Raw genomic sequence first — 144,179 nt, 5'->3', positions numbered from 1 at the left:
ATTTTGGTACAAAGTGACAGATAACAGTCCAGTTTCATTCTTTTCCACGTGGCTATCCAATTCTCCCAGCATCATTTATTGAATAGCTTGTCTTTTCTCCATTGTATGTTTTTTGCTTCTTTGTCAAAAATTATCTGACCATATTTCTGTGGTTTTATTTCTGGGTTCTCAATTCTATTCCATTGGTCTATGTGTCTGTTTATCTACAAATACCACGCTGTTTTGATTATTGTAGCCCTGTAGTACAAGCTAAAGTCAGGGAGTGCGAAACCTCCAGTATTGTTCTTTTTTCTTAAGATTGCTTTGGCTATTCGAGGTCTTTTGTGGTTCCAAACAAATCTGATGATTTTTTGTTCTATTTATTTAAAAAATGCCATTGGGATTTTGATGGGGATTGCATTAAATCTGTATATTGCTTTGGATAATATGGCCATTTTAACTATGTTGATTCTTCCAATCCATGAGCACGGAATGTCTTTCCGTTTCTTTGTGTCTTCTTCAATTTTTTTTCAAAAATGTCTTATAGTTTTCAGCATATAAATCCTTCACATTCTTTGTTAAGTTTATTTCTAGGTATTTTATTCTTTTTGCTGCAATTTTAAAGGGAATTGTTTTTTGTATTTCTTTTTCTGAGATTTCATTGTTAGTATATAGAATGCAGTGGACTTTTGTACATTGATTTTGTAGCCAGCAACTTTACTGTATTTGTTGATTGCTTCTAACAGCTTTTTGGTGGAGTCTTTAGGGTTTTCTATATATAGCATCATGTCATCTGCAAAGAGTGATAATTTAACTTCTTCATTCCCAATTTGGATGCCTTTTATTTCTTTCTCTTGCCTGATGGCTCTGGCAAGGACTTCCAACACTATTTTGAAAAGCAGAGGTGATAGGGGACAGCCCTGTCGTGTTCCTGAACGTAGAGCAAAGGGATTCAGTATTTCACCATTAATTATGAGATTAGTTGAGGGCTTGTCATATATGGCCTTTATTATGTTGAGGTATTTTCCTTCTATACCTATTTTATTAAGTGTTTTAATCATAAATGGATGTTGTATCCTGTCAAATACTTTTTCTGCATCAATTGATATAATCATATGATTTTTGTCCTTTATTTTGTTTATGTGATGTATCACATTGATGGATTTTCGGATGTTGAACCACCCTTGTGCCCAGGGATGAACCCCACTTGGTCGTGATGAATAATATTTTTAATGCATTGTTGTATTCGATTTGCTAGAATTTTGTTTAGGATTTTTGCATCAGTATTCATCAGAGATATTGGTCTGTAGTTTTTTTTTGTGTGTGTTGTCTTTACCAGGTTTTGGTATCAGGGTAATGTTGGCCTCATAAAATGAGTTAGGGAGTATTGTCTCTTCTTCAATTTTTTGGAAGAGTTTGAGCAGGATTGGTATTAGATCCTCTTTGAAGGTTTGGTAGAATTCACTAGTGAAGCCCGGACTTTTGCTTTTGGGAAGGTTTTGGATGACTAATTCAATTTCGTTACTGGTGATCGGTCTGTTTAGATTTTCCAGTTCTTCATGGTTCAGCCTTGGAAGGCTACATGTTTCTAAGAACTTGTCCATTTCTTCTAGGTTATTGAATTTGGAGGCATATAGTCCTTCATACTATTCTTGCATGATCCTTTGTATATCTGTGGTGTCTGTGATAATTTCCCCTTTTTCACTTCTGATTTTTTAATTAGAGTCTTCTCTCTTTTGATCTTAGTGAGTCTAGCCAAGGGTTTGTCGATTTTGTTAATCTTTTCAAATAACAAGCTATTTGTCACATTAATTTTTTCTATTGTCTTTTTGTTTTCTATTTCATTTAGTTCTGCTATGAATTTTGTTATTTCCTTTCTTCTGCTGACCTTGGGTTTCACTTGTTATTCTTCTTCTAGTTTTTTAAGTTGTAACATGAGGTTACTTATTTGGGATTTTCCTGTTTCTTGAGATAGGCCTGTAATGATATAAATTTCCCTCTTCAAACTGCTTCTGCTGCATCTCAAAAATTATGGTAGGATGTATTTTCATTGTCATTTGTTTCTATGTATCTTTGATCTCTCCTCTAATTTCTTCTTTGACCCAGTCGTTCTTTAAAAGTATGTTGTTTAATCTCCATGTATTTGTGTTTTTTCCTGCTTTCTTTTCTCAGTTGATATCCAATTCTCTCTTGTGATCAGAGAATATGCTTGGTTTGATTTCAATCTTCTTAAATTTGCTGTGGCTGAATTTATGTCCCAATATATGGTCTATCCTTAAGAATGTTCCATGTACACTAGAAAAGAATGTATAGTCTGATGTTTTAGGATGAAGTGCTCTATATATGTCAATTATGTCCATTTCATCTAATGTGTCATTTAGGGCTGCGATTTTGTTATTTATATTATGTTTGGATGATCTATCCATAGCTCTCAATGATGTATTTAAGTCCCCTAGTATGATTGTGCTTTGGTCAATTTCTCCCTTTAGTTCTGTTAGTAGTTGCTTGGTGTATTTTGGTGTTCCCTGATTGGGGGCATAAATATTGATGACTGTTATGTCTTCTTGTTGTACAGTCCCCTTTACCATTATGAAATGTCCATCTTTGTCTCTTGTTATCTTTTTCACCCTGACATCATTATAGCTAAATCTGATTTTCTCTGGGTACCATTTGCTTGGAGTGTCAATTTCCACCCTTTCACTTTGAGTCTATGCTTGTCCTTATAGCTCAGATGTGTCTCTTGGAGACAGCACATGGTTGGGTTTAGTTTTTTGAACCAATATGCTACTCTGTGCCTTTTAATTGGTGAGTTCAGTCCATTTACATTTAGGGTGATTATTGATACGTGAGGATTTCCTGACTTTCTAGTATTCTGGTAATGCTGTGTCTCCATTTTTCTTTGCCTTTTTGTTGTTGTCTATTATTTCTGTGTGGTGGTATTCTATGATGTTTCCCTCTGTTTCTTCTTTTATTACAGTATGTATTTTAGTTCTGGATTTTTTTTTGAGTGGTTAGCCTTAAGTTTATGTAAAAGAAAGTGTGATATTTGGAGTATTCCATTTTCTTCAGCACACTTACTTTCTCCATTCCATATTCCGGTTCAGGCCTTTACTCTCCCCCTTTTTATGTTGCCACAAATTGTCCCTATTGATGGTGGTCGAATGGCCTCCTTTAGTATTTCTTGTAGTGCAGGTCGTGTATTAGAAAATTCCCTCAGCTTCTGTATGTCTGGAAAGGTCTTTATTCCTCCCTCATATCTAAAGGATATCTTTGCTGGATATATTATTCTTGGCTCATAATTTCTCTCTTTGAATAGTTTGAATATTTGGTTACACTCCCTCCTGGCTTGTAGAGTTTCTGCTGAAAAGTCTGATGATAATCTAATGGGCTCTCTTTTGTAGGTTACCGTCTTCTCTTCCCTGGCTGCCTTGAGGATTCTTTCTTTGTCGTTGATTTTAGACAGCTTCAATACAACGTGCCTTGGAGAAGGCCTGTTGGGATTGAGGTAATTAGGGGTTCTATTTGCTTCTTGGATTCGAGGATCCAATTCTGTCCACAAGTTTTTGGAAGTTCTCATGAAAAATTTGTTTGAATATATTCTCCGTTCCTTTCTTTCTTTCTTCTCCTTTCGGTATCCCCAGTATTCTTATATTGCTCTTTCTGATAGAGTCAGAAAGTTCTTGTAGAGTTCTTTTATTTCTTTTAAGTCTCAAGTCTCTTTCTTCTTCCATCTTTGTAATTTTCAGGTTTCTATCTTCGATGTCACTGATTCTTTCCTCCATCTGGTCAACTCTACTACCTAAGCTGGTTATTTCATTCTTAATTTCTTCTATTGAGTTCTTAATCTCCAGAAATTCTCTTTGGTTCTTTTTTAAAATTTCAATCTCTTTCGTAAAATGCTCATGTTGTTCTTTGATTGCGTTTCTGAGTTCATTAAATTGCCTTTCTGTGTTTTCTTGCATCTCGTTGAGTTTTTTCAGAAGTGCAATCTTGAATTCTCTGTCATTTAAGTCACATATTTCCATATCTTTAAGTTCCTTTTCTGGAGACTTTTCACTCCCTTTCTGAGCTGTCTTGTTGCTTTGGTTATTCATGGCAATTACTGATTTATTATTTATCTTCCTAGACATCTACAGGAGTGGCTTCTGCAACAGGTTGATAGGAAGAGGTCTTTCTTTTGTTTTCCAATATTTTTTGTAGAATGTTTTATTTTCTCTCCGACTGCAGCCTTTTATTTCCTCTCTCACACGGTAGTGCTATGTTTTCTCTGCACTATTCCAGTTTCTCACACAATGAGGGGATTCCCTGGGAAACGGGCTTCTCCTCTGTTAACAGTTCGCCTGAGTCATAGAGCGCCCCGTCCCTTTGGGGATGGGGAGATCTTTTGAAGTTCCAAAGCTCTTTCTGCACCAGATTCAGAGCTTTTATGTTTCAGCAGTTCTGTTTACTCTTGCAGGGATCTGCCCAGATAGGTGAGGCCAGGGGCTCAGTGAGTTGTGAGAGGTGGCCCAGAGCAATGGCCGCGACCACCACCACAGCCGGTGCTGCTTCCACAGCTCCCTCCCCTTTGCGGAACTAGTTGGGCTGCGAATCTGTGTCTGCACTCCACAGTTCTCAGAACAGCAAACACTCTGTTCTTTTGATCTGACACTGCTACTGTTCAGCTTCTAGCACCGGGCAGGTGGGGTGGGGCAACCTCTGGGAGGGTAAGGAGGGGGTGGCTAGTCTCCGTGCCTAAGGCTTCTGTTCCCTGCTTGGCAGTGAGGGCTTAAACCAATTTCATATGATTCTATGAAAGTATTAAAAAATACTGCATCAACTTAATTTGTATTTCAGAATCACTATAAATTTTTTTATGGGGGAAGTTGGTCAGGAGTTAGAGTTCAGGCTGCAAGGCAGGAGGAAACTGTGGTGTAACCCTGGTCCTGCCAAGTGTCAGGGCCCGGGAGGAGAGCAAAGGCAATTTTTGGTGAGAGCTCACTGAAGAAGCATATGATCTCAAGGCACAAAAGGTGACCTTTGACATCATTATGGAATCATCACACTTCTTACAATCAGCTACATCCTTCGAAGAGAGTCTAAATGTTTTAGTGCTGAACTGCACAAAAAGATCAGTGACACCATCAATAACGTCAAATTGTATTAGCAGAGCCTTGTGATGATTCAGGTAAATGTGAAACCTATATTTCATGTTCAACAATAACCTCTTCACACTGTCATGAGATATTAACAAACTTTCTTCAAATGATGCAGCAAAAAACCACATTGATTCCTTTTATAGATGGACATATAAAAGTCTCAGCAACAATTGACAAGAAGGATACAAGGTTAACTTGGATTGTCTTGATGGCAACCAAAGGCCAAAGGTCAGATCTTCACCTGAGCCTTCAATGCTCTGTGTAGTCTCCTCTGCCAGCATGGCCCCTCCCATCCTCCATCCTCTCTCTAGTCCCATCTCCTCTCACACACCCCTTGCTCACTATTGGTCAGCAATTTGTGTTCGCTCTCCTGCTCATGACCTTCAAACCCCCAGAAAACCCTCTTCCCAACTCCTCCTCCATCCAGTGAAATCCCACTCACCCTTCAGGTCTTTGTTTAATCATTTTCTCATCAAAGCCTTGCCTGACTAGGTTAGCTCTCTATTCACCCACCTCCAGGAAATTTGTGTTCCCTTCTTTCCTGAGGTTTACCATGCTTTTCATTCCTTTTGTTCCAGGAGGACTGGAAATGCTTCTTTCTAATTCAACACACTCTATCAGCAGGACTCAGGATGTACACAATGCCCAAAGCTTTGCAAATGAATTAATGCATTTGCTATTTAATAAAGCATCAAAAATGGTTTTAATAAAAGATGTTTTCATCCAGATGTTTTTTGGGAGTCATCTATTATTGATTTAAAGCACCTTTAGCAAACTTTATTCTTCAAGGGGAAACACGAATAAAGCAGAGCAGTTTAGTGGGAACCACAAATAATGTTTCTATGGATAGATAAAAGAAGCACAAACTATCAACAAAAACTTCTTAAAAACTTCTATCCAGATCACCTCATTCCTTTAGCTCGTTTAAATTTTATTGAAGTACAATTATGTAGACACAGTCAAATGTGCATATCTTACATGTTCTCAATTATATAACCTATGTAAACAGTGCACCAATTAAGATACAGAGCATTTCCACTGCCACAGAAAAGTCTCTCATGTTGCCGTCCAGTCACTTCCCTTCTTATCCCACCAATCACCACTTTTCTGATTTAGTGCCCAATACACTATCCCTCAGCAACGCAAAAGGAGCAACTGATACAGGCAGCCACATGGATCAATCCTGAAAATATTACATTGAGTGAAAAAAGCCAGGCACAAAAGAGCACACATAATGATTCATGTTCTATGAATAACCAAATTTTAAGATGCTTTCTTCAGCATCACCGTGCATGTGCTGATAGTCTGTCACTAAGGCACACGGCTTTGCAGATATGCACGTGGGAAACAATTATTTTAAAAATAAATGAAAATTGTTCATTTAAAAATGATTTCTTCAAATACTTTTTATGCTTTCAAATTTAATCCAACAGACTGTACTGAGTTTTTGAAATTTCTAGCCCCATGATTGCAATTAATTATATCATCATATGTCTAAGGATGGCTACAGGCACACAGAGACCTACTTATCTACACAATAAGAAAGTAAGCATATGTTAAAATAAATTACCATGGCCCCAAGTTAAACTTAATTTAGTCCTTCAAAATAGCTTATTGTCCCTAAAATATTCATAATTGAAAGCATTGGTGAAATGACAAATATTTTATTGTTGATATGACAATGACTGTCTTCTGAGAAGTTCATCATGACATCACGTTGTTAATGATGCCCAGTCAAGACCGACCGACTTTACGGAGTACTGGTATATATTTCATTAAAATCAGAAAAGACTTTATCAACCAGTGACAGTTTTGTAAAGTTGCCTCTATGTGACCTTTTGTTTTCCTATTGACTTCTATTACCAAATGGGAGAGATACTCCTATAGAAAACATTTTGGTTCTTTTTACATATTATTATTTCATACCTGATAATACATCACAGTTGTTTTTAAATAATTTTTAATACCAGTTTTCTGATAAGATTCACAAGATGTCACAATATAAGACTACAAAGTAACGTCCTTCACTGGACTGAAAAGGTACAATGTCCCATAGTCACTCTTCCCAAAATGATAGCACAAGACGACAGGCTTAATACCAGCTTTGCAGTGTCTGAACAAAAAGAAGTGGAGACGTGAAGATTCAGATATAAGGATGCAAAAGAGAAACTCAATTAAAAACAGGAAAGTTTTTAGATAAGGGGCGGGAAGAGAGTGGTCTAAATTACAAAATAAGAGTCAATATCCTGTTATATTAATCTTAGCATAGTAAGTAAAACAAGTATATATCAATTATTGAAACCTTGGTTAGAAAAAGGGAACCAATGAATTGGTTCTTCATATGTAACAGAAGGAGGGAAAGAAGTAAATGCATTCCTTCACTAGATATTCATTGCATACTTGCAATTTTCAAGGCATCATGCCAGGGCTTTGGGAAATAGAAACATGAATGAGGCCCAGCCCTGATTCAAAGGAAAATGCCACCCACGTTTCAGGAAGTCGCCCAAGAACATTCTGAGACAGCAAGCATCAGGCAGGGATGCCAAGGAAATGCCAGGCATTTGCAGCCGCAGGGATTAGGGAAGCCCTTTACTGATAAAATGATTAACTGATGCCCTTTTTTATGGAATGTCAAGACACTACTAAATTCATTCTTTAGTGGCTAAGTTCATCTTGACGATACAGTTTTTAAAGAATATACCTTTAATAATATGTTAATCACTTGGATTTTATACTTCCTCGAGTGATGCTGGTTTCTATCAGACAAAACTATGGAAGTCCTTCAGTTTTTGATGAACTGATTTCAGAATTAGAGACATTTATAAATCCATTTTCAAGTCTCATTTTTGAGTCACTCCTTACCCCAAATTATTCTATTAAAGCCAATAGTTTCCCCTTAGAAAAGGATTATAAAAATATAATTATTTATAACCACAACAAAGAGATAATTGTTTTCTGGGGTCTCTAAGCTTCCATTCTGATCATTATAGCCCAATAGGTTGGCATGTAGCCATCTGTGAAATACATGATTTTCATAGCAAAGATATTTAATTTAGTAAATTAGTAAAATCTTTTAATGCAAGTATTAAAAATTCAATTCAATTTAATTAGATGTACATATTAATATTAAAAAGAACAGGCAACATTTCTATTCTTATGGAATTTTTAATATAGAGAGATTGAAATATATTTTTTATGAATATTTTGTTATATACAAATGCATTTACAAGGTGTGATAACAAAATGACACCTTGAATATTTAAATAAAAAGGTTATTACAGTAAAAGACACATTTCCATTGATCTCCCTCAAAATGCTCCCCCTCACTTCGAATACCTTATTACATTGTTCTTGTCACTTACTGAAGCAGTTCCGGAAGTCCTCTTTCGTGAGTGTCTTTAATTGTGCTGTTGTGGCTGCCTCAATGTCCTGAATCATTTTGACTTTGGGGAAGAGCCAGAAGTCGCATAGTGCCAGATCTGGTGAATACGATGGTTAAGGACACACCGTAATGTTCTTATTTGACAGAAATTTCCATACCAGAAGCGAAGTGTGACACGAAGTGTGTCGTCTTTATGGAGGATGAGATAAAAACACGCAAGAGGACTTCCAGAACTGGTTCAGAAAGTGGTGAGAACGATGGGATAAGTGTGTTTGAAGAGAGGGGGAGTATTTTAAGGGCGATTAATGGCAATGTGTCTTTTACTGTAATAAATTTTGTATTTAAACATTCACTGTATTTTTTTATCACAACTCATGTATTTGTTGTAGAGCCTTAATAATAAAAATAGTAACAATAAATATTAACTGGTTGTTTACTATATATTAGGCAATATACTAGCAATTTTGGTGCTTCATTCCTTTAATCCATCAACCACACCATGAAATAGGTACATTCTTATTTTACTGATGGAGAAATAGAGGCTTAATGTAGGTAAGACAGACACCTAGTTCAACATAGTGATTAAACACATGTGTCTATGTCTACTTTCTCCAGGAATCCCGCTAAAATTAAGTGAAGGGATGAAATCCAAACAGGTAAACCTGAAAGGCAATAGGTTGGGAGTGGATAATATCAGTAAATTATAGGAAGAGGTGAAGTAGATAGATCCTCCTCGGTAACTCTCTTTGCAAGGTGGAGGAAGTTGAACCCAGAGTGCCTGCAGACAAGGATTCCAGTGAGAAAGAAAACAATTCTTGCTCTTAGAGAAAGGCTCATTATTTGGAGCTACCAAATACTTTGGAATGTAAGCGTAAGTGGTAGCGCTACAACAGTGGGACTTACGTAAGGTCTGTAAAGGAAGTACGTGGGCCTCAGTTCCCCTACTGGCACGGCCAGAAAGCTATCCCTCCCTTCCCTTCCTCCTTACCTGCCCCTCAGCAGCGTGGAGATTTATTCTCTGCAGAATATGAAACAGAGGAGCATGGACTCAAGGACCCATATCAGATAAATATAAGACACCCTACTGAAAGCATGACATTTAGATTTGTTTAAACATAATTATTAATTCTAGGAAAAGCAGAAAGCATACAAGAAAGGAAACGAGAGTAAATGACTTATGTTGGCCATCAACTATTTGCTCATTCTTCCTAATGCTTTCAATTGTGTTGACATTTACAAAACAAACTCCTTGCCATGTGACTCAGAGAAAGCTGACTCTATCCATGGCTCTAGGGAAAAAGTCTGACCAGCTAAATATGAGTGGCTATCTTTTTCCACACCATGATTGGTTTAAGAATGACCATGTGACCTCAGTCTAGCCAATGACACCAGGGGAAGTCTTTTGACATGTTTTTTGAGTAGCTTCTGGGCAAAGACATAAAAAAAGCAGTTCCCTTTTATTGTTTCTTTTTAATATCTTCCTTTAATATAATGCCCAGAACTCCTGCACACATGTTTTTACCACTCCAAGAACTCTGCAGAGTAGGGCAAGCCAAGAGCATCAGAAAGAAATAGAGCTGGAGACCTAACACACTATGTCTGGGGACCTCCCTACTTCTGAACACCTTCAGATGTGCAATAGTAAATTTTAAAAATTTCAGCCAGTTCAAGAGGTTAAGAAACCATGTCAAGGTTTCATAGGTATTAAGTGATAGAATTAGGATTGGAACCCAGGTTGGCCTGAGTCAAAGATTAGAGATAAACATACTGCCATATTGCCATTGTTGAATTATTTTCAGATTATACTTTAAAAATGAAAATCAGTTTTGTGACAGAGAAGAAAATTACAGAAAGTTAGGTGACATGCTCTATTGGTCAAGAGTAAAAACCACATTAAAACTCAAATAACTTACCTTTATTGTTTTATTTATTTTTATTTTTTTATTTTTAAAAAAACTTTTATTTATTTTAAGTGTGTTTTTCCATGACTTATCAGCTCCCAATCAAGTAGTTGATTCATTCTAGTTGTGAAGGGTGCAGCTCACACTGGCCCATGCGGGGATCCAGCCGGCAACCCTGGTGTTCTGAGCATCTCATTCTAACCAATTGAGCTAATTGGCCTCCCCCTTGTTTTATTTTTTCAATAAAAATAATGGCATATTTGGTGATTGTTATTTTTTTAGGTAACCGAAGTATCAAAATTACTTCCTTGGTCTGCACTATACTTTCCAAAAAGATTGATACTGAGAATTGACAGAGACCAAACAAACAAAAGACATGAAAGCACATATTTCATACTTCTACTACTTAACTATACGCCAAAATCAACATACCTTATCCTTATAAAACAACAAATGACAAAAAATATTATCTTGAGAAGATGATTCAAATTATTTTATCTGGGATGTTAAGATATCTCCAAAATAATCTAGTATCCAACATTCAGAACATCCATTTTTCTTTGCTAAATTTTTATTTAGGTATATAGGAGACTAAAGAAATGCATAGAATTTAGTTTACTATTTAGCACAAGGACTTATACAAGCATGGAGGTATGTCAAGTGGGGAATTATCTAATTCATCCTGGAATATCGAAGACAAAGTAGTATCTAGAAATGGTGCCTACACAGGAACTATTTGTTGATTGAGTGAATAAACAACTGTGTACCTACTTTGAGGAAACCATGGGTGCTATAAAAAGAAAAAGAGATTTTCCACTTTTGTGATTTGGGGCAATTTTGCTATATGGATACTACTTGTAACATTTGTTTTGATTTAGGCAATCCAGTAGAATTATTGAAAAACTGAAGAATTCAAAGAGAGGCATAATACTGTGGACGAAAAAGGAGTTCTATGGAAAGTAACCTCACAGGATGATCTGATCATAAATTCAGGTCAGGGCAGGTCATGGTGGGTAGTCACATCCCAGGCCTATAACTTCTTTACTACCGTGTTTCCCCAAAAATAAGACCTAGCCGGACAATCAGTTTTCATGCTTCCTTTGGAGCATGCGTCTTTTGGATAATATCATATCATATATCATATCATATCATACTGGATCTTATATTAATTTTTGCTCCAAAAGACGCATGACAGCTGATTGTCCAGCTAGGTCTTATTTTCGGGGTAACATGGTAAAAGGTTTATCTTTGCTTTAAGTGAGCCTTGCCCGTTGTTTCTGAGCATCAAGGTTAACACACCTTTGAAATAAGCCCTCAAAAGAGCACATAGTCTTATTAACTATCCTGTAATCAGATTCCCGCCCTGCTTTCTCCCACCTCCCTATAATCTTCCTTCTGTTCCCCGCTTAATTTCAAATGCATAAAAGAAGCCACAAAAGTATTATTTTCTGGAGCATTTATCTCATTTTCTTGAGATCTTGCTTCTAAGTGTATCCTCTTTTTGGCTTAAATAAGTTTTTAAAAAAATTCTCTACATTGACAAGAGTAATTGATTTGATACTATTTCTCATTTTGAGAGATTTTTAAATTTATAAGGGGAAAACAATTTTTGTTTAAAAACTTAATCTTTAAGTTTATAGTCTATATCTAAAACATTTCAAAAAATACTAATATTCCTTTGGACCTAAATAGTGTTTTCACTTTGTGCTAAAATTTATTGTATCTTTAATTGTGATTTTTAAGAATCATATTAACAGCTGGAAAAAAAGAAGAAGGCCACACATTAACAAAGTAACACAGAGCAGTAATTAAGAAAAACACTGTGATTGAAGTAAAAGATAAATTAGAGGGCAGTCACCAAATGGCTACCTTTAGATACCAGAATGCTGTGATGATGTCAGAGAACTCTGCAAATGTGATGCCTACAGGGAATTCAGTGAACATTTCCCACAAGATACAAAGAGCCATAGAAGCAGTCAGCAAATGTGCTGCATGATCATTATGGCTAGCTTCAAAAAGTAGGAAGGGGGTCTGTGCACTATGAGTGCCTATAATACAGAAAATTATACCTGATGCTAACCATCCCTTTTGGAAACCTGTAATGGAAAATGCTTCAAAGAAGACAATACTTATAATTCTGGGTGCTGTATTGAGAGACTGGGCATGGCACGCCATGTTGGCTGATGCCATGCTTTTCTCTATTGGCACACCCTTTAAAGCAAATTCTCCTTCCTTTCAGATATAGTGCAGAAATATTTCCTTCAATATATGTCACATAATTTATTTTCCAGATTTTAGGAATGATGGATTAAAAACAACACCGATACTTTTACGGCATATACCTGAATAATATCAATTTCTCTAAAGCCAAAGCTTTAGAATTTTCTATTATTTTATCCTCTCTGTTCTTTTTATAGCATCTAGTGTTAGAGTTGTTTACATCTGTTTTATTACATAATGGATCTGTATATTTTCTTAGGCTATGCTTCATTTCCTGTTAACATCCATGGAGAGCTCACTAAATGACATTATTATACAATTATTTAACTCATAGTATTCTGGTTGAATCTAACACTTTCAATCAATGTATTTTAAGTATAGTTCTGCCATACTCAGCTCTGCCAGAGCAGGGATGACCAGAACCAGTGGATGAGCCCCTCAAGGGCAGGTCACGTAAGGAAGGACCCAGTGGCTGGCGGTAAGGTCGTACCAGCAGGAGGTCTGGAGGAGGTTCAGAGGTTGAGGAAGCTATAAAACTCCATTCTCTGCAGATGTATGAGAAGACGGGGAAAGATCTCAGTCTGAGATGAACTAGGCTTCTAGGCAGGGATGTAAGATAATGACTAAGATGCTGAAGCTCAGGTATATAAAGAAGAGCTCAGTCCCAGAGGAATAAGGGTAACAACGCCATCATTGCAACCTACGATCAGAGTTGACTGGGGAAGGTCCAACTCCATGCTGCACCTGGGAACTGCTGATCACAAGCTCCTTATATTCTCAATACGTATGGAAAGGATTGGGTCTAGATTTCTGAGGTAGCACAAGGAGCTAATTAAATTTTACTGGGGCCTGAAGTTTATGTCATTTTAAGGGTCTTTAAAAAAAAAAGACGGGAGTTACAAATATAAAATAAAGTGAGTGCTTATTCAGGAAGAGAAAAGAAAGTCTAGCAATTTACTGTATCCTTGGGGCTCTGGCCTCTTTTTTCCCTAAGGTCCTCTTAGATAGTTTCTAGGAAATGCCTTCTCAGTAATTGTTCTTAATTACAACCCAGCGTCCTTCCCAACCTAAGATATTGTAAACTCCCAGCTACTCCCAATACTCAGAGGCCCTTGCAAGTGAGGGACAATGACACTTAAACCTTCTTAGCTTTAGGACCAATCTGTCTCTGGGCAGAGATGATTCCAGGTAAAGGAGTTAAAGTTAAATAGTCCAGAGAAACAGGAGAGGGAGGGACCACAAAGTCAGAGAGCCGCAAAAAATCATTAGCAACTACTATTGAACGAGAAAACTTTGACACCGTATTGGGGTTAGTCATAATTAATGTTACTGTGGTGTCACGTATGCCAACAAATAGGTCATAGCTTAGAACTTTGGTAAAATATGTTTGGAGACCAAATGCAGAAGCCACAAACTTCTGCTGCTGACCTCGTAGGGTGACTCATGGCCTGGACAGCTCTGTCCAAGTCAGTGCAACGAGTCACACACATCTGTTGGGATCATCTTTGGAACACTGTGTGCGCTCTGGCTCACTTTACTCTCCTGGCCTGATCCTCATACTTGGAGCTTGTCTGAGTTAGTTTTACAGCTGACATAATTTTACTAGGTACAAGGGTTTCACAATCCAGACCTACCGAGGGATGATTCTATACAATCATGCTCAGATGACTAAAACATATAATGAAGGTTTAAAAAAACGGGGCTTTGGCTGGAAGTGCTGAATGAGAACCAGAATTTCTAAATAAAGAATTGTCTTTTCCTGAAGACAATAAGAAACCAGAGGAGTAAAAAAAGTGCAGAAGATAACCCATGCACATTTCCCTTATGATAAATAAATGTTTTTGTTGGGTGAAAAAAGATATTTTGCTTACCATACGTTAAGCAGTTTGCTTTATTTTCTCATACCAATTTTGTTCGGTTATTCAACTCTTGAAAAAGTCACTGCTCCCCTCAAGTTGGGGCTTAAAGGATTTAAAACAAAACAAAACAAAATACTGCGAGGACTCACGGAGTCTGCTACAAGCCTCTCATGTGTAGAAGGTACCTTCAGCTGGGGGGCAACTTGCTCATCCTACAATTAGAAAGGGCACCCTGACACCTGCAGGGGAGGGAGGACTGATTCAGATGAAGAGTCACAGAGTGAAAGTTCTGCTTTGCCACGTCCACACCTTCACCTTCAGTCTGCATGTTACAGTTACTGTGGTTTCTGCTCCCAGCTAAGGTTTTGATCTTCAACTCGTGTTCCCAGTGACCTTTTCTTAGGCTTACTCCTGTTTCCCAAGTCTCTCCACTATAGAATTTTTCTTATTTGTGTGACTTTATTGGTTTCCTTTGCTGACTCCCCCACCCACCCACCCCATCCCCAAGGGTCTGTCTTCTCTGAGTTTTGGCTCTTGGCTGTTTGGTTTTGTTTTTCCCTCTCATCTATTTCATTTAACCTCTCTCTCCCTCTCCACTCCAGGACTATTACATGTGTTCCCAAGGCTTCTCATTCATTCAAAAAATATTCATTGAATAAATAACTTTGACTCCTTGTTTGACTCTTACACCCACATTCATACCATCAAATTTTGTTGGCTCTACAATCAAAATCTATTTTAGAAACTGACTTGCTTTTACTGCTACCAACCACGTTGAAATTGTTACAAGTCTCAGTTCTTTTTGCTGACTCAGTGAAGAATCAAAGGTCAGTAAGCTGATTAATATGCAAGAAGGGTTTATTAGTAATACTGTTGTCAGAAGAGAATGGGCCTAGCTCCCTAGGTGGGGGAGAGTAAGAGAGAGAGAAAGAGAGAAAGGGGGAGAAAGGAAGGGGGAGAGAAAGGGGAGAGAGCGAAGGCCAGAGAGAGAGCGAAGGCCAGAGAGACAGCTCGAGGGCCTTAGAGAGAGAGGGCCCTTGTCCTGAGGACTTATAGTTTGCTGGGTGGGGTGAGGGAGTTACATATTGATTTGGTGGGAAAGGTGGTGCATGCTCTTCCAAGGGAGTGGAGGGCGTGACCTCCTAAAATGGGTGGAGGTTTGTTGACTCAGATCCTTATCTTGCTCCAGACCACCTCTTGTCATCTGTTTTAGAAAGTCTAACCCAGCATCTAGACTCTGTGACCCTTTTCAAACCCTGCATAAAATCAGGTCACTGCACTGATTCCAACCCTCCAAGTCTCTCTCTCTCTCTCTCTCTCTCTCTCTCTCTCTCTCTCTCTCTCTCTCTTTTTCTCCCTCTCTCTTAAGGTAAGAACAACTTTTAAGTGTTGTTAATACAGTATTGTTACCTATAGACACAATGTTGTACAGCATATCTACAACTTACTGTTGATGAAAGAACGTCTCAGCCTAAGAAAAAGTCTTATACGAGTTTGAGCCAAACTGATGACAATTGCCAGGAAGCAAAATCTGAACAGACTAAGAAAATGCTCCAGAGAATTGTAATTATACAGCTTATTTTATACATTAGAATCAAAGGAAGAGACACAAGGGGGGTTACTTGAAATTCACTGGTGGTAGATTAAGGGGGTGGGAGAAAGCAAAGTGGAGGAAATAAAGAGTGAAATAGAGACACATACTTCTTTTACATTGGTGGGCCCAGAATAGTTAACAATGAACATTTGCAGCACTTTGAGGTGGTATTCAGAGAACAAGATAACAATGTGGGATTCTGTGGTCTCCAACTCTGGTGGAAGGTTCTGCCTTGAGGGGGTCAAAAAGGTATTGATCTGACATTCCAAAGGTGTGTTATCTTATGCAAAAAGACAATAGACAGGCTCCCTTAAGATAAACAGTGAGCTTTGTGAAAGAAGTTACAGGCCTAGGGTATGAATACCAAGCTCTGTGGTTACTTTTAGTCTCTGAGTTTGTAGGGCCTCCCAAGATCGCCTCCCCTGAGCTTGTCATATTCACTCTGTGGCCCCTTTTCCATCCACATTATTCATCTGGAATAACCAATTTTTTTTAAATTAAAGTTTATTGGGGTGACAATTGTTAGTAAAGTTACATAGATTTCAGGTGTACAATTCTGTATTACATCATCTATAAATCCCCATTGTGTGCTCACCACCCAGAGACAGTTTTCCTTCCATCACCATATATTTGATCCCTTTTACCCTCATCTACCACCCTCCTCCCCACTTACCCTCTGGTAACCACTAAACTATTGTCTGTATCTATGAGTTTTTGTTTCTCATTTGTTTGTCTGGTTCTTTTGTTGTTTTTGGTTTATATACCACATATCAGTGAAATCATAGGGTTCTCTGCTTTTTCTGTCTGACTTATTTCACTTAGCATTATAATCTCAAGATCCATCCATGTTATCACAAATGGTCCTATTTCATCTTTTCTTACCACCGAATAGAATTCCATTGTGTATATATACCTCAACTTTATCCATTCCTCTATTTAAGGACATGTTGATTGTTTCCATGTCTTGGCCACCGTAAATAAACCTGCAAAGAACATTGGAGCACACGTGTCTTACTGTATAAATGATTTCAAATTCTTTGGGTAGATACCCAGGAGAGGGATTGCTGGGTCTTATGGTAATTCTATTTGTAATTTTTTGAGGAACCTCCACACGGCCTTCCATAACGGCTGCACCAGTCTGCATTCCCACCAACAGTATATGAGGGTTCCTTTTTCTCCACAGCCTCTCCAACACTTGTTACTATTTGTCTTGTTGATGATAGCCATTCTGACTAGGGTGAGGTGATATCTCATTGTGGTTTTTATTTGCATTTTTTGATGATTAGTGATGTTGAGCATTTTTTCATATGTTTATTTGCCATTTGTATATCCTCTTTGGAGAAATGTCTCTTCAGGTCCTCTACCCATTTTTCAATTGGGTTGTTTGTTTCTTTGTTGTTAACTTGCATGAGTTCCTTGTATATTTTGGATGTTAGCCCCTTATCGGAGGCACTGTTTTTGCTGTGCAGAAGCTTTTAAGTTTGATATAGTCCCATTCATTTATTTTAGCTTTTACTTCCATTGCCTTTGGAGTCAAATTCATACAATGCTCTTTGAACCCAAGGTCCATAAGTTTAGTACCTATGTTTTCTTCTATGCAGTTTATTGTTTCAGGTCTTATGCTTAAGTCTTTGATTCAATTTGAATTAATTTTGGTACATGGTGACAGATACCAGTCCAATTTCATTCTTTTGCACATGGCTTTTGAATTCTGCCAGCACCATTTATTGAATAGCCTGTCTTTTCTCCATTGTATGTTTTTTGCTTCTTTGTCAAAAATTATCTGTCCATATTTATGTGGTTTTATTTCTGGGTTCTCAATTGTATTCCATTGTTCTGTGTGTCTGTTTTTCTGCCAATACTATACTATTTTGATTATTGTTGCCTTGTAGTACAAGCTAAAGTCAGGGAGTGCAATACCTCCAGTATTGTTCTTTTTTCTTAAGATTGCTTTGGCTATTCGGGGTCTTTTGTAGTTCCAAAAAATCTGATGATTTTTTTGTTCTATTTCCTTAAAAAATGCCATTGAGATTTCGATGGGGATTGCATTAAATCTGTATATTGCTTTGGGTAAAATGGCCATTTTAACTATGTTGCTTCTTCCAATCCATGAGCATGGAATGTCTTTCCATTTCTTTGTGTCTTCTTCAATTTCTTTTAAAAGTGCCTTATAGTTTTCAGCATATAGGTCTTTCACATCCTTGGTTAAGTTTATTCCTAGGTAGTTTATTCTTTTTACTGCAATTGCAAAAGAAATTGGTTTTTGTATTTCTTTTTCTGAGATTTCATTGTTAGTATATAGGAAACCGATGGACTTTTGTACGTTGATTTTGTAGCTCAGAAATTTACTGTATTCATTGATTATTTCTAATAGCTTTTTGGTGGAGTCTAGGGTTTTCTATATATAGCATCATGTCATCTGCAAAGAGTGACAATTTAACTTCTTCATTCCCAATTTGGACACCTTTTATTTCTTACTCTTGCCTGATTGCTCTGGCGAGGACTTCCAACACTATGTTGAAAAGCAGAGGGATAGGGACAGCCCTGTCGTGTTCCTGAACATAGAGCAAAGGGCTTCAGTTTTTCACCATTAATTATGAGATTAGCTGAGGGTTTGTCATATATGGCCTTTATTATGTTGAGGTATTTTCCTTCTATACATATTTTATTAAGCGTTTTAATCATAAATAGATGTTGTATCTTGTCAAATGCGTTTTCTGCATCAATTGATATAATCATATGATTTTAGTCCTTTATTTTGTGTATGTAATGTATCACATTGATGGATTTGGGTATGTTTAACCATCTATGTGCCCTGGGGATGAATCCCACTTGGTCGTGATGAATAATCTTCTTAATGCACTTTTGCATTTGATTTGCTAGAATTTTGTTTAGGATTTTTGCATCTGTATTTATCAGAGATATTGGTCTGTAGTTTTCTTTTTTGTGTGTTGTCCTTACCAGGTTTCGTATCAGGGTAATGTTGGCTTCATAAAATGAGTTAGGGAGTACTGTCTCTTATTCAATTTTTTGGAAGAGTTAGAGCAGGATTGATATTAGATCCTCTTTGAAGGTTTGGTAGAATTCACTAGTGAAGCCATCTGATCCTGGACTTTTGCTTTTGGGAAGGTTTTGGATGACTGATTCAATTTTGTTAATAGTAATCGGTCTCTTTAGATTTCCAGGTCTTCATGGTTCAGCATAGGAAGGCTATATGTTTCTAAGAACTTTTCCATTTCTTCTAGTTTATTGAATTTGGTGGCATATAGTCCTTCATAGTATTCTTGGATGATCCTTTGTATTTCTGTGGTGTCTGTGATAACTTCCTCTTTTTCATTTCTGATTTTGTTTACTAGTGTCTTTTCTCTTTTTATCTTAGGGAGTCTAACCAAGGGTTTGTCAATTTTGTTAATCTTTTCAAAGAACCAGCTCTTTGACATTCATTTTTTCTATTGTCTTTTTGTTCTCTATTTCATTTAGTTCTGCTCTGATTTTTGTTATTTCCTTTCTTCTGCTGATCTTGGGTTTTATTTTTTCCTCTTTTTCTAGTTTTTTAAGGTGTAACATGAAGTTATTTATTTGGGATTTTTCTTGTTTCTTGAGATAGGCCTGTAATGATATAAATTTCCCTCTTAAAATTGCTTTTGCTGCATCCCCAAAATATTGGTAGGATGTATTTTCATTATCATGTGTTACTATGTATGTTTTGATCTCTCCTCTAATTTCTTCTTTGATCAGTCGTTCTTTAAAGTCTGTTGTTTAATCTCCATGTATTTGTAGTTTTTCCTGCTTTTTTTTGCAGTTGATATCCAATTTCAAAGCCTTGTGATCAGAGAATATGCTTGGTATGATATCAATCTTCTTAAATTTTCTGAGGTTAGTTTTATGTCCCAATATATGGTCTATCCTTGAGAATGTTCCATGTATACTAGAAAAAAACGTATAGTCTGATGGTTTAGGATGAAGTGCTCTATAAATGTCAATTACATCCATTTTATCTAATGTGTCATTTAGGGCTGCTATTTAATTATTTATTTTCTTTTTGGATGATCTATCCATAGCTTTCAATGATGTATTTAAGTCCCCTAATAATGGTGTTTTGGTCAATTTCTCCCTTTAGTTCTGTTAGTAGTTGCTTGGTGTATTTTGGTGCTCCCTGATTGGGGGCATAAATATTGATGACTCTTATGTCTTCTTGTTGTATAGTCCCCTTTACCATTGTGAAATGTCCATCTATGTTTCTTGTTACCTTTTTCACCCTAAAGTTTGTTTCATCTGATATCTTTGTGGCTACACCTGATTTTCTCTGGATACCATTTGCTTGGAGTGTCAATTTCCACCGTTTCACTTAGAGTCTATGCCTCTCCTGTAGCTGAGATGTGTCTCTTGGAGACTGCATATAGTTGGGTTTAGTTTCTTGATCCAATATGCTACTCTGTGCCCTTTTATTGGTGAGTTCAGTCCATTTACATTTAGGGTGATTATTGATATGTGAGGATTTCCTATTATTCTGTCTTTAGTTTTCTGGTAAGGCTGTGTTTCCATTTTTCTTTGCCTTTTTGTTGTTGTCTATTATTTCTGTGTGGTGGTATTCTATGATGCTTCCCTCTGTTTCTTCTTTAATTACAGTATGTTTCAGTTCTGGAATTTTTTTGAGTGGTTACCATTAAGTTTATGTAAAAGAAAGTTTGATATTTAGAGTATTCCATTTTCTTCAGCACTCTTATTTTCTCCATTCCCATATTCCGGTTCAGGCCTTTACTCTCTCCTTTTTAATGTTTCGGTTGCCACAAGTTGTCCCTGTTGATGGTGGTTGAATAGCTTCCTTTAGTATTTTTTTTTAAATTAAATTTATTGGGGTGACAATTGTTAATAGATTTATATAGATTTCAGGTGTACAATTCTGTATTACATCATTCATAAATCCCATTTTGTGTTCACCACCCAGAGTCAGTTCTTTTTCCATCACCATATATTTGATCCCCCTTACCCTTATCACCCACCCCCACCCCCTTACCCTCTGGTAACCACTAAGTTATTGTCTGTGTCTATGAGTTTTTCTTTCTCATTTGTTTGTCTTCTTCTTTTGTTGTTTTTGGTTTATATACCACATATCAGTGAAATCATAGGGTTCTCTGCTTTTTCTGTCTGACTTATTTCACTTAGCATTATAATCTCAAGATCCATCCATGTTATCACAAATGGTCCTATTTCATCTTTTCTTACCACCGAATAGAATTCCATTGTGTATATATACCTCAACTTTATCCATTCCTCTATTTAAGGACATGTTGATTGTTTCCATGTCTTGGCCACCGTAAATAAACCTGCAAAGAACATTGGAGCACACGTGTCTTACTGTATAAATGATTTCAAATTCTTTGGGTAGATACCCAGGAGAGGGATTGCTGGGTCTTATGGTAATTCTATTTGTAATTTTTTGAGGAACCTCCACACGGCCTTCCATAACGGCTGCACCAGTCTGCATTCCCACCAACAGTATATGAGGGTTCCTTTTTCTCCACAGCCTCTCCAACACTTGTTACTATTTGTCTTGTTGATGATAGCCATTCTGACTAGGGTGAGGTGATATCTCATTGTGGTTTTTATTTGCATTTTTTGATGATTAGTGATGTTGAGCATTTTTTCATATGTTTATTTGCCATTTGTATATCCTCTTTGGAGAAATGTCTCTTCAGGTCCTCTACCCATTTTTCAATTGGGTTGTTTGTTTCTTTGTTGTTAACTTGCATGAGTTCCTTGTATATTTTGGATGTTAGCCCCTTATCGGAGGCACTGTTTTTGCTGTGCAGAAGCTTTTAAGTTTGATATAGTCCCATTCATTTATTTTAGCTTTTACTTCCATTGCCTTTGGAGTCAAATTCATACAATGCTCTTTGAACCCAAGGTCCATAAGTTTAGTACCTATGTTTTCTTCTATGCAGTTTATTGTTTCAGGTCTTATGCTTAAGTCTTTGATTCAATTTGAATTAATTTTGGTACATGGTGACAGATACCAGTCCAATTTCATTCTTTTGCACATGGCTTTTGAATTCTGCCAGCACCATTTATTGAATAGCCTGTCTTTTCTCCATTGTATGTTTTTTGCTTCTTTGTCAAAAATTATCTGTCCATATTTATGTGGTTTTATTTCTGGGTTCTCAATTGTATTCCATTGTTCTGTGTGTCTGTTTTTCTGCCAATACTATACTATTTTGATTATTGTTGCCTTGTAGTACAAGCTAAAGTCAGGGAGTGCAATACCTCCAGTATTGTTCTTTTTTCTTAAGATTGCTTTGGCTATTCGGGGTCTTTTGTAGTTCCAAAAAATCTGATGATTTTTTTGTTCTATTTCCTTAAAAAATGCCATTGAGATTTCGATGGGGATTGCATTAAATCTGTATATTGCTTTGGGTAAAATGGCCATTTTAACTATGTTGCTTCTTCCAATCCATGAGCATGGAATGTCTTTCCATTTCTTTGTGTCTTCTTCAATTTCTTTTAAAAGTGCCTTATAGTTTTCAGCATATAGGTCTTTCACATCCTTGGTTAAGTTTATTCCTAGGTAGTTTATTCTTTTTACTGCAATTGCAAAAGAAATTGGTTTTTGTATTTCTTTTTCTGAGATTTCATTGTTAGTATATAGGAAACCGATGGACTTTTGTACGTTGATTTTGTAGCTCAGAAATTTACTGTATTCATTGATTATTTCTAATAGCTTTTTGGTGGAGTCTAGGGTTTTCTATATATAGCATCATGTCATCTGCAAAGAGTGACAATTTAACTTCTTCATTCCCAATTTGGACACCTTTTATTTCTTACTCTTGCCTGATTGCTCTGGCGAGGACTTCCAACACTATGTTGAAAAGCAGAGGGATAGGGACAGCCCTGTCGTGTTCCTGAACATAGAGCAAAGGGCTTCAGTTTTTCACCATTAATTATGAGATTAGCTGAGGGTTTGTCATATATGGCCTTTATTATGTTGAGGTATTTTCCTTCTATACATATTTTATTAAGCGTTTTAATCATAAATAGATGTTGTATCTTGTCAAATGCGTTTTCTGCATCAATTGATATAATCATATGATTTTAGTCCTTTATTTTGTGTATGTAATGTATCACATTGATGGATTTGGGTATGTTTAACCATCTATGTGCCCTGGGGATGAATCCCACTTGGTCGTGATGAATAATCTTCTTAATGCACTTTTGCATTTGATTTGCTAGAATTTTGTTTAGGATTTTTGCATCTGTATTTATCAGAGATATTGGTCTGTAGTTTTCTTTTTTGTGTGTTGTCCTTACCAGGTTTCGTATCAGGGTAATGTTGGCTTCATAAAATGAGTTAGGGAGTACTGTCTCTTATTCAATTTTTTGGAAGAGTTAGAGCAGGATTGATATTAGATCCTCTTTGAAGGTTTGGTAGAATTCACTAGTGAAGCCATCTGATCCTGGACTTTTGCTTTTGGGAAGGTTTTGGATGACTGATTCAATTTTGTTAATAGTAATCGGTCTCTTTAGATTTCCAGGTCTTCATGGTTCAGCATAGGAAGGCTATATGTTTCTAAGAACTTTTCCATTTCTTCTAGTTTATTGAATTTGGTGGCATATAGTCCTTCATAGTATTCTTGGATGATCCTTTGTATTTCTGTGGTGTCTGTGATAACTTCCTCTTTTTCATTTCTGATTTTGTTTACTAGTGTCTTTTCTCTTTTTATCTTAGGGAGTCTAACCAAGGGTTTGTCAATTTTGTTAATCTTTTCAAAGAACCAGCTCTTTGACATTCATTTTTTCTATTGTCTTTTTGTTCTCTATTTCATTTAGTTCTGCTCTGATTTTTGTTATTTCCTTTCTTCTGCTGATCTTGGGTTTTATTTTTTCCTCTTTTTCTAGTTTTTTAAGGTGTAACATGAAGTTATTTATTTGGGATTTTTCTTGTTTCTTGAGATAGGCCTGTAATGATATAAATTTCCCTCTTAAAATTGCTTTTGCTGCATCCCCAAAATATTGGTAGGATGTATTTTCATTATCATGTGTTACTATGTATGTTTTGATCTCTCCTCTAATTTCTTCTTTGATCAGTCGTTCTTTAAAGTCTGTTGTTTAATCTCCATGTATTTGTAGTTTTTCCTGCTTTTTTTTGCAGTTGATATCCAATTTCAAAGCCTTGTGATCAGAGAATATGCTTGGTATGATATCAATCTTCTTAAATTTTCTGAGGTTAGTTTTATGTCCCAATATATGGTCTATCCTTGAGAATGTTCCATGTATACTAGAAAAAAACGTATAGTCTGATGGTTTAGGATGAAGTGCTCTATAAATGTCAATTACATCCATTTTATCTAATGTGTCATTTAGGGCTGCTATTTAATTATTTATTTTCTTTTTGGATGATCTATCCATAGCTTTCAATGATGTATTTAAGTCCCCTAATAATGGTGTTTTGGTCAATTTCTCCCTTTAGTTCTGTTAGTAGTTGCTTGGTGTATTTTGGTGCTCCCTGATTGGGGGCATAAATATTGATGACTCTTATGTCTTCTTGTTGTATAGTCCCCTTTACCATTGTGAAATGTCCATCTATGTTTCTTGTTACCTTTTTCACCCTAAAGTTTGTTTCATCTGATATCTTTGTGGCTACACCTGATTTTCTCTGGATACCATTTGCTTGGAGTGTCAATTTCCACCGTTTCACTTAGAGTCTATGCCTCTCCTGTAGCTGAGATGTGTCTCTTGGAGACTGCATATAGTTGGGTTTAGTTTCTTGATCCAATATGCTACTCTGTGCCCTTTTATTGGTGAGTTCAGTCCATTTACATTTAGGGTGATTATTGATATGTGAGGATTTCCTATTATTCTGTCTTTAGTTTTCTGGTAAGGCTGTGTTTCCATTTTTCTTTGCCTTTTTGTTGTTGTCTATTATTTCTGTGTGGTGGTATTCTATGATGCTTCCCTCTGTTTCTTCTTTAATTACAGTATGTTTCAGTTCTGGAATTTTTTTGAGTGGTTACCATTAAGTTTATGTAAAAGAAAGTTTGATATTTAGAGTATTCCATTTTCTTCAGCACTCTTATTTTCTCCATTCCCATATTCCGGTTCAGGCCTTTACTCTCTCCTTTTTAATGTTTCGGTTGCCACAAGTTGTCCCTGTTGATGGTGGTTGAATAGCTTCCTTTAGTATTTTTTTTTAAATTAAATTTATTGGGGTGACAATTGTTAATAGATTTATATAGATTTCAGGTGTACAATTCTGTATTACATCATTCATAAATCCCATTTTGTGTTCACCACCCAGAGTCAGTTCTTTTTCCATCACCATATATTTGATCCCCCTTACCCTTATCACCCACCCCCACCCCCTTACCCTCTGGTAACCACTAAGTTATTGTCTGTGTCTATGAGTTTTTCTTTCTCATTTGTTTGTCTTCTTCTTTTGTTGTTTTTGGTTTATATACCACATATCAGTGAAATCATAGGGTTCTCTGCTTTTTCTGTCTGACTTATTTCACTTAGCATTATAATCTCAAGATCCATCCATGTTGTCACAAATGCTCCTATGTCATCTTTCCTTAACGTTGAATAGTATTCCATTGTGTATATATACCACAACTTCTTTATCCATTCATCTATCGAAGGACATTTTGGTTGTTTCCATGTCTTGGCCACCGTAAACAAAGCTGCAATGAACATTGGAGTACACGTGTCTCTATAGAGAAATGCTTTCAGATTTTTTGGGTAGATACCCAGGAGTATTTCTTGTAGTGCAGGTCATGTATTAGAAAATTCCCTCAGCTTCTGTATGCCTAGAAATGTCTGTATTCCTCCTTCATATCTAAAGGATATCTTTGTTGGATATATTATTCTTGGCTCATAATTTCTCTCTTTGAATAGTTTGAATATTTGGTTCCACTCCCTCTTGGCTTGTAGAGTTTCTGCTGAAAAATCTGATGATAATCTATTGGGTTCTCTTTTGTAGGTTATCATCTTCTCATCCGTGGCTGCCTTGAGGATTCTTTCTTTGTCGTTGATTTTAGACAGCTTCAATATAATGTGCCTTGGAGAATGCCTATTGGGATTGAGGTAATTAGGTGTTCTATTTGCTTCTTGGATTTGAGAATCCAGTTCTGTCCACAAGTTTGGGAAGTTTTCATCAACAATTTGTTTGAATATATTCTCTGTTCCCTTCTCTCTTTCTTCTCCTTCTGGTATGCCCATTATTCTTGTATTGCTCTTTCTGATGGAGTCAGAAAGTTCTTGTAGAGTTCTTTCATTTTTTTTAAGTCTCAAGTCTGTTTCTTCTTCCATCTTTGTAATTTTCAGGTTTCTATCTTCGATGTCACTGATTCTTTCCTCCATCTGGTCAACTCTACTCCCTTAGCTGACAATTTCATTCTTAATTTCTTTTTGTATAGTCCCTTGTATGGAATTCTTGTATGGAGTTCTTAATCTCCAGAAATTCTCTTTGGTTCTTTTTTAAAATTTCAATCTTTTTGGTAAAATGTTCATGTTGTTCTTTGACTGTGTTTCAGAGTTCATTAAACTGCCTTCCTGTTTTCTTTGCATCTTATTGAGTTATTGCAGAAATGCAATCCTGAATTCTCTGTCATTTAAATCACATATTTCTATACCTTTAAGTTATTTTCTGGAGACTTTTCACTTTCTTACTGAGCTGTCTCGTTGCCTTGGTTATTCATGGCAATTAATGATTTATTATTTCTCTTCCTAGACATCTATAGGAGTGGGTTCTGCAACAGGTTGATAAGAGGAGGTCTGTTTTTTTTTTTTTTCTAGTGCGTGTTGTTAGAATGTTTTATTTTCTCTCTACTGCAGCCTTTTTTTCTCTCTCACATATCGTGTTATATTTTCTCTGCACTATTCCAGGTTCTTACACAATGGGGGGATTCCCTGGGAGGCGCACTTCTCCTCTGGTAACAGTTCGCCTGGGTCATAGGAGTCTTTGTCCCTGTGGGGACATGGAGAGCTTTTGAAGTTCCAGAGCTCTTCCTGTACCAGATTCAGAGTCTGTGTGTTTCAGCAGTTTTGTTTACTCCTGCAGGGGTCCCCCCAGATAGGTGGGGACAGGGGCGGGGTGTGTTGTGAGAGGTGGCCCAGAGCAATGGCGGCGACCACTACCACAGCCAGTCCTGCTTCCACAGCTCTCTCCCCTTTGCCGGAACTAATTGGGTTGCGAATCAGTGTCTGCGGATCACAGTTCTCAGTACTCCAAATAGTCTCTTCTTTTGATCTGACACTGCTACTGTTGCACTTCTAGCACCAGACAGGTGGGGGCGGAGCGAGCGCTGGGAAGGTAGGGAGGGGGCGGCTAGTCTCAGTGCCTACGACTTCTTTTCTCTCCTTGACAGTGAGGGCGTAAACCACTGTTTTCAGCTTTCTTCCCTCAGTCTTTGCTCCGAGATCTCTGCCGTGAGCGTTGGTTTCAGCCTTGTTATATGCTGTCGTCTCAGCCCTATGGGCCTTAAATGGAACCCTAGCAGTCTGAGTTCTTCCCTCTCCCGCAGTTCTGTGATGCAGGGAGCTCGGAGCTCTGAGCTAGGTCTGTGTCCTGCTCCTATGCCACTCCATCTCCGCACTTCTCCCTTCCCTCCTCCCCTGCTCGTGCAATTTGCCCACCTTTAGGTGAATTCAGTAGTGGGCCTCTTCGTCTTGCCTGTCTTCTGTGCAATGAGTCCTTTATGGAATTATAGTTGTTCAATTTGTTGTAAATTTTAGGGGAGATTTCCAGAGGCTCACCTCATGCCACTATTTTGATGACATAATCCCAAAATTTTATAACAGTTGATTAGCAACTACCTCACCTTCGCTACCCTAGACAATGGCAACCAACATTCTATTATTTGGCTTCTATGAGTTTGACTTAGATATAGGGGAAATCACGCAGATTTGTCCTTCTGTGACTGGCTGACGAGGTCTGCAAGTTAAGTTCACAAACATTGTTGCAACGATGTTGCTAACCATTTTGATATCAAAGGCGTTATTCATTATGAATTTGTACCAACTGGACAAACAGTTAACCAAGTTTACTATTTGGAAGTGCTGAAAAAGTTGCATGAAAAAGTTAGATGACCTGAACTTTTTGCCAACAATTCATGGTTCTTGCATCATGACAATGCACCAGCTTACAGGGAATTTTTAGCCAGTAAACAAATAACTGTATTGGAACACTCTCCCTACTCACCTGATCTGGCCTCTAATGACTTCTTTCTTTACCCGAAGATAAAGGAAATATTGAAAGGAAGACATTTGATGACATTCAGGACATCAAGGGTAATATGAGGACAACTCTGATGGCCATTCCAGAAAGAGTTCCAAAATTGCTTTGATGGGTGGACTAGTTACTGGTGTAGGTGCACAGCTTCCCAAGGGGAGTACTTTGAAGGTGACTGTAGTGATATTCATCAATGAGGTATGTAGCACATTTTCTAGGGTGAGTTCCCGAACTTAATTGTCAGATCTCATATTTCACTTATAGCATAATGTCCTCAAGGCCAAAGTTGTTACCAGGTTCTGCACTAATCACACTGGCTGCTTATCAGTTTACCCCGCTCTCCCCCTCTTTTTTCCCTTTTGGGATTCACCTCCGTATCCCCCCAATCTTACTCATAGGCCCTGAACTCCTGCTTACTGGCCCTTTGCCTTCTTACAATGCTTCAGATAGGTTCTGGCCTCAGGGTCTTTGCACTTCTGTGTTTTACTTCCCAGAACACAGTCCCCCATAAGAACAACCACTTCTTTCCCTCATCACTTTTAGGTCTTTGCTTAAGCATCACCTTCTCAGTGAGGCCTTTCCAGGACGTTCTATTCACAGTTTCAGCACGGCCTCTCCTTCTTGGTCCTTTCTAATTAACTTTCCGAATTCATTTTCTCTCTACCACTTATTACTATGATATATTTATAAGAGCAAAATCTCCATAAAATTGAGATGTTTGTTTTTTCACTGATATATTTGTTTTCCCAACATCTAGAACAAAATAGGCACACAATGTTTTCTGAATAAACAGATGAATGAATAAACACATGCTACTCTGAGCCAGTCATTTAGTATACAGTAATGAAAAAGAATTGGCTCCTACCTTCCCCCAATAAACAAAACCAATGAAACACTGTAAAAATGAAAGGTTTTTTAAAAGTTAAGAGAGCATGGAACAGCGACACGTAAGCTTGCACAGGGTGGGGTGAGGTATCTCAGTTGGACTTCCTGTGGGAGGTGGCACTTGAATCTGACAGACATTAGCTCAGGGTAGGGAGCAGAGGTTTGGAGAAGAGCTTTTTAGACAGGAAGATAATTTGAACAAAGGTAAGCTCTAGTCGCCTGCTGTGCTGGATTTAGTGATGCATTGATTACTGGCTGGCTTCCTTTTTCACCCTCTACTATCCCTTTTCCTTCAAACTGCCAACAAACGGCTGGTCTTTAAATCTTGGCTCAGGTTTAGCCTCTGGAAGTATCCAAATGAAGATAGTGATTCTTACCCAAACTCTAGGGAATAAAAATGACAAAGTCTTTGGGAGATAACAAAGCAAACCAGATTGGTTGGATATAGGATATAGCTAGAAGTGACTGGTTTGATAGCAAAGAAATTTGAATTCTAGGTTAAGGGATTTGGATTGTTTCCAAATTGCTTTTGAAATCTTTGAGTTTGGGATGAAGTAATCAAAAGGATATCTGAGTATGAGGAATCTAGCTGTGGTATATAGTGGTGTATGTAGTACTGGGGGCAGGGAGGAAACAGTTCAAACAGCACAGTTAGGGTACATTCAGAAGTGCATTAGTGAGGTGGCAGTGAGAATGGGAAAGGTTAGATGGAGAGAAAATGTAAAGGGAAAAAATGGTGTCAAGCTGCGTGTTGTGGGAGGTGGAAAGAGAGCAGAAAACGTCTGAGGCTATGTGAGTTAGAGAGCAGCAGTATCATTAACAGAGATGAGGAAACTGTGAACGGGACCTGGATTTCTTGAGTTAGACATTGGGACTTTGTGCCAGTGGAATGTCCAAATAGGGATGTTCAGCAGACAGCTGGAAACATAAAAAGGCAGGAAGGATTTTGTTTCAGGATTGGAGCTCTTTCAGACAATGATGAATGTTATCTGGCTATTTTGAAAATCCCAAAGAAACATTTGCTGTACACAAGTCTTACAGTCCTGACTTTGACTCTCAGTAGAGGAGGGTGAATGTCATGGTAACCTGCAGTGATAGGTGGACTTTGCAGTTGAAACACAGACACATATATACACTTGTGATGGGGAGAGGCTGTAAGTGTGCATGAGGTTGTGAGGAGATGTGGGAGGGCAGAAGCTAGGTTTTAATCATGCAAGTTCTTGATCTTATAACTGGACAATCAGGGAAACAAGAAGTCAAGTTCAAAGAATTTGGCAGAATGCAGGCACAGTAGACATGCTTGGAATTCTGGAGGCTGAGATTTGGCCATTCCTAGCAGAGTCCTCAGACCCAAAGGACTAAGGGTACTTGCTTTCTGCCTGGTTTATGAAGTGGCACTGGCCACATTCTGAAGGATGTTATTAAGGAATCCGTCCCTGAGCTTTTTCTACCTCAGGCTGAATAAACCTCATTGCATTCTTCTCACAGGTCATACTTTCCATTTCTTTAATTATTTGTTACTCTTTTCTGAACTTTCTCCAATTTTCCTCTTAAAATACTGAGACCAAACCTTCAAAACACAGTTAACAACTGGCTCAGTTCTGGGCACAGGAAATGATTCTTTGTCTAAAATGTCACATCCCAGTCAACATTTCTTTGCAGGTTTTTCCATCTGTTTTTAATGCAACCATTTAGTGCTCACCTTACCTAGATATCATGCTAATTTTAGACAAACTGTGACCATAATGGAACATATCTTTTTCAATAGTTTTCTGTTTTATCTTCAAAGGCTTTGAGTTGGAAAGGGTATTGGCTCAAATCAGGTTTTTTTTTTTTTTTTCCATTTTAGGAAGATAGAGGTAGAAGATTACAGAATACCACCATACTGCCAATCTGATTATTTTTGTCCCCTAAAACAGCTCATGTCACGAAATACACGAGGCAACATTTTCACGCTTTTGCCTTAATTTGTGTTCATCCCGACAGATTAAACACTGGGGTAGCTAAAATGCGATGAGAAGTAATGCAGAAAAAAATAAATCTGCTTAGCCATGAATCAAAGCTGGAAGCAGGGGAGGGTGCGCCAAGGACGACATCTCTCGGAGTAATTTTCCATGTGGACTGAAGGACGATCTTGTAAGGCACAGCCCCAGGTTACACACGCTGGACTCCAATTCCGCAGGATTTACAAGCCATTACTGGACAGAGTCAATGGCTCTCCTGGCACAGGAGGAAGAGGAAGGAATGTTCACTGGACAATAAAAACTTTAGGTTTACATAGTAAAATAAAAACAGCGCCTGTCTTACACAGGGTGAAGAAACTTGACCCCTGAGTTTAATGGGGACAAGGGTGGGGGGTCCATTTCCATGCTCAAGATTGCTGAGGATTTGCAGTCACTTTTGACAAGGGGCAAAGTCTCACCCTTTGAGCCTAAAGGAAAGAAAGCTTCGGGCGTGGGCAGCAGCGAGCGAAGCGCGGAGCACCGTCCGCCAGCCCAGCCCGGCTCCCGGCGGCTCCTCCCCGCTCTCCCAGGCCCACTCCCAAACTTAAGTACACGCTTCCCGGTTCCAGCCAGAAGCCCTGCGTGAGCCTCCACACGTAGCCGCAGACAGCTCCTTAAATGGGTCGGAGTTAAACAAACAACCCCAGCCGTGGGGCAGGAGCCGAGCGGAGGCGCCCGCACGGGCGCACGCAGCGGCGCGGCGGGTCAGCGGGCGGCCAATAGCCGGGGCGCGGCCCGCCCCGTCGCCTCCCCCTCGGGGACTTTATAAAGCGCTCGCGGCGCCGCACTCCCGCCGCAGGTCCGCCGAGCGCACTTGGCCCGCTCGCTCCCGCCCGCAATCGTCGGCCGGGGGCCGCCCCGCCGTCCCACGCTCTCGCGAGAAGTGCGCCGCTGCAGGGCGGTTGGGGTGCCCGAGTCCTCTCCGGCCCTGGAGGGGCCGAAGATGGGGTGGTGCGCGGTGAAGCCGCAGCTCCTGCTGCTGGCCCTGGTCTTGCAGCCCTGGAATCCGGGCCTCGGGGCGGACTCCGAGAAGCCCGCCAGCATCCCCACAGGTGAGCACTCCCGCGCTCCGCCTCTGTCCCGTGAGGCTTGTCCCGGTGGACAGTTCATTCATCTTTCAGCCCTTCTCGCGGGGTTTGCAAGGTGAGCAAGTGGGGGGCCCGTCTCTCCAGGACCGCAGAGGGGAGTGGAGACTTGACGCTCCCAGGCCCATGGAGGTGAGTGGGGGCCCCTGCTCCCCAGGACCGCCGAGGTCTTCTCCAGAGCCGCGCTCCGGCGCTGCTGCTCCCAGGGGAGGTGTGGGAGCACCCGCCCTCACGGGCTCTGGGAGCTCTCCGTAACCTGAGAGGGCAGGCGTTTTCCTGCAAATTGGGATTTCTTTCTGGTCTTTCAGGTCACTGGGCACCAACACTTTTCCTGCAACTAACTATAGTTTCTCCTTCTTTCCTGGAGTTGGCATGATTTGTCGGTGTTGGACCAGGCAGTACTCCCTCTGTGACCTAAACACGGGCCTCAGTGTATGTTCTGATTGATGGTGACACATTCCTTACAGCGCCCCAGGAAGCAGCCGGTAACACCTACTTCTTGCCAAAAACAACGCAGAAAACTTTGGTTGTTTTCAGTAAGGCAGCCTGGCTACCGGACACCTCCGGGCAGCAGCTTTCCTCCTTGGGGATTTATTTGGAGGGGGAAACTGTGGACCCCCAGCTTCTCCCCTTAGCCACCCTTTCCCTAAGCCCGGGGCCGGTTCTTGTTTTCAGAAGCTGGAACTGCAGCGAATAGTCTAGTCAAGTTCATGTAAAACAAAACTTTTTACATTTAGCCACATTAAACAGTCTCACCACATGTTTGTCTAAACATACTTTGCTGCTGTTTGTCGCCCATGAGGTTTCGTTGGAGTTTTCCACTTTGGTGCTTTAACTCTGTGCTCAATTCTCTGAAATTAGATTGAAATTAAATCTTTCATTTACGTGTCCTACTATCCTTTTTTTGTTTTTGTTTTTTTAAATTAGGACCATTTTGGCACTCTCCCCTCTTTTTTTTTTGTACATAGGACACTTTTGTACTCGAATTTTGGTTAACAAAGACAGAAATTTCTATTTCAGGTTTACATTCAGAAGTTGACATTTGGTGCAGCGCTCAGCTAATCCATATAGCAATAGTTTCGTCTTCACCCTCAGTGTTTCAGAAACTTCAACAGGCTAAACTGCCCATCTCTCTACATTACTGCCAAACAGTACATGCTTTGTTAGCTTGAGAAACTTCGGTGTGCAGATGGATTTCTGTTAGTTACATGATGCTTTTCTTTCTCTCAGATATGTGATGGTTTTAAAATGGATTTCTGAACACTGTGTGGTTCCTTTAAATTGCACTGCAATTTTTTCATAACTTTGAAATTTTATTTTAGTGTAACACCTAAAAAACAGACAAGTAAATGCCTTCAGCAAACTTGGAAATGGAGACACTTAAAAAATATTTCCCAGAAAAATGACTTTCATTGTGAAACACCCAAGGAAACATACTGAGAAATAAAATAACCACTAAGGGCTTTCCTATTTTTAGAGGGACTTCTTTAGCCTTTGTACATTTTGTTTCACTTCATTACCAACTCCCCTTATTTTTTATAGAAGGTATTTCTTTGTTGCTGCCTTTAAGTTTATAGTCAAAATCATCTCCCTTTCCCACTCTGGCTTTTAAATTTCATGGAGTTGGACATTACAATTTTAATGGATTGTAACATTCAGTGAAAGGGAATTTCAGATGTGAATGTTTTCTTCAGAAAATGACCACATAAAACCCACTGCTGAAATCTGAGGACTGGTTGCTTTTGGTGGGTGGGCATGATAAATTTACTTATCTCCTAAATGTAGGAAAATATTCATTTGTAAGAAGTAGAGCCAGTAGCGAGTTTGATTATGAACTTTTGTGTAGGTAGCTGTGGTAAGCTAATATAGATGATACACTGCTTGATAACATGGCTAGAATCATGGAGTATGTTCCATTTTCTCCCTAAAAATATTACAACTGAAAATTAATGAATTGGAAGCTTTTATTTATGTATGTAAATGTCAAGTAAGCTTTAGAACTCTAAGTTGTCGAGCTTAATAGGAGGTCTGTAAGAAGAGTGCTTGTCATCTCTAACTCCTATATGTCCAAGCTAGCCATCAAGAGATAGATTAGACCAGAGTTTCTTGGTCCTATTGACATTTTGAGCCAGATAATTATTTATTGTGGGGGGCTGTCCTGTGCATTGTATGATGTTTAGCAGCACGCTGGACTCTATCCACTAGAAGCCAGGAGCACTCGCCTTCAGGTATGAGAATGAAAAATGTCGCAAAATGAAAGTTGGCCAAATGTCTCCTGAGGGGCTGAAAACCACTGGATTAGACAAATCTATGTGTGTTTGAGGCAATGTAGCATCATAGTGTTACTAGAGTGATAATAGAAACTTTTTTTTTGAAAGCAAATATTTAGTGATATTCCTTTTTTCCGCTGTAGTAGGGAATGTGCTAATTGAATCACATTAATCAATTTTTGGAATACAGTTTTTCCTGGCTTTGATGCCGTGTGTTGACCAGAGTTGAAAACATTGCTTTTTGTAACTGAGTGTTCTGCTGTGTGCTGTTTTCATTCCTTTTTGGTTGCCACTTTGTTCTTATCATTGGAAAACATCTAAATAAGATTCTGGTTAAAAACAATCATTTTCTCCGAACATCATATATAGGAATTTTCCTTAAAATTATATCACCATGGGAGCTTTCGAGGCAAAACCTCCTAACGAGTGTCAAAATATCAGGTTCGCACCCTGATTTATCTTTCTTACACTTTTCTAGATGAGAGAAGGAGCGGAGTGGATGTATTCCTGCCAAGCATTTGCAACCAGGTCTCTAGACCAGGATTAGAATTGTTGTGTGTTTTCTAAGGCACCCAGACTACTTCATGATCTAAATTGGGCAGAACCAAGTTTTGGGCAAAAATGGAGGAAATGGTTTCAGATGTTTCTGTCAAGACCAGTATTTTTCAACCATGTTCATTTATAAACTCTTTAATTTACTCTGACGCATTCAAGAAGGAATGGAGAGGTTTGTCCCTATCTGCTGATGCAAACCGGCAATTTACGGAGTGAAGAGGGAAAAAGCAAGTTCCTGGAGAAACCTCTAGAAGAAAGAGAGAGAGGCTGTCCTCTGTGTACTTTCTGTGTCCTGGGCTCCAGCCACACACATTAACCTTAAACAAACTGTGCCTTATAGTTCATAGTGCAAAAACAGACATATGAAAAAACTTTAGACGATGTGAGGATAGGAAATAAAAATTACCCTTTTCTACTCATCACACTGGCTAAAGCGTTTTAAAATAAACTCTGATCATGCTAAATGTTGTAAGGATGAGAACTCTCAAACTGCTGATGAAAGAACAGCATTACTGGAGAACAGTTTAGTAGTGTCTAGTGGCACTGAGAAGCCACATATCCTACACTCCTAGATATGTACATGTACAATGTAGTCGGCCCTCCGTATCTGCAGATTCCACATCGCAGAATTAACCGACTGTGGATCAGAAACAGTACTTGCAGTACACAGGTGGGAATCAATAGCTGCGGCGGGCTGACTGTCTCTGTTGTCCCATACCATTTCATATAAAGGATGTGAGCACCCATGGATTTGGGGATCTGGGGAGTCCTGGAACCAATCCCCCATGGACACCGAGGGATGACTGTACTCTCAAATTTCTGTCTGCCTGTTCTTAAAAGTCTATTCATTGTTTAATTCTGGCTCCTAGGAGTTTCTTCCCCTTACTGTCTTTTTTTTTTTTTTTGGGGCTCTCTTTCCAACTTCTTAATGCACTTGGTTTACACAAATCATACCGGCTTTGTATGATAGATGTTTATGTTTCATAAATTATACATTTTTTGAAGTAAGAACTGAGTCTTATTCATCTTTGTGCTCGTCACAGAACCTCCCTGTTTTTTCAACACACAGAAGATTCTCAGTTTGTGTTTGATTTTGGCCCACTCAGGAAATTATGAAAAGTGCATGCAGTCAATGAGATTGCTAGCTGCTCCTTTCCCAGGATTTTAATTAAATTTACTGAGCTTCCTTCCTCTCCCCGCATGTTAGGTCATGCTGTGCCATGACCTAACATATCAGGCAGGCCTTGTGTCTGAACTGTGCTTAGCAGCTCTTCTCCACAGGTTGTGTATTTTACTCTACTGACCTTGCTCATTGCAGAATCACCTTCAGAAATGTTTGCAGGTGGTGGGATACCATGATCCATTTTTCAGATAGTGAAATGGAGATTTGGAATGGTTGTGTAACTTGCAGAAGATCACAGCTGGAGAGCAGCAGGAGAGGGGCGCGTGCCCATTCTTCAGGCCGTGCTCATGACTTCCTTGACCTCTTCATTATCCTGTTGGATTTGGGGACCTATGGGAAAGAAATGGAGACTGGGAAAGAAATCAGAGACATAAAGAGGCAAGAGAGGAAGCACATACTTTGTAGGTTGACGTAAACAGAGGAACAGGGTAGGTACACACCGAAGGAAAACTGGGCGGTCGGTGAGGGTGATAATACTAGCTCATGGGCCCGTCTCACGGGACAAATACAGCTGCCTGTTTTTCTATGCCTGGTGAGTTAATGATGGTTTTTATGTTTTTAAATGGTTGAAAAGTAGCTAAAGAAAAATAATACATTGTGACGTGAAAATTATATGAAATTCAGTTTTCAGGGCCCATAAAATTTTATTGGCTCAACCACATTTATCCATTTACATATTGCCTGTGGTTGCTTTGGCACTACAAGGCAGATTGAGCAGTTGCCACAGAGATTGTATGACCTTCAGAGTCTAAATTTTTGACTGTCTGGCCCTGTACAGAAAAACTTTGCCAACTCATCCCGTAGGAGATGACATTCCCACTTAAGCTGGGCTCATGCAGATCTGCTGCTCCACTAGAAAGAGCTGGTTTCTGGATAGTGGTAGCTGGCTCTGGGCGTTTGAGAGGACTGTCATTCATTCATTCATTCATTCATTCATTCATTCACAGTTTAAAGCATACAGCTGGATGGTTTAATTTACATACATTATGAAATGAACACATTAGGGTCAGCTGACATCCACATCCTCATATAGATACAACAAAAAGAAAAGAAAGGAAAAAAGGAAAATAAAATCTTGTGATGAAAACTCTTAGCATTAACCCCTTACCAACTTTCCTATGTATCATACAGCAGTGTTAGCTGTCGTCATCCAGAGGACTTACTCTCTGATAACTGGAGGTTCAAACCTTTGGAGGGACCTGTTTTTCATTTTAGACTTTTGAATTCAAACACAGAGCTTGTCTGTTACATCTTTTTAAATATGGTGCTTGGTGCTAACTAGGCTGTGTACTCCTGATCCAAAATGAATAAAACACTCTGATGCCTGGTTGGAAAGGAGATGCATATTTCTTCCTCAGAGCTTGTGTGTGTCCTAGAAATTTGGTCTAGAAGTTTGGCTATAAATTTGTGGTTTAGTTCCTGGGAGGAAATGATTAGCACATTTATCAAGGAGTGTTTTTATTCTTCAGCCATTGCTGTAAATTAGGCTAAGCTGAGAGCAACAGAATCTGCTACATCTGAACATCTTCTCCCTTTGAACTGAAGAACTACTGTATTTATAATCAAAATTTTCAGTAGAAAGTAAAAAACATTTTAATTTCAATATAATTCAAAGAACATATTTATTACTATAAATATAGTATATAAAACTTTTGAACAAATGAGAGTTGGAGGAGTGGGGCTCAATGGTTGGGAAAACTGTAACAAACATGGTTGAGTTTCTAAAGTGGACTAGAGTTAAAATTACATTTCATTTGTTCTATTGATTGTAATATTGCTGTTATTGTTTTGGGTGCCTAAAATATCCTGATGTTTATTACATTAATTGCTCATCTGCTCATTTTTTTAGGGTTACCATCTCAAAATTTTAAAAGGAATTTTCCTATTTATTTTCTTGTTACTTCTGATGTGTTTTAAAGTTTCTTCCGAAGAGAAAGAGAGGATTTTCCTCTGGTTTAAATTGCGTGGTTCTGCTCCTTTGTGCGGTGGACACCAACCATACGGTAAAGATTCTTAAGGCGCGAAGGAACTTTGAAGCACAGGCAAGTTTTATTGTTCTCACCACCACCACCACCACCGGTCAGTCCCACACACTGGGTACTAAGGAGATACTGAAAATGCATCATGCCACACAGCCTCACCCCCTGCCGGCACAGCGGCAAGTGGAAGACGAATGTGGAATCCTGGCGGTCATGGTTTCTGATTCTGGGACACAGTTCAGGAAAAGTCCCAGGTGCTGTACTTCTTAATTCCAGTGACGGCAGAGCCCCAACACAGCCGGGGCCCCATCTGCGAGGCTCTGTCATTGACTAGCCTGTTTTGCTGGTTGGAAGCCACAACTTTTCTGGGACCTTAGGATGCTCATTACTTGTAGGTACAGCACACAGGGCTGAAGAGGGAGCCAGTTACTTTTAGATATTTTAAAGGCATTCTCTTAACTGGTTCTTTAAGCAGTTAACCATTTTCTTCCTGGTTTTAGCAGTATGCAGAACACCAGCAGCTATTTTAGCATCTCAAAAACAAAACAAACATGCAAACAAACAATCAAAATCAGCAAATAGGGAATTTAAATCATTTCTTAAAACGAAGAAGCTGGCTAACAGTTTGCAGGCAGTCTAAAATGACCTCCCTAATTCAGTAACCCGGGGAAGTCTTCCAGAGCTGGGAAGCCGAGGGCAAACTGGCTGTTTGATGGGATTTTCCAGTCATGCCCACAGCAGCTCTGAGGCCCCTTTCTCCAGAGGTCTCCCTCTGCTGCTCCAGCCTTGCTGGTTCTCTCCTGGCCCCTAGCTGGCACCACAGCTGACCAGAGTGCCCTGCTCCTCCAGACCCTCTGAAATGCCTGTCTGCCACGTCTAGGGAAGGACAATTCTCCTTTTCTTAGTTTAAACAGGTTGGAATTTTTTAACAGTGACTTTACTAGGTAACCACAGGCAAAACAAAAAACCCCAAACTGGAAAACTACCAAAGCAAAGAATGAACAGATTTACAGGGTAGAAACTCTGCGTCCTTACTCTACTCTGACTTAGTGAGAGACCCACGTACCTGGCGTCCTTGGAGGTCCATAGGTTTCTGTGTCCTTGCTCAGATTTTCTTTCTCCACTCTTCCATCCCACCGCTCATTTCTCAACACTTTGTTTTACACAGGCAGCTCTTTAGGGTTGGAGTCCATGCAGTCCGTTGGTAGCTAAGTATCAATAGGTTTGAAATAACAACAACAAAAATAAATAAAAGCGTGTGTGTATTTATATATATACAGAGGGTACCAAAAAGTGTATATACATTTTAAGAAAGGAAAACTATTAAAATTGTAATACTTAATATATACCGACAACAAAAGAGGAATACAAGTCACATTTGACTTTTGCAATTACGAGAGGTGCTCAAAGTGGTTACCATCAGCGTCCAGATACTTCTGATTATGGTGAACTACTGCCTGAGCAACGTTGCCCAAAGTGTCCACTTGTGTACATTTTTTTGGCACCTGCAGTATATACATATATATTGGTCTCTGCCCCTGGTTCCTGCTAACATTTGGTCTTTGACATTAGTTCCTGACACAGAGCTTCTAAAACCTTTGTAATTTTGTAATTTCTTAGGTTATGGGAGCATCTTTTGTTCTAATGAGACAACTCTTGGTAGACTCTTGGATGGGGGTGAGTTACTAGAAAGACCAAGCCAAGATTAGAAGCTTGCAGCTTCTGGCCCTACCCCTCATCTTCCAAAGAGGGAGAGGGATTAGGAAACAAGTTAATAATCATTCATGCCTACATGATGAAGCCTCTGTAAAAATCCCTGAGTATGGGGTTTGTAGAGCTTCTGGGTTGGTGAATACATTTATATGCCAGGAGGGTGACGTACCCAACTCCACAGGGACAGAAGCTCCTGCATTCAGGATCCTTCCAGACCTCAGCCTATGTATCTCTTCATCTAGCTGTGCATTTGTACCTTTTAAAATGTTCTTTGTAATGTATCTGCAACAGTGAGTAAACAGTTTTCCTGGGTTCAGTGAGCCTCTCCAGCCAATTACTGAACCTGAGAAGGGGTCTTGGGAACCTCTGATCTGTAACCAATTCATTCAGAAGTTGTTGGTAACCTGGGGACCTACTCTTTGTGATTGGTATCTGAAGTGGCAATTTTGTGGGATGAGAACTTAACCTGTGGGGTCCATGCTAATTCTGTTTGAATTGAATTGACTTATAGGACATCTAACTGGTGTGGGAGAATCAGTTGGTGTGGGAAAAATACCCCCACATCTGGTGTCAGAAGGAGTGTGTGTGAGTAGTGATGGAGATGCCGACTGTTTTCCCTAGACATAACATGTCTGTAGTGCTCCGTCACCATAACATTAGAAAATCTGTTTTTCTTTCTGTGGGTGAAAGCTTTGCTGCATTTTTGCCTGTAAGTCTTTTAATATTGTTTTAATTCCTGGTTTTCAGTAATAATTTATATTTGCTTTTATGAATCTATATACTTTAATAAACCTACATTTCTTTAATTACCGAAACTTTAAAAATTCTCCCAGAAAATACATTTTCTCTAGAGATAACTAATTATTCCTATTGTATAATACACATTATTTCAACTTTAACTTAAGTGCAACAATATTTCAAGTTTAATGTAGTGACTGTTTACTGAATGACTAGTCTGTTCTGGGTTGCCTTATGAGGAGGAAAAATAGAGAAACAAAACAAGACAAACAAAAAGCATGTCAGACTCAGTGCCTGCTCCACACTGAAGTTCTAAGATTCTTACGGGGAAAATAATACATCTTTAAAACCTTGCAAATCCAAGGAGCATTTAAGATGAAGCAGCCTAAAGGGAAGAACATAGACACATGGGCATTGGGAAACCTAGATCTGAGTTCTAACCTTCCACTCACCCGCCTTGAGCCAGTTGCCTTGCCTCTCCCGACTTTCTTTGTAGTTAATGCTCTTATAACTCTGTTATTTGAGGTCTTGAATTCAGAGTGTCAGGATGTGTAGTAGAGACAAAATGCTGCAGGAATCAGAAAAGAGACCTCGAGTAAACTTACTATCAATACATTTGTTAGGCCAAAGGAAACACAGATACAAGGTTGTTTTATATTTTGTATATTCTAGTTGTTCTCTCAGGAGCTGGACTTGGACCGATCTCTATATTATTTTTCCTAATTAACTTTTGATTTAGACGTAAGAAAGTAAGGCCAAAGATAACTAGAATTAAATTTGCATTTAAAAATATTCCAAGTGCTTTCATATGACAGGAGAAAACAGTCTGGTGTTTATATGAAGCTGTTTTCTGCCTTCTGAGAGGAATCATATACTCTTTAGTACATTTAAATATTGTCAGCTGTTTCAAAAAATAACTTTATATTTTTCTGTTTCAGTCTTGACTGTTTAAGTCATATTGGTTAATAAAAATGATTCTGGTTAACTCCTTAGGTGTTAAAAATATTTTTTAATATGAAATGTGCGATTTAAAAATTAGAGGCCTTCCTCCAAATTGTTCCTGAAGCAGTTATAAAACCAGAGAGATCTATTCTTTAGATGCATTCAATATCTTTAACATATAATTGCATTTAGTAAACTATGAACATGGTAAATGAAAAGAAAATCAGTTTATGGGAGAAAAATCAGAATTGGTGTGCACATGTGTATGTGTATGTATAAGCATATGTGTTTCTAGCCATGGAGATTACTGCTAGTCTTTAGGAATGGAACAGAAGTCTCTAACATTCCTTGTAATACTGGTTTGGTGGTGATGAACTCCTTTAGCTTTTCCTTGTCTGGGAAGCTCTTTATCTGTTCTTGGATTTAAATGATAGCCTTGCTGGGTAGAATACCCTTGGTTGTAGGTCCATCTTTTTCATCATGTTGTATATTTCATGGCAATCACTTCTGGCCTGCAAAGTTTCTGTTGAGAAATCAGCTGACAATCTTATAGGAGCTCCCTTACAAGTTACTAGTTGCCTTTCTCTTGCTGCTTTTAGGATTTTCTCTTTCCCTTTAACCTTTGCCATTCTAATTATAATGTGTCCTGGTGTGGGCCTGTTTGGGTTCATCTTGTTTGGTACTCTGCACTTCCTGGGCTTGTATGTGTATTCCCTTCACCAGGTTAGGAAAGTTTTCAGTCATTATTTCTTCAAAAGGTTCTCAATGCTTTGCTTTGTCTCTTCTCTTTCTGGTACTCCTATGATGCGAAAGTTGCTACACTTGGTGTTGCCCCAGAGGTCTCTTAAAGTAGCTTCATTTTTTTTTTAATTCTTTTTTCCTTTTGCTGTTCCTATTGGGTATTTTCTGCTATCTTGTCTTCCAAATTGTTGATTCAATCCTCTGCTTCATCTACTCTGCTGACGATTCCTTCTAGTACATTCTTCATTTCAGGTATTGTATTTTTCACTTCTGACTGGTTCTTTTTCATGGTCTCTCAGTCCTTTTTTATGCTTGCTATCTCTTTCTTGAAGTTCTCACTAAGTTCCTTGAGCGTCCTCATAAGCAGTGTTTTGAACTCTATCTCTGGTAGGTTACTTGCCTCCATTTTGCTTAGTTCTTTTTCTGGAGTTTTCTCCTGTTATTTCATTTGGGATGCATTTCTTGTCTCCCCATTTTGGCTGCCTCTCTGTGTTTGTTTCTAGTATCAGGTAGATAGATATGTCTCCTTGTCTTGGCCTGGTGGCCTTATGCAGTAGGTGCCCTGTGGGGCCCAGAGGCACAGTCTCCCTGGCACATGCTCTGGCTGCTCTGGGAGTGTCCCCTGTGTGTGTTGTGTGTTCCCTCCTGTGATATTTGAGCCTTGATTGCTATTGGAATGTCAGTGGGTGGGACTGACTCTCAGGCTGACTGGCTGTGGGGTTTGGCCATGTCTATAGCTTATAGGCTGCTATTTGAGGGCTTACCCCACAGAGCAGGATTCTCCCCAGTAGGCTCTGGTACCTGTTGAGACCACCCTTTGGGTGTGCCACTTGTGGGGCCACTTGGGTGGTGCTCTGCTGTGCTCTGAAGGCAACCTCTAAGTATGGAGGTTCTGGGGCCTCTTGAGAGGGGCTCTGGTGCAGGTCCAGGTGAGCCACTGTCTGTGACTGGCCTGGAACTACCTCGTAGGAGCTACAGAGCGATTCATGGTTGGTCACTGTCTGTGCTGAACCTGGAGGCATGTGGGAGAGGCCACGCTGTGAGCCGAGGATGTCTGCCACCAGTACCTGGTCTGACGTAGCTCTGCAAAAAACCAGGACACATGAAGGCCTGCTGCCAGCTCCTGTAAGGTTCAGCTGCAGATAAAATCTGGTGCGGTATGGAGTTGGGTGTGGCAGAGGTCAGTGAGCAGCGTTGCTCACCAGACCAATTCAGAGTCAGATTTAGCCATGGGATGGGGGAGGGCTCATCACAGGAAAGATGTTGCCTATCTTCCAGCTGCATTGGAGAAAGACCCCACACAGGGAAAATGGCAACTGTCGTCCAGCCCTCTCTCGAAGCCACACACTCATTCTGCCCCTGCTCATATATGTCCAACGCCAGTCCCCCGTCCTCCCCACCACCTGTCACTGTCCTTTGCCTCAGCCCAGGGTGAGTGCCTGGGAGTTAGTCTGTGCAGGTCCTTGAAGAGGACATCTGTTTTTCCTGAAGCCTTCCATCCCACCTGAATGATTGGAATCTCAACTGTTTTTCACAGCCCAGTGTTGTGGGGGCTTCCCTTCCCGGCATCAGTACTGTGGGCTATGGAGCCTCGTGTGGGGGACTGGGGTCCCTGGATTCTCCATGGGGAACCTCTGTGGCTGAGATATCCCTCTCAATTTTCATCTGTCACACAGAGGTTTGTTGCCAGCCTGTTTCGCGTCTCAGCCCTCCTACCAGTCTTGACGTGGCTTCTTCTTTATATCCTTAGTTATAACTTCTGTTCAGCTAGACTTCAGATGGTTCTCCAGGTTGATTGTGCTATAATTTAGTTGTAATTTTGATGTGTTCCTGGGATGAGAGAAGCACAGTGTTTATCCCACAATCTTGGATCTCTTCTAGTGAGGAATACAGCCTTAGAACCAGTTCTTGGAGGAGATGGTGGTACCCAATAGTTTTTTGCTTTTCTTGGCATTTTTTTGGGTATTGTTTGCAGAGGGATTTTATGTAAATTGAAGGAAGTAGTTCACATAAAACAATTGGAAGGAGAAAGAGGATGACTTAATTTTCAAAATGTATTCAGTTGTTACTTTTTCAAGTGAAAGATTACCAGAAATCACAGAACCATTCAGCCTGGGTGTCATTTTTGGAGAATAATTGATTTACTGAATAAGCAAGTAAACATAGCAGATGTGTCTCCTGTAGAGTAGTTAAGGTTAAAGAAAAACCTGGTTTATTGAAATGATAAACTAACTTTTGTATTATTATTTAATATAAAGTAGTTGATATTTTTATTTCCTCAAATGTGAGCATAGGTTTTTTTTTCCTCACAGGGTATAAAATCCTAAACAGCCAGGTCGTTCTTCTCCATAGCAACTCATTGAATGGTGCTATTATACCAGCAGTTCCACAGGGTTACAGTTTATGGCTGAGTAGATAGGTAAAATGTTTCAGGTTGAGGTAAAGATATAATAAGAAGCCTACTTCAAACCATACATGTAAACTTAAGAAATGATTACAATAGATAGTTATATCTCCTTTTCTATAACTGCATTTAAATTCTTGTAGATTGAAGGTATGAATTTTTCTTACAAAGGGTCAAAAAAGTCCACACTTGAATTACTTACAAACAGTATTTGAGTTGTAGGAAATCCTTTTGAAAATGAGTTTCATTCAGTATGAAGAGATGATGGAGTAGAAGACAAGTGGAGAAAGGGAGGTGAAATTGCTTAAAAGCATGGTAGAAAATTATAAAATGTGTGATTTGAATGGCTTCAGATGATTCAAACCAATCTGAACTAGAAGCCACTGCTCCAAATGCTGGCAAAGCATTTTTTTGCTTGTGTAAAATTGGACATGCCCTAAGCAGAAATGTGGTTTGAATAGCTTCATATTAGGCATTCATTTGACTGGATTATGCTAATTAATGGTACAGCATTTCATATTAACCATAAGAAGTTGCATATCCCAGTCATTATTACCATACCATGACCCCAGCCTGCGGTCCAGTGTGCGTTGACTCTGGCGGACAGGCACACTGAGATAGTGGGCAGTAATGGATTTGTTTTCATCTGGTTGTAGGGATTAGCTGGTTGCCTTGGTGATCAGCAGAGGTTCCTAAATACAGACACTCTGTGTCTGTGATGCCAGCCATGGATGTGTTCCATCATGGAAGAGGGCGTTTTACATCCCTTAGCATTTCCAAATGCTAAGGACCAAAGCTGTGTTGGTCCTACTTTCTTCCTGAATATATTACTAAGAATTTGAGGAAGATGCTGCTTTGCTTTTCAGACCTTTGGGTAACTGCAGAGACAGTACAGAAGAAAGTAGTTGCTTTTTAGATGTATCCTGAGAGTGTTCTTTGTACAGGAAGGGAGCTGGATACCTGTAACTATGAAGTAAAGGTATGTGTGACCTTGGCTGGCTTACTGGAATACATGATTTATTTTAAGTCCAGATGCTCATAAACTGCTTGCATGTTAATTATGAAAGATGTCCCATGGGAGACAGTGTAGGGTAATGGTTAGTAGATCATTAGGATCAGACAGACAGCCTGAATTTAAATCCCATCTCTCACACTTATTTGCTGATTGTCCTTGGAGAAAGTTACTTAACCTCTTTGAATCATAGTTGCTTTTTTTTTTTTATAATGGTAATTGCCTGTTAGAGTTGATCTGGGAGTTTAATGTAATAATTCCAGTAAAAGGCTTAGCACAGTGTCTGCAAATAGAAATTGCTTAATAAGTGCTGCTAATAATTGTTATTATTTTAAACACTATACATCTAATTAGCATTATTCTAAAATGAAACTAAGAATATATGGAATTAGTTCTTGTTTTTATTGATAATGGGGAGAAAAATGTAGGCTGTCAATGAATTCTAGCAAATAAATTGGCCTTTCATGACCCCCAATTTCATATCTGTGGATTCAACTAGCCGCAGGTCAAAAATAGTATCTTTCATCTGCAGTTGGGAATTCATGGGTGTGGAGAGTGACTGTGTGCATTATTCTACACCGTTTTATATAAAGTCTTGAGCATCCATGGATTTTGGTATCCTTGAGAATCCAGGAATTAGTCCCCTGCGGGTACTGAGGAATAGGGGAGTCAAAAGTTTTATGTAGATTTTCGATTGGGTGGTGGTCGGCACTCCTACCCCCATGTTGTTCAAGGGTCAACTGTAATTGCTTCTTAAATAATTACCCTTGCCTCATTTTTCTCATACTAATCTTGTCTCGAGTCCAGCGGCTCCTACCCGTGGGTGATTTTGCCCCATTACAGGATATGTGTAGAGACATTTTTGATTGTCATGAGTGGTGGGTATTATTAGCATCCCGTTGGTGGAAGCCACGATGCTGCTAAAACATCCTACAATGTGCAGCATGCCCCTCACAAGAAAGAATTATCTGGCCCCGAATGTCAGTAGAGCTGAAGTTGAGAAACTTTGCTCTAGTCTGACATTTCAAATTTCGCTGCCCCATTCAGAAGCTTCTGTTGCCTTCCCTATTTCCAAATGTATTTATCATTATTTCCCAATTTTCTCTCCGTTTGCATACTGGACTCCTCACTGTCCAGCCAAGATAACTGTGCTTTTACCTTTTTAAAGTCATATCTATTTCCCCCCCCCCCCCCCCGTCAAAGTCGTACTTATCATTTTTAAGGCCTCCATCTTGCCCATTCATTAAGCTGTTTTTGATGATTCCTTATCACAATATTCTCCAAAAGTGATTTTTTTAGAACTGGAAACTTTCTTTAAAGATGATCTACAGAGGGTGTCTTAAAATGTATATACGTTTTTTGGCACCCTCTTATTTTAATACTTCCCTTCATTACAGTTCCTGCTTCTGCAATCCAAGAAACTGAATCGATAGTCATGTTGTACATTATATTTTTAGTACTTATTTGTTTTATAACTGGAAATTTGTGCTTTAGACCATCTTTCTCCAATTCTCCCTCCCTTACCATCCAGCTTGGGTAACCACAAATCTAATGTCTTTTTGATTTTTTTTATTTATTCCACATATAAGTGAGATCATACAGTATTTATTTTTCTCTGTCTGACTTATTTCACTTAGCATAATGCCTTCAAGGTCCATCCACATGATCTCAAATGGTAGGATTTCCTTGTTTTTTCAATAGCTGAATAATATTCTGTTGTGCGTGTGGGGTGTGTGTGTGTGTGTGTGTGTGTGTGTGTGTGTGTGTGTTTGTGTGTGTCACATATACAGAGGGTATTAAAAAAAGTATACACATTTTAAGAAAGGAAAATACTGAATTAAAATTGTAATAATATATACTGATAACAAAAGATGAATACAAGTCACATTTGACTTCTGCAATTACAAGAGATGCTCAAAGTGGTTACCATAAGGGTAATTTTAATACAGTTGTTTTCCTTTCTTAAAATGTGTATACATTTTTTGGGCACCATCTACATATATCATATATAGCAACTTTTTTATCCATTCATCTATCATGGATACTTGAGTTGTTTCCATGTCTTGGCTATTGTACATAATGCTGCTATGAACATGGGGAGCAGAGAGCTTTTGGAGTTAGTGTTTTTGTTTCCTTTGGATATATTCCCAGAAGTGGAATTGCTGGATTATATGGTAATTCTATTTTTAATTTTTGAGGAGCCCCATACTGTTTCACATAGTGACTGTACTAATTTATATTCCTAACAGTGATGAAACAAGGTTTCATTTTGTCCATATCCTTGCCAGCATTTGCTATCTCTTGTCTTTTTCATCATGGACATTCTAGGAGGTGAGAAATGATATCTCATTGTGGTTTTAATTTGCTAATTAAATTTAATTTGCTAATTAAATTGCTAATTAAAATTTAATTTGCTAATTAATTTGCTAATTGAATAATTTCCTAATGACTAGTAATGTTGAGCATCTTTTTATGTTCCTGTTGGCCTTTTGTGTATCTTCTTTGGAGAAATGTCTATTCAGGCCCTTCCTCCTTCTTTCCCCTACCCTCCCTCCATTCTTCTCTTCCTCCCTACACAAAGTAGAAGGCTGGAACACTAATGTAGAGTCACCCCATGTCTTTCGGACCATGCTTACAAAGAGAAACAGCCAAAAGTAGTGGGGAGAAGGCAGTCATGTCTTCCAGATATCGTAGGAATGCATTTGAAAGCAGGCATAATTTTCATCTAGAAGCTTAGCTCAGAAGGAGTTGGGGAAATTCATAGCTTTAATGTCTATTTTTTTCCATGACTTTATTCAGTAGTTGTTCTTGAAGCTTGACAAGTCTTCCAATAATTTTAGGATTATTAGCTTGACAAGTCTTCCAAGAATTTTAGGATAAGTAAGAGTAGGGAGGCGATTATGGGCTTGGCATTACATGACACATGATCTGCTTATTAACAAGGGCTCTATTAGGTATAAAGTTCTAAGATCACTGAATGCTTTCTCAAGTTTCAAGAAGAACAACTACTGAAAAAAGTCATGAGGAAAATGAAATAAAACTACAAAATAGAAGCAACTAAGTAATAGGAATTTATCCCCTCTCCTCCTCTTTTTTTTAGGCTAGTGGATCTTGTGTGGGGACAGTGTAGTACTGCTTACCTCTAATTACAATTTATAATGTTTGTTTGACTTTCAGCTACTTATTCTTTTTCTTAGTTTCTAGTGGTTTCATCTTATAAGACATCCTATTAATTTTCAGTAAATACTTACCTGGCTCCAGGGGCTTTCAAGCATTCTGGAATTTGAGAAGGGCAAGAGATACAGAAACATTCTGGCTCATTTAGGAAGGAAGGATTTAATTTGACTCCACTTCTTATGTATTCATGAAAACACAAGTACAAAGAAAACTTTGGATCATCGTAACTATAATTCATAATTATAGATTTATTTTTAATGATTTTTATTTGAAAGTTTGGTTTTCATGTAATTTTTTTTTTTTTTAATTTTTGTAGTTTCTTTGCTTATAGCAGAAACTGTAAACAAGGTTGTGGCTGAAACTTCTGAGCACATCTATAGGGGACTATTTTGCATTAAAATTAGAATGTTGGTCTTCCTCAAAATTATTTGGAGTTGGGACATGCAAATGTTGTTTCATTTGACCTCTCTAGGCTCTTCCCAACTACACATGGCATTTATTTATTTTAAAATTATATTTGTTTTACTATTGTTTGTGACAATTCCAGTTAGTAAAAGTACACACACTTCAATGTTAAAATGAATAAACAATTGGATTGGGAATGGATGGGTTAAATTAAATAACGCCTATATAGGTTTAATATGCTGTAGGGGAATTTTAGCTTTTTGATTTCGTGTGTGTTTTTAAAATGATACATTTCAAAAAATTTGCATTTATTTTGAAGAAGATAAAAATGAATCTTTGAATCTGGATTTATTTTGATGACATGTACCCAAAATAATATCACATGCCCAGTATGCAGTCAATTTAGCCCTTTCAAATGTTTTTCATCTGTAAATCATTCCGAATGCTCTAATAAGAAATTACAGATCTCTTATAAAATGTAGGAGCACCAGTAAGAATCAGTTAAGAACTAGGATATAACAGACTTCATGAAGATTGTGTAACTTCATTTAAAAATTGTGTTTTTGTTACAATGAAAATGTATGCTTATAACTCAAAATGAGAGCATAAAGAATAAATTAAATTTGCCTGTGATTCCACTATCATTAGTAAGTAATGTAAAACGTTGTGATAGTATTTTTTTCTTTTTTTCCCTTCACATAACTTCACAGGTTTTCTTTATAAATACAGGATATATACACTTATTGATAAGCACATAGAGATAATTTGTATTCTACCTTATGCATAAACACTAAAATTTTCGGTATTTTATAATGGCTTCAAATACTTCAAGTCATGAGTTTTAAGTAACATTTTAATATCTGTCCTGGGATTATACCATAATTTGTATAACTATTATCCTATTATTAGATATATAGTTTGCTATTTGTACTAACAAAGTAATATTGTAAGGATGGTCTTCAAAATGTATTTGATTTCCATTTTTACAGGATAGGTCCAGGAAGCAATATTTAAATCAAAGGATGTGAACTCTTATTACTCTTGTTACATATTATCAAGTTGCTTCCGAGAAGGTTGCATGTATTATCATCTCCACCAGTAGGGTACTAAATGGTCTGTTGAATGGAATTCTCAGTAGCATTACTTTAAAAGAATCTCTTCCAGTTTTTAGAGGAAAATAAGGTTTGATTCTGTTTTTCCTCTTTATTCCTTAACTTTGTAGTGATTTGTTTCTCTTGTTGCCAAAATAAAAGCATTTATTATTTTTTTTGTCACTGCTATTCTTTTGTGAGTTGTATATTCATATAAATGGAGTGTACATTCTAGTGGAGTGAGAGGGGACAATAAACAGATGTACTGGGTAGATATAACTACTAAGAAGAAGAATAAAATGGGATTGGGGTAAGAGCGTGCAGGTCTAAGAGGCCTTTTTAGGTACTGTTTTCAGGGGAGGCTTTTCATACTGGACATTTGAGTAGCGATTTGAAGGGAGGGGTTGTTGCTGGGAGAAGAGCGTTAGGGGCAGCAGCAGTCACTGGTGCTAACACCTTGAGCCCTGGATGTGCGTGATGTGTCCCAGGAACAGTATGTTTCCCTGTGTGTCTGCGGTAGGGACAGGGAGGGGCGGTGGGAGAAGGGGAGATCAGAATGACAGGACCAGATGTCTTGGAGATGATGGCACAGAACTGGAATTTGAGAACAAGAGAGAAGCCATTGGAATATTCAGAGGCAAAAACAGAGAAGATCTGTGAATTGGAGTAAGTTACCTCTTTGGAATGGAGGAGGTCTGTATTTCAGCCCCTTTGGCTCCTTTGCTGGGTCGCTTCCAGTACAGCTGCTCAACTGTACATTGTAGCCCTCAACTGATAGAGTTACAGATGTGCCCTTGTGGTGGCAGTGTGAAGAATAGACTGAAGTGGGTAGGGATATGAAGGGAGGCCATTTCAGAAGTCCAGGGAGGACATGATGGTGCCCAGGTGTAGGCCAGTCACAGAAAGTGACCAGGTGAGATTGGATTCTGTAATGTGGATAGAATTTGCAGATGGATTGTATGGGGAATATGAGAGGAACAGAGGAGTTAACATTTTGCATGTTAAAAGTTTAAATTTGACTAAATTTGCATCAGTTAGCAATATAGACTCTAGCTGCCATTCTTTATATTGTCATTCTTGTTTTGCCTGGATTGGAACTTCCTTGAGAGACTTTGGTTACTATTTTACAGTTACTTTAATAATTACTGTTATTAAAATGTAGTATTTTTATGGGGCAGCCAGTTAGCTCACTTGGTTGGAGCATGGTGCTCTTAACAGGGTTGAAGTTTCGATCCCCACATGGGCCACTGTGAGCTGCGCCCTCTGCAACTAGATTGAAACAATCGCTTGACTTGGAGCTGATGGGTCCTGGAAAAACACATTTAAAAAATTAAAATAAATAAATAAATAAAATGTAGTCTTTTTTTATGTCTATAATGTTGTTATTCAAGTGTTTATTCACTTGGCGCTGAAATATAGGCCCCTGCAACAGAAATTTTGCAAGGGAAGTGAGAGTGTTAAACTTTAGGAAGAAAGCCAAAACAGCTGTTGTAATTCACTGAGCTATGTGTGGGGGAGAGACTACACTGAGAAGTGGTATAAAGTACTGTAACATGACAGAGCAGCTTGAAGCAGATTTTTAAGTTTACAGAAATTGTCATATAACCAAAACAAGAGAGATAGGAACAAGTTGGGGTTGGGGTGGGGAACCTGCATTCATGACTGTAAGACGAGGGCAGCTGCCATGAGTGTGAATCAGCCATGGTTTGTACCAGGCATCAGTCAATTTGATTTGACAGGAGGTCGGAATGTGTTGATGATGCCCTTCTCTTATGATCTGATGCAGTATATTAATTAAAAAGCTTTATTTTGAATTTAGCTTTTATTGTTTGTTACTTACGTTTAAAGGCAAGCACTGGGAGATTGGAAACTGGGAGTATGGAAAGTACTCCCCTCTTCCCTGCTTTCCATTTAGTTTAATTGGAAAATTAATCTTGTAATATAAGGGGTTTAGGTTTTATAGTATTTTCATTGACCATCCTTTGCATAAAAATTCAGCTACCCTGTAGTTGAAAAAAAGGTTCCCGGTGATTCTTTTATGTGCCAGTTGGTTTTCAGGAGCAGATGGAGGAAGAAAAACTGGAAAAAGAGACTGAGAGTGAATTGGCAAAGACAAGGACAAAATAGTAGAGAGAGACATTAGGAGGGTATAGCTTGATACAGCTGGACAGTGACTTGGGCACTAAATGTTTTGTTAATTGAATCAAACAAGGAAAATTGTTGGATTACATAGTTTTCTATTTACTGAAAAGAAAATACTGTACACACATTGATTTAGGTGATGAAAATCTGTATAGAAAAATATTAGTTTTTTAATAAAGGATACTAAATAACAGTAGATAGTAGCTTCAGTTGTGGCTTTTTTAGAGTTACTTTCAAAGGGATAAATATTTTCGTTATCTTTTTGAAAAGTAAGGAAGAAATTGTGTTAAATTGTAACTTGGTGATTGCTTTGTTGACAGAAACATTTGGTCGGTGGTACAGTAAGGGATATTGGAACCAATCCTCTAACCCCCTTGCTGGCATAGAGGGGCCGCTGAGACAGCAGTGTCACCGGATTGTATGGAGTTCCATCCCCTTATAAAAACAGCACAATTCTTCACCTGAACTCATCTCTCCTGCAGGTCTCAGTATTAGTGTGAATTCCCGAGTTCTTCCCTAACCTTTCCATTTAAAACTTACTCTGTTAAAATTTCTCATCTCATTCTTGCTTTGAATACATTCTTAGTATTTATCACAATTTTCACTTATACTTATTAATGCAATTATTTGCTTACTCTCTGCCACCCCCCCACCCCCCCCCACACACTATATTATTAGGCCCATGAAGACAGTGATCAAGTCTTCCAAAAATATTTATTGAGTGCCTTTCTTCCTTCCAAAGATATTCATTGAATGCCTACTATGTGTCAACTAGGAACTGGGGATAGCTCAGCTGCTGGAGTTTGCATTACCCTAAATTTTTACCATTGTGTCTCTAACATTTCACACAGTACTTGGTTCACGGGGAAGGGTCAGTAAGTATTTATTAAGAAACGAAGAGGAAAGCCCCTGAGGCTTATTTTCAGGGTTCCAAGGTGGAGTGGAGGCAGGGTTTAAATCTATAATTCAGGAATATAAACTGCTCCTGAGGCTGGGGACTCCTTTCCCTTTTCATAGGCTGGATTTCCAGGTGCCCCTGCCTTTCTGGCACTCCCGTGGTGAACAAGCTTCTCTCTGACCACAGTGATCTGTCTCTCAAATTGGAAGTAAGAATAACCTCCAAATTCTGAATGATTCATTGGTCTGGGTGAGGTGGGTCCTGGGCATCAATATCTTTAGAAAGTTCTTTAGGTGTCTTGCAGGGTCCAAAATTACTGTCCTAAAGAAAGAAGAGTGTGGAGTTTATGTCTAAAATCTCTTCAAATGCTAGTTGTTTTATTTTGGCAGAAGAACCTGTAGATAGGGTGTGGGCATGTATGAGTGTGTATTTTTTCCCCAGAAGGAGTTTTGAATTTTTTCCATGCCATTCGACTAATTATCAAAGCAACACAATTTTTCCACTAAATACCATGGAAGCCCGAGATATTTTTTACTGCTTCAGCCTGAAAATGTTTTAGGGCAGCCTAACTTCTCTTTCAGTAAAAACTAGAACCTGCTTAATGTTAGATCTTATTTTCTGAACTGCATCTGCGGAGTATATAAAGTTTAAGTAAGATGCGAGTAAATCACAACTTCAGTTAGCAGTGATCATTTTATTATTGGTGAACATTGATGAAATACAACAATTTTAAGTTAAACACTAACTTTGTACTTTTTGCCCATAATTAATCATAAACATCTAGTTGTTTCCTTATGTTACTTATGATTAAAGATAAGAAAACCATTTATTGACTTTAATACACAGTATGAAAAAATGAGTTTCAACCTCTCAGTACATAATACACACATTATAAGGAGGCAGTAACTGGCGGTGCTGTTGATAGGAACAGCGCTCTGACACTCGGACATCAAAACGGGGACCAGGAAATTAAAGGTCAGAAACAGCATGTGAAAAATGTTTCTTCTGGACTGCTTATGGGGATAAATAGCTCTGTAGAATTAGGTGTGTTTGGGGGAATTACTGTTATCACTGGAAATATAGTAAAAAATGATGATGAAACATCAGGAAGATATTTATTTGGTATCCTTTGCTTAATTATAGTATCTTATAGTATGATTTCTATTAAAAAGCTTTTAGAGAAAGATCAAAGCCTCCATGGTTTGACTGCAATGCTCAATGACTAAAAATGCTAACCGAAAGTAGTTTGTGAATATAAGATATCTTCTTTCTTCTTATTTTAAATCATACTGTATATTTCTGAAAAACTATACATAAACAGTGTAGTTTAATCCATATTCTTGGAGGTATATACATATTTAACAATACACAAGTTTATGACATTGTTGTGAGTTTTCTTATACTTTGAGAAATTTTGGAATTAAGAGCAAGTACGGAGTGTTGGAGAAATCACCGATGCTAGGAAAATCCTGAGTGCTTACCCCTGCTTCTGGGTCACAGTGAAATCAGACTTCCCTGGGGAGTTCTCAACCGGTAATGCCAGGAACCCTTTCAGCAGTTGGGAATGTCTGCTTTTTTGACTCTGGAGTGTAGAGGCTTTTGAGGATTCCCCACAGCCTCTGGCCCCATGTGACGCTGGCTGAGCTTTCCCACCAGGGTATCTGGTTCTTGTGACACAGGTTCCCTCCTGAGTGAGCTGCTGACTGTCCAGATACAACCTGACCCCGTACACAGAACCATCCTGCCCCTGTGTGGAGATAAAGTGCTGAGATTAGGTTGCATTAAAAGGGAAGCTATTTATAAATATCTGCTTTAAATATGTATCCTGTTTATATCTACTTAATGCCTTGCTGTGTTTTTGTTCTTGAAGAATCAATTGGTGAATGATTTCTCATGTTTTGCAGCAACATATTAATGGAATATGGTTTTACGAAAGACAGGGAAAGAAAGGGAAGAAGGGATAAACTTTTTCCCAGTGACCTTCCTCTAACAAAGTTCATTGCTAATAGCTGATATTTCTTTTCCCCAGTTGCTTTTCAGTGTACACATTCCAATCTTGTAACACATTTCTTACTAATGACCTAAAATGATTGCGTTTATACAGGAATGTGCAACTATGGCTTGCTTATTCTACAAATAGATTTTTAAAAAAGAAACAAAAGCCTGCATGTTGATTTCTGCTAAAACCAGTGAAAATCTAAATACAGTATTATAAATCACAGAAAAGGTTTACATTGTAGGAAGGATGAGCTTGATCATTATCCTGTTTTATGCATTATAACGAAACACTTAATACACATTTAGGTTGTTGATAGCTGGTGTCCGTAACTCCTCCAGGAGCTAATGAATATCAACCAACAGAAGTTATGCGGACTATAAGTATCCCTTTCAGGACAGAGAATATGACATTTAGATTTCTTACCCTCCAAGAGGTCGCAGTAAATCCTTTAGATTCAAACAATTTCTTAGCATTTTACTTATGCAGCAGGCTGATCTTTTACCACTAGTCTTAAATAATATGGAGTCTGATTTCACTCCTTTCTCTCAAATCCCACGTTTAATCTGTCAGACAGTCTTGTTTAATCTACTTTCATACCAACCCAAACGGATACCATTTACCTTCTTAATGTAGCATCTGGGTCCATATTGCCATGGCCTCTAGCCTAGATTATTGTTGTAGATAAACACTCTCTAGTCAGGCTTCATCATTTTACCCTTCACCTCTTTCAGTCGTAGCAGCCCGAGTAACCCTGTTAAACGTTATTCAGATTATGGGACACAGAATTTGTATGGCAGTTATGAGCACAGCCTCTGGGGCCAGGCTATCTGGGTTCAAACCTAGGTCCTGGCAGACCTACGGTCTGTATAATTTTGGGCAATTTAATTAAATGTAAAGTTGGAATAGCTATACAGTACCTGGATTAAATAAGTTAATAGTATCTACATGTTAGACATATTATTATTAATAGTAGTATTTTAGCAACTATTATGTCATCCTTTCATTCAAACTTTTCTAATAGCTTTGTGTTGCATTTGGAGTAAAAGCCAGAATCTTTACAATGACCTGCTAGGTGCTGTGCAATATATTCACTCTGACTTCTGAGCTTATCTCATTCGGTCTTGCCTTGTCTCTTCTGGCTGTTGTGCCTGTAGTATTCTCCCCTCTCTCCCCCACAGACATGTGAGGCCTGAACTGGGCTCAGTGAGATTTTTGTGTTTATTGTTTCCTCTTGTTGGAAAGCTTTCCCTCAGATATTTGCACTGCTAGCTCATGTCCTATACTTCATGTGACCCTCTGGGTGAAACGTAGTTATGCCAGCCCACTTGGCTACACATTCACGATGCCCCGTACCCTTACCCCTCCTCTTTAGCCTTCTAAGCTAGATGAAATATTTTGCTTGGTTTTCGTCCACCTTTTTATGGCAGAAATTCATTTATTTTTTTGGTCTCTTTTATTCACTTTTGAACCTTCATCTTCTAGAACAGTGTCTGGCACATAGTTGTCTTGACACAATATTTTTTGAGGGAGTGCATGAAATCATGGCACCTTTAGAATGTTAGTGTTCTCTGCTCAAACCTCCTGTGGCACTTCTCCGCACAGAGCCCCACGTCTGTGGCCTTGACCTCCATAGTCTGCCCCATCTTGGCTCCCAGCTGTGTTCTCTCATTTTTAAATAATGATCTCCAATTAACCATCTTCTGTCATTCTGGATACTGAAAACACTGGTATTTCACCCCATTTCTGACTTAGCTAAATCTTATCCCATCTTTGAGGCCCACCTAAAACTTGTTCCTCTCTGGCACCCCACCTGCTCTTGATTTCTTTCTTCCTTGTTTAACTTCCTCTCTAGACTGTTATCTAGAACCAGAGATACGAGGTGTGTATATGCAGGGGCATACCCCGGATGTCGTTATTACAGTGGGATCTCTGTTCAGCATTACCAGCATCCTGCTGCTGATGCCTGGTGCCCACAAGTTATTCCTGAGCCTCTCCCACGGGACACAAGTCAGGAGTTCTGGGCGGTGGTCCAGAAATTATGTTTTAAGCAGCCTTTGGGTATTTCCGATGCACGTTAATGTTTGAGAACCACTGGACAAGGCTGTTGACATGATGGACCAGACTGGGAGTGACTGGAGTGACCAGTTGGATATTCACTGCTCAGCAATCCCCAGGGATGGAAGGAAAATAAATGTGTGTAGGAAGGCCAGAGGTTGAAAGTTCCAAGAATGAATAAGCAAACATTTCTCTGAAAACTATCAGCAACTGGGAAATGTGTCTCTTTAGTGTCCGAATGATAATAGATTGAAATCAAACACTTAAATAAACTGTAATAAGCTGTTTAGGAGGACTTATTTTAATCACATCTATGTGTTTACTATCGGATAGCAATCTCTTTGATTTCTTTCCCTGTACTTAAAGCACTGGGAGAATGTAAATGCATGTTCAGAAAGACCTTCGGCTCCCTGCTGAAATTGACCTGCCCTACACATTTTCATGGCTATAAAACTTAGAAAAGTCAAAATATTCAGGGTTTTATATTGTTTTGCATGAAATAAGGTACAAGGTCAGTTGGGTAGACTTGCTTTGCGGCTGACCTTGAAGCCTGCTCAGCCCCATGTCGAGGTGCGTACTTACCCATGCCATATGCTATCGGCCCCTGGATCGGGGCGTGTTGTGCAGGGGCTCTGATGAACCACGACTGCTGTGTCTAAGGCTATGCTGGGACAATGGCCCGCTCAGCGTCCTAAGGTTAATCAGACAGGGGCCATACTTGTCTGTGACAATCATCCAGGTATGTCTTTTAACATATGACCTGGTTCAGAATTTGAGGAAGTTACTCTTCAAATCTGAGAGAAGACATAAGGCAGGCACTTATACAGTAGGGAGCTTATTGGGTCAGACAGAGGTCATTACATCCCAGAGGAGTTTTTGTCATTGTGGCAGATGGGAGCACACAGGGAACCTTCTATATAGGGCTTTATAGCCAATCAAAATAGTGTTATAAAGCCAATTTTATTTAGAAAAAAAATTGTGGAACAGTATTATATTTCTTTTAATTTCAGTGTTTTCAGAATTTGTATACGTTAAGACATATAAACTACCTTTTGGTTTGTTCTATTTTTGAACAAAAAGTCACAGGTTACCTTGTAATCGTAGTTGAAATAAATAATATTTCTCATTAAAACATTAACATGTTAATTTGTCATAGCTTTTGGTAATTCAGAATGGAACCTGAGGCCTTCCTTGTTTGGAATAATATGGGATAAACCCTCAGCGGATTTAGCATTTCATTTATTCAGCATCAACTATATAAATAAAAGATAGAAATGTAAAAAATGAAACTATAAAAGTACTAGAAAAAATATGGAATAATATTTTATTGTTTGCTTTTATTATAATAATTATTAATTATTTCAGAAGAATGATTTCATAATTGCAGCATGTGGAAGGCCTTTCTAAAGTTAACACAAAACCTAGAAGAGGTAAGAGTTAATAGCTGATAAACACAATGCCGTTAGGACAGTGTCGATAGAGAAGAAATTCTGCCTGGCAAAAATCATGCAGTCAAAACGAAGTCAAAAAATAAATTGTAAATGGGAAGAAAATGTTTGACCCAGAAATTCTACTTGGAATTTATTCTGCAATCTTATATGTCAAAGAATACTTATACATCATTATTAATTGCAGGTTTATTTTAAATACAGCATTGGATTGGAAACAATGTACATATCTGTTACTAGCATGGTGGTTTATTAAATTATGGTTCATCCATACGATAGAATACTGTGCAGATGGATACTTTTAAAAAATATCTTGAAATATGTAAATTTTTTTTAAAAAAGATGCAAGATGGCTTGTAGATTATGAGATATTTTCTTGTATATGTATTCACATATCTCTTGAAGCATCCAAAGATGGATGGGAGAAAGGGCTGTGAAAGAATATTACTTTCTACTTTATTACCTAGTCCAAAAATTAAGTTACAAAGAATAGCTGATGAAGGAAAAATCAGTCATTTGTATATATAAGTATATATTTTAAAATCTCTACCTTGGCACAGTGAATGCTACAATGTTTCTTATATTTTCTGGAATATCCTCCCCAAAATAAGATATTTCTCTTACATAAAGATGAAAGTTTATGACAGTTTATAACCCAAAATGAATAATAAAGCTTATTTTTTTGGAGTCTTGTAGTACCTATAGAAGTTATCTATAGTTGTACAGATCAAGTCACCTACATTTAATTTTATATCCCCAAAATATATACTGATTCAGTATTTTAGCAATTTCTTACATGGCAAATTCAACTTGTTGAACAGTGTGGAGAATTAGCAAGTTGTGGGTGAGGATTCTGAGTTGCCAAAATAGATACCATAAAACTCACAGGACTGTGACGATGGGCTCCTGCTCGGATTAAATGTACTAATTTTATGCATGGTGGACACAATAGAAAATGTTGTCTTTTAAAAAAATATTGTTAGAATGTGATTATGGCCCTGTGGAGTGAAAGAAGCAAAAGTTTCACTTGAAGATGGTGAATGAAAGTTATGACTTCCCCCTCTTGTTTCCATTTCAGCCACACCACACTTTATCAGATCCACTTTTAATTTTGCATCCCAGATTCATTTATTTTCATTTCTTCAGGTTAGGCAGACTTCTTCAAAAAGAGTTTTCTATTATAGAGAAGTAGAGGCCATCTTGTTTTGGCACCTCACCCTTCCAGCTTTCCCTTAGAGCATTGGTTTGCTTCACTACACAGTTTATCTCAAGGTGGCCTCTTCCCTAGGGCAACTCTTCTTTCCATTTGTAAGTGAGTTAGCTGGAATATATTATCTCAGCTCCTGCTGTTTTGTTCTGGTTGTGAACTTTACTATGGATGCTCTTTGCTTACGAGTCTGGGACATATTTTTAGTGCCTTTGTAAAATATGGGATAAACAGCAATAGATCAAATTTGTTTGAACGGACTTTACAACCTCAGCACCAGATTTCTGGCAGACAATTCATAGTCTGCTAAAGCATTTGGCCAGCAGATGAGTTAAACAGTTCCATTCAAAGGAAGTTCTTGTTGCTCATACATCTTTCCATGTTGGAGGTTGCTACAATCTTTTGAAGCCTTGGAATTCAACAGTTAAAGTCTATTGGGTCTGTGAAAGGGGTGGGTCCCTTTTCCTTTGACATTAAAATTACATCCAAGGTATATATTTCATAACTTTTGAAGGGATTAAGTGCGCCCTCCAAGTCATAAATTTTGGAAAATGGTCCTATACACTTTGTATTAATATTTGTAAAGATGGGGAACTGCTTCTCTAAGTCAAATCCATTCATTCTACCTTCTGTTAATTGTACTTTGTATTTGGTATGGTTGGAATGTTTGTACTGTCCCCCCCATTCATGTGTTGAAGTCCTAATCCCCAAAGGTGATAAGTAGTAGAAAGTGGGACCCTTGGGAAGTGCTTAAATCCTGGGTGAAGTCCTCGCAAATCAGGTTAGTGCTCCAAAGAGACTGCAGTCCTTCCATCCACCTCGTGAGGACACAGCCAGAAGGCACTTGCTATGAACCAGGAGGAGGCTCTCATCCGACCATGCTGGTGTCAGGACCTTGGACTTCCGCCCCTCCAGAACTGTGAGAAACACATTTCTGTTTTTTATAAGCTACGTGGTCTGTGGTATTTTGTTACAGCAGTCCAAATGGATCAAGACAATATTGGTACAAAATCTGCCTCCTCTCCATTAATTCCCCCCCCCCCCCCAGCTAGTTATCTCCTGTAAAATAATTTAGAGGAAATCTGTTTTTTTGTCTTCGAGTATGAAGAGAGGGGGAGGTGGTGAATCTTTTTTTTTCAGGTAGAAAAACTCTCCATGCCTCAACTATTCAGTATATGAAATGATTGCCAGACCTCTAACCATGGTTCAGGTTTGTCAAAATTCTCCTTAGTGTAGCACACCAAATGTCTCAATTTTCCACACATGGGCTGCACAGATTACAGTGGGGACCCTATTGTTAAGGTGACTTTTTTGTTTGTTTTGGTCAGCTGTCTCCTGTATACACTTAGTTTTGAGCTTGTATTTGAGTAAGACTCTTAGCACACTTTTTCCCCTTTCAGTTTTTTAAGATATGCTTTATGCTCCGCTTAGCATGATTCATTCTCGGTGTTTGAGTTTTATTTTCCCCTACTAAATTCCAGGAACAGTTTGTTGGAACTTAGTGTATAGTTTTTGGCTGCAATCCAGTCCTCACATTTTATCTCCATGATGTGGAGGACTAGGTCCCCTTTAATTTTCTTCTCATTGTCTATCAGTTTAGGTTGCGTCCCTAACATTTAGGTCATGGATTGTATATTGTGAGGGAGGATGGGGTGTTAAAGAGAGTTATTGGAAGAGGGTTGTGAGTACAGGTTTTTTTTTTTTTTTTTTTTTTTTTTTTGCACAAATTGAATGGTTTGTATCGGTATATTAAATGTTTTTCTAAAGTATGTGGGTACTGTTGAGATATTAAAAATTACACCTCATCCTAGAAAAAATTGAGTCTCTTATTCTAAAATTTCAGTCTTAGCTTAACAATTGTCCAAATTTTATTGACTGCAAATAAACTATTTTGGTTGTTTTTTGTGGTATAATCATCTATTTGTATGTTATTCTACCTTTAAGCTTTCATGGCACTGTGAAAGCAACCAGCTGTTAGGAATTCTTGAGCATAATATTAATAGCTGATAAGACTATATCTTCTATTTTGAGATTTGGATCTCTGGTATAATTCAATTTAACAAGCATAATTAAGCTTGGGACTTTTTGAAAGTTTTCTTTCTTTTCTTTGCTTTCCTCTCCTCATGTCAAACCTTAATGACTCTGTTTACTATACATTTACTATGCAGACCAGTTTCAGTTGTTCTGTTTACCTTGGCCCAGTGCTGGCCCTGTGATTTGGGAGAGGTTTTGCATCTGTATTGGGATTCACTCTTGGGTCCAACTTAAATCTACACAACTTATGCAAAGTTGCACTAAGATAACCAGTTTAACTGCACCTTCTCCCACCCCAACAAACAAAACCGAACTCAAAAGAAAATTCCATTACAGGCTAAAGCAGTTTACATCCTGGTTAGAAAATGTAAAACTTCACACAAACAAAGACTTGAAGCAATAGTTTCCAGGAGACTCTGCCCAGCTGACCCTCCTCTAATAAATCTTCCTTCTGTATTCCTACCTGACTCGCAAATGCTTTCACAACCCGTGAGCAAGTAGCCACAATAGCCCTTTGACTCTGTCTTGAAATTTGTCTTCTATTCAATGTAGGTTGCCCAACAGACTATATATATATATATATATATATATAACATTAGTGGTTGAAAGTTACTATTTTTTTCCTAAGCATTTCCTACCCCTTCTTTTATATATATATATAAAATCAGAAAATCTGGGCACCCAAAACGACAGAAAACCTTAAAAAAAAAGCCTCTTAATTTTAGCATGTGTACATTTTTTAATTTCAAAAAAAGTTTTAAAATGTGTATTATGATTTGAAGTATTTATGAGGGACAGAGTTGGTCTTAGTTCATTTTGACCTACTAGGTGCCTAAGGCCTCTGAAAGTCTTAATCTGGTCCTGCTTCACTTGATACCTGGTGTTGGTTGACATTCAGGTTCTGGAAGAGTTAGTCCTTAGCTTACTGCCCTTCTACCATTTGTGCCCTGGACCACTTCTCTTTCTGTCTTCTGTGTATAACTGGCAATACTCACCCTCTCTCGTCTTACTGTACATACTGCTAGGGTGACTAACTCATCCTGGATTGCCCAGGATTTTCCAAATTTTAAAACTAAAAGCTCCGGGGCAGCCAGATGGCTCAGTTGGTTAGAACACGAGCTCTGAGCATTGGGGTTGCCGGTTCAATTCCCACATGGGCCAGTGAGCTGCGCCCTCCACAACTAGATTGAAGACAATGAGCTGTCACTGAGCTGCCAGAGGGGTGGCCGGATGGCTCAGGTGGTTAGAGCGCGAGCTCTCAACAACAAGGTTGTGGGTTCAATTCCTGCATGGGATGGTGGGCTGTGCCCCCTGCAACTAAAGATTGAAAACGGCGACTGGACTTGGAGCTGAGCTGTGCCTTCCATAACTAAATTGAAGGACAATGACATGGAGCTGATGGGCCCTGGAGAAACACACTGTTTCCAATATACCCCAATAAAATGTATAAAACAAGCTAAAAACCTAAAAGCCTCATGTGTGGCAATCTTAGTCCTGCACAGACTATCCCGGTTGGTCACCCTACATATTACCCGTCCCCCACTACAGCTCAGAACATCTAATTGGCTGTATGTCTATGAGTTCTCCACAGTGGACTGTGGAAGCTCAGGCATCCATTTGAATGCTAACTCGTGTGAAGATTTCCCGATGTAACATTAGTGGTTGAAAGTTACTATTTTTTTCCTAAGCATTTCCTACCCCTTTTTTACAAAAATGCTAAAGCATATGCTGATATCTTTTTGACACTTCATTTTTAGGTTTTTTTCCTTGTTGAAATTGTGGTGTGAATTGCTCTTGAGGATTTTCTGTCTTGAATTTCTTTCAGCAATTCCACAAAATAAAATTTGTAGACTCCATGGCTTCAGTTTGTCATAATGCTTGGATGATTTAGTACTTAAAAAAGAAACAATTGTGCAGTAAGACCTAGGAAAACCGTGTTTTTAGTAGTTGGGAATCCTGAGTTCCAGTCCTAGGTTGGTTACCACCAGTGGCGGGATCCTGGACAAGTCTTATTTTCCTTTAGGTCTTGGACTGCTCTTCTATGAAAGAAGTGGGCTTTGCTAGACTGTCCAAGAGGCCACAATTTATGTTAAAATGACCCTCAGTCAGTGAAGGAACAGCATATGATTGCCTTATGTACTAAATTCTTTTTTGGAATCTATTTGGAGTCTTTTCTATATCTCCTTAGCCTGGCCTCTGAGCCCAAAACCCAATGTCCATCCCTATGTGAGACCATAACTAATTAGTCCCATTGTGCCTCTTTCAGATGAAAACCTGCTGCATGTAGCTAGAAGCATAATGGGAAGGGTATTCTAAAGACCATCCCCAGGTTCAGCCATTTACTAGAGGACTCAGAAGACTCAGCATATTGTCATATTCATGGCTATGATTTACTGCAACGAAAGGATGCCAAGAAAATTCAAAGGGAAAAGGCACACGACATGGGTCAAGTCCAGGGCCACCAGACTCAGCTTCTGACAGTCCTTTCCCAGTAGCGTCACAGGATTTGCTTAATTCCCCCAGTAACTAGTGACAAGAGATGTGAACTGTTATTTATCAGGAACATTTATTAGAGACTCAGTGCCCAAGGTTTTTATTGGGGACTGGTCAAACAGGCAGCCTCTGTACCAAAATGCCAGACTCCTAGAAGGAAGGCATGTGTTCATCATAAATACATTGCTTGCGCAATTTAGGCACGGTGAACCATTCTTATCGGGGAATGGTGAGAGCCTTCCCCAGATCCAGCTTTGTAGTTGCCAGCCAAGGACCAACCCTGCAAGCAGGCCTTTGTAAGGATCCAAGTCTCAGACTTGCTCAGTTATCTCTTTTCTGCATATATATTACGAATAAAACTCAGTTTGCTTCTAGCCTCTTGATTTCTCACCAAGTAACGTCATGTGAAACACTGGAAAGAAATAGCTGTTGCGGAATAACTGACGTTCTTCTGCAGGCTTTGCCAGTAACTTGTTGGGTGACTTTGCCTAAGTTGCTTAGCCTATAGAAACCTGACCATCATCTATGAATTAGAGATAATAAAGCTAACTACATAGGGTTTTTACTGAGAACAAATCATTTATACACACACATATATGAAACATAACATCACTTGTCCCTGAATCCACTCATTCAGCAAATGTTTATCAAGAACTTCCTATATGATAAACACTGGGGGTATAGTGCTGAGCAAAAGATGTCCTATCTTTCCAGAATTTATAGTTTTGTTGGGGAGAGAGATTTTAATCTCAAATAATAACCATGCAAATTTATGTACAATTATAGTTTGTGATTAAGTGCACTGAATGGGGTAGAGGGTGCAGTGAAAATGTGTAATGAGTACTGACCTACACTTGGTAGTTCAGGGAAGGTCTCCCTGAGGAAATGGCATGTTTGTGAGAATCTCAAATTTGAATAGGCAGTAACTACTTCCAGAGGTCAAGAGGGACATTAGATAGTGGTCTTGTGTAGTCTCTTTTCTTCTGGTGGGAGAGAACAGGCGTTGTTGGAAAAACAAGGAAAAGCCAGTGTGGTTGGAGCAGACGGCAAAGGGGAGAGAGGTAGTGGATGGGATTGGAAAGGACAGAGGTGATCAGGAAGACATGGAGTCCTAGAGCTCAGCTACCATCCTAAGAGCAGTGGGGAGCCATTGAAGGGGGTTTAGCGGTGGGTGGTAAGATCTGCTATTTAAGTGTTTTGAAAAGCCCACTCTGGCTGCTTTGTAAAGTGGATTTAGGAGGCTACTGCAGACACCTGGGCTAATGATCGTAATTTGAGTTAGTGCTACGTATATAGCTTGCTTGGAGCTGGGAAGAAATGTAAAGATTTGAGAAGGTGTATCTAAGGTTACTTGCTAAACTACTTAAATGAACAGCTTCAAGTTGAACTGTTTTACATAGCTGTTTTTTTTGCCCATTAGTGGTATCATAAAATATTGAGAGTTGGAAGAGCTAACGTGTTTTCCTGAAAATAAGACCTAGCCGGATAATCAGCTCTCATGTGTCTTTTGGAGCAAAAATTAATATAAGACCCGGTCTTATTTTACTATAATATAACATAACGTAACGTAACATAATGTAACGTAACATAACACAACACAATATAATATAATACTGGATCTTATATTAATTTTTGCTCCAAAAGATGCATTAGAGCTGATTGTCTGACTAGGTCTTATTTTTGGGGAAACACAGTACTATATTCTTGAGTGTTTAATTCTGGTAGACAAAGTGATGGAGTTATAAAATGCTGAAATTTGCACAACTACCGTGTTTCCCCCAAAATAAGACCTAGCGGGACAATCAGCTCTTAATGCGTCTTTTGGAGCAAAACTTAATATAAGACCTGGTCTTATTTTACTATAAGCTGGGTATAATATAATATAATGATAATGTAACGTAACGTAACGTAACGTAACGTAACGTAACGTAACATAACATAACATAACATAACATAACATAACATAACATAATATAATATATACTGGGTCTTATATGAATTTTTGCTCCAAAAGACACATTACAGCTAATTGTCTGGCTAGGTCTTATTTTTGGGGAAACACGGTACAACCTACGTTATCCAGGCATCTGTTGAGTAGAAATAATAAGAAAGATATTATTTAATACATATGTAGACTTTAGTGTATTAGCCACTTTATAAACCTATTAGGTGCACACATATTAATGACGAGAAACAGAGGAGACACAAAGGTTAAGTAAGTGACCAATTTCTAACAAATCATAAGTGGTAGAGATGGGAACACAAGTAGTTTGTCTTCAGATGTATACAGCCAACTACAGTGGCAAAGTATGATGCTAGGACAAATCTGGCTCATGGCTGTCTTTGTACAAACAGCTAGAAAACTAGCTTTTACAGTTTTAAAGGGTTTAAAGAAGAAAGAACAAAAAGGGAGAATCGTGACAGACATTGTATGTGTCCCACAAAGCCTAAAATATTTACAATTAGTCCTTTTACAGTAAAAGTTTGCTGGCCCCTGCGCTCTGCTAACCATGATAAGAAAACATGTTCCTTCAGTAAAAGTTGAGAGCTACTGATCTTTCCAGATAAAGGACGTGTCTGGTCATAAAGTGAGATAGTTGCCGAGTGAGAACAATGTACTCTGAGTTCCCATGGTAGAGTTATTTTTCTTGATATTTGTATATTTATAATTGAGGACTGGTTTGACTCTGTAGAGAAAGTTTCTTGGGAGGATAGGAGATTTATCCCTCAGTGGGATCAAACGCAGCTGCGCTAGTGCTGAGTTACTTAATGCAATGAGGATCATTAGACAATGAATTTCAGATGGTTTTTACGTGCTGCTTTAGTGTTTGGAGACAGGATATGTTAGGAAAAACACTTTCTGTTTTAAACTCATGGTTTGTTTTTGAAAAATAGGTCAGCACTAAATGTTGATAAATTTTGCTTTTATAAAAATAACTATTTGGAGAAAAAAATGAGTCTTTTACAATGCGTTCCTCAACCCCTCCCCCAACTGTAAGTGCAGTCATAAAGGAGACATAGCATGCTTTGACCTTTCTAAATAAGTTGACTGGATTTTTGGAGAAATTCTGATATTCATCTGAATTTTTGTAGCAAGCTAAATATTTAGCCACTTCGGTATTTATTAAATCTTACTATACTGATAGGCATTTTGGGGAATTTTATAAAGATGATTTCAGGTTTCTTGTGTTTTTTTTTGATGATGTGATTTTCATCAATAAATGGTTGTTCTAACGTATCACACTGATATATTACGTTTCTTGCTCATGCAAAGTGTGTTAACCTATTTTCTAACAGAGTCAGACAGTGGTGTTGTGGGTTATATGTAGCCACACTGAGCTCCCTTTTGCCTTTGACACCAATACAGACTGGTTTTTGTGGTGTTTGTTGGGTACCTGTTATTCAAGCCCATTTTCCCTGTGGTGGATGGATTGGATAAGGTACTAATTATAGTTGTTTAAATTATCATTTTGTTTGGTTAGAAAATTTCTGCTTTCTATTTCATCTTTCCTTTTACTTAGATGATTTAGACTGTTAAAAAAAAGTTTTATATTGACTATCTTCCTGTCATTTTTCTGATTGGAAGACTAAGGACTGTGCATAAAGTTGAACCCTTTGTTTTAGTTGTAGGGATTTTCAAACACATACAAAAGGAATCCAGTTTTAACAGTCATCCCATATGGCCAGTCTTGTTTAATCTGTATCCCCCTTCTCCATTGCCTTTCATCTAACCCCAAATAACTGAAACAAATGACAAACACTATCTCCTTTCATTGGGTAAATGCTTCAGTATCTGTCTCTAAATTATGATCTTTAAAAAAAAAAATCAATGTTATTAGCATGCTAGAAAATTAACAATAATTTCTTAATATCAGCAAATATCCAATTAGAGTTCAGATTTCTCTAATTTTCTCATAAACACGTTTTTACAGTTAGTTTTTCGAATCAGGACTCAACTGAAATCCATGATTTACCTTTGGTTGAATTGTCTCTTAATTCTGTTATATGTACCATAACAGTTTCCCTTTTTTCACATTTGCCATTGATTCTATAGTTCAATCAGCTTGTCTTTTTAGTTTGAATAATTTCGTAGTGCAAATTTTAGTGGAATCTAAAGTGTGTATCAAATTAGGTTAAATTTTTTGACAAGAACACTTCATAAACGGTGAGCAAGTCCAACAAGTTGGACTCTTGAATTGCCTGGTGAGAGCTTGGGAGGGGTACATGTCAGCACTTTCTTCTACTTTCCCCAAATAAGTAAGATTTATTTGTCATCATAGTAATGATACTGATTAGCAGGTGAGAGGAAATAGGTGTTTCTATATATTGTTATTAAACATACCTTTATTTAACAATATCACTTATTATTTTTGTAATTAGCAGCGATATTGAAACAACAGGGATTCTTATTTGGCATAAGATTGCCAGATGCAGACTACACGTTATTAGTTTTGCGTTCCGAGTCGCTGGATTAGGTAACATACCTGTCTACCCAAGGGCCTAGTCAACATTACGTTTCCTATTACGGCTGAGGAAATACTTGCTGTTAATTTGGTACTGGAAATGGTGGGTGTAAAAGTCTATCCAGTCAAAATCTAAACTTGTAGCTAATTCTTCTGATTTATATAGAAAAAGTTGAAGAAAGAAAATTATCTTTAAAGAGTCATTTTATTACAGAGAAAAGAGACTTTAAAAAGCATGTTCTTCACTCTTCTAAAATAAAATCTGGCATTCACTATTTCAAAATTTTTTGTGAATGGTAACATCAAATTTTCTTAATTGGTTAAACACTGAAACATTACAATTTTTTTTTTTATAAAGGAGAATACTTAATTGAAAAAGTACTCTTAAAGTATATTTACTTAGGGCCTGACAACTTAATGAAAATGACTTATTTTTCCTTGAATATTTATTTCCCATAATGGTGAATATTATGTGAGAAACACCTCTTAACATATTTATCGTAATGGAAATGTTTTTTCCTTTTTTGGGTTGACTAATGAATGATTTTATTAATTTATGTGTATTGCACTTATGTTTTATGGTTTAAATTATTCAAAATTTAATGATTACTTTGGGTCATGAAACTGTTTTTAAATGATTCCTATAATACATTAATACTATTTTCAATGATAGTCTATTGCTCAGGGGATATTTAAGACCTGAGTTTTTTCTTATTGATAACAGACAAGTGAGAATCAAATGATATGGCCCAATGCCAACGCTTAGAATGTCAAAAAAATTTTAGTTTTGTTTTCTTAGTCCACTCATCCTCCAATAACCTCAGGTTGTTTTTTTTTTTGTTGTTGTTGTTGTTTTTAATATTTCAGCACCTTTGGCATTTGCTGATGCAGTTATTTTTTTATGTGTTTTGCAATGTCTTTTCCTAATAAGCATTTTCTTTAATAGCTCCTATTGATATTTTGAAACGACCCCTTAAATCTATCTATTTCTACTAAGAAGGAGTGTTATGTTGGATTGAAAATAATACAATATAAATACAATAATACAATATAAATAAGAATACAATATAAAGTGGTGACTAAAAGCACTAGGACAATGCTAATTTTGGTTCCCTTTATTCTTTAAAGAAAAAAAACAAAACACTGAAGGTGATGTAAATGTTGCGTTTACAGACTTTTCATGTACAAAAAATCATTAATAAGGAGGAAAAAGTTAAGATTCTGTTTCTAAATATTTACTCCCAATTCATTGTAATTTATTTTTAAAAATTAGCATTAGTCTGATGATTAGATTTTTTCTTTTTGTGCATGTTAGTGTTTTGAGTAATATAATGTGCTTCCAGACCTCAGTTATGAGTGTAACAAATGATTTCTAGGTAACAATGAAGCTGGTTGATTAGATAATATCTAGGAGAGTCTGTTTTTACAAATGAAAAGTTTGTGTATTTTATGGAAGTGTTCTTCTAAGTGTTGAAATTCTCCGTTGAGGGCATGCTTTTCCTAAAATATTAATGTACTTTCTTACCATTATTTGATGGTTGATCATTTGACAGTAGTGTAACCAATCTGAGTTGCCTGTGTTTTCAATGGCTCTTTGTTTAACCGTATGTAGATTAACAACCAGAGCATTCCCATGGGTTTAATGAGGTCTCTGATCACTAGAGTGAGTTGTAAAGTGGGAGCATTTAACTTCTTGGTAAACCACCTTATGTTCTTTCTTTCTTTCTTTCTTTCTTTGCAGATAAATTATTAGTCATCACTGTAGCAACAAAAGAAAGTGATGGATTCCATCGATTTATGCAGTCAGCCAAATACTTCAATTATACTGTGAAGGTACGGTATGCCATTTAATTCATGGAGATATTAAATTATGTGCCTAAAATACATTTAACCACCATAACAACAGCCTAATCTGTAATCCACAGAAATAAGATGAAATTGGGTTACACAATTGCTATTAATTTATATATACTTGATTGTTTTAAAGATACATTTGGCCTTATTAATTCTGCCACGCAGACAATAATTTCTTAATGCGTGATAATGCTTTGTATTAACTTGTTTATAAAATAGCAGAAAAATGTTTATATATTTTTACATTTATATTTCTTTTGGGGGGGGATCATGGATAAACAGAGCATAACTAAGATTTGATAGTATTCTTTTTCACTTAGAAGAATTCTTTCCTGTAATGTCTGCCATAGTGTGTTTCTTTGTTTGCAGAGAATTGGAAATATGGCTAAAAAGGATGCCTTTTCTGTCTCATGGAGAGTTGCTTTTCCTGTTTTTTTGTTTATGTTAGAGGGATTTGGGAACATTAAAAAATATAAAAAGGTTTTAGAAGACTTTTCTCCAGGGGAATAGCTCATTGATAAATGATCAGAGGAAATGAGGAATTTGGTAGAACTAATAAACTGAGCTGTGAAAGGCATTTTTAAAAATTATTTATTTTTTAATAGAAATGAGGGTCTGTTAGCCATATCTTTTCCACACGTAAGAGGAGAATGGGGAGGAATCCCGAATAGGAAAACAAACAAACAAATTTGCAGATTTACAAAAAAGAGAAAAATAATGATAAGAAAAGGGGCGGGGTTGCTTTGCCCAGGGAAAAACTGAGCTGTTCCAATATGTAATGTCAAAAGAAAGAAGGTAGTATTTACTGCCAGTAGATGACTAGGTTCAGATGTTAATGTAGAACAGTTATTAAAGAGGCTAATTTTTTTTTTTTTTTGCTGGAAAAGAGATCTAGTGTTAATAGCTAGATGTTTAATGAAGGATAAATGAAAAATGTTAGAAGTTTCTTAGGATCGTAGTATGCACTGATGGAAGGCACAATGGAAGTAACAGAAAAATCAGGGTAATATAATGATGAAATCCAACAAAGGGGATTGTTAGGGTTCAGCCTGGGGAGAGCGTGGAATGTTTTTTTGTGTGCAAGGCACCATGTTAGGAACTTGACATAAGCTATGCTGTAAGGTAGATACTACTTTGTTTATGGGTGAGAAAAACTTGCTCCAGGGTAAGGAGCTATAAAGTGTCCCTTCTTGGACCGCAGTCCTGTTTGACAGGAGTTTTTGATCCTCCTCCTGTCTTCCCATCATGAAATGTAGTGGCTGCTCAGGTGCAGACTGACCACCAGCATCATCGTGGTCTGGAAAATAGAAGTAAAGATTCTCAGGTCCCACCTCAGACCTACTGAGTCACAGAAACTGGCAGCAGGATGCAGTGGTCTGTGTTTTCACAAGCCCTCCATGGGATCAGATGCAAGCTCAGGTTTGACACACTGATTTAGTGGCAAAAAACTACAGATGGAGCGTAGCATAGTGCACAGTACAGAGAGGCTTTCAGATGCGGCTAGACGCGGTGTCATGTGGTATCGGGGAAGTCTAGAAGGGTTGTGGAATGAAGTGTGATAAACCTCAGGACCTATGGAGGCCACCGTTTAGGGCAAAAACGAATCCATGTACTAGGCTAGCCCCGGTAGGAATCCAGACACACAGTAGTGTGAGCTTTCTTGGTTACGGATTTCCTCCAGCCTTCAGTATAGGTAGTGAGGAAGTGGAACCTAGAGAGCTGAGGCTGGGTGCCCACTGGGCTTTGCCAACCAGGTTTATATTGGGCTTGATGTTAAGTAAAATTGGAACTAATGATATTATTTTATCCTTTTCTTTTGTGTTTATTTTAAATTTTATTACCCCTTAATTTCACAAATGTTTCCCCAAAAATAATACCTAACTGGAAAATAAGCCCTAGCATGATTTTTAAGGATGCCATTTCCTGAACATAAGCCGTAATGTGTCTTTTGGAGCAAATCTTAATATAAGACTTGGTCTTATTTTCGGGGAAACATGGTAGTATATATACCATGATTTCGGGAACTCCTGGCTTTGTTTTGATGAAACAAAGATGAAAGGCATGTGCTAGGGCAAGGGGGCTACTTCCTGCTCCCTCACAGGCAGGTGTGTCAACGCGCACATTTGGGAGCCAGCTGCCGAGGCCAAGGCCAATGTGACAAGCACGGCTCCAAGTCCCCCTGCTTAGTTGTGCTTAGCCAGTGTCTCACACTGATGAATTACTGTTAAGCTTTTGAGGGTGATGGATGAGGTAAAGAAGATGATATTTGACTTGATGCCCTCCGTGTTTCCCTGAATGACCGACCCATTTTGGTTCAGTGGGAAACTTTCTTAAGGGCTGGTCGGGAGTCACTGAGCTCCCAGGGCTTTCAGAGTTTATCATATAGATTTCCTGCCAGGTTGAAAAGTGTGATGGAAACTTTCTTCATTTTCTTCTAATCTGAACAAGTAGAAATAAAATATGAAAAATACTTTTTGTGCCCCCCCCACCCCACTATACTCTACTTTTGAAATGGTAAAATGAGGAATGCCGTTTCATAGGGTGGATGACACTGAAGAATTATGACCTGACCTGGGGATCAAGTTGTTTTCTTTCTAGTATGATGATCTAGTGAAACGTTTACAGAGTGGTTGCTATGTAATACTATGCGAATTGCCGATGACTTCCAGTTTTTGTGATACTGTCATCATTTGCATTTTGTTCAGGGATGAAATGTTGATTTCATTTATAGGTCCTTGGTCAAGGAGAAGAGTGGAGAGGTGGTGATGGAATTAATAGTATTGGCGGGGGCCAAAAAGTCAGATTAATGAAAGAAGTTATGGAACAGTATGCCAGTCAAGAGGACCTGGTTGTCTTGTTTACTGAATGGTAAGAGAAATAACCTGTAGATTTTTCAGTCTCTATTAAATTATTTTTTAAGAGTTGAAATCCATATGTGCAGATTGTATATTCAATCATTTTATCCACAAGGAATCATTGTTTTAAAAAGTAAATTTTACTTACAATTATGAAACCAGGGTCTGTCATAGGTATGTAATATGATCAAATTTGATGAGTTGCCAGAAACACCAGTGAGAAAACGAACTAACGTTTTTGTGAAATTCATGTTTCAATCTTGACTTAGAGATGGAGTGACGATCAGGCTGAGTTTTTCTATTGAGGAGAGTAACTCACAGGATTCTGGCCCACCGGGAGGAAATAGATCATGTCAAGTTACCAGTGAGAAGGAAGAAAGCCTGTGTTTATTAAGAAAAACCTTTCCAATGTGTAAATCTCTTTGTTTACTACTTTACTTTACTCCTCCTTAATTTTGAGTGTCCACTCTCTTTCTTTACCTTCTTCTTACATGTTTTTAATAATGTCAAGTTGTTGTGAATCGTTTGTTGTTGGCACCTTCTTCCATTTTTCTCTACCATTTTTTATCTTTATGGTTTGGTCATTGAGTGCTCATTTGAAATCCCCTTGCATTTTCCCCTCTAACTTAGGAAAGTTTATTTATATCTCTCCCTCAATATGAAAATTTCAAATCATAAATTATTCTAGATGAAAGTATGACTAATGCTTTTTATGCAAAGGTGTAAATAACAAAGTGAGAAATTTTGAAATGAAAATAGACAGAATGAATTCCTCGTGTCATCAACACTCAAAAGTTTTGAAAGGATTCATGTACCTGCATCTTTAGAATTTCCCTAATATCTCCTAGGGAAAGAAAATTAAGTTCTGCTTATAGTTATTTATTCTTGCACCATGAGATGTGGTATAGCTGGTATTAACTTATGTATTGGGAATTTTTCTACAGAATCTATTATTCGTTTATTCTTGGGAAAAAAGTAAGAGATTATAACTGTTTGGATTGGATATTCAGTATGTTTTGGTTTAAAATTAGTGTGGATTTCAAATAACTATTTTGGTCATCTTGAACTTGCCACATATATATTTCGATTTTGACCTTGAGGGAGAGTCTCCTTGGAAAATTTATCACATATCAGCTAGTAACGGTTTTAGGTTTTCAAGCCTCTTTTTGCATTTTAGGAAGAACTCGTTTTGCTCCACTTTAACTCTCCTATCCCATTCCCTCTCCTGCTACCCTCACAGAGTTAGTCTTGGAAGAAACTGGTTTAATAAGGAGCCAGTTTGTTTCTAATGAGGAAAGAGACTCTGTGACACATCTGAAGACTGACTGAAATTGCATTTGTTTATTTAGATGATACTTTAAGACCCAGCTTGATAAAAAAGATGACAAAATTTTTTTAAATTAATTTTGTTTTTAATTGGGGAACAGTGTTTTCCCAGGACCCATCAGCTCCAAGTCAAGTTGTTTTTTTTTTTTTTTCTTTTCTTTTTCAATCTCATTGTGGAGGGCGTAGCTCAGCTCCAGGTCAAGTTGTTTTCAATCTAGTTGTGGAGGGCGCAGCTCACTGGCCCATGTGGGAATCAAAACAGTGACCTTGGTGTTTTGAGCACTGCGCTCTAACCACTGAGCAAACTGGCCGCCTGACAATAACATTTTAATGGAAGGCATGTGTGTGCCTGGTGCTATTAGTGTTTGGAATATATCAGTGAACCAAACAGAAAAAAATTCTGACGTCTTCCTCTGGGAGAACAGCCAGCTAACTGAAAACATTCAGGTGCATCTCAGCCAAGCCATTGTCTAAGAAGAATCACTAACATTTTTTTCATCATCACTTACCTAGTCTGTCTTGGAATAACCTACGGATGATGAGAAAGTAAACAAGGAAAAGAGGGATGGAAAATTGGTGCCACTTTAGAACTTTTTGCCCCTCTTATTTTTTTAAGCAACACCTTTAAAAAAAAATTATTGTATACAGAGTGATCAATGCAATTGATGATTATGGAGAAATGAATTAGGCTGTTTGTAAATTGTTTGAAATAGGATACCCATTCTGTAACAAAATTGCCAGTGTCCTAACTACACTTACATCTGGTTGAGGCTAGAATTCAGAATGTATTAATTTTAATAAACAAATTCCTATTACATGATTTTTTTAAGGACAATTCAACTGTAATCATTAGCTTTTTGGAAGCATGGGTCACTACTATTTGAAAAAAATACAAAGATTTATATACTTAAAGGTTTATTCCTACAAACTTATATCTGTGCTGAGTACAGTAAAATATAAACCAGCAGAGTTCAGATCCTAAAATAATCATGTGATGGAATCCTTTTGGCTATCAGATAAATGCCTAATAAAAACTTTGGTTATTTGTTTTATTCTTTTTTTTTTAGACATGAGAAAATTCTTCAAAAGAAAAGTAGTTAGAAATAAAGTTGGTGCAACTATTTGAGTGTGAATTTGGACTGAGCAGACCTTTATATTTTTTGGCGGCACTAAATATTAATGCCATTAATCAAAATGCTGATGTGCTCCATTTTGAAAGACTCCCAGTATATGCAATATTTGAAAGACATACTCGGTGGTGGTTATTGGCCTCACCAAAAGGAGGATTTCCTATATGAGAATATCTACCCAAGGATTTATTTAGATTATTTATAGAAACTCCTGATTCATTTAAATATTTGTTTAAAGGTGATTAACTGTGTGACTTTGAAGTAAGGTAAAGGAATTGACTTTGTAATGTATAGGCTCTTGCTAACTAATGATAACAGTAAGAAAACAACTTAAAAGACTGGAATGGTAGTCAATATTATAATACAAAAGTTAATGTAGAATTAAAATGAATATAAAATAAAACCATTATTATAGCAGTTTTCTAGGTGGCTCTGGTCTGGGAGATTGATCCAAAGTAAATAAACACTGGCTGAAAATTGAGGGGAAATCTTAGTCACACAAATCTTTGCTATTAGCCTATATGCCTTATCACCTTCATCGTATATTGCTAGCTTCTGTTCACTAATTGAATTATAATTTCTTATATATTTCAGACAGTGAAGCTAGGGGCTATACCTAATTTACATATCAGGAGGGTAAATAGCAAAGAATCAGTAAATATTAGGTAATAGTAAATTGCATTAAAAGAGGGAGAAACATCTTTCAAGAGTGAGAAACAAGGTGGACGCTTTGAAACTTTTTAAAGATTATTTTTCTTTTTCTATTTGGAGAAATAGAATAACTACTAAAGGCAGGAAAACATCCAGATTTTCTAAATTTCAAAGATTGAGATTATTAAAAGATTGAATTTAGATTAGAAACTATGAAAATGATGCTGTTGGTTCTAATCTGTCAGATGTCAGCCAATGTTTGTTTCTTTTGGCTGCTAATTAAATATTATGGAAAAAGTGAGATCAGTGAGTGGATTTTTCACTTTACATTCAAGATACAAGTCTGGAGCACAAACTGTGATCCAGACATTAAACTTAACACTATAGAAAAAGAGACAAACACATATCATACCCTCAAGGAATTCTCATATTATACTAATTCTGCAACCAAACTGAAGAAATCTAATTTGGAAAAAAAAATGTATGTCTTTGGAAAATTTGAATGTTGACATAATCTCCTTAGAATCATGTTCTTTCAGAAAATTGTGAGAGATTGCTTTATTGGAACAGTTTGCTAATTGTGAAAATACTTTTATGATTTTGTTACTGGTATAAGTATACTTATGACAATTATACAGGTGGCCAAATCCTGTCTTATTTTTTCTAGGAAATTAATATTTTATGACTCATAATTCAGAAAACATGCCCAGCATACCTGCATTTTATATTGTCTGACATAGTTTATACAGGACACAGAGTAAAAATTTTCTGAAAGCAAAGCTTTTCAAGTATGGTGGCTCTAATTTTAACAAACTATGGCAGATTTATTTGATGGTCTCCTCCATCCTGGCAGTGATGACAATTTAAGTGTGCAGACACAAAGAACGTAGTCATTAGCGATGGACAACATGTCATTACATGAGTATGAAGGAAAGCCAAAACACATCAAAGTTCTCAGTTTCTATACTGCTTTTTGCCTTTTTCCTTTTTTTTTTTGAAGGAAAGATTGAGTCATTAGCTGTCACTTAAATTATCTCACTGCCTTCTGGCTTATCCAGAATAGTGAAATATCTTTAGAAATTATGTATAAGTGACTTTTATTTTTTCAGATTGTTCAAATGTTGTTGTTAATATTTACTGAGTATATTAGTTGGAATGTTGGAATGAGGAAGAAACAGATTATATGCAAAAGAAGCACTGGGTGTTTACGTATATCTATATTGGTATATGTTACTCTTGTATGACATTAATTTGCCTGTTTTATGTACATATATATACATATATGTGTATATATACATATATATATATATATAGATATATATATTGTTTTTCCAAAACCAGATTATTTACTCCTTGAATTTAGTTTGAGTAAACATGTACTAAATATCTATTAAGTGCAAAATATGGTGCTAGCTGCTGTGGCCAGACGGGGGGCTGACTGGTGGGGGTACAGAAACCTTGCCCTCTGGATACAGTTTTCTATCATAGCTTTCTAAATGTTGTATCTGGCATTGTCTAGCTACATAATAATAAATTCTATGAATTAAAAATAAAGGTTTTTTTAATTCATTGACTCAGTGAATACTTGTGCACAAAATATGTGTCAGATTTTAAAGTCCTAATGTTGCAGATATTAAATTTAACTCACGTTTTAAAACTAAAGGGAGATTTTCATTAGTTAAACATTTGTTTTTAATTTTAATTTTTGTGTTTTTTTTTTTTGTTGGGGACCTGTGTGTTTTTCCAGGACCCAACAGCTACATGTCAAGTCTTTTTTTTTTTTCAATCTAGTGGTAGGGGGTACAGCTCAGCTCCAAGTCAAGTCATTGTTTTCAATCTAGTTGTGGAAGGCGCAGCTCACTGGTCCAAGTGGGAATCGAACCTGCGACGCTGGTGTTACAGCACTGCACTCTAACCGCTAAGCAAACCGGCTGCCCCAAGTTAACCATTTATTAACCGTTTATTTAAAAAATAATGAGACTGATCCAGAAACAGCCAGTGATGGTGATTCATGGCCCCACGGGTAGCTAGCCGTGTGAGCATTTTGATGTCTTCCCACCATTCTCTCCGTAGCTGCCCTCTCTGCACATGTCACTCCAGCCGTAGGCCACTCTCAAAAAATAGTCTGGAGAAAACAACCCTCCAGCCAGGCCTTTTCTCACTGACTCCTATCTCTACCCAGCCCCAGTAAGAGTTCTCTGTTCAGGAAACAAAATTATATTCCATTTGAAGGAAAATCCTCCCAGGAATATTTCATTTTTAATGTAAGTACCTACTTTATACAAGCTAATTTCTTCCCCTTCCTCCAAAATCCCTCCAATAAATTTTAATAATTTTCACTGTGATTTTATTGCAATTTATTCTGCAAGTTCAACTGGGTGGACATTTTCAACTGTTTTTTCTTTTGGGGGGAGCATTTAGGGGAGGTTCCGTAGTATTGATTTATGGTATTAATTAGCTATGGAAATATGTACATGTATTTAAGGTGAAGATATGATTAAAGGTATGTTGCTACTTGTATGCTTCAATTTCATCAGACTTTAGCTTTTAAACAGTAGCCTCTAATAATTTGAATGATTATAGCTTTGGGCTTAAGTTTATAGCGTTGATGATGAAGAAAGTGTTAGATTGGGGAGGAACAAATAAGAAGGATTGGGGAACACTTGTTGCCTCTTTTTGGATACCCAGTAGCTTTTGCTTCTTGTAGAGACTTGGGATGATTCATTCATTCTTTATTCATTCATTTGTTCAACCAGTATTTATTGACAATCTTCCAAGTCCAACGTAGAGGAATACACACATGAATGGAGACATGGATCTGGCGTCTGAAAGAAGAACACACAGTCTGGTACAAGACAGGCGCTACCAGCATGATGAAAGCAGAAAATAAAATGTTCCGTGAAAGGGGAGAGGAAAAGAGCTGTGGGAGTTAAGAGGAAGGAAACGATCTTTTCCATTTATAGTAATGAAGTGGAGGTTTGAAGAGGAGGTGACATTGAAATGGGCCTTGCGGGGGAATAGTTTGGATCTGACTGGGAAATGCCATGCCAAGCAGAGGAAACACCATGAGTAAAGACATGGATGACAGATCAAAAAATTTAGTTTGGCTTCAGAACAGGCTATTTAATAGAAAGTTATTAATGTCAGGCTGAGTCATTCAGACTATTTATTTTATAGGCCAGAGTAGGTAAACTGTTGTCCAGCCCACTGCCTGGTTTGTGTATAGTTTTATAGGGACACAGCCATGCCCATTTGTTTATGTAATGCCTATGGCTGCTTTTGTACCACGACAACAGGGCTGAGTCATTGTGACAGAGACCATGTGGCTCTCAAGGCTTAAATATTTCTGTAAAAGGCTAGATGGTAAATATTTGTTAACTCCTGCTTTAGACCATATTTGAGAACCATTGATCTGGTCTGGGGACCGGCACAAAATGGTTTTCAGGAGAGGGTCAGTCTTCATTAGAAGTGGAGAGGGGATGTGTAATATGGAGGCTTGTAGGGTTTTTGCATTAATCCAGTCCACTGTCTTCTAGTGGGAGTGGAGAGGAATCGAATGCTAAATAGATTAAGTAAAAAATTTGATGAGTGAAGGTAGGAGGTAAGGTTGAATGAAAGATTTTCAGTTTGGGTGACGGTGTGGTTGACGGTGCCCCAGAAACGGGGAACACAGAGGACAAATGGTTGCAGGAGTTTCATTTATGTCTTAGGAGACAAAACACTGACAAACGTGGTCCAGAACTCAATATGACCTCATAAGGTGAAACCTTATGGTTTTGGCAGGACTCAGGAAAATTTATCACAGTAAACCATGGAACGGTTTATTTTATTTTCATATTTAAATGGACTGAATTCCTATGAGAGTTATTTTTGTGAACTTTTTACATTAAAAAAAACAAACAAAACTTGACTATTTGGGGTTTTGTGGCCAAAGGAATTTTAAGTAGAAATACTTTGTTTCCTTTTGAAAAGTTTTAAGTCAGTTCAAAGAGATTTTCTAAAATAGTTACCCGTAAACACAGAAATAACATGTGCCACTGGAATAAAATGGGAATGTTTCAGCAATCTTACATTTTTTAAGAAATCAAATTCTCATTTGAATTATGTGAAGATAATTTTTGCCTTCACAGTTTGCTTTGAAATAATTGCGTTCTGTTGTAAAGGTAATGCATGTTTATAAAATACTAAATTATAAAAGTAAAAGTTGCCACAACTCCTCTTTTTTAAGCTACTGACTTCTGTTAATAGTTTGAGGTACACTATGCAGATATTGTATCCTTTGCTAAGGTTTTAAAGACAAAACATTTACTTTCCAAATGTGCATTCACAACTTTGAATACATGATGCTACCTGCAAAATTTCTGAGTCACTTTGGCCCAAGTCTCCAGTCATATGATTCTGACATAGTAAGCGCTTTTCCATCTCCAGACAAGACATTGGGGTTAGTTACTCTGCAACTTGTCTGGCACCCTCAGTTTAGAAGGTGTGGTTTGTTTGCCTTGCTTTTCACGGCTCAGTTACCCATAAAACTGGTCTTATTCCCTAACCTTGAATGTATAAAAAAATTATAACAACTAGTAGTCTTCAGGAAAATATCCTTGTTAGAAAAGACGGGATTATTTTAGGAGGCAGAATTTGAAAGTGATCATACTGAGGAAATCAGCTGCACTTATTTATAAGAAAAACAGAAACTTGATATATTTATATAAATTATTTTGTGACATCACATTAATTCAGTTTTTTTTTTATATAAACAGGCAGGGAAAAGTTGGTTTTAGTCAGATCAAATTTATTCTGTTTTAAAATTTATCTTAAAACGTGTGTCGGGCTAAAAATAAAATTATTTTAAACTACAGATTGGTGTAAACGTAAAGGGGACTTTTCCATCTGCTTCTCCCCCTTACTTCAGTCTCTTGTAGTAACAATAATATTATTTTTTTTAACTTTATTAATTGTTTTAGTGTACCATGTATTGTTATTAATTTTTACTTTTATTTACAATAACTTGATGAGCTATAGATGCTACTTTCTCCTGCATTTTATACATAAAGAAACTGAAGCATAAAGATTTTAAGTAACTAACTTGTCTAAGGTTACTTAGATGGCAAGTGGCAGAGCTGGGGTTAGAAACCCAACTGGCCGACTTCACGTGGTATGCCCTGAGTCACTTTATGATTTTGTTATTAATAGTATTAACAGTTTCTTGCCTGTTGATCCTGGAATAAAAAACTATGTACCAAAATATGTATAATTTTGAATTATTAGTTTTCTTTAATTGAAATAAAAATAGATGATAGCATTTAAATCCTCTAGGACAATTTAAAAGGAAAAGAAATAGTCTCTCTCCAATCCCGACCCAATTTTTACTATTTACGACAAAACTAGGTAGGCATAATTTAGTTGCACATTAACAACATTTGAATTCTCATTTGTTCGTTTGTTTTTTCTCAAGATTCAGAAGTAGACTATATGGTGAGGATGTATATGTCAATTATGTTTTACTTGTAAGGTCTGTTTCACCACAAAGGAGAAAGGGAGGGAGAGAGGAAGCAGAGGGCAGGCCAAAGCACAGGACCCGGAGATGACAGACTGTCCACTCACATATCATTGGACAGATTTTGTCATGTGGCCATATCTAGCTTCACAGTGGTCTTTGGCAGGATGGCCACATGCTCATTTAACACCGGAGATTGTTATGAAAATAAAGGCATGGGAATGTATATGGGTTGGGGGAGGGGTCAGTTAGCATCTCTGCTACGAGTATAAACTTACTCTGTTCTTGCTAAAGTAATTAAACAATTTCATTGGGTTCCTGCTTTTCTAGAGATGAGCAATAGTATATTTTATTTTGATAAAATAATTCATATAGGGAAAGTTAGCAAACGTTGCCTGATGCATTACTCCTGTCCTAGCTTACGTAGTAAGCCCCTTGAGGGCAGGTCTGGCTGAGAAGGTCAGGCAGCGCAGCAGTGCATCCCAGCTTCTGACTGGAGGAAGACCTGGTGCTGGTTGCAGGAGCATTGGTGTGCTCTTACCGTTTCTTACCTGGAATGTTAAGTCATTAAATCACCGTTTTTGGAAACCTGTGGCCTTGAAGTGTTCTGATATAATAAATAATAATAATAATAATAATAATGCAAAAGAATCTGTGGTTGTAGCAAGAATAGAGAACACATTGCAGAGTGGAAACACACGGTATTAGGTAGTGGCTTTTATATTTCATATTTTGTTAAGTCATTGTGATTCTGTGAATAGACTATGAGGAATAAAGTCTCCGGAAAATTATAGACATTAAATCATGGTGTCAATTTTTACATTTTTTTCCAAATTTATTGAGCTTTAAAAAGATGTGCTTATCTGTACACTTTATTTTAGGATTACAGGCTAACTAGTGATTAAAATATAAATTTAATATATAAATAGTGATGACATTTAGTAGTTGGACACGTTTTTTCAAGATAAGGAAATTTTCAGAAATAATGGATGGGTACAAATTAAACTAAACATTAGGCAGTTACAGTGGTAGCTTCTGTAAATGATTGTATCTATATTAAGTTAGATAGCAAGTTACTGACTTTTTAACATTTAACATTTAATACTGTGTTAGAATTTTGATTTTGGAGAATAAGTGATTATTAAAAAAATATAAAGACTAATACTAAAAAAAGCTGTTTTGTATTTGGACCTCATTTGCCAATGTAATGCAAACACTAATAATTTAATACAATCCATATAATTTAAGCTGAGGGAAAATTGTTTGGTGTAGTCTATAGATAGTTGGTATTAATCTTGTGTTGGATTCTAAATTCTGATTTTTATTAGAAACTGTTTCTTGGTTTATGTGCCTAAATGCTGAGAAGTGTATTTGAAAACGTGTTTCCCCCTTACTAAACAGCTTTGATGTCATATTTGCTGGTGGTCCAGAGGAAGTTCTAAAAAAGTTCCAAAAGTCAAACCACAAAGTAGTCTTTGCAGCAGATGGAATTCTGTGGCCAGATAAAAGACTAGCGGACAAGTATCCTGTTGTGCACATTGGGAAACGCTACCTGAATTCAGGAGGTAAGATCCTGGCAGAAAGTGTAGTGTAAGTCATAGTAGATTAGAAATATTGATGAAACAACCTTTTTTCTTTGGAATATGTAACTATAGACACAAAGTTTTAAATAACCATTATCTTATTACTATAGAAAAATTATATCGGTTTAAAATCCACAGTGTATTTTATAGTTGACAAAGCCTTTTCCCACATATCATATGATGTTCCTAACAACAGTTTTATTATTTCCAAATTATAAGAGAAAACCCATGTTCCTCTAATTCAAGTGACTTTTCCTAAAGACATTCAGTTGTTAAAGGAAAAACAACGTGGATCTGGGTCTTCTGATTATAGTGTCATTGAGAATTTTCTGGCTGTAGGATAATGCATTTAGTAAATTCTCTTACTTAGGAGAAAGTGCAAACTACAATCATATAGCTTTAAAAAATAGCCATTATTTAATTTTATCTGTATTTTAAATAATATTGTAGTAAATGAGTGATTTGTCTTGAAATCCCTACTCAAAAAGATTCAACGTTGAGTGTCTGGGTATACTTAAAATGCTGCATTAGCTATGCCACCATGAATTAAAGGAACAGATTATCACATTTCCCACCCTCCTTTCAAAAACTAAAATAAAATTTGACTTTGGACATTATGACTACAAAATGTTTTCCTTAGACTGCAGTTAATATAAACATATGTCCAGAAAGTATAACTAAATAAGACATGGGACACGTTAGAGCAAGTTGGCTCTTTGCAAACTTGGAAATTGCAAGCCACATTCGGAGAACAGATTTTTGGGGGTGATGTACATATCTATATCTGTATCTATATCTATATACGTATACCTGTACCTATACCTATACCTATACCTGTATCTATCTAACTGTTGCTATTCAGTTTAGTTTAAATAAGTGCTGCTTGAGGTAGCATATATCTGAATTCCAGGTTTTGCTAGGCTACTTACAGAAATGAAACCTTTAGCAAGTAATTTGCTTTCTCTGAGATACCTCAATTTCAGCTCTATTCATCTGTACTTTTTATTTCAGGAACCCTTTCTTTCAGTTGTACCTTGGAATGTTTTCAGCCCATATAAATATTACACTTCTAAAACCTTAAATTCCAGTCTGTGCTGTTTAGTTTCAGCTCACTTTTTCTCTCCATCTCAATACAACTACAGTTCATGGTTTTGGGGATCTCTTGACCATTTTCTTTTCTCCGAATCTATCGAGAACCTTTGGATTTTACTTTTGTATTCAAGTCAGAACCTAGGGTTTGCCTATTGGTCACTCTGTCCTCATGGTCTTAGCAGTCTTTCTCTGTTAGATTTCTAGCTCATACACTGACAAAGCCTCTCCCTAAGAGGACTTCCCACTTTTGACTTCTCCATCTGCACGCTTGAATTGTATAAATTGGTGCTGTTTCTACCTTCAAACCTCTAAACTCTCAGGTCCTCAGTATGATTACCTTTTAACTTTCCTAAGTCCTACATAGTTTAAAACCATTTAGCTATGGAACTCTGGGATGCTTTATTTTATATTTATTAATTTTTCCAAATATAATATACATAGTGAAATATCATATGTAAATTCATCCAGATAGTGATATATCTATGCAGGAATTTAATCACATATAGATGCACAGTATTGTGGAAACAGCAAAAAACTGCCAAGTGAATACCTTTGTAAGCAAGTTTAATTAAGGAAAAGGTGTTTTTAAGTGGGAAAGAGATCATACAAGGGTATCAAAACATAATCCTTATGCTTTCTGTCATCAAAATAATTAAAGAGATAGTACAAAATCTAAATACATTCGATAAAAGTTTATGTAATTTCATGAATGATATATTGAAAACTATTTAAGGCACATGAGTTTCATTTCTGGGTATATCATTTCATTTGAAAAGTACCGTGGAGTGTGAACATATTTCCTTCTGAGGAAAATTTCAGAATATTAGAAATTTTATTAGTTTGAAACAATACAGCAGTTTAATAGAAAATGTAAATCATAAAATATATATCACATACTATGAAAATGGATGTGCAGTTGACCCTACAACAATGCGGGGTTAAGGGCACTGGGCCACCCCCCATCGCCTAGTCAAAAATTCACATAGAACTTCTGACTCCCCCAAAACATAGTAGTCCCTTGGTATCCGAGGGGAATTGGTTCCAGGACAGCCGGCAGATAGTAAAATCTGCAGATGCTCAAGTCCCTTATATAAAATGGCATAAAAGAATGTATACAGTTGGTCCTACGCATTCATGGATTCCCAGCCTTGGATGGAAAATACTGTTTTTGATCTGTAGCTGGCTGAATCCAAGGATAGGAAATCCAGGAATATGCAGGCTGTCTGCATATTTATTGAAAAAAATCCACATCTAAGTAGATCCAAGTAGTTCAAACCCGTGTTGTTCAAGGGTCAACTGTAATTCCTTGTAAGTTTTTAAGGAAGTTTGGGACTTATAAAAAAGATAGGGAAACATAATTTTTGAAAACCAGTAATATAAACCATTGAAAATGTCATGGTCTGCTTGCATATATTTTTCATCACAGATGATTAGTTTTGGGATTAAAAATTGTATTATTTTTCAGTGTTTTCGGATTTTTTAATTTTTATTTAGTAAAAATAACAAAAATGAGTAACCAGTGATTGGTTTAGCCGTGTTTTTATTTTGTTTTGTTTCCACTAGGTAAAAAATATTTCTGGACCTATTTCTTTTCATTCTTTTATTCTTAAGAGACAATTTTAATTTTGAGGGTAAAAAATTAGCTTTCCTTTCAATTCTCAGGAGTAAAATCGGTCCCTTTTAAAAAGTATTGCATGTCAATGAAACATTGCAGCTTGGCAGCATTTCTGAAACTCAGAGGAAGACTCAAACGAGGGAAAAGTGATCCTGTTGTCTGTCTTTACAGACAACTGTTATTGGCGAGTTGAATGCTTATTATGCTCCAAGGCCAAGGGGAACGATCCAATTTTCGACTTCCTTTCTCCAGACTATGACACACAAAACCCCGCCGGAGAATGGTTTAGCAAGTACAGTAATGACTAGTTCAAGTAAAGAAAAACATCCCCAAATATCCTAGGCACAGAATTTCTTTGGGATATTTGCCGTCAGTGACAATTCCAACATTCCTTTGATTGCGTTAGCATCTCTGGCACTGACATTAAAACCACCGTAGTAGAGATTTTCTTATTTCAGAAACAGAGAATCCTCTATAAAGGATCCAAGAAGAGCATTTTAGAAGGCTAGAAAGAAAGTCTGTCTTATTCTGTTTTTTTCCTAAACTCTTTTTCCCTTAGGAGCCTTGGAAAACATTAGTTCCCCCTCTTGTATTGATTAATTTTGGGACTGTGTTTATTCACAAAGAATCTGTGATTTGCAACCGGTAGTAAAACTCATTCTATTGTAATTTACATATAAAACAAAGGACTGTCAATAACTCTTATTCTCTCGTGATGAGCTGTGAAGTTCCAGCCCAAGGATTACACCTAATGGCTTTAAAACTGTGTAATAGGTCAAGGGAACTAATATACCATGTTTCCCCCAAAATAAGGCCTAACCGGAAAATAAGCCCTAGCATGATTTTTCAGGATGACATCCCCTGAACATAAGCCCTAATGCATCTTTTGGAGCAAAACTTAATATAAAACCGGGTCTTATTTTCAGGAAAACACGGTAGAAGTGAGTTTTGATCTTTGAATACTAAATTCTTTCTCTGATGTTCTGCAGGATTTATTGGTTATGCGCCGTATGTCCATCGTATAGTTCAACAGTGGCATCTGCAGGATAATGATGATGATCAGCTCTTTTATACTAAAATTTACATCGATCCACTGAAGAGGGTATGTAATGGCTCCCATTTTCAATGTAACCTCCTTGTCCAAGATGGCTACTGGAGCTCCAGCCATTGCCTACATGTTCTGGACAGTTCACAGGCAGAATAGTAAATAAGGGGCCAGCTCAGTTGTGTCAGCTCTCTTTCTCACAAAATACTTTCTCGTACTTTTCTTTGTTCAGAATATATTTACGTGGTTACACAAAATATGCAAAGGAAATTTTGTCCTTTATTTCAAGCATATTTATGGAACTCAGAAATCTGAGTTCTGTAATTAAGGGGGTACTGTTGGGGACAATAGCAGTCTTCCATAGTCTCTAGAGAAAACCTTCCTGAGATTGAGTTAAATGGAACTTTGGAGAAAAATAAAACCAAAGTTCTCTAATTTGAGAACATTTTTAATATATTTATCTAATATAAGTTAATGTTTCATAAATTTACTATATAGAACCGATACAGTTCTAAAATTTACTGCATTGTGTATTTGTGGGTGCTGTCATTAGGAAACAAGTTCTTTTTAAAGTACATTTTACAGTGAGCTTGCAACTATAACTGTTTTTGTTTCTTAGATAAATACTTCAGTCATGTAAATATTTTCATTAGACACTTAATACTTAAGAAACTTTATTCTTCAAATGTTTATTTTTCTTCATCTTTGTTTTTTACTTTCTCTCTTGTGAGCCTGGCATGGCGAGCCTGCCTGAGGACTTGGTGTCTCGCCTGGAGGAGAAACGTCTGATGCTTATCTTTTCTTACTGTGATTCAGCTGTGGAAGGGCTTTGAGTCTTCTTTAGTCTTTGTTCTAGGGCTTTTAAGTCTTTGCTCTAGGATGCTCCCTGTGAAATCTCACTGCTAGGTTTGTGATATTTTAAGTTGTATAAATCCTGTTCAAGTTTCTCTCTAAGCATAACGTTTTACCTGGTTAGCATGTGTCTTAATCTGCTTGGATTGCCACAACAAAATACCAGAGACTGGGTGGCTTAAACAACAGAAATTTATTTTCTTACAGTTCTGGAGTCTAGAAGTCTGAGATCAGGTTGCCAGTATTGTCAGTTTCTGATGAGAGCACTCTTCCTGGCTTGGAGATGGCTGTCTTTTTGTTGTGTCATCACATGGTGGGGATGGGGGTGGGGGGAGGGAGAGAGAGAGGTGGGGGAGGGGAGAGAGAGAGAGAGAGAGAGAGAGAGAGAGAGAAAGAGAGAGAGAGAGAGAGAGAGAGAGAGAGAGAGAGAGAGAGAGAGAGAGAGAGATCGCTCTCTGGTATCTCTTCTTATGAAGGCAACTATCCCATAACCTGAATTTAACCTCCATAGCCTTCCAGTAGCCCCAATTACAAATACCATCACACTGGGAGTTAGGGATTCAACATTTGCAGTTTGAGGGGACACAAACATTCAATCCATAATGGTATGCAAAGACCAGTTTAGAGATATTATTGTGACAGAGCAATGGAGCTGAGAAACTGGTGCATTGAGAATCCTAAAGTTTGTCAAGCAGATTAGTCTTTATGATCAGGTCAACTAATCACCAACCTATTATAGCAGTCCTGAAGTTATGCTGGATCGATAACCCCCAGCGTCAACAGTTTAACCGAGCAGAGGTTGACTTCTCTGGTGGCATGTCCATTATAGGTCAGCAGGGCTTTCTGCTTGTTGCAGTGCATTGGGGATCCTGGCTGATGGAGCAGCCATCTCACTTCTTGCCGGTTCCTGTGCCAGAGAGAAGGAGCACACATTGCCAGTGATTCCTTTTACCTCTGCTAACGATTCACTGGTCAGACTTAGTCAGAAGTTGGCGAGTGGAAAGATTTGGATGTTTCCAAATGAACAGTATGGATACTTTCCCATACCCATACCCATCCTCCAATTTAATCAACTGTAAAATTAATCTTTCTGTCTTTCTGAAGAATATTAATGGAATAATTTACAGACAGGATCTTTAAATTCCCCAAGAGAACAAAGTATACTAATATGTATTGTTTACTGTTTTTGTTCTTATGTTCAATACTATCTCTTTTCTTGTTTTAGGAAGCTATTAACATCACGTTGGATCACAAATGCAAAATTTTCCAGGCCTTAAATGGAGCTGTAGGTATGATTCCTAAATACTGGATTGCTCATATATACAAATGGACACCTGTCTTTTCAACTGTCTGTCCTTTGTTATATCAATTTTGGGGCTAAGGTTTATGGTGTAGATATTGGAACTTTTGAAAAATATTGGATTTGAGCTTAGCTTGATATAGTTAAATATATTCAGTTAAAATCATTTCCTAAGACCAGTGCAAAAAAAAATAAGTCTCTAGCCTGTGGTAACTTGGAATTTAGTATCTCACCATCTGGGGACTGTAGATATATTTTTTAATTAACTGCACCTTATGATTATACATTTTTCATTATAAGTTCTTTGTATTGTGAATCACTCAGAAGCGTAGAATATCAGAGTGTTTTAACCGAGCAGAAAGGTGGCTGGTAACTACGTATGTACATTGCGGAATGTGTGTTTGTGGCATGTGCTTGCGTGAACGTGTGTGTGCCTGTGTGCATTTTCCTAAATAGACATGTATCTTGATAAAATACATTAATACATTAAAATTAATCAATACACTAAGAATCAAAATACATGAATTCATTAAGCATTACACTTGCAAAATTAAAAATACACTGCATTTCAATACAGTTACTACACAATAGCATATAGTAACAGGATTCTCAGAATTGATAGAGTTTAGTTTGGAGTGCTCAGGAAATGTGAGGGAAAGAATCTGAAAACAAACAAACAACAAACAAAACAGTTTCTGCTTCCAGCTGACTTGGGTGTTCCTGGACTTTGCGTTAGGCCTGATTTTCAAGAACAAGAAATAGTATCAGTGGTGTCCAGTTGTAGAAATCTTGCTTATTATGCCTGGCAGTGTTCTATTTGCCATACACATATTGTATTTATCCTCATAATAATCCTTAAAAGGAGGCAGGGATCCCATTTTACAAATGAATACATTGAGAGTGTCTAGGATCACTTCACTATCAAGAGGCAGAGGTAGGATTGCAGATGGCTTCCTTCCGCCAGACACACCTCGGCGGCTTAGCACCTTCATTGGCTGGTGCCAAGTGGGAGGAAAGGAGGCCCTCAGAATCTGTATCTGTGTAGTGCTGTCCTTCGTTTCAGTTTCTGCTGGCTGGGAGTACACAAAGTGTCTGAAAGTGTTGTAGCACATAGAGTAGCACGCATGAGAAATTCCTAACAAGACAGATCAATCGATGTATGCACATATATGTATATATGAATGCACACTCACATTTTAAATTACTAAAATCTGTTTTTTCTTTTAACTCAGATGAAGTTGTTTTGAAATTTGAAAATGGCAAAGCCAGAGCCAAGAATGTGTTTTATGAAACATTACCAGTGGCAATTAATGGAAATGGGCCCACCAAGGTGAGTCACAGTGACCTTTGCCTGTTTTCTTATTTCTTGGAGATAGTCTATTATGTAACATGTAGAATATCTTCTTTTTAAAAAATGTCTTTAAGCAACTTTATCTTGGTGCCAACAATTGACTGGCTTCATCTCTTACACAGTATGTTTGGTTTCATTAGGATTAATCAAACTGATGATTTTTCTTCAGCAGAGAGATGACCATTTATTCTCTTTGTAACACGTTTCATTTTAGTGTTTAATAATAACAGCTGACTTGAGACTAAGCCGCATTTTCTTTGTATAGGGAAGGGGTGTCCAAAATGCAGCCCGTGGGCCAACTGCGGCCCGCGATCCATTGCTAATTGGCCCGCAGCAAATTCCAAAAATATATTTAGTTTACTTAAATAAACTAGGTGAGGCAATAGTACATCACCTCGAGTGAATGGCCCGGCTGTTTGTGTATTTTACCACATACGGCCCTTGGTGAAAAACGTTGAAAAAAGGTTGGACACCCCTGGTATCCAAATGCTGAATATGAACTCATCCCTCATTGCTGAATAGGAATTTTTGAGGTCATTAAGGGATCATTTGTTTCACCTGAGTCATCATTTTCTAAATTAACAACTCAGCTCAGATCGAGGTGTAACTATATGGCCAGAAAGCTTCCTCTTGCACTTGTTTTCTGCCTGGGTTATAATTGACAAACGTAATTTGACTAATGAAATTTTGGATGCATTTCAAATACATATATTTGAGCTTGCTGAAACTATTAATTCATTTCAGATTTATAGATAAGTTTGTAAAGTTTGTATTGCTGGTGTCCAATTAAAATGGAACATGAAATATACTCATGTATGTATATATGTGTATATATATGTGTGTGTATATATACATACATATGTATATATACACACACATATATATGTATACCGTGCTTCCCCCAAAATAAGACCTAGCTGGACCATCTGCTGTAATGCGTCTTTTGGAGCAAAAATCAATATAAGAAATACGGTACGTGTGTGTGTGTGTGTGTGTGTATGTGTGTGTGTATACATACATACATACATACATACATACATACATACATATATATGTATATATACCCTGGGGACAGAGTCCCAGAGAGCAGTTTCCAGGCTCTCAACCTCAAGTGGACAGGTGCTGGCTTGGGTAGTGGATGGCCATCAGTTGTGACTGGTTGGCCATCAGGTGTTACTGGTTACCCATTGGCCACTAATATAACTGCCGTGGCTACATTGGTGGGTTGGTTGGCAGAGAAGCAGACAGCGGATTGTGCATCGTGTGGAGCCTGCTACCTGTATCTCCAACCCAGCCGCCAGCGAGACTATAGTAGTATGAACGCCCCATCCATGACTCCGTTGGTGTTCCTTTTTGGCCTCGCCATATCCTGCATTCTTATGTGGGGAGCATGAGCTGAGACCCTGCATCTCTCTCTCTCTCTCTCTCTCTCTCTCTCTCTCTCTCTCTCTCTCACACACACACACACACACACACACACACACACACACACGAGGTTGGACAATTAAATTTGTGAACTCATCCCTCATTGCTGAATATCACCACTGTCACCTTCAAAGTACTCCCCTTGGGAAGCTATGCACTGATACCAGCCCCTAGTCTACCCTTCAAATCAATTTGGAACTCTTTTTCTGGAATGGCCATCAGAGCTGTCATCGTATTACCCTTCATATCCTGAATGTCATCAAAATATCTTCCTTTCAATATTTTTTTTTCTTTGGGTAAAGAAAGAAGTCACTGAGGGCCAGATCAGGTGAGTTGGGAGAGTGTTCCAATATAGTTATTTGTTCACTGGCTAAAAACTCCCTCCCAGACAGTGCCGTGTGAGCTGGTTGTGATGCAAGAGCCATGAATTTTTGGCAAAAAATCCAGGTGGTATAACTTTTTCATGCATCGTTTTCAGCACTTCCAAATAGTAAAGTTGGTTAACTCTTTGTCCAGCTGGTACAAATTCATAATGAATAATCCCTCTGATATCAAAAAAGGTTAGCAACATCGTTGCAACAAGTTCGTGAACTTAATTGTCAGACTGTGTGTGTGTGTGTGTGTGTGTGTGTGTGTACGTGTGTACTCATATGCTGAAAACAATGTTCTGAGATGTTGAGTTGGCTGGTTTACTCATAAGTATCCAGAAAAAAGATTAACAGATAGATTTGCATTGTGGGAAGAGAAGATGGGGAGCTGTGGTCTGTTATGTCAGAGAAGTGAGTAATCTGAATTCCAAATAAAAGCATATGCATGGGGAGAAGTTCAAGGGAAAGCCCACACTGGCAGCTTCTCCAGAATCAAAATGGAAGAAGTACATCTCTCTTCTCTCGTAGTTATCTTTCCACCTTGCTTCTCATCCCGTTACAGCCCTCCTAACAAAGCAGTCTTCCCGTGTGCTCTCCTGTCTCTATCTTGTATCAGTTTTCCCAGTTCTGTTCTCTCCTTCTCATCAGCATTTTGAAGACCCTCAAGTCTTTTCCATCTCTAAAGAAAACAAAACTGAGCCAACACAAACTAAAACGTGGTCCTTAAACCATACTGCCTGCCAGCTGCCTGTCTGTTTTCTCTCCCTTCACAGCCATACTCTTTAGAGACAACCCACTGCCACTGGTATTCCCATCCTATTGCACCAGGAGGAAATGCTCCTCACGGTCTGTTGTGACATCCTGTTGAATAGTAAACACTCGTCAACCCTCATTTTTACTTCACCCAAAGATAACTTTTGATAAAGTTGATCCTATTTGGTCCTACTTGAAATACTCTTTCCCTTTGTTTCCATGATGCTCTACTGGTTTATCTACTAGTTTTCTGGTTTTTCCTCTTCAGTCTCTTTTGTTTTTTAAAAATATGCATTAAAAATATTAACACTTTGTGGGGGTGGTGGGTTGGGGGTCAAAGGGGTGATCCTCTTCCTGTACTTTTTTAGCTAAGCATCCAGAAGAGAAGGTATTTCTTCTACACACATTCTTGGGTAATTTGCTTCATTCCTGGGAACATCAGCAAATCCTCTCTTAATGCTGGTGATTTTGAAATCCTTGCTCAAACTCCTCTACTTTCCTGAGCTCCAGGTCTGAATACCCAGTTGGTCGATTTACTGTGTGTCGGATAAGACCAGAGCTCAAGACCTTCAGCTCTGCCTCTTCTTCCATCTGGTTGGTTAACCAGAACCTGGGTCTTATCTTGGCTCTCGTTGCTTCCCACTCCCAGTCCAAGAGCTATCCTAACTGCTGTGTAGGGTGGTTTATCTAACTTGCTCAGTGCCAATAGCAACTTCCTTAGGTCAGGCCACCTGCAGCCTCCCACCAGAAGCAATCACCCACTAGTAGCCTGGAACTAGAGTATTCTGCTGAAGCAGAAACTCAGTCACGTTACTCACCTGTGTAATGCCCTCCGTGGATATATTATAGGTACGAAGTTCCAAATTCTCAACTTGTCTTATAAGGCTCTTTTTACATTTTGTTCCTGCTTTAGTGGTCACCCGTCTACCATCCCATCTGCTCCCCAGCTACTGACATTACAAATATATACACACACCTTTCTAATACTCATTCTTTTCCTCAGCTCCCGCCATACTGAAATACTTTATAATATCTGGAACTTTGTCCATCATAGTACATACCACACACTGGAAAGGGATGCGATTTACCTAGTTTTTGGTCTTTCTTATTTACTGGGTCTTTAGCCTAGGAATTACAGAAATCATACCTATCTTGTTCACTTTTTGTTTCCCCAGGGTCCAAATGTGTAGGCCATATTAGCCTTTCAATACATGGAATTTGAATGTTCGAGTGTAAACAATGTAATGATCTAGCATTATTTTGGGAGTGGTAAGACAAATTTATTTTTTCTGACAGGACAAAAAAGTCATAAAATTGCTGTGGGTTACCATAGCTATCCCTAGGCAAGTTTGATAAATGGACAGATTTTGTCTATGATGCTCTTTACAGTGTGTGTGTGTGTGTGTGTGTGTGTGTGTGTGTGTGTGTATGTGTTCGCAGTTTCTCTTTCAGTACTCTGACACCTTGGTGTCCACTGGGCAGTCAAGGGCTTGTAAAAGCAGACATCTCCTATAACTAAATAGTATGCTGTTCCTTTTTGGTAATGTAATATTTTAATCAAATTTAAATGTCGTTAAAGAGGGAGCTTGGTCCCAACAATTTAGCTATTTGTGGGTTAGGGCCTGATGTTCAATGATTTTAATGTGACCACCAGTTCCTTCCGAATTTCCAGGATAATCTGATTGGAGTTTTACAAAGTGACTAAAGGACATCTCACAAGAAAAGGAGACTGGGGAGGCCGTTTTGCTCAGCTGGTTAGAGCGCGGTCCTCTTAACAAGGTTGCCTTTTCGATCCCCACATGGGCCACTGTGAGCTATGTCCTCCACAACTAGATTGATACAACTACTTAACTTAGAGCTGATGGGTCCTAGAAAAAACACACTTAAATAAATAAAAGTTAAAAAAAAAAAAAGAAGTACTAGTCCTTAATCATATAGAAAGACCTGTGTGTACTAAGATTTTTTAAATCTTCTAGGAAACATTCTCAGTTTGGGCTACCACTGTTTGTGGCATTTTAAGCAGTATGATGATTCTGTATTTTCTTTGACATGGTCTTATCTGGTCTATCTTCCTATGATTTTATTTGGCAACAAAAAATAAAGTTTTTTTTAAATTGTAAAGTTATATTTGATATAAATAAATAAATAAATTTCAAACAACAAACACAAAAAAGAAGCACTTTACAGCTTCTCTTTGGCATATGTGAATTGCCGGCATCACGACTCCTGCACTTGGGGATTAAATACAATAACTTTACTTGAACAGGAGCATTGTGATACTGTGGCAGTTGATGGGATAATTGAGAAGGCCACTAAATGACTAACTACTAAGTACCAAATGGGTCAGGAACATATACAGTGTGGATACCTGGACAAAGGAATGGTTATGTCCTGAGTGGGACAACTCAAGATTTCGTTATGCTACTCAGAACGATGTGCAATTTATTTTTCTTTTTTCTTTTTTTTTCTTTTTATTAGTTTCAGGTGTATAAAACAATGTAATAGTTAGACATTTATATTCCTCACAAAGTGATAACTCCCTCCCCCAATCTACTACCCCTCTGCCATCATACATAGCCATCATACATAGCTGTTACAGTTCCATTGACTCTATTCCATATGCTGTACTTTACATCCTGTGCCTATATATTTAATTATAGTTGACATTCAGTATTATTCTACATCGGCTTCAGGTGTACAGCACAATTTAAAATGTATGAATTGTTTATTTCTGGAATTTTCCATGTAATATTTTCGGATTGAGGTTGACCATGTGTAACTGAAACCTGAGAGTTAAACCACGGGTAAGAGAATTACTATATACATATAATCTGTAAATGATAAATTTTTCTAGTGTGTTTATAGACCGAGGTATATAAAAAAAGGCGTTTATTTCTTAATTACTTTCTCTAAATTTCGTACTATTATTAAGAACAATTTTTTAAAATAATTTTTAAAAATCACCTACAATCCCACTACCCTCCCGTATTTTCATTCAGTTTTGTGTTCTTTCAGTATATATATACATCTATTCACATGCATGTTTTTCGTTTGTTTTCATAATGGCTTATAAATAATTTTGTTTTTTTTAATTAACATTTTATTTGAAATATGTTTCTGTATTCTACATAATTATTTTCATATTTGTCTAGATAAAATCTAATGTAAATCACTTTTTAGATAGAAACTACAATTTCTGGTTTGAAGCTTTACTTTTCATCTTTTTCTTTCTTTCTTTTTCTTTTTTTTAGGGGAACAGGACTTTATTGGGGAACAGTGTGTACTTCCAGGTCTTTTTTTTTCCCCAAGTCAAGTTGTTGTTCTTTCAGTCTTAGTTGTGAAGGGTGCCTTTCAGCTTCAAGTTGTTGTCCTTTCATTCCTAGTTGCAGGGGGCACAGCCCACCATCCCTCGGGGACTCGAGGAGTTGAACGAGCAACCTTGTGGTTGAGAGCCCACTGGCCCATGTGGGAGTTGAAGCGGCAGCCTTTGGAGTTAGGAGAACAGAGCTCCAACCGCCTGAGCCACCAGGCCGGCCCTACTTTTTATTCTTGAAGCTCATTTATTCTTAGTAGCACATCATAAGATGCTTTTTTTTTAATAGAATTTTTGTGAGTTTATTTGAGCCAAAATGACGAAGTATGCCAGATCTCACATGCTCCTAAAATGCTTATTTTAATACCCAACCTTTCTTTTAAATATCAGATAATATGCTTATTAAGGTAATCTTTATGAAAGTGGTGGTATTTTTATACGAACAGAAGTTTAGCAGATCAAGAACAAAACGCCTAATTTGCGTATGAAAACAATTATTTCTGAAACTAATTTGATTTGTAATAAAAATAGGGATCTTAATTTTTTTGCATTAAAATCACAATGCTTGGGTCACTTTGACCTTGAATAATTAGATGACTTGGAAAAAAAGAATGTGGTTGGAAAAGTTTCTCTTCTGATGAAATGACATCATACTTGGAAACATTTTGATATTGTGAAAGAAGGATCAGGAAAGTACTTCCACCTAGTAGCTGGAGACCGCCCAGAGCAGCCTAAATACATAAAGCAGTTTTCTGTACTTTCCAAGGCTGCCAGCATAAATGTCTGCAGTTTTTAATGAAGAAAACAGGTGTAAATGGGGGCTCAGAGTGGTGGATAACCTCTGCCTATGTGGTGGGAAATCCAAAAGAGGGAGGTTTCCAGTGATGGTTTTAAAAATAATTATCTATGAAAATAAATTGAGGTAAAAAGTAGAAAGTAGAAAAGTTATAATGCCTTTTATGCTCTAACTTTTTAAACATATTAATCATTTTCATATTCACATTGGGATTCCAATAGACTGATCAATCATTCATGAAATAAATATTTAATTTTTTATGAGACGAGTGTTTATATATAAATGAGAATTTTATATATGGCCAACAATTTGAGGGATTTTTCTTCCTTAAAAAAAATTCCTTAAAAAAAAAATATATATAATGTATATATTTCCCAGGATATTTTAGACAAAACACTATATTTTCCACTAGTCTTAAAAAAAAAAAAAATCTCTTGGAAAAAATGCTAAAGGATCCATTTTCACATGAATCACTTTGTTTTCTTCCTTTAAAACCATAATTTTGTAGAGAACATGAATGATTAAATTAATATTTGTATTTGTAATTTGACAACAGTAAAATTTTTTGTTTTTATTATAGAGGCACATTAAAGTGGCCACATGGACTCTTGAAATGTTGTTAATTAATGCCATAACTATATATTTTCTGCCACGTAATTTGCTTCCTGAATTATCATGTAGTTCAAAAGAAATGTGAATGAGTTAGTTGTTGTACATGTCTTCTGTATGCTATACAGATTGTAACCATGTCTGCAATATCTATATGACACAAAGATTTTTCCCATTGCAACTAATACTGTACTTGTTTCAATAGCAGTTTTCAGTTTCAGTACAATAGAAATATTTGGATGGAATGTCAAATGTTTGGAGGAATTTGGTGATATGGTACTGGACTAATTACCTAAATTATTCTACACCTTTTAGATCTTGTTTAGGGTCTTAGGAAGCTAGAGAAAGTCACTTGGTGCTTCTTTATATTTTGACCAACATATTTAATGGCTAGGCATCTTTGTCTTTTCAGTTCATCTCAGCTTGCCAATGAAAAGTTAATGATTATATAAGCATAATGAGGATTTTTAGGTGCTTCCTTTTAAAAGCAGCATAAAGTCACGGGTAAAGCTAGTTTGCTACAGCTTCACTGTTTTGAGGTGAAATAGTTTGCTAAAAAATAAATTAATTAATTAAAAAAAACTACAAATATTCATACCACTACAGGTATTAACATTGTAGTAGAAACTGTAGTAACTTTTTTTTTTTTAAGTAAGTCGGCAGAGTTTTTCCTAAGTTGTTTAAATCTAGGGTTATTCAAGATTTGTTTGAGGGCCAAGAACCTATCTGTGTATTTATCTCTTTCCTCCGTCCATCTTCCCTCGTGCTGTCTCTCATACAAAGCCCTCACAAGGACGCAGGTAGTACAGGTAAAATGGATGGCAGTGGATGCCTAGCGAGAGGGGGATGTGAGGTGTAAAGGCGATCCTCTGAGACACCTGACATGGAGGTGGGAGAGCGATACTGCACTTGAGTTTATTGTGGCTCAGATGTGTGGGGTGGCTGTTAGTAGGAGCTTGTTCTAGATCTGTTTCAATCTGCAAGCTTTCTTTTCCTGAAATCAGTGCCTCTGAATCACTGCCCAGAAGCCTAGTTTATAGCAGATAGCATAGTTTAGTGCCTTTTGATAATCAAGTTTATAGTACTTGATTTGTGTGGGGATGGTTTGCAAGAGGTCACATTGCAACTACCCCCCACTCAGTAGGAGTCTGTGCTGAGCCTTTAAACATACTTATCTTATTACTAAGTTACTATTCATATGACTGATCTTATTTGTGTTGTTTTGCTGATAAGTCTCATTAGCCCAATTAAAACTGTGTTTCATTGTTTGACATATTTTTTTAATTGTGTCTTTTCTGGTATTATTCCTTATATATTGAAATGAAATAACCTTTATGACTTAGAATGCATTTTTTTTTCTCTGTCATTTCGAAACAAAGTTTGACCTGCTTTGTGATGTAGTCTGGAGAGAACGTTGTTCAGTGTGTACCTCTAAGTGATAAATATTAGTAGAAATTGGAAAGAAAGGTACCCAGTTACATGTTTATGGAATGAAAGTACATTGAGAAGAGAGGATTACCTTTGTTAATACAGTTTTCCTTCTTTTACTAGGTTCTCCTGAATTACTTTGGAAACTATGTGCCTAATGCATGGACGCAGGAGAATGGCTGCACTCTGTGTGAACTGGATACAATCGACTTGTCTGCAGTAAATGTAAGTGGAATTGACTGTGCGTGAAATGTAGTAATAAAAAGGACATTGTCATGAAATACAGTGATTTGTGAAAAGAAAGGAGACCCATTATTTTACAGTTTTGATAATATGGTTGATAGTGGAGTTATAAAGCTAAAATATGATGATTCAGAAAATTGCTAGATTTATGTATTTCTGAACTATTTTTGAAAGCAAAGTCAGCTGATAATCGACCACAATAAAACTGCCTTAGTTTTTAATATTTAATAGCTTGCTATGATTGGGTGTTCTGCTAACTTGCTAAAAGCATTGAGGAAAAAATGGTTACAATGTTTCAGCATTTTTATTGACTAATTTTATCTATGCTTGATTTTCAAATTTGATCTAAAAATAATATATAACTAAGACTTGTTCCATGTGTTTAATATAAGTAACTCATTTAAACTTCGTAAAATCTCCTGAGTAGATTGTACTATTGACTAAGTTTTATGATAAGATACTCAAGTATATAAATGTTAAGTAACTTGCTTAAAGGCATGTAGTTTTCTTGTGTTAGAGGTGGGATTTGAAATTAGGCACTCTGGCACTACACCCTATATTCAGATCACTGTGCAATTTTGCCTGGACGTCATGCACATATTATACACCAGGAACAGTGCCATATATACATATATTTGTGTATATCTGGGGATGCCAAAAATGTATACATATATGGCTTATATTCATCTTTTGTTATTGGAACATATTGAGTTTTACAATTTTAGTACAGTTTTTTCCTTTCTTAAAATGTGTATACATTTTTGGGCATCCTCTGTGTGTGTGTGTGTGTGTGAGTGTGTGTGTGTGTGTGTGTGTGTGTGTATGTGTGTATATATATACTACATGTCATAGAGAATTATAGCTATAGTTTACACTTTGAGGGTAAATGAGCAATCAGAACTATTAATTATTTATTTATAAAACATTTTTGTGAATCCTGTCAATAACCAGAGCTCTTTTACGATATCCTATAGTAAGAATTTTCTTCCAAAAAATTGCTCTTGTGACTTGGAAGACTATTATGTGTTTGGATTCTAGGGATGATTTTTGTCATTGAAGGCTGATTCCTTCCTTCATTAACCATAAGTTCATCGAGTGTCTGCAGAATGCAAGATCAGTAGAACTAATATAGACAAAAATAAAATTCCCAGTAGTATAATTCTGGTAACCCCTAGACCCATGCAAATACAAAATACTCCCAGTGTAAAACATCTCCATCTGCTGAATTAAATATTTTCTCTCCTTATCACTGTCTGAAAGGAGGCTAAAGAGTAACTCACGCACATTTAGGAGCTTTTTAAGTAGACCCATATTTTACTTGAAAATAAGACTTTTTAGCCTGTCTCTCCAATATCGAACTGAATGTTTTCTGTGTGGAAAGAATGTCAGAATATTTCTGAATGAAGCTGCATCATGACGATGTTTAAAAAATCGTCCTGATCATTTTTGCAGAAAGTACGGACAGTAGTATTATCCTGTGGTGGGAAAGTAAGTACTTTCTATCTGTTGGGCTTCATTTACGTAAACTGTCTGGTGCAAAGATAGAAAAATATTTATATTAAAATTTCTTATCTTTTTTTTACATATAGGAGTATATCACTTGATTCTTAAGCTACTTTGTCTTAGTACTTGTTAAAATATACTAGAAAGGAAAACCATGCTATTATGCAAAATAAATTTGTTAGTGTTTAATATATGTAGTTATTATGCAATAGATATAAAAATTAAAATTATATGGGTAGTTAAAATCTCAGGCCTTCCATGTCCTTTCTTTTCTTTCTTTCTTTCTTTCTTTCTTTCTTTCTTTCTTTCTTTCTTTCTTTCTTTCTTTCTTTCTTTCTTTCTTTCTTTCTTTCTTTCCTTCCTTCCTTCCTTCCTTCCTTCCTTCCTTCCTTCCTTCCTTCCTTCCTTCCTTCCTTCCTTCCTTCCTTCCTTCCTTCCTTCCTTCTCTCTCTCTCTCTCTCTCTCTCTCTCTCTTTCTTTCTTTCTTTCTTTCTACTTTTTAAAAATTTATTGGGATGACAATTGTTAGTAAAATTACATAGATTTCAGATGTACAATTCTGTATTACATCATCTATAAATCCCATTGTGTGTTCACCACCCAGAGTCAGTTCTCTCCTTCCATCACCATATATTTGATCCCCTTTACCCTCATCTCCCGCCCCCCACCCCCCTTATCCTCTGGTAACCACTAAACTATTGTCTGTGTCTATGAGTTTTTGTTGCTCATTTGTTTGTCTTCTTCCTTTGTTGTTTTGGTTTATATACCACATATCAGTGAATCATAGGGTTCTCTGCTTTTTCTGTCTGACTTATTGCGCTTACCATTATACTCTCAAGATCCATCCATGTTGTCACAAATGTTCCTATATCATCTTTTCTTACCGATGAATTGTATTCTATTGTGTATATATACCACAACTTCTTTGTCCATTCATTTTGGTTGTTTCCATGTCTTGGCCACTATAAGCAAAGCTACAATGAACATTGGTGCACACGTGTCTTTATGTATAAATGTTTTCAAATTTTTTGGATACCCAGGAGAGAGATTGCTGGGTCATATGGTAATTCTATTCATAATTTTTTGAGGAACCTCCACACTGCCTTCCATAATGGCTGCACCAGTCTGCATTCCCACCAACAGTGTATGAGGGTTTCTTTTTCTCCACAGCCTCTCCAACACTTGTTACTATTTGTCTTGTTGATGATAGCCATTCTGGTTGGAGTGAAGTGATATCTCATTGTGATTTTTATTAGCATTTCTCTGATGATTAGTGATGTTGAGCATTTTTTCATATGTCTATTTGCCATTTGTATGTCCTTCTTGGAGAAATGTCTCCTCAGGTCCTCTGCCCATTTTTCAATTGGGTTGTTTGTTTTTCTGTTCTTGAGTTTCATGAGATCCTTGTATATTTTGATTATTAGCCCCTTATTGAAGGCACTGTTTGCAAAAATCTTCTCCCATTCAGTTGGTTGCCTCTTTATTTTGTCGATGGTTTCTTTTCCTGTGCAGAAGCTTTTAAGTTTGATATAGTCCCATTCATTTATTTTAGGTTTTACTTCCATTGCCTTTGGAGTCAAATTCATACAATGCTCTTTGAACCCAAGGTCCAAAAGTGTAGTACCTATGTTTTCTTCTATGCAGTTTATTGTGTCAGGTCTTATGCTTAAGTGTTTGATACATTTTGAATTAATTTTGGGACATGGTGACAGATAGCAGTCCAGTTTCATTCTTTTGCACGTAGCTATCCATTTCTTCCCACACCATTTATTGAAGAGGCTGCCTTTCCTCTATTGTATGTTTTTAGCTTCTTTGTCAAAAATTATCTGTCCATATTTATGTGGTTTTATTTCTGGGTTCTCAATTCTATTCCATTGGTCTATGTGTCTGTTTTTCTGCCAATACCATGCTGTTTTGATTATTGCAGCCCTATAGTACAAACTAAAGTTAGGGAGTGCGATACCTCCAGTATTGTTCTTTTTTCTTAAGATTGCTTTGGCTATTTGGGGTCTTTTGTGTTTCCAAACAAATCTGATGATTTTTTGTTCTATTTCTTTAAAAAATACCATTGGGATTTTGATGGGGATTGCATTAAATCTGTATATTGCTTTGGGTCATTTTAACTATGTTGATTCTTCCAGTCGATGAGCACGGAATGTCTTTCCATTTCTTTGTGTCTTCAGTTTCTTTCAAAAATATCTTATAGTTTTCAGCATATAGTTCTTTCACATCCTTGGTTAAGTTTATTCCTAGGTATTTTATTCTTTTTGCTGCAATTGCAAAAGGAATTGTTTTTTGTATTTTTCTGAGATTTCATTGTTAGTATATAGGAATGCAATGGACTTTTATACGTTGATTTTGTAACCAGCAACTTTACTGTATTCGTTGATTGTTTCTAATAGCTTTTTGGTGGAGTCTTTAGGGTTTTCTATATATAGCATCATGTCATCCACAAAGCGTGATAATTTAACTTCTTCATTCCCAATTTGGATGCCTTTTATTTCTTTCTCTTGCCTGATTGCTCTGGCAAGGACTTCCAACACTATGTTGAAAAGCAGAGGTGATAGGGCACAGCCCTGTTGTGTTCCTGAACGTAGAGCCAAGGGCTTCAGTTTTTCACCATTAATTATGAAATTAGCTGAGGGCTTGTCATGTATGGTCTTTATTATGTTAAGGTATTTTCCTTCTACGCCTATTTTATTAAGTGTTTTAATCATAAATGGATGTTGTATCTTGTCAAATGCTTTTTCTGCATCAATTGATATAATCATATGATTTTTGTCCTTTATTTTGTTTATGTGATGTATCACATTGATGGATTTGTGGATGTTGAACCATCCTTGTGCCCCTGGGATGAACCCCACTTGGTATTAGATCCTCTTGGAAGGTTTGGTAGAATTCACTAGTGAAGCCATCTTGTCCTGGACTTTTGCTTTTGCGAAGGTTTTGGATGACTGATTCAATTTTGTTAGTGGTGATCGGTCTGTTTAGATTTTCCAGTTCTTCATGGTTCAGCCTTGGAAGGCTATGTGTTTCTAAGAACTTGTCCATTTCTTCTAGGTTATTGAATTTGGTGGCATATAGTCCTTCATAGTATTCTTGGATGATCCTTTGTATTTCTGTGGTGTCCATGATAACTTCCTCTTTTTCATTTCTGATTTTGTTAATTAGTGTCTTCTTTCTTTTTATCTTAGTGAGTCTAGCCAAGAGTTTGTCAATTTGGTTAATCTTTTCAAACAAACAGCTCTTTGTCACATTAATTTTTTCTATTGTCTTTTTTTTCTCTATTTCATTTAGTTCTACTCTGATTTTTGTTATTTCCTTTCTTTTTCTTTCTTTTTTTTTTATGCTTAACTTTTCCAAGGCTGTTTTTTTTTTTTATTAGTTTCAGGTGTACAAGACAAGGTAATACTTAGACGTTCATCATTTATATCCCTCACACTGTGAACCCCCTCCCCCCATCCATTATCCCTCCGACCTCACACCGAGCCATCACATTATATATATAAAATTATAGTTGGCATTCATTAATGTTTAGCTTCTGGTGTACAATGCCATGATCAAGCATCCACATTATCTCTGAGGTGGTCTCCCAAATAGGACGCATGTCCATCGGATATCCAACAAAATCTTTACGACATTATTGAATAAGTTCCCCAAATTAATTTTCAGAAAACCCTGAGGCCATCTTGTGCTTACCACCTGCTTCCTAATCCCTTCACCTTTCCCCTTATCCCCAACCCCCCCCCCGCCCCCGCCCATCTAACAACTCTCGGTTTTTTCTTTGTGCCCTCAAAACTGTCTCTGATTAGTTCATTCACATATTCTTTTCTTTAGATTCCGCATATAAGTGAGATCATATGGTACTTGTCTTTCTCTTTCTGACTTATTTCACTTAACATAATGTTCTCTAGATCCATCCATGTTGTTGCAAATGATAAGATTTCTTTCTTCTTTATGGCTGCGTAATACTCCATTGTATAAATGTACCATAGCTTCTTAATCCAGTCATCTACCGATGGGCATTTCGGTTTTTTTCCATATCTTGGCTATTGTGTAAATGCTGCAATAAACATAGGAGTGCATACTGATTTTTGAATTGGAGTTTTGGATTTCTCCGGGTAGATGCCTAGGAGTGGAATTACTGGATCATAGGGTAGTTCCATTTTCAGATTCCTGAGATACCTCCATACTGTTTTCCATAGTGGCTGCACTAATCTGCAATCCCACCAACAGTGCACTAGCGTTCCCTTTTCTCCACATCCACGCCAGCATTTGTTGTTTGTTGATTTATTGATGATAGCCATTTTGACTGGAGTGAGGTGGTATCTCATTGTGGTTTTTATTTGCATTTCTCTGATGGTTAGTGAGGTTGAGCCTTTCTTCATATGTCTTCTTGCCTTCTGTATGTCCTTTTTAGAAAAATGTCTCCTCAAGTCCTCTGCCCATTTTTTAATTGGGTTGTTTGTTTTTTTGGAGTTGAGTTGAGTAAGTTTTTTATAGATTTGTGATATTAATCCCTTATCAGATATATCATTGGCAAATATCTTTTCCCATTCAGTAGGATCCCTTTTTGTTTTATTGATGGTTTCCTTTGCTGTGAAAAAACTTTTTAGTTTGATGTAATCCCACATGTTTATTTTTCTCTTACTTCCCTCGCGCGAGGGGATATATCAGTGAAAATCTTACTCCAGGTAATGTCCATGAAGTTTCTTTCTATATTTTCTTCAAGATATTTTATGGTTTCAGAGCTTACATTTAAGTCTTTAAGCCATTTTGAATTTATTTTTGTATATGGTGTAAGGAGGTGGTCCAGCTTCATTTTCTTGCATGTGTCTGTCCAGTTTTCCCAACAGCACTTATTGAACAGACTGTCTTTACTCCATCGTACATTCTTGCTTCCATTGTCATAGATTAGATGGGCATATAGACATGGACTTACTTCTGGACTCTCTATTCTGTTCCATTGATCTATGTGTCTATTTTTATGCCAGTACCATGCTGTTTTGATTACTGTAGCCTTGTAATATAGTTTGAAATTAGGTATCGTTATGCCTCCCACTTTGTTCTTATTTCTCAAGATTGCTGAGGCTATCCGGGGTCTTTTATGGTCCCATATAAATTTCAGGATTATATGTTCTATTTCTGTGAAAAACGTCATTGGTAGTTTGATAGGAATTGCGTTGAATATGTATATTGCCTTAGGCAGTATGGACATTTTAACTATATTCATTCTTCCTATCCATGAACATGGAATGTGTTTCCATCTATTTATGTCTTCTTTCATTTCTTTCTTCAGTGTCGTATAATTTTCTGAGTACAGATCTTTTATATCTTTGGTTAGATTTATTCCCAGATATTTTATAGTCTTTGGAGCAATTGTAAATGGAATTGTTTTTTTAATTTCTCCTTCTGATATTTTATCATTGGTATATACAAATGCAACTGATTTCCGAATATTAATTTTATATCCTGCTTCTTTACTAAATTCATCTATCAGTTCTAATAGTTTCTTGGTGGAGCCTTTAGGGTTCTCTTTATATAGTATCATGTCATCTGCATATAGTGACAATTTTACTTCCTCCTTACCAATTTGGATGCCTTTTATTTTTTTTTCTTGTCTGATTGCTGTGGCTAGAACTTCCAGCACTATGTTGAATAGAAGTGGAGAAAGTGGGCAACCTTGTCTTGTTCCTGATCTTAGGGGGAATGGTTTTAGCTTTTCCACATTGAGTACGATGTTAGATGTGGGTTTGTCATATATGGCCTTTATTATGTTAAGATATGATCCCTCTATTCCCACTTTCTTAAGGGTTTTTATCATAAAAGGTTGCTGTATTTTATCAAATGCTTTTTCTGCATCTATGGATATGATCATGTGATTTTTATTTTTCATTTTGTTAATGTGGTGTATCACATTAATTGATTTGTAGATGTTGAACCACCCTTGCATACCAGGGATGAATCCCACTTGATAATGGTGTATGATCTTTTTAATGTATTGCTGAATTCTGTTCGCTAATATTTTGTTGAGAATTTTTGCATCTATGTTCATTAGAGATATCGGCCTGTAGTTTTCTTTTTTTGTGGTGTGTTTGTCTGCCTTTGGGATCAGGGTGATAGTGGCTTCGTAAAAAGTGTTTGGGAGTCTTCCTTCCTTCTGGATTTTTTGGAAGAGCTTGAGGAGAATAGGTGATAGTTCGTTTTGAACGTTTTGAAAAATTCACCTGTAAAGCCATCTGGTCCAGGGCTTTTGTTTGTTGGGAGATTATTGATTACTGATTCAATTACCCTGGTGGAAATCAGACTGTTCAGGCTTTCTGTTTCTTCTTGAGTTAGCCTTGGAAGGTTGTGCGCCTCTAGAAAATTGTCCATTTCTTCCAGATTGTCAAATTTGTTGGCATATAGTTGCTCATAGTAATTTCTTAAAATTTTTTGTATTTCTGTGGTGTCTGTTGTCACTTCTCCTCTTTCATTTCTGATTTTATTAATTTGGGTCCTCTCTCTCCTTTTTTTAATGAGTCTGGCTAAAGGTTTGTCAATTTTGTTTATCTTCTCTAAGAACCAACTCTTGGATTCATTGATCTTTTGTATTGTTTTTCTGGTTTCTATTTCATTTATTTCTGCTCTGATCCTTATTATCTCTTTCCTTGTGCTCCCTTTGGGCTTATTTTGCTGTTCTTTTTCCAGATCCCTTAAGTGTGAAGATAAACTGTTGATTAGTGATGTTGATTTTTGTTATTTCCTTTCTTCTGCTGACCTTGGGTTTCACTTGTTATTCTTCTTCTAGTTTTTTAAGTTGTAACATGAGGTTACTTATTTGGGATTTTCCTGTTTCTTGAGATAGGCCTGTAATGATATAAATTTCCCTCTTCAAACTGCTTCTGCTGCATCTCAAAAATTATGGTAGGATGTATTTTCATTGTCATTTGTTTCTATGTATCTTTGATCTCTCCTCTAATTTCTTCTTTGACCCAGTCGTTCTTTAAAAGTATGTTGTTTAATCTCCATGTATTTGTGTTTTTTCCTGTTTCCTTTTCACAGTTGATATCCAATTTCAAAGCCTTGTGATCAGAGAATATGCTTGGTATGATTTCCATCTTCTTAAATTTGCTGAGGCTGATTTTATGTCCCAATATGGTCTATCCTTGAGAATGTTCCATGTACACTCGAAAAGAATATATAGTCTGATGTTTTAGAATGAAGTGCTCTATATATTGTCAATTATGTCCATTTCATCTAATGTGTCATTTAGGGCTGCTATTTTGTTATTTATTTTCTTTTTGGATGATCTATCCATAGCTGTCAATGATGTGTTTAGGGCCCCTAGTATAATTGTGTTTTGGTCAATTTCTCCCTTTAGTTCTGTTAGTAGTTGCTTGGTATATTTTGGTGCTCCCTGATTGGGGGCATAAATATTGATGACTGTTATGTCTCCTTGTTGTATAGTCCCCTTTACCATTGTGAAATGTCCATCTTTGTCTCTTGTTACCTTTTTCACCCTGAAGTCCGTTTTGTCTGATATCACTATGGCTATACTTGATTATCTCTGGGTACCATTTGCTTGGAGTGTCAATTTCCACCCTTTCACCTTGAATCTATGCTTGTCCTTGTAGCTGAGATGTGTCTCCTGGAGACAACATATGATTGGGTTTAGTTTTTTGATCCAATCTGCTACTCTGTGCCTTTTTATTGGTGAGTTCAGTCCATTTACATTTAGTGTGATTATTGATATGTGAGGATTTCCTGTCATTCTATTTTTAGTTTTCTGGTAACGCTGTGGCTACATTGTTTCTTTACCTTTTTGTTGTATGTCTATTATTTCTCTGTGGTGTTATTCTATGATGTATTCTCCATTTCTTCTTTTATTACAGTATATATTTCAGTTCTGGATTTGTTTTTTTTGAGTGGTTATCGTTAAGTTTATGTAAAAGAAAGTTTGATATTTTGAGTATTTCATTTTCTTCAGCACGCTTACTTTCTCCATTCCTATATTCCAGTTCAGGCCTTAACTCTCCTCCTTTTTATGTTTCAGTTGCCACAAATTGTCCCTGTTGATGGTGGACGAATAGCCTCCTTTAGTATTTCTCAGTGCAGGTCATGTATTAGAAAATTCCCTCAGCTTCTGTAGGTCTGAAAAGGTCTGTATTCCTCCTTCATATCTAAAGGAGACCTTTGCTGGATATTATTCTTGGCTCATAATTTCTCTCTTTCAATAGTTTGAATATTTGGTTCCACTCCCTCCTGGCTTGTAGGGTTTCTGCTGAAAAATCTGATGATAATCTAATGGGCTTTCCTTTGTAGGTTACCATCATTTTTTCCCTGGGTACCTTTAGGATACTTTCTTTGTCGTTGATTTTAGACAGCTTCAATACAACGTGCCTCGTAGAACATCTGTTGGGATTGAGGTAATTAGCTGTTCTATTTGCTTCTTAGATTCGAGGATCCAGTTCTGTCCACTAGTTTCAGAAGTTCTCGTCAACAATTTGTTTGAATATATTCTCTGTTCCCTTCTCTCTTTCTTCTCCTGCTGGTATGCCCATTATTCTTATATTGCTCTTTCTGATGGAGTCAGAAAGTTATTGTAGATTTCTTTCATTTCTTTTAAGTCTCAAGTCTCTTTCTTCTTCCATCTGTGTAATTTTTAGGTTTCTATCTTTGATGTCACTGATTCTTTCCTCCATCTGGTCAACTCTACTACCTAAGCTGGTTATTTCATTCTTAATTTCTTCTATTGAGTTCTTAATCTTCAGAAATTCCACTTGGTTCTTTTTTAAAATTTCAATCTCGTGAAATGCTCATGTTCTTTGATTATGTTTCTGAGTTCATTAAATTGCCTTTTTGTGTTTTCTTGCATCTCATTGAGATTTTTCAGAACTGCAATCTTGAATTTTCTGTCATTTAGGTCACATATTTCCATATCTTTAAGTTCCTTTTCTGGAGACTTTTCACTGTCTTTCTGAGCTGTCTTGTTGCCTTGGTTATTCATGGCAATTGCTGATTTATTATTTCTCTTCCTGGACATCTACAGGAGTGGCTTCTGCAATAGGTTGAGGTTTTTCTTTTTGTTTGTTGAGATCTTTCTTTTGTTTTCCAGTACTTGTTAATAGAATGTTTTATTTTCTCTTTGACTGCAGCCTTCTTTTTTTCTCTCACACGGTAGTGCTATGTTTTCTCTGCACTATTCCAGCTTCTCACACAGTGGAGGGATTCCTTGGGAGATGGGCTTCTCCTTTGTTAATAGTTCTCCTGGGTCACAGGGCGCAGTGTCTGTGTCGGTATGGGGAGAGCTTTTGAAGTTCCTAAGCTCTTCCTGCACCAGATTCAGAGCCCATATGTTTCAGTGGTTCTGTTTACTCCTGCAGGGATCCGCCCAGATAGGTGGGGCAAGGGTCGGAGTGAGTTGTGAGAGGTGGCCCAGAGCAATGGCGGCAACCACCACCACAGCCGGTCCTGCTTCCACACCTCCCTCCCCTTTGCTGGAACTAGTTGGGCTGTGAATCTGTGTCTGCGGTCCACAGTTCTCAGAACAGCAAACACTCTGTTCTTTTGATCTGACTCTGCTAGTGTTCTGCTTCTAGCACAGGGCAGGTGGGGGCGGGGCGAGCTCTGGGAGGGTAGAGAGGGGGTGACTAGTCTCAGTGCCTAAGGCTTCCGTTCTCTGCTCAGCAGTGAGGGCTTAAACCACCTTTTTCATCATTCTTCCCTCAGTCTTTTCTCTGAGGTCTCTGCCGTGAGCGTTGGGTTTAGCCATGTTATATGCTGCCCCCTCAGCCCTGTGGGTCGTAAGCGGAGCCTTAGCAGTCCGAGTTCTTCCCTCTCCCACAGCTGCGGTAGTTCTGGGAGGCAGCGAGCTCGGAGCACTGAGCGAGGTCTGCGTCCTGCTCCCGAGCAGCTCCGTCTCTGCACTTCTCCCTTCTCTTCTTCCCCGCTCTCGTGATTTGCCCACTTGGAGGTGAATTCAGTAGTGGGCCTCTTCGTCTTGCCTGTCTGCTGTGCAAGGAGTCCTTTGTGGAGTTATTGTTGTTCAATTAGTTGTAAATTCCAGGAGAACTTTACAGAGGCTCACCTTACACCACCATTTTGATGACGTCTCTCCAACATATATGTGTTTTTAAAAAGTATTTAATATGTAAATTCAGGCTTTAAAATATGGTTTTAAAAAGGCATTATAAAGAAGTGGTTCATATAGTTCGGGTAATAACACTATTAAATGGTCGTTTACTTATGTGTCTGGCTTCCCCAACCATTTCTAAGTCTCCAAGCCAAGAACTTTCACTCTTTTATCTAAATGTCATTTATCACAAGGATTGACACATAACACGCATATTTCGGAGGTTGTCATACAGTGAATGAAAATAAAGTGTCCCCTAAAACATATCCAAAGAACATCTAAGAAATATATGTAAAAATAGATACAAGATGAAATGTATTAGTGAAAGAAAATAGCTTTCCTATATATATAATAGGAGCAAAATAAAGTGCTATTAGTAAAAGTAGTTTAAAAGAGATATTCAATGTTAGAGATAGAGATTCAAATCTTCCATGGTTGTTTTATTTGAGCTACAAATTAACTACTGAAATTTCAAGCCATGGAAACAAAAAGAGAAACACAATTAACATTTTGGTTTCTTAGATGAAGCTGTCAAAATAGATTCAGAATTGAAGGAAGTTTCTTTAAGGACTACCATGAAAGAATTATTGAATAGCATAGTAGGCAATAGCCTTCATTAAATCCATATAATAAATATGGTAATGAGTTTCTTCTTCAAACATAAGTCATAATGCCAAGATGCTATTGAGTATAATCATTCTGATGGGGTCCACAAAAATGTTTTTCAAGTGTTAGAGAATTGCTATTCAAATTTAGCAAATTACATTGAATTGATATTCTGGTATATTTGGTGTTATTCTGAGCAAGACTTGAATAGAATTTAAAGTAAATCCACACTAATGATAAATTTTTCTTATGTTTGCCTTAAAACAAAGGTCTATCCAAAGGTAACAATGGGTGTTTTTATTGAGCAACCAACCCCTTTCCTATCTCGATTTCTGGACATATTATTGACACTGGATTACCCCAAAGAAGCAGTTAAAGTCTTTATTCATAACAAAGTAAGTATTTGAGAAATGGATATTTTATGTGAAAAGTATTTTTTATTTTCTTTGGAACTATTTCTTCTTTTTATTTATGTCAAAAAAAATCCATTGGGGTAAATTAATTAAGGGATTTTTGGACAAAGTAGTGACCTGCCTTTTTAGGATCTCAGGATTTTACGGTTTGAAACTAGTATCATAATATTGGGATGAGCCGTGCATGAAACTGCCAATTTTTGTAGATCAAAAAGTTTGAATATTAGCTATTTCCTGTGGCTCAACTTAAAATGTATTGCAGAGATGTCAAAGGGCCTTATATTCTTTTGCCTTTGGGTTTGTTCTCGTACTTTCTTTTATAGAACCTGTCATTAAATTGTTTGCAGCTTATGGTAATACTATAATATTGAACTTAAAAGAACTTCCAGATAGTAATATTTTGATTAATCACACAATGGCATGCTTTTACCCCAAAGGGTTTGATTTTAGCATTTCCTTCAGAACTATTCAGAGCCTCCCAAAAAGCTCCCACATGCAATCCAAACGTAAAGACACGTTTTCTCTCAGTATTTTTCCATTATTTGTCTCTTTCCTGTTAAAATTGTTGGTATTCAACATCATTTAGAAAAACTTAATAGCTATGAAGTATGCTGTCTTCTCTCTTATGTCCTAATACTGTTTGTTTACCATTCTTCTTTCCTCCTAAGATTCATGTCAGCTAATCATTTGCCTTTTCCTGAGAATATTTTAAATTTACAGAAAACCATCTAAAATAAGTTTAGAAGGGCAAATCATTGAGCATTTGGTTTGTAAAATGTGTTATAATGTATGTACTTATGTTGAAGTGTTTTGTTTTTATGTATTATGTCTTTTTTATTTATTCTTTTCCTCCTTTCCTAGTACCTAAAACTCCTTGATGGCAGGAGTTTTTATCTTTTTTATTTCAAATTAACTCTGTAACTTTTATGTGATAGTTTTAACACGCTGTGAAAAGCTTTCAAAAATAGTTAATGAGACTTGATACATAAAAAAGCTCTAAAATGCTCAAATGATGGAGACAGATAATTTTACTAAGTTTTAGCACAGTTGAGTAACAGCAATTTGATGACTTTTATGTTGATTTTCCCGTCAATAAAATATTGTTAAACACTCTTTTTGTAAAAACACAATTTTATATGTGACCATTACTTTTTCTCTCTGGCTTCACAGAATATTGTAATATTTATTTTATAAAATAATTATTTATAACTTAGATTAATATCTGTTAGTTTTAATTGACATTTTTAATGGATATTTTACAGCACATGTCTAAGATTCTCAGGCCATAAGCCACCCCCACCCCATTTAGAAACATTTTATAGCACCCAGGATTTAAATATTTGTGCAAAGACCGTCTAGGAGTAGATGTTCAAAGAATTTTGAACAATCTTCTCTTTCAGAAATATCAATATGTTTTAGATTTTTCATGTGACATTTAGATTTTCATGTGAATTTTGAACAATCTTCTCTTTCAGAAATATCAATATGTTTTAGATTTTTCATGTGACATTTAGATGATATTTAAATATAACATGTTTAATTTTGTTATCATTTTGTCTGTAATTGAGTGAATATGTGAGTTGTGGAATTCAGAACTTTGAATGTGAACCCATCCCTTCATATGAAATACTTCAGTCATTTTGTCTCATTATCTCACTAATTTTCCTTTTTTTCCCCCTTTTTTTTCTCACTCATTTTCTATTTCTTTAAATATGTTGCAGGAAGTTTATCATGAAAAGGACATCAAGGTATTTTTTGATAAAGCTAAACATGAAATCAGTACTATAAAAATAGTAGGACCAGAAGAAAATCTAAGTCAAGCCGAAGCCAGAAACATGGGAATGTATGTTTTAATAAATTTAAATTTAACTATTTCTTTTAAAGAAACTTTAAAAAACAAACAACTTTTCTTAAAAATTAATACCCTTCACTTGTATATCTCCACTGTATGTGTTTGCATGTGTGTTTGTGGATGCTTGTGAGCACCGTGTCTTAGACACTGTGTTTCGATGTATGTACATGTAAAGGGCCATGGAAGCTATTTACAGTTTTCTTTTAATGCCAGGAGTTCACACATTTAATTACACTATTAATTGAACTTCAGATCAGGATTTTTAAAAATACTCAGATGAATAGTATGACTCATGTAAGCAGTGATAAATGTTAACTGTTTGAAATTTGTGTGTGGTAAAAATGGGTATTTTAGATTGAGGGGGGAAAAGGGGTACCTACTTTCTAGTTAGTTACTGATCTAGAAAATTCTGTAGTACTCAGAAGAAATATTTTAGGTCCTTTTTTTGGCCCCTTTAATACTTCAGACAGATTAGTTACAAAATTCTGGTAATGGTAAAAACAATGTTTTATTCAGTAAATGTTAATTGAATATGCCAGGCAGTGGGTTAAAAGTGGCTGATGAAAAGGTGATTAAATCATGGTTACTTCTCATCAGGAGATGCCCTTGTGCTGTGAAAGCTCGGGGTCCAGCATGATGAATACTGTCTGGTGTGTGTGTGGAAAAGGATAGGTGGGTAACACGCCTCAGAAAAACCAAACAGATATTTTTACTAATAGTTCTATAACTTATTCATGGGAGAATCCTTGGGTCCACATTCAAAACTTACTTTCTCTAATTATCTGTACAATTTTAACAAGCTTTCCTGCCTGGTGTCCTGTTCGACAGCTTAAAAACAAATGTGGTGTGGATATACACAGAAGCCTTATTTTACATGTAAGCTTTATGTTAATATTTTTCAACAGCAAATATTAATTTTTATCTAATTCTTATGTCATCTCTTTTTCAATGTTAGGGATTTTTGCCGTCAGGATAAAAACTGTGATTATTACTTCAGTATGGATGCAGACGTTGTTTTGACAAATCCAAAGACTTTAAAAATTTTGATTGAACAAAACAGGTACTATATGAAATTCAGTGTCAATTTATTTTTGAAATGATTTCATTTTCTCCATCTGTGTGGACACACTATAGTGACTTACCTCTGGGAGGGACAGATAAGAAGGAGCAAACTGGGGGAGCTCGCACTAAGTTACTTTCTACACCTATAAACTTTCATCTCTAATTAATTAGTTTTCTTTTAAATGAGTCACATAGAAAACAACCTCGTGAAAATTAGAAGTATTTACTGTTAGTTACAATCAGAAATACTATGTTTATCAGTTACCGTATTTTGCCATGTATAATGCACACCCACGTTTTTGGCCCAAACTTTCAGGGAAAACTTTTGTTTTAATTTTGTAATTCAAATTTGCATTTGTTTACATTTAGGTACTTATTTTTTATATTATAAAGGAATGTTAGCATTTATTTTTTAAGATTATGGTACAAGAAATTTTATGTTACAACTAATTATAAAACACAGGAACAGATACAAGGTACAAGAAATGTTATGCACAAGTAACAAGTTTACGAGATTTACGCATCATAGAAGGCCAAGAACTCTTGTTGCAAGTTCATTATAAGTTCAATAAAACCAATGATCATATTCCAGGGTATTATTTAGCATACAGATATCATTATTGATTTCTAGAGTTACACTTTTAACTCATAAGCAGAAATACAAAATTAAAAACATTTATATAGATACGGAATTAGTACTACCCATGTATAATGTGCATCCTTATTTTTCCCTCATAAATTTGGGCAAAAAAAGCACACAATATACACAGCAAAATACAGTATTTTTGGCCTATTTTTATATTTAAAGCTAGGTGAAATAGTATCTGATACTAGTAAAATTTGGAATTGCTTTTTCTCTTTAGATATTTTTAAAGTAGAATTTCATAAAACTTTTACCTAATAAGTTACTGCAAACAGAGTTATACCGTGTTTCCCCGAAAATAAGACCTAGCCAGATAATCAGCTCTAATGTATCTTTTGGAGCAAATATTATTATAAGACCTAGTCTTATTTTACTATAAGACTGGGTATAATATAATGTAATGTAATAGAATAGAATAGAATACTGTATCTTATATAAGACAAGCTTAATATAATACCGGGTCTTATATTAATTTTTGCTCCAAAAGGCACATTAGAGCTGATTTTCTGGCTAGGTCTTATTTTCAGGGAAATATGGTAGTTCTTAGAATTTGAAAGGCATTTCAGAGGTACAAATTATTTCACAGCCAGATCTGTGGTTTTATTTAGTACTCAACTAATTATCACTGGGTGCACCTGCTTTCAGTTAACTGAATTGAAATTGGAAAAAGACACCATCTATACCAGCTTATAATGACATTAAATCTTCACTTATTAATACTACTGCTACTACTAATAGTAGCATTAGTAATACTAATAGCTCACCTTTAATGAGTGCTTATTATGTGCCAGGTATTGTTCTAAGTATATTAAATATATTAACACAATTGTTTCTCATGACAGAATGGTTAGCAGTGAGATGTTAGAATTACCATTTTTGTTTTGCTAAGTAAAATATATGAGAAATCTATTATGCTCTACTAACCTACCACATATATATATGTGTATATATATATATATATATACACATATATATATACATACATATATATGTATATATATATGTATATGTAATAGTGTCAATTTGACAATTCAGTTACTACTTCAAAATCTAAGACCTCTCAGTATTAATCTATATGCAGCTCCACTATATAACTATCAGTAGACACATATCTAAGATAACTATCTGTAAATTGCAGATACTTTTTCAAAACATATGAATAAGGATTTAATCATTAGGCAAGGAAAATCGTATGGGATAGAGTTGGAATTTGTAATTCTTTTTTTTAAGTAATAATTTTACTCAGTCTATACATGAACAAAGTTTTAAAAAAATCAAACAATAGAAAGGTCCATAGAGGAATAGCAGTATCTTGCCCTGCAAATCCCTCTCCTCAGAGACAGCCACTTTCAATTCTTTTAGCTCGTTCGTCTGGTATTTACTGCTATATTTCTGTCCCTTATGGAATTTGTAATTCTTAAAACTTACTGGAATTCAGTAATACTTTCTTGAATTTCCTCTTAATTTGATTTAAATTCAATATTATGTAATGTACATATGTTTCTAATAATATTTAGATGTTTTTATTGTATGACACTTTGGTTTATGTACTTAATAATTTTTTTGTAGTGAACTATTTAATGAATTTATACTATATATTTAATATATATCCCCCTTAATATCTATCTAATGTTTTAAACCTTGTAAAATGTAAACTTTCCCTCCTAAGTAATTCAACTACCATTTGGAGCTTTTGCCCCTTGAATAACCTAAAACTTAGGTTATTTATTTCTCCAGTACCATAAATTTCTGTTAATTATCAAAGGAGCAGGTTCATATGACATACTTCTGTATCCAAGCTTGTAGTTTCCATAAAGAATTTACCAATGATATAGTCCATAAAGAATATATCAAGACTGTTGCAAAATTTAGGGGAGTCGACTGAAGGTTAGAGGGGCAGGCGATAGGTCATATCTTACAGTATGTGGCTTTCCAGCATCTCATCAGGTCTTTCCCATCTCCTCTTCCTGTCTCTGCTATTTATTGCTTTGCTCTAAATTTTACTCCTTCACTTATTTAGTGGAATTCAGCTGCTATCCTTGTATTTACATACTCAGAAACATTGAGGCACAAAAAAGATGGATTTTGATTCCCACTATTTCTTTGCCCATCTCTCTTTGGGAGGCAGCTGGGATTATAAATTACAAGATTTTTTTTTTCCTGTTAAATATTTGATCTTGTCAGTTATCGATATTGAATTATCATTTCTCATATTAATGTAATATACATTCGAATTTATGTTATCATATCTATATGTGTTTTTAACAAAACAAAATATAAGTTTCTGGTTAATGTTTCATTTTAATAGGAACCAGGAAAAATAAATCAAAATTATTATTTTGCATGTTGTGTATTTCCAGACTGTTTCACTTTTCTGTAGGTAAGAGAAAGGGCACGCTTGATCTTCACAAGATTGGCATGTTGTGGAATAGATTTTTTGTGAAGAATAGTTGGTCCACAAACTTCATCTTGGAGGAGTTTTTTGAGCTTTTCTTAAATTGTGAGATACCACTAGAGTGCACTTCATTTTAGAAGTAATTCTAGAGGAACTTCATATTTTGTTACCTTATTTGGGAAATACTGACACATCATAAATTAGATTTTCCTAAGAAGAAATCTGACATGTTTTAAATCTGTAGTATATGCTTGTCTCAAAGGGACTAGTTTCCTGGTTGGTAGGTAGAGTGCTAGGGCAATCCTCTATTTTGTTTTTTAAAATAGTTAAAGAACCAGAAAAATGTTAAGTGTTACCAGGGCTAGCACAATACATTTTGAAAAGTTGTTAAAAAAATAAAATAAATGGAGACATACTTTAAAATAATTCAGAGCTTAACTTTAGGAAAACTGGCCTCTTTACAAATATTTCAGCCTATCATCATTCATTTTTTTATTCAACAAATATTTATGGGATACCGTAATGCACCAGGGACTCTTATATCTTATAAGAACAATGAAAATATTTGATTTCATATAGTATCATTTTTGACATACTCAAAATAAATGATTATGGTAGTTGCACTTTTTGGATAAAAATAAGGGATTTTTAAAAGCCATTTTTTTATACCTTCATTCACATTTTCAGTTATTTTTTTGTTACTCTTTTTAAGAAATACTGAAAATCAGCAGTGTGCTTATTTAAGAAAAAGTGTTGGGAAGAAGTTTCTCTATTTTACTTTTAGGTTTTTTTCAACTAACTACGTGTGCATTAAATGAACTTGATTGTTTTATCTGTTGTGCTAAGCCCAAAACACATAATTCTGTGGTAATTTCAAAATAAATAATTAGCTGGATTTTTCTCTCTCTCACTCTTTAGAAAGATCATTGCTCCTCTTGTAACTCGTCACGGAAAGCTGTGGTCCAACTTTTGGGGAGCACTGAGTCCTGATGGATACTATGCTCGATCGGAAGATTATGTGGATATTGTTCAAGGGAACAGAGTGTAAGTTACTTAATTTAACCTTTTAATGTAAAATGTCGTCGTCTAAAAATGTCTTGTTAATGTTATTTGAATTTTTTTTTACTATGTATCTTTTTTCTTTATGTTTAATGGAAATTTGAAAACCTGGGGACCACTTGGGGATCCTGAAATACTAGTATAAACTAATATTTTCTAAAAAGTCTTTTTAAGTTCTAAATCTTCAAAGGAACAAACTCACCGTTGTGGGAAATACTAAGAGACAATGCATGGTTACCATGGGCAGCCATCTTAGGTTGTTGGAAGGGTAATGTTCTTTAGTTAAAAGTTTAGAAGGGGAATTTAGTTTAGCTCATATATTTAGTGGCCAGGATAAAAGCTGTTTTGATACTTTTAAATCTTATAAATAACAACAAAAACAGCACTAAGCATCAAAATCTTCCAAAATTCCTATTGCAAGAGTTTTCTGTGTAAAATAGCTAATATTCTGCTTTGAAGATCAATTTCTTTACCAATATCTGATTTCAGTTTCTAGTTTGAAACAAATGTACTTGTTACAAAGTGTGTACATGATTGATATTTATTTCAAAGTTGATATTTTTTGAAATGAAAACCAAGCACAGTTGAAATAGTATTTTTTTTGCTAAGGTAATATTATTAGGGAAGAATGTCACCCTGTTTTTTTTATACAGACAATACACCAGAGTGATTGAGATGTTAAGTGCTTTCCCTAGTTTCTCACATCCATAAGCCCAATTAAAAAGAGAAAACATTTTTTGCGACTATAAATTTGTGCCCTTAAATTTAGGGAAAAAAAAATCACACACTTCTTTTTTTTTTTTTTTGTTTTGTTTTGTTTTGTTTTGTTTTTTTGTTTTTGTTTTGTTTTGTTGAGAGCCCACTGGCCCATGTGGGAATCGAACCGGCAGCCTTCGGAGTTAGGAGCATGGAGCTCTAACCGCCTGAGCCACCCGGCCGGCCCCTTGAAGGAACTTCTTTTTTTTTTTTTTGTTTTGTTTTGTTTTGTTTTGTTTTGTTTTGTTGCACACACTTCTTGTTGAACAATTGAGTAGTAGAAAGATGTTTTGTTTATGAAAATAGTAAAGGGTGTGAAAATAATAACATCAGTTTGAATGATGTAAATATGATAAAGGCTTTTCTTAGCTGCAATTGAGAAGCATGATAGCTGATAAAACACTATAAGATCTTAATCTATTGTTTCTAAATACGTATATGTCTCTCGGAGGGTTTGTATAGACTGTTTGCCTGATGTCTGTGAGTATAGCAGAAATAAGGGCTCACAGAAGTAGAATAGAGATTTTATGTTTCATTTAAGTTGTTGTAAGCACTGGTGATTTTCTGTCCAACCTCCTGTCAGACTCTAAAGTGTAAGGAAAACACTAAGGTAGAGGTTTTTGATCTAGTTAATGTAAGAATACACTTCATGTACAAAAGTGGCATGAACGATTGACGTCTTATGACGCGTGTGTGTGTGTGTGTGTGTGTGTGTGTGGTTTCCTTCGAAATTGAAACACTGCTCATTCTGCCAGTGATTAATTTCTGAATTCAGATGGCACAATGTGTGTTTTTTATGACCATTTCTCTTGAGGCTCATGTACTAAGACAAAATGATATCATATACCTTTTAAATCTAACTACATTTCCTTGGTTAAGATCTTTCTGTTCTCTAAAAGCAACAGACATATCCCTTCCGGTGAAACCTTTCTTACGCTGTTCTTAGGAAGTGAGTCATGTTCAGAGTGAGAAGACCCATCTGTGTGGAAGAATGAAGGATAAAATAATGTGCCTCCCAACACTTGTGCTCTCCTGGCAATATTTCTTCTTATCTTACTTTTTCTACAAAAATTTGAGATGGCTTAATGAATTTCAAGGGAATATATTTTAGTAGAATTTTAAGCTATGTTTCAGTGGTGTGCTAGTAAATATCTTAACAACTGTTTCTTGGGGTTGGGAGATGCCCAGATTTGTAGTGTTTGCCGATTTCTGGGGTATAAGTACTTCTACAAGGGCTGATTTCAAGTGTCTAGTGTGAAGTCACTGGGTGTAGCCTTAGGAAGCGAGGCTACAAGTCAACTCTAGGGAGCCCGTGTAAGCTGGCTCTAGCAAACCACCGGTTGTATGTGGTTATTTTTGCTATTAAACTACTTAATTTTAAATAGAAACACCTTCTATGCAACAGAATAATATACTGTAGCTGTAACAACTGAGTGGTGACAGCCAAAATGCCAAACAGGATCAACTGTAAAGTTTATCTAGGGAGATAGTGATTGATCTCATAAATGTAGATCATACCAAATAATCTCATGTATACTTATATGTTGATATATAAATTATATACATTTATATATAGAATATAAATAAAATGTGTGGATATATATGTCAAATATCATTACATGTATTTGCATTTGCATGTAATTTGATTCAATAATTTATATACATACAATTTAGAAACATACAAGGCCCTTATTTTTAAAACATAAAAATAAAACTTTAAATATTTTCTATTTGTGGTATTTTGGAATGTCTTCTCTTTACTTTCAGAGGGATATGGAATGTCCCATACATGGCTAATGTGTACTTAATTAAAGGAAAGACACTCCGATCAGAGATGGATGAAAGGAACTATTTTGTTCGAGATAAACTGGATCCTGATATGGCTCTTTGCCGAAATGCTAGAGAAATGGTAGGGCATACAGTGATGGCTTGCATGATGTTATAATAAGATGGCTTGCTTTCCCAGTGGATGTGTCGTTATCTTTTGATGCTTCTTTTCTTTCTAATTGGTAAATACTAGCCAATTTTTTTGGTTCTGTGTCAAAAAATTGGGAACAATTATGAAGAGTAATTTTTGAATATTTGCCTATGGAAACATTTGAAAAATGTTAGATCGGTGCTTAGCCTAACTCATAAGCAACAGTGGGATTTCAATAATAAACATGAATTTGTTACGAATCAGCTTTTTATTTTAAAGAATTCATCTTTACATCCATTTGAAATTCTACAATGAAAACTTGCCTAATTAAAATTAGTTAGGTAAAGCCCGGTGACATGATCACCCAGGCTTTTAAGAACACATTTTTTTCTTAAAATCAGTGTTTGAACTTTCTCTATCATTATTAACTCCACACTTTTAAAAAGCAGATTCCTTACCACTAAACTGGAAGAAGGATTGAGATATGTAGTATATTTAATCTACATGAAAAATTAATGATACAGTGCTATTTTATAAATATACTTTCATTATACAACTTAAAGTACTGTAGAAAATAATCTGTTTTTCAAAATTTATGAATATGTTAACATATTTATATGTTATTTCTGTTTTATAAAAGATTGGATTATTTTATGTAAGCAAATGTGATTTTCGGAAAAATCAGAAAAGTTGGCTAGTATTTTTTTTATCAGTTTATTAAGGCATGTGTTGTTTGAATATGTTTGTTTTTCCTACAAACCTGTGTGCATTGTTATATCGAATATCCTCAGTACCTGTAAGTGTAATTTGTGCTCACGTTTGGCTAATTTGACTCAACAGCACATCCTGGAATGGCCTCTCTTACACGTTTCCTCCTTTGTCTTAATTTTGTGTCTAATGAAAGTTTTACTAAGGAATGAGCTTGGGTTTATGTTTGACCGGAAAATAAAAACAAAAACAAAAACGGCTGGAGTTGTTTCTTTGTGTGCGCTATAAGCTTTGCTTGTTCTGCATGTTGTCTATGAAGGATATTTCAGAATGTCAGCTTTTCATAAGGGCTGCTATTTTTATTTACCTAAGAATACCTGAGAAAGTGGGTGTGCAGGTCAACTTACCCAATACTTCTCTTCATTTTAGACTTTACAAAGGGAAAAAGACTCCCCTACTCCGGAAACATTCCAAATGCTCAGCCCCCCAAAGGTGTTATTTTTATTTATTTTTATTTTTGTTTATTTAATTAGTACTTGATATGGTATATTGCCTGGCAATAAAGTTTCTTTAAGAGTTTTCTTTCCATTTAGCTTGGTAAACTGTTGGTATTCATTGGTTCTGCATCTGCATATGTGCCTGTAAGTTTTGTGTATAGGGGGTGGGCATTGTGTGATGTTCAACTCTTATTCTTTGGACTGATTGACACTTATGGTTGACAGATGAGAAAGTAAAACCTAAATCCCTTTCACTAGTTTTTGTTTTTTAAGGGAGAGAAGAGGTAGGAATAAATAGAAAGTACATCTTAGTAAGACTGAGATGTGGGCACTCTTCATTAATTTTTATTATTATTAATAACTAACTCTTTTACCATTAAAACAGGTACAAAAAGAAACAACCTTACTTTAGTGGTGTTTGCCACATTTATTTGGTTTGGGACAAGGATTTGAGACTGATTTTCTTTAGCATGAGTAATTTCTGTGTTTAGGTTTTAAACATTAGTGCAATAAAAGAATAAAATAGACTGACGAAGTAATATTGACATTTGAATTCTTGTTTAAAAATGTGATGTCTTTTTTGAAATGGAAAGAAGCCAAAAAAGGTACAATTCATTGCACTTTGGTGTCTCAAAAATATTTCTGCTTTCAAACAGGAATTTTTTTCTCGATGTCTACATCTAGGATCAATGAGAAAGGGACAAAAACAGTCCATTCTTCCTCTTCCTTTCTTCAGTTGAGTGTCAGTGCTATCAATTAGTTTTGTGTGTGGTGTCTGAATTCATAATTAATCAAAATTTTATTTCTTTCATTTTCAGTTATGCATGTTTTATATGAAATATAAAAATGCATGTTCATAAGGAAACTATAGAAGTTGAAATTAATATTTCATATATTTTTCCTGTGGTTAAATATGTTTTCTTGTACTTTCTTCCAAGATTGTTAATACTATTATTTTTTGGCATATAGGGCGTATTTATGTACATTTCTAATAGACATGAATTTGGAAGACTATTATCAACTGCTAATTACAATACTTCCCATTATAACAATGACCTCTGGCAGATTTTTGAAAATCCTGTGGTATGTATTTCATACTCAGCTTCATTTATAACTTATTTTCCTATAACTCCAAATGGATGTAAATAAATTGGGTTAATAATATGGAAATGTAGTAAGAGGCTTTACCATTTTTTTAAAAAACTACATCACTTTTAAAAAGATATCATTGTATTTCATGTCCTATAAAGTAGATCTAAACTTGACCAAGAACTTTTTTTTTAATTAAGATATATATTAGGTTTGGGGAAGGGAATTTCTCCCAGTATTTCTATTTATATATTCAAAAGTAGCATCAAATTTTTAATCACAATTTCAGGACAAAATGTTTGCTGGTAACTCACATATGACCATATTACATTTTGATTGTCAGGAAGAATGTTTAAGAAATTACTTTAGGAAAACACTTTTTATTTTATCATTTTGTTTATTTTTTATAACAATTTTGTCAATGTATACTAAAAATAGCCAGTCAGAATTTCAGAGTAAGTGGATTCAGCATGTAAAGAACGTCTTAAGTTAAACAGTTTCCTTTAAAAGTGTAAAATTATTTCATTTCTTAAAGATTTTAATCATACAGGAGTTGACTGCTTGTTTTGTCTTATTGGGGCTTGTTCTCTTAATCAAATGGGCACATTTATTTAAGGGATAATACTCTCTTGAATAATCATCCCTGTAATACTACTACTTATGGTTCTCCCCTTGCCAAGAGTATAAGTTTTAAATTACAATGACTTAATCCACTTAATCAGAATTTTCTTTTATTTTGTAGGATTAGTTGACATCCAGGAATAGAAAATTTAATGGTCTTTGAATACTCTGTTAAACAGAATATCTTTTGACATTTTTGCATTTTAAAAGTACTTTCAGTCCGTTTAATTGCATGTCTTTGTCTTTCAAGGGAATAGAACTGAAAAGAGCCTTTTGTAATGGTGAGGGTGGAATACATATTTTACTTTAGCAATGAATCTCTTGTTATTTTGAAAGGTAGAATTATTTGATTTCTTGCATAATATTAGCTTCCTGAAGAAATATTCCAAATTATATGCTGAATTGTAGATGTTTGTGTAAGAATTCAAATCTTTGGAGAGTATGTAGTAAAAACATCAGAAGTAAGTTGTAATTGTTTTTCTTTCCATGGCTTTGCTTTGTTTTTTGAAAATTAGCCTTAGTGATATACCTCATGAGGAATATCCCATAGCAGAATATTTAATGGTTGTCCCATTATCAGAACTTTTAAGAAATTAGGAAGGTCACAAATATTTGTTCAATATTTGAAAGATGGTCTAAAAGGAAAAATTAATAGTAATGAACTACTGTAAAATCTTAGGAAATTTTTTCTTTTACTTAAAAAAAATCAATGATGCTACATAGGAAAAAATACTTAAGATATTCTGAGAAGTTATGGATGATTATTTACTTCTAATTTTCCCCCATATTTTGGACTCAGAAAACCAGTCAATATTAGAGGGACTAATGAGATAGTATAGGAATTTGATGCTTATTATTATATACTATGTATAAGCAAAATTTATTAAAATATTTGAAGATAGCTTTGGTTCTCCATATCAAAAATATCTGAGCTATTATTATTAAAAAAATAATAAGCAGAGATACGCAAAACTAAGAATGGCCTATAAGTTATCATGGGCCCCTCTGAAATCTGGACTCAGAAGATGTATTTCAGACAAATGTTTTTTGGAACATATTTTAACTGGAATTATTTTGAGTCCATACCTCAGTTCTTCCCTGCTGGCTCCCTACAACTGTACTTGGTAAAGAGAAAATAAAGAATACATTTAAGATCTTTTTGTATACTAAACCACTACATATTTTAACATTAGGTTGGTGCAAAAGTAATTGCGGTTTTTGCAATTTTTTTTTTTTTAACCTTTTAAACTGCAATTACTTTTGCACCAACCTAATATATATCCTCTAAATATTGGATTTTTTGACGAAAACACTTGACACAGGAAAAGGATTCCTTAGCTGATGTTGACAAAAATTGAGGTATCTTAGTGTGTGGTTTATGTGTCAGAGAATGGTCAAAGAGACGATCAGGTTCATGAATTAGCAACAAGAGGACCTATTTTTGTTTTACTATATAATCCTGTACCTTAATTTCAGTAACTAAATGAAGTGTTAGTAATGCTATGATCATTCTTTGATAAGTATTAAAAACTGAAGTGAAAGCAGAAATTTTAAATACATTTTAAAAGTTGAAATTATTTTAGAGTAATTGATTTTAATATGAGACTCAAGCTGATTTAATTTGCTAATTAATATTTACTAATATTTGTCGATAGGATTTTGTTATTGTTCAGTTTTAAACACATGTATTTCCCGTGTGTACATGCACAGTATATAGCATACAAATCTTATCACTACAAGATTACTCAAGTTTTAAAATCCTGAAGTGTAAAACTTCATAAATAAAAATGTCATGTTTCACAGAAAGATATGAGCATACACAGAATGAGGCAAAGATTAAAAAGCATAAATTGTGTTTCTGAGAATTCCTATTTTGTCCATGACACATAGTCATTTATAAGTTGTTTGAGCAATTACTAAAATGCATATACTTTAATTTTTTTAGTAAAGTATTTGTAAAAAAGCATTTCCTTTAATCTATGCAACTGATTTTTTTTTTTTTTGGTAGGACTGGAAAGAAAAGTATATAAACCGTGATTATTCAAAGATTTTCACTGAAAATATAGTTGAACAGGTTTGTATTGATAATTACTATGATATGTAGAGCATTTTTGCTGTATTTTCCAGAACGGAATATTATTACTGCAATACTGCTTTAGCAGAGGATGTTCTAAAAGTAGAGAACTTATGCTTTAGGTAAAATTCATATGGCTTAATTACCAGTTTTATAGCCTTAAAGGTCATATAGTTGTAAAAATGTAGAACATGGAGATTAACAATAATTTTAAGACCATACATTTTTTTAAAGAACGCTCCCAAATGTCAGAGGTTTCTCAAACCAGTAAAAATAAGGAACCATTGGCAGATCTCTGGTGCAGGCCTCTTTCAGTAAAAGGTTAACTTTGAAAGAAACTGGGCTCCAAGAATCTCTTTTCAGAGACGTCTTTTTAAAAACGAACTCTATTTTAGATTAGTGTTCCAAACTATTGCTAACACCTTATTTCAGAAAATGTCAGGTGTCTTTGATTCTGAGATACCCCGTTATTTTGTGTACTGGGAGAAAGAAAAGAAAACCTGCCAATTAAACTACGCCACAATGTTTTCTAGTCATTTTAAAGTTTATTATTTTATGCATATTGAAAGACTTGTTTTCGACTTGTTAGGGCCTAGATATTATACGTTCTAGAGGACTATCTACACAATAACTTCAATTCTATGGCAACTCAGTGTAAATCATTTTAAGACACATCAGAAACCAAGTCTGTTCAGCAAGTGCAATACCAACTAAATGTGTGCAGGCATATGCACACACAGATACACACACACACGATGAGGACAGAATGAAAGTCACCACGTGTGTGCAATGTGGCATTACCACTACATCACAGTGACTGCTTGGCTGACCACTTGAAGACTCATCTTGATTTCACTGATAAAATGTAAAAAAAAAAGTAAAACTGTTAGAAAATGTTAAAATCCCCCAGAAAACCAGTACTGTTAACTAGTACTGTTTGTAATAGTAATGTCAATAATGTTAGATGAACTTCTTAAAAAGGCCATCTAAGCGAGATGAAAATCGAATATTCTGTCCTGTTACTTTTGAAGTGCTAGCTATTAGTTATAAGTCATAACATGTTATTCTCTTAATGGTGATGCCATGTTTTATAGCCTTGTCCCGATGTCTTTTGGTTCCCCATATTTTCTGAAAAAGCCTGTGATGAATTGGTGGAAGAAATGGAGCATTATGGCCAGTGGTCTGGAGGGAAACATCATGTAAGTTGTAATTTCACACAGAAAACTAACATGTGTATGTGGGGCAGGAGGAGGGGTAGATATTTAGAGAATTCCGAGTGGAGTTGTTCTTTCTGTCATGTCTCTGAATCCTAGACCTAAATGAATGGGTAGCCATTCAAGACTGTAGGGAGAACCCTGTTTTTAGTCTAATTCTGCCGCTAACTAATTAGTGTTTAACATTTAATTTGTTTGGGCCGTAGCTTCTCATTTATGCATGTCATTACTGCTGGGTGGTCCCTAAGGGTCAGTGTCCACAAGCCGGAAATGGTAAGGTCACACACACACACACACACACACACACACACACACACGTCTTTATTGTGTGATGTTGCTCTACTTCACGGCCACTTTTTATTGTCTGCATTTTTATAGTGAGGTATAATGAAAATACTAAGACGAAGTTTATCTGGTTGAATGTCAAAGCATTTTTTTTTTATGTAAACATAAGAAGAAGGAATATGTTTTAATGCCGTTAGTGTAATTCCATTTTGCATCTACGTTCAGTGTCAAAGACATGGTAGGAAGTCTCACTGTCCTTGGTTCAATGTGTTTCTTTTCCTCTGAGAACCTACGGATGCCAGCTCCTTAACAATACCAAAATATGTAAGTGGAAATGTAAGTGGAATCCTCTGGAATATTACTGCTTAATTACATACCCCAGCTAGTTAGCTGATCAGGGAGACAGAAGTTCAAAGTGTGATGGAGAACTTGAAGTCAGCAGGTTGCAGGCAGGATAATGAAAAGCTGTCATGGAAGGAAGGCCCTTCGGGCCACAAAGTATAAGTGAAGACCGGAGCAGGGAAAGCTTGTTTCAGTGGCAGGTAATCCAAAGGGCAGATAAGCAGAATCTGTGCTTGCCAACAGCTAGGACTGCCTGAAGTGTCACTGTAAAAAAACTCGGTTTTTAGAGGGCTTTGTAAACCAATTTTACTTATTTTATAGACCTCACATATACATTTGTAAAAAATAATGTAAATGGAGTCATTTAAAATGGAGTTGGAGCTGCCATCCCAAAGGAACTGCCTTGAACATCAGATTCCTCAAATCACTGGAATTTTAAAACAGGGCAAGATAATCTTTGGACTGGGCCTAACAGCACCATTGTGTCCCAAACTGTGTGCAAAGATAACAAGACAGCAGACGTTACGACTACCTAGACTGAAAATTAAAAGTCTAGATTGGCATCACTGTTAGCTTTTCTGCATCTATGGAAATGCCTTCCTTCTATTGATGTCATTGTCCCCCTTTCCTTTCTCATAAATACCCTCACTTGTGTCTCCTAATCTGAACACTGTTTGATTTTTCAGCCTGAGTCAGTGCTTTCTGAATAACGATTCTTCTGGCTCTCAAATAAACCCTTGTTGCCTCTTATTAATACTTTGGCCTTTTGTTTTTTAGGTTAACATTAAATCAGTAGGAAAGCAGTTTACAACTCTGCAGCACTTTGCTTCGTTATTGACACATTTGCAAAGCCATGCCACCTCCCTTATTTTGATAGTTTTGCAACTAAAGCAGATGGTACATCATTGTTAAACAACAGTTCATTTTTTTTTCTATTATCTTGTGGTTAAAAAAAATTCCAAGATAGCATAAATGTGAATTGCATGTGGACAACACCTTATGATGTCATTAATGATGTTTCTAGGATAGCCGTATATCTGGTGGTTATGAAAATGTCCCAACTGATGATATCCACATGAAGCAAATTGACCTGGAGAATGTATGGCTTCATTTTATCCGGGAGTTCATTGCACCAGTGACACTAAAAGTCTTTGCAGGCTATTATACGAAGGTAGTTATCCTCCTGTTCCTCCTGCATACTGCCTACTGGTTTTTATGCAAATACGCTATTTTGTCTTTTTATTGGTAAGAAAATCCATTGGTCTACTTTGCTTTCGTAGGGGTTTGCACTATTGAATTTTGTGGTAAAATACTCCCCTGATCGACAGCGCTCCCTTCGCCCTCATCATGATGCTTCTACCTTTACTATCAACATTGCGCTCAATAACGTGGGGGAGGATTTCCAGGTAATTACGGGTTTTATTTTTTACATTTTTCAAGAGAACTATATCATTACAAAGAGACCTTTACTCTGTGTGGGTTTTTTTTTTTGTTGTTGTTGTTTTAAGATTCTGCTTATATGGCATACTTTGAATTTTGCCACTGATAAAAAATTAAACATAATGGGCTGATACATTTATTTGTTCCATCTCTTTTAGGGAGGTGGCTGCAAATTTCTAAGGTACAATTGCTCTATTGAATCACCAAGGAAAGGCTGGAGCTTCATGCATCCAGGGAGACTCACGCATTTGCATGAAGGACTTCCTGTTAAAAATGGAACAAGATACATCGCGGTGTCCTTTATAGATCCCTAAGTTATTTACTTTTCATTGAATTGACTTTTTTTTTTTTTTGGAATGACTGACTGGTATGAACATGTCTTCGAAGTTGTGCTTGAGAAGATGAGAGGAATATTTAAATAACTTCCACAGAACAACTTCACTTTGGACCAAACAGTTGAAAAACTTCATAAAAAATTGTTTGATAGTTCCTAATATCTGCTCTGAGCCTTAAAACACAGATTGAAGAAGAAAAGAAAGAAAAAAAAAGAGTAAAAGCGAGTATTTATTTCTATACCTTATTGTCTCTGAGAATAATGACAATTTTCTGAATTTGTGTTTCAGTTGATAAAATATTCAGGTACAAATGTACAAGTGACAAATGAGACTAATAATATTTTCTTATTTAACAAAAACCTGGGAAGACTTATTTATCAACATGTAGATAAAAAGGATATAAATGAAAATTGGCAATTTTTGAAATGTTGGAAAACTGGAATTCTAACTGAATTGTGTGCAACTAATTGTGCACTTTTTTTGACTACCTATGCAGGTATCTTTTACAGTAGTTCCTGATGGAATCTAAAGAATAATATTACACAATGTTTTTCCTTAAGAAACTTAGTACAAAATATGAGTGTATATCCAGTTGAAAACATTTTTGTTTAGATTTTGTTTGAAAACATTTTTGTTTGATAGACAAAATGCTATTTACATTTATATTAGAAGTCAAGTCCTGTGTTCCTTCAGATAAATTTTCCAAGGTAGATTATAGCAAGTAGATAGTAGATTTAGAAAAGCTTCACACCTTCCCATTTCTTATTGACTTAAATCACCAAGTGTTCTTAAGTCCAAAAGGTCGTTTTTCTTTCATTCTAGAAAATAATGAGGAAATATTTTTCTTTGAGATTAGTAGTAGCATTTTATGATTTTTTTTTTTTTTAAATTTTAAGTACTTGAATTTTATATCAGGAAAATAAATTTGGTGAGCCTTTCTTCTTTTCTTTTGCCCTGTGTTTCCCTCTTTATTCCCTTTTTGGGAAGGTTTTTCACTTTTTTGTCTTTCCAGTATAGTCTCCATTTTATCCTTCTTACTCTTTTTATTACCTTCCCTTTATTCAACTTTAAAATAATTTCCTAACACAAAAAATTTTATGACTTGATTTTCCACCATTTCTCTGAATGAGGTTTAAGTATCCTTATTGTAGCTACTGTTTTTAATTTAAAGGTTAAACTTGAAAAAATTTCTAAGTCATGGTGCCAAAATTCATTTTTCTAACACCATGTGTTAGAAAATTATGAAAAATAAAATAATGTAAAACAAGTTTCTGTTGTCTTCTTTATTATTGGTGACTTGCCTTTAGATGAGAATTATGATGGGGAAACCTGAAATAATATCAGGATATAGTAAGCTATGATTTTTAAATTTGGCTTGGTATATTTACTGATATCATAATTTAATGAAAACTATTGAATTATAAATTGAATTGTAATATTTTTAATCTTCAAGTGACTAAGGATTTGATCTAACTTATTTTACAAGTTAGAAAATAGATACACATATATTTATTATTTTATTTATTTTTGTATTATTATATTCAACATATATTTATTTGTACAGTGGTGTTTTTCAGGTTCCTATTGTAGGCCGGGAACTGTTCCAGGCACTGAGGATGTGGTGAGGAACAATATGTTATAATTACAGGGAGATGGACTTAGGAATTTGGGTCTTACTTTTCTTCTCTTTTTTGGTGGCACTTAATGCCCAGAGTAAATTCCTAATATCTATCCGCTTGGTTGAGGAGACATTTTAGTAATGATTTGTGATTTATATTACTGTACCTCAGGGATGGTATTCCAAATATGTAACAAAATACTATTGTGGCTGCTTGCTTGCGGGTTATAAAAGAATCCATGAGGCAGGTAGAATTGCAGAAGGAAGATTTATTTATTTATTTATTTATTTATTTATTGTTAGTTTCAGGTGTACAAAACAATGTAATAGTTAGACATTTGTCCCCCTCATAAAGTGATAACCTCCTCTCCCCCAATCCACTATCCCTCTGACATTGTATATAGCTGTTACAGTTCCACTGACTCTGTGACTCTATTCCTTATGCTGTACTTCACATCCTGTGACTATATATATATATATAATTGATTGACATTCATTATTATTCAGCTTCAGGTGTATAGTGCAGTGGTCAGGCATCTACAGCATCTCTGAAGTGGTCTTAATAAGACAAGTGTCCATCAAATACCCTACAAAGTCTTTACAACATTATTGATTATATTCCCTAAACTGTCTTTCGTATCCTGGTGGCAATTTTGTGGTTACTGATTGTGATTTCTAATTCCCTTACTTTCTCCCTCATCCCCATCCCCCTCCCATCTAGCAACCCTGATTTGTTTCTGATTAGTTTGTTCATTTATTCTATTCTTTAGATTCTACATATAGGTGAGATTATATGGTATTTGTCTTTTTCCATCTGACTTATTTCACTTAGCAAAATGTTCTCTAGGTCTATCCATATCGTTGCAAATGGTAAGATTTCATTCTTCCTTATGGCCAAGTAATACTTCATTGTATAAATTACCACAGTTTCTTAATCCAGTCATCTATCTATGGGCATTTCAGTTTTTTCCATGTCTTAGCTATTGTGATAGTGCTGCAATAAACATAGGGGTATAAATGTTTTGAATTAGTGTTTTGGATTTCTCTGGATAGATACCTACGAGTGGAATTTCTGGGTCATGAGGTAGTTCCGTTAGAAGGAAGATTTATTAAAGTAAGAGGACAGTTGGCTGGGCAGAGTCTGCTGGAGATTACTGTCCCTAATCTTTGTTTTGAGTCTTTGTTCCATCTCAAGTTATATATTTTCTAACCAGGATGTAAATTGCTTCAGCATGTAGTGGAATTTTCTGTTGAGTTTGGCTTTGTCTGTTGGAGGTGGGGAAGGTGCAGTTCAACTCGTTATTGCTACCTTTGCATATGTTATATAGATTTAAGTTGGAGCCAGGAGTGGCTCCCATACAGATGCACTTCGGGCAAGTACTGGGCCGAAGTAAACAGAGCTATTGAAACTGGTATGCACAGTAAATGGATAGTAAACATTTACTATCCGTTAAGGTTTGGCAGGAGCGGAAGGAAGCAAAGAACAGAAATTTTTTTCAAAAAGTCCCAAGCTAAATTACACTTGTTAAATCGAATTATAGCAAAGGTTCAAATCTCAAAATAGAAGATACAGTGCCACTGTTACAATCCCCCTGTCTTATCAACTGGTATGCTTTGGATGCCAAACAATCAGAACAAACTCTGGAGTTCTACCAGTGCAAAGCCAGCTTGTGGGACACTTCAGCGGAAAGAGATCTGCAGATCCTCAGTGTTCAGTTGTGGTATACATGGGTGGTGACCCATAGTGACTATTTTAATCTCATGCCATGTTTCCAGAAATTGGATCAAGGCAGTTAATGAAGCACATTTTTTATTTTCCCTCTCATCCCAGATTTCATGAAATTAGATAAGTACTTTTTAAAACAACAATTCGTAATCATAAGGGAAAGTGTGAGAAATTCCCACAAATAGATCAGAAAATCTGAAAGATGGAAAACAGGCAGCTTGAAACATACTCAGCTCTTGCAACCACCAATCTGTTCAGTTTCTGTGAATTCGTTATTTTTAGATTCTAAATATACGTGAGATCATACAGTGTTTGTCTTTCTCTGTCTGACTTATTTCACTTAGTGTAACTCCCTCAAGGCTCATCCATGTTGTCACAAATGGCAGTATTTCCTTCTTTTCTATGGTTGAATAATATTCCATTCTATATACATATAATAACTTCTTTATCCATTCGTCCTTCAGATGCGTAGGTTGTTTCCATTTGGTTATTAATGCTGTAATGAACATAGGGGTGCAGATAACTTTTTGAGATAGTGGTTTTCTTTCCTTCAGATATAGACCCAGAAGTGGAATTGCTAGATAATATCGTTGCTATTTTTAATTTTTTGAGGAACCAAAATCTTTTTCTATGGAAATAATTTGCATATTGTTTAACTTAAAAACAGTAGAAAAGGGAGACTTTCCCTCACTAATTTAATTTGCTTAAATAAGGGACATCAACGTCAATAGTAACCACTTATGTTTGCCTGTGTGTGCATGCATGCGCATGTGTGTGTACCTCCATAACCAAAGGGTTTAAATGTTCATCACCGTGGCATTTTTTCTAATTCTTAATGTGCATAGAAATCAACATGAATATTTTCCTAATATGGACACTTTAGTAGTAGTCTAGTATATTAATATTCTCCATTCTGCTTCATTTTTGAAAAACGATAGTAATTTGCCTGTAATGGTAATTTACCTAAGAGATTAAATACCTCTGTACAGAACTGAGTAACGCATCCTCATGACAGAATCTCTTCGTATATTTCTTCACTCCTGTTTTTTCGTCTGTACCCCTTAATCTTCCTGTTTGCTAATCCCTAAAGACCATCTTGTATTATATTTTGGGGACCTGACATTCGTTTGGAATATGGAGTGTTCTGTTTAACAGCTCTCTTCAAGGTGCAGGAAAACCAAATGAAATTTTTAGTCACAGTTGAGACTCAGTCTCAGTGAATACCTCTCTTTGACTACATGTTGACTATTTTGGAAAAATAAAGTCTTGAGACTTTATGAAAGCAGCCTTTGTCAAACAAGGCTGTTTACTTGTCTTTTAGAATAGCAAGACTTCTTTAGAGTAACAGACTTCTTTTAGAATAACTCTTTGTTAAGAAAAAAACATTCGGGATTAAAAAAGGGGAAATGTATAAAGCTCTTTAATGAAAGCAATGAATTTTAGATTAAATTTGAAGAGAAATACACTAAAAAATAATCAAAAGAATAGAAAACTGCATGTAGACATGTTTTAAAAACGCGTACTACTACGTAGCTAAATTATTCTAATAGAAGGAATTAGAAAAATTGGAAAGGTGAATATGCATCCTAGGGATTTGTGGACTTTATAAATCGTAAATCTTCCTGAGTGTTTTTAAATTTTAAAGATTAACTTGAAATTATATTTTTAATCTATCAAAATAGATTAGAAAACATTCCTTTGGCAAAGTAGGTTGTTTGCTGATTTTTGAGGTGGTGGTGGTTTGTATTGATAAATCAAGTAACAATGATTATTTTGATATGCTATTTTGTCCTTACTGAAAATTGTTGACTAAGAAATCTGAATATGTTCTTTTGAAAGTTAGACAGGATTTTTGCCTATTTAATATAAAACACACAAATAATCAACTTAAAGGATAGTTTTAATAAATAAAATGGAAAAAGATCTTGTATGCCCTAAATAATCATCCTTACCCCAAAAGGAGATATGAGATTAAAAAATAAAGTTGAGGGATGGAGGAGACACAAATTTCAGGTAGATTTGTAACGAGTAATGAACTTCTCTGTCTGTGCTTAATGATAAAATAATTTTACAGGATATTTTTCTTGACATGGATTTAAGTTCAGTAACTTTTCCTTTAGGAATGTATTATAAAATGGTAGAACGTATCCTTAAGGAAATCACATATATAGAGTGTATAGAGCTCTGTACCTACTCAGGAGAATTTTACATTTGACAAAACTCGATTAACTTCCAAGTGAAAAATAGACAAATTAAAACATACTTTTCTTCTTCTGAGCATTAATGGTTAGATAATTGATTAATTGAAAAAAAGTATGTATTTGGAAAATGATGTTACTTTGTTTTATTAAATTATTTTCATCTGTGTTTACATAGTTTATGTATTATAAGTCTTGCCAAACTGTGACATCACAGCCCCACCTTGTGGTTAATGTAGACAACTAAGAGAGTCTAAATTTTAAGCAAAAAGCAAGAGCTTTAAATTTTTAAAAAATATTTATTCTCTCAAAATTTTTCTTAAAGGCTAATGTAAATAAAAATGATCAGATTGGATGATTTTTTTCAAGAATTCCTTTTTTATTTTTGCAGTATAATAGAATATTTTGAAAGGAGGAATTGGGACATCTTCTTCTACAATAAGGGATAGCTAGCATACATATTTCCAGTTAATACTGATGAAGTAATTTGTCTACTGTTCTTTATATACCTCATAAACTTCTAGTTTGTCTTCAATAAGGAATATGGGCCTGGAATAATAATAAAATTAGTGTAGAAGTGTTCAGACTTAATTCCAACTGATATAGTAATTGGTTTTGAGTTAGACAGGATAACTTATATAATATTAGAACAGTACCAGAAAATGCAATTGTAAAAACAAATACATTTTAAAAGATTTCTTTGTGTCAGGGAAAGGTAAATCACAATAATTTTTCCTTCATAATTCGCACAGAGCTAGTAAGGCATTCCCGTGGTAGAAAAAATGAGGGATTTAAACAAACCATGAAATTAATAATCTCTGTTATGGCTTTTTGAAGATTAACAAAATTCATTCCTGCTGAAGTTGCTGAAGGGAGGTTTCCAAAGGTAGTTCTAATTTACGCCAGCTCTCGCATATTGACAATGCACCTTCCTGACCTTTTTCACCTTTGGTCACCTTGCACCCTTGCTTCTTGAATGAATTCAGCTGTTTCTCATCTAACTCTAGAGTGAATTAATTGATTTTCATATTGTCCCAAGACAGCTTCCGTATTGATCATCTCTGAGCTAAGAGGAGAGAAAATTAAAAAGAAAAAGTTTGTATTACTGACACCTAAATGATTTGACACCTGTGATGGCAAGTCTCCAAAGATCCTTAGTTCTCAATGAACCAGGCCTCCCAGGACTCAAACATTTGCATAGTTCCCTCCCATGTTGAATCCTCATGGGCCTTCTTTACCCAACACTTGGCAGTATAAGTGACTCTGCAGTTTCCAAATTGGGTCATGAGAGACTTTGTGCCTTTGACCTATTAGAATGTTCATTGTTAGGGTGCTGTAAAAATCCGGGTGCCGTTCTGTGGAAAGCCCGTGCCACATAATGAGGCCATGCCATGTACAAGCGCTCTGGCTAACAGCTGAAGTTGAGCTCCTGTATCAGTTGGCACCATGTAACTGAATTATCTGGACATTGAGCCCATGGAATCTCCAGATGACTATTATCCCCATAGTTGACCTCTACCAGCAACCACATGTGAGTTCTCAAGGGAGAACCACCCAGCTGAGCCCAGTCAACCCACAGAGCCATAAGAGACAAAGAACATTGTGTTAAGTCACTAAGTTCTGAGTAGTTTGTTGCCCTGTCACAGAGAACTGAAATAGGGATGGTTGTTTAAACTGCCTATCTAATCAAGCCTGCTTTTCTGAGCATTTAGCTTACCGGATTGTTTATTTGCCTTTCATTTTCCTCAATAGGGCCATAAGCTCCTTGAGGACAGGGGCTGTGCTTATTCAGTCTTTTCAGTTTTAGCACCTAACATGCACAGCCTGGCACATAGTAGGCACTCGTGTGAATGAGTAACTGGGAGTTGGTTTTATATCTGATATTTTATTGTATTTGAATTAAAATGATCCCTGTAGGGAATAGGACTTTTGAATTTAACAGACAAAAAATAAAAATAAATCAACTTGTGAGGTGAAGACTTGCAAAAGATTGTGCAGTTTATTCCTGAATAAAGGGATGTGTAAGTGGCCACGTGTTGGCTAGAGTAATGTACTAAGTTATTATAAAAAGAAACTGTTATACTCAGCATTCTGGGCTGAAGGGCTGAAACAAGGAGTGGTCAGTTTGTAAGTATTCTGCTTATGTTTATTAGACTTTCAATAAGTATTTTGAATTGAATAAATTTGGTTTTGCATGTTTTAAAACAGTTTTTAGTAAAATGCTTTGAGCATGTCAACATACTGACTAAAGAGTCTGTATTTTATCATCCCACCTTAACTAAAAAATAGCTCTAAAATATAAACATATGAAAACAGTGGTTTTTCAAGGGCCAAAGAGAGTGTGGCCTTGATCTGTATTTTTGCTGGAACTGTCATCACCATGGCTACCGATTGCCCACTCATTGGGTGTGGCTTGTTGAATTTAACCAAACACCGTTTGGACATCTATTCAGTATGGTCCTAGAAATGTGATAAATAGTGGAATTACTTATAATTTCAAAAGTATAGACCTGTATGACTCTGTTCAAAAACAGAATTGTTTAGGAGAGCTGTAATAGGTGATGTCAGAAAAAAAAAAAAAAAAAAAAACAACTTAGAAACTTGTCTGCCTGTAAGAGTTTCAATAAAACAGACTTGAGAAGCAGAATTTTTATGTAAATTTAGAGATATTATTAACTGTTTAAAATTGGTAAAGGATTTGACAGATCTGAGATATTTAAAAGGTAACAAAGAGTGAATTCAAGGGTGGAAAGTGATAAAGAATCGGGAGAGAGCAATGAGATTCAGAAGTTATAATCAATATAATTATTTTTCAAAATAAGAATGTGAAAAATGGACATAAATCCACATTTAACTTGCCATTGATTAGAGGGGTTACATCTACTAATTTGAGACTTTTTTTTTATGGTTTGATAATCTTTTTTTTTTTTCCTAAGATTTTTTATTTTTTATTTTTTATTTTTACATCCCTCACACCGTGAACGCCCCTCCCCCCATCCACCACCACCCCGACCTCACACCGAGCCATCACATTATACACATAAAATTATAGTTGGCATTCATTAATGTCCAGCCTCTGGTGTACAATGCCATGACCAGGCATCCACAGCATCCCTGAGGTGGTCTCCCAAACAGGACACATGTAATTTGGGACTTTTGTCTTAGCGTTAAGATTTAAGATTATTCTATTTTTGGAAACCATGTTGTGTGCACTGTTTTTCAAAAAGTTTTATCCTTCAACAGAATTTCTTGCAAATATTTAGTCCAATATTACACTATTTTTTTAAGGTCTAGAATGAGGACAGAACAAGAAGTACAGAATATGTTGTCTGGGTGACATGATTAATTGGTATCCGCTCTCCAATGCTTGTAGCCCAGAATCTAAATCTTCAATGATGGTTAACTTTTGTGACAGTTATGTGTACTTTTCCCTGAATATCCATGTGCTTCCCAGATTTCCCACCCACTCCTAGTTAAGTGTGGTTATGTGACTACTTTTGGCCCGTGGCCTAAGAGGAGAAGTGACGTGGATCATTCAAGCATTTGAGACATAAGGCCAAGCACTTAAGAGCTCATTGTAGCAACTATTGAAATATGTATATTGAAATACTTGGATCCTAAGTCACTATCTGCAGGGAGTTTCCATTAAGAGGTGCCAGGCCCACAACAGATGTGTGTGGGAAAGAAATAAAGGTTCAATGTTAAGCGACTGAGGTTTCAAAGTTTGCAAGATAGCTATTTTTATCAACAATCACATGTGTGACAAAGAAATACATATTTAATTTGGAAGGCTAGATTTAGGTATGTATTGATTTTAAAGTAATAAAAACCTAGACTTATTTTAGAGTTTAATGATTTAATTTGTATCATCTAACAATAGAATCTCAGAATTGGAAGTGGTCTTAAAAGCTGGGTAGTCCAATCTCTGTCCTACTCCACCCTGAACAAATCCCTTTCAAGCTTCCCTGGTTGATGATCATTCAGATTGTACCTGCAAACTTCATTAGTGAATGCTTATTAGGTATCTATTACATGCCCACCATTGTACCTGAAATTCTAGACATCATGACATCATCCTTCATTACAATCCAGTGGTTGGTGAGTCACTGAATCTTGACCCAGAGACTACAAAGCTTTTTCTGAACTGTGCCAAAATCTGTTTTTTGTAATTTCTACTTAAAGTTTATATTTGTACATTTTGGAATGATATAATAAAGTAATGTCTTTTAATATGGGCTCATCTTTCAAATACTTAACAGCAGTAATCATAACCATCCTCCCTACCCCCTATGCCCATTATCTTTTCCACACTTAAAATATCAGATTCTTCACTAGTCCTTCTACAACCACATTTGGAGGCTCCGCTGTGCTGAGCATAACTTGCTGATTTCACAAAGTGTTACTATCACTTCAGGCACTCTCCTTTAACTTGGTATGATTTGTCAGTATGTCAGTGGACATGTGTCATTATGTCCGTGGCACTCAGATCGAAATTCTATATGCTACGTAAGTTTAAATGGCATAGAAACCAAGTAAAGGGTACTCATATTTTGGGTTTTTGTTAATACAAGTTAATATCAAATTGCTTTTGGTGGAGAGAGGACAACTGTATTATACTGCTGACAATTTACAATCAGGTGAAATTTGGTTTATGTTCACATTGGAAGTTGTTGATTTCACTTTATAGTACCTTCTTGTTTTCACTGAGCCATGTATAAAATGCTATTAAATTAGTTTTAAATTATAGGTTTAGCTTATTGCAATCTTTGTGAAAGCTGACTCTGTCAATTTTGTCATTCTCCTCCTGACTCATGTCACCAAAAATGATGAGCAAACCTTCAACAACTGCATCTTAGTAATTTACAAAACCCTTTAGAAAGTCAAACCCAAATTGGAATGGCCTATCATACTCTCTGATTATGGCTACAATTTTCTTAATGTACTTTTTGTCTAATTTTTAACAAACAATGTACTTATTTGGAGTTAAAATAAGCTTAGAATCCTGAAATTTTAGAGAGTTCTTTCCTTGGAGATTAAGTACTTCAGTGGTTCTCAGCCTGGGCCTCCTTTAGAATCACCTGGGAATTTAAGAAAGCATTAAATGGTGAGCCTTCCCTCCCGTCCCCCCGCCAAATACACCTATTGAATTCCATTTTCTGGGAGTGAAGCCAGGCCATGAGTTATCTTTAAAAGCTCCCTAAATGCTTCTAATATGCACAAAGGTGGGGAGATATGATTTAGCTCAACCCTGGAAGGTGACAAAGATTGTTTGCTTGGCCAAACTTTAGTCAGGTTCCCGAAGCTCCTTCTAGACCCATCTGTGGGCAGTTTAACAGGAACACCCTTGATATCTGGTGGTGGTCATCACTATTCCCTAGGTGATGTCTGAGCATCCTGGCCTACCTTCAGCAAGAATCCTCTTAGGTCTGTTTAACTAGAATCTCCCCTTTCTCCAGATGTTTTCTCTTAGGAATTTGTCATACCCCAACCCCCACCCTACTGCTTGGCTATAAATTCCCACTGGCCCATGCTATATTCCAAGTTGAGCCCACTCTGTCCCCCCACTGCAAAACCCCATTGCAGTGGTCCCTATACCTATTGCAATGGTCCCGAATAAAGTCTGCCTTGCAGTGCTTTAACAAGTCTCATTGAGTAATTTTTTTTTTCTTTAACAAAGATAAGTGATTATTTTTTATCACCACAGTACTTCTATACTTAGTTTCCTGCATGAGAATTTTCAGCTAATTTATGGAACCACGTTAAATGAAAAAAAAGTCTGATCAATAATGGCAATCTAAGTGAAATCAACAAGTAAAATTTTTATATTGAAACACAAAACTAATTTCTCCTGGGTATATACTACATGCAGAGACTGACCAGAGCCACAGTGGTCGTGTTAGGCTCAATGTGATCACACAAAGAAGACACAGGATTATAGCTGGCCTTGGCTCCAGCCAATAGCCTGAATTTCCCGTCAGGTGTTGCTTCGGCTTTAGCTCCCCAAACACTGGGACACAGTTTTGAAATTTCATGAAGCTTCAAGATGTTCTCTCCTATCATTTGTCCAATAGAAAGAAAAGCTCATACAGTCCAAGCTCCTCCCATGTCCATGACTTGGCCTCTGCTTGGGTATTTTGCAGATGGCTCGTCTGTGGTTGGAAAGCTCTTGTTATCAGAATGCTTCTCCTTACATCCAGCTGATTGATAACAATTGCCCTCCTAACTTCTTCCCGTTGCTTCTGGTTCTGCTTTTTGGAGGAACACAGTCTAAACTGAATGCCTTTTCAGTGTTTTAGCATTGCAAATGGATTGTAGTTTTTCTAAGTCTGCTCTCCAAAATAATTTCAGGTGTCATGAAGGGTCTCTGGTCCCACTCCCCTCATCAGAATGCAGGACATAGTGAGGCCAAAAAGGAACACCCTCAGAGCCATAGATAGGGGAGTCATACCACTATAGTCTTGCTGGCGTCTGGTCGAGACACAGGAAGCAGGAGCCACACTATCTACAACCTGACGTCCACCTTTCTCTCTGTCAACCAACCTCACTGGCTAGCTGCAATCTGCTCTTGCTAGCTCAGCCACCATCTTGCTAGCTCCTCATTTTCTGCTAGCATAGCCACGGCAGTTATATTAGTGGCCAATGGCTCACTGGTTATAGCTGATGGCCAACTAGCCACAGCTGATGGCCATCCAGTCACAGTTGATGGCCATTTACTACCTGAGCCAGCACCTTTCCACTTGAGGCCGAGAGCCTGGAAACTGCACTCCTGGCTCTGTCCCCTCATCAGGTTTCCACAACCATCCCATCACTGTCCTCTGTGACTCCCTGCTTCTGTTTCCTTTGTCGGGGACTAGAGACTAGTTTGTGCTTTACAAAGATACCAGTTAGCTTTTGCCGCAGGAAGGACTACATAACAAACCACTCCCAAGCATAGTGCCTTAAAATAACATTAATTTAATCTCATGGATCTGTGATTTGCCTGGGCTCAGCTGAGTGAGATTTTCTCTGCTGCAAATCTCGCATCTCCTTCACAGGCCTAGTGGGCTCACCCTCATGTTTTCCTCATGGCAATGAGGAGTGTCATTGGAAGAGGGCAGGTGGAAACGTGAAGGGTCTAGGTTTGGAGCTGCCACATTGTCACTTCCCCCTTCTACTTTTGCCCAAGCAAGTGATGTAGCTGAACCCTGAGAGATGGAGAAATATGGCTGGAAACTTTAGGAGAAACTGCAAAGTCACATGGCAGAGAATGTTAAAAGAGGAAGGACTGTTAAAAGGTATAGAGCATTATATAAGTACATTAAAATTCTGATTCCAATTTTTGAAATTCAGTAATGTATTACCAAATTACTATTGTGACATATGCCAGTAGGATGCTGTTTCATTCATTAAATCATTTCTTTTAACAAATAT

At 36.6% G+C, this 144,179-nt stretch overlaps 1 protein-coding gene across 2 annotated transcripts; it reads left to right on the top strand.

The window, feature by feature from the left end:
* The first annotated feature begins 31,851 nt into the window (after positions 1-31,851).
* PLOD2 (procollagen-lysine,2-oxoglutarate 5-dioxygenase 2) lies at positions 31,852-132,471 on the top strand. 2 transcript variants are annotated; one of them, XM_081065767.1, is made up of 20 exons: positions 31,983-32,236; positions 70,960-71,051; positions 73,804-73,940; positions 83,930-84,093; positions 87,808-87,920; positions 89,941-90,004; positions 91,248-91,345; positions 100,182-100,283; positions 112,794-112,919; positions 114,659-114,780; positions 115,745-115,849; positions 119,808-119,933; positions 122,472-122,613; positions 123,760-123,822; positions 124,797-124,910; positions 127,546-127,611; positions 128,706-128,810; positions 130,477-130,623; positions 130,733-130,858; positions 131,051-132,471. In XM_081065767.1, exons 1-20 carry the CDS (start codon positions 32,128-32,130, stop codon positions 131,204-131,206), a joined length of 2,277 nt encoding a protein of 758 aa, XP_080921893.1. In that variant the 5' UTR covers positions 31,983-32,127; the 3' UTR covers positions 131,207-132,471. The 2 variants fall into 2 exon arrangements, with proteins under 2 accessions (XP_080921894.1, XP_080921893.1); XM_081065768.1 differs by lacking the exon at positions 123,760-123,822 and having other exon boundaries at positions 31,852-32,236.
* The last annotated feature ends 11,708 nt before the right edge of the window (positions 132,472-144,179 follow it).

This window comes from Rhinolophus hipposideros (assembly GCF_964194185.1).
Source record: "Rhinolophus hipposideros genome assembly, chromosome: 2".
NCBI lineage: Eukaryota > Metazoa > Chordata > Mammalia > Chiroptera > Rhinolophidae > Rhinolophus > Rhinolophus hipposideros.
The sequence above is the reverse complement of the archived record's forward strand: the minus strand, read 5'-3'. Positions and strand labels throughout refer to the sequence as shown.

Bases quoted from the DNA above. Each gene is read 5' to 3' on its own strand.
- PLOD2 (XM_081065767.1), top strand. From the start codon at position 32,128: ATGGGGTGGTGCGCGGTGAAGCCGCAGCTCCTGCTGCTGGCCCTGGTC. The intron at 84,094-87,807 runs GTAAGATCCTGG...GATGTTCTGCAG, and splicing joins ACGCTACCTGAATTCAGGAG to GATTTATTGGTTATGCGCCG. The intron at 90,005-91,247 runs GTATGATTCCTA...CTTTTAACTCAG, and splicing joins GGCCTTAAATGGAGCTGTAG to ATGAAGTTGTTTTGAAATTT.